Source organism: Schistocerca gregaria, chromosome X, assembly GCF_023897955.1.
Source record: "Schistocerca gregaria isolate iqSchGreg1 chromosome X, iqSchGreg1.2, whole genome shotgun sequence".
NCBI lineage: Eukaryota > Metazoa > Arthropoda > Insecta > Orthoptera > Acrididae > Schistocerca > Schistocerca gregaria.
Window position 1 is genome coordinate 579309792 of NC_064931.1, and position 144179 is coordinate 579453970.

Sequence of the window (144179 nt, forward strand, 5' to 3'; positions counted from 1 at the left end):
ATAAATGTATGAAAGAGCTCCCTGAAATTATTAGGTCATTGTTTAGGAATGAGGGGTGTAATTATCTTAAGGTTAAAAGTTGTAAACTAGAAGGTGTGATACCCACTGAAACGATGATTGAACCCAAAATTTTAAAGCATAACTAAATTAAAATTTATGCATTTCACAATTCCATAAAATATTGCTAAAATTATGGCAATACTTCGGTGTAAGGAATACCTCTTTTAAAGAGAAAGAAGATTTCACTTAAGAAAGACAAAGTAAAGAGGTGTGAGGAAGGGGGCTCAGTAGGCAAAAGGAAAAGAAGCGGTTGAAGGCGGCTAGCTACGAATGGCAGACACTTTCCTTCCACCCGTTTTTCTTTCAGTGCGCATTAAAGCTGAAGGAATGGAACCCCTGTCTTATCAAACCGTCCATGCTCCATCGACTATTGACATTGATGATAGAAGAACAGTTAGAGTGCACTTCGAGTGCTGTAGAGTGGGAAAAATACTAGTGTCTGCGAATTGATTTGGGAAGATGTGGAAAATAAAGTAATGGTTTTGAATTTGTCTTGTCTTTCACATTTGTGTAATTGATTTATTTTGTGTGTTAGATTTCTCTTGTATGACAAATACTCCTGGATAATACAGGTTAATTGTAAAGAACTTATAGAACAGCTTCTAATGCGATTTGCCTAATATAGTTGAAAAAGCTTCAGTTGGGAAAGGTATAGTGTAAATTGTAAAATTAATGTGATATATGCTTCCTAGCTTAGGATATCAGAAAAGCAAAATTATAATTCACTAATAGTTTTAATAATTGCTTTGCAGGGAAGTCAGAGTGATATTTCCAAGAACTTACATTTGGGTGGAATGTTGTTCACATCATATTTATTTTCAGAACTGTATTACTTTTAAAATCAATGGCGGTGTGGTGAGACATGGCAGTAGTATTTCATTTCATAGTCCTTTTTCACAGAGACATTGCGTTCATATTTTTCGCCTAACTAGCAGACACTGTTGCAAACGTAGGAAACAGGTGAATATGATACACAGCAATGTAAAGGTCTTTGTTGCATTGCACTTAAATTAATTTGTATGTACATCTTTGAATTCTTTCTACATCTCAGAGAACACACTCAATTGGATACATGTAATATGACTAACGTAACGTAAATGTAACTTGACTCTTCTTTTCGATTTACATTCTGAAGATTGTACACAATGAGCAGAATTTCAGACAAATCTTTAGTACTTGTGCTTTTAGGAATGCAGTTACCACACAACAGTGATAATAAGGCGTATTTACCGTTGTTAGTTGCCCTGGTATTACGTTGATGTAGCATCCTATTTAAGCCAATTGAAGTGGGAAATGTGCAGATGTGTAGGGTCCAAATTCAGTGACCAATAGCGAAGACAAACTTGTTCCACCTTGGAAGACAGATGCATCACACTTCAATGATGTACTTGCCTGAACCATCGAGAGAAGTCTGCAATGGCCGACCATTGCCTCAGTACAGGGCAAAATACTGAAGCAAGTAATTCAGAAACCGAAGGAGCATTATTATGAGAAAAAGGTAATTATAACAGGCAACAAATAAACTGTATGGGATATAGTGATGACAGAGTCAGGTAGGGGCAAAAAGGAAGAGGGACAAATAGCTTTAAAAATGAATGAGACTCTGGTAACAAGTGTATCTTGTGTTGCAAACCTCTTAAACAAGTACTTCATTACTGTTGCTGACAGCTTCGTTGAACAGCACAGTGGTGTATCTGAGACCAGTCTTTAAAAATAACTTCAGTAAAATGTAAATGAGACTCATGTCCCGTAAAGAAGTAATATCCATCACAAAATCCTTAAAATATACTGGGTATGATAACATATCAACAAAGTTAATCAAAGAGTGCTCATGAAAATTGAGTTGTATGTTAAGTTATTTGTGTAATCAATCTCTTATCTGTGGAACATTTCCAGACTGGCGAAAGTATGCTGAAGTTAAGCCTCTGTACAAGAAGGGGGATAAACAGATACCATCAAACTATCGACAAATTTCACTTTTGTCGGCTTTCTCAAAAATATTTGAAAAGATTGTGTTAAAACGTCTCTGACTGCAAATAATGTATTTCCCTATTCACAATTTGGGTTTCTTAAAGGTTGTTATACAGAGAAAGCTATTTACACTTACATTGAGAAAGTACTTAATTCATTAGATTATAAATTAGAGGCTACTGGCATTTTCTGTGACCTGTCAAAAGCGTTTGACTGTGAATCGCAGAATTCTCTTAAGTAAAATTAGAATATTGTTGTGTCACTGGCAGTGCTGCGAAATGGCCGGAGCCTTATCTATCTAACAGGAAACAAAGGGTATTGTTGCGAAGTACCTGTGCAGTAAGCAGTCAGTCTTCAGCCAATTGGGAATTAATTACATCTGGTGTTTCTCGAGATTCCATCTTGGGTCCATTGCTTTTCCTTGTGTACATTAATGACCTCTCGTATGTTACATGGCCAGATGCTAAATCTGCTTTGTTTGCAAATGGTCCAAACATTGAAATAAGTAGCAAGTCATGTATAGATTTAGAAATAGCTGCTAACCAAATTTCCACTGGCATTAATAAATAGTTTAAAGCCAATTCGCTGCCATTAAACTTTGAAAAGACCCACTATATGCAGTTCAGAACCTGTAAGAGATTTCCTTCCAGTATGTGTATAACATATGAAGACATACAGATGAAAGAGGTTGACAGTGTCAAATTTCTGGGATTACAACTCGGTAATAAATTCAGTTTGGAAGAGCATACAACACAATTGCTGAAGTGCCTAAACAATTCTATATTTGCATTGCGAATGATGTCAGATGTAGGAGATATAAATATAAAAAAAACTTGCATAATTTGCTTACTTTCATTCTATTATGTCATATGGGATCATCTGAAGTAACTCATCAAGCTGAGCAAAGATCTTTAGCATGCAAATGCGTGTAATAAGAATCATTTGTGGCATAAATTCAAGAACATTGCGTAGAAACCTGTTCAAGGAACTTTGTATTCTAGCCACCGCTTCTCAGTATATTTATTCCTTAATGAAATTTGTTGCAAATAATATATCCCTATTTCCAAGCCATAGCTCAATACGTAGTATCAATACTAGGAATAAGAACAATCTACCTGAAGACGTAATATCACTTACCTTGGTCCAAAAAGGATTCCAATATTCAGGAACACACATTTTCAATAAATTACCAGCAATAATTAAAAACTTGGTTTCAAATAAAGCACAGTTTAAACAGAGTGTGTAAGGCTTTTTGAAGGGCAACTCCTTAAACTCTATAGATGAATATCTTAACAGGAGCTGTTATACTAGCTTAACCAAGAATTATTTTTTTTAGATTAAATTTCAGATCCACTACCCACATGAGTTAATAATCACATTATGAACTTTAATTTATGATGGTAGACTCAAACTCATAATTTTTTAATGTATGATATATCGTACAGTGGGTAGTAAGGGGTAAAGTTATTGCTGTATGATATGTCATACGATGGGCAGTAAGGGGTAGAATTCCTTACACAATTTTATCACAAGTGATATGTTGCACTTTTTGTGATTATCATTTATTACACGAATAAATGAAGAAAAGGTGCGATAATAATTTCCAGGTACTGTAATATTCATTTTATTTATACTTGAAGGGTACATTATTTATTTATACATTAAGTATGCATGGCAAATTCATTTACTAGAATCAACAAAATAACTGTACTGCATTTCATGAATAAAGTAAGACATTGTAATAGTAAAGGACAAATGACAGAAACAATAGTTTATTAGACAACTTAGTCTTCTTACCGCCAGTGATACAAAATGAAACATCCCTTTGGATGGAGTCTCACATTGCATTTTATACTGGGAAATTTAGTGCATATACCACACTGTCCACGTCTTCTTTGCATGCTCTGCTCATCAGTCATGTGCCCAGCATTATCGAATCTTATGTCTTCTTGCACCTGTGACAGAAATCTTGGCCTCACACCTCTTTCTTTTCAGTGTTGGGTGAAGTCAGAACTGAAAGTATAATACGTCTGGTAAATTCCAGTAAACTTACATTGTTATTTAGTTGCTGGTATAAGATCCACGTATTCACAATAGCACCATTTAGGCAGAACCTGATCAGTGACCAGTACCATTTATTTGATCTTATGTGAATGATTGCTGAAAAGATCTACCCCTCTCATGTGGACATTATATTCCCATACAAGGGAAGGTTATGGTATAGAAAACTTCTTTCTTGATTCTCTATTCCACTTTAAAAATTTACTTTCACCTAATACACCTTCATCCAATACATTTCTCCCCAGAGTCACTTGCCTATTGTTGTTCCATCTCAGAAGTGTGATAGAATTCTCTGTACCACATAATGCATAAGTAGTACCTCGTGGTGCCTTCTTTAAATCTGGCATGGGTGCCTTCTCCAAGTGGTCATTTCTCAGGGTTCCTTTGCATTTGTTTCCATTTGAAGTAAGAGATTAAAGAAGTGGAAAAGATTTAAAGTAATTATCAATGTACACTGTGATGTTCTGAGGGATGTAGTCCACACAGAGCTTCTCAACTACAGAATGTACCAGTGGCTTACAGGGATCTCTTTGACTTGCTCCAACATATGGCTGAAATTTGATGAGATACCCATTAGATATAGCTAAACACCACCATCTGAAACTATAGTGAATTGGCTTGCCTCTTATAAGCTATTTCACAAAGTGGTGGCCATAATAAGGCTCCATGGCCTCATCCAAGGAGAAGTTTGACCCTAGAGGCTCTATAATGTCTTGAAAAATCTTATTTAGATATGAAATTAATGGCTGAACCTTATAACCTTTATTTTTTTCCAATGCTGTCATTACCATTGACATGGAAGAATCTATGAATTTTGTCAAAAGTATTTCTGGAGAAGGAATTCGAAGCAATGACACTGTTTGTGTCAGGTCTGGTCTCCTAGTACATACGTCTATGCATGACCTTATAATGTTCAGATAACAGCAAAATAGCGATGTATTTGTAGATATCACCATGACTTGTTTGTATGTTGTGTCCCTTTTGAGCAGCATATTTTACTGTCTCCCTCGTCACAATCTCAACCAAATCAGCATCAAAAATTTTACGAAAAATATCTATTGGGGGTCAAGTTTGATGTGTGGAAATGTTCTATTATATCAGGTGTAGGATCACAAGATACCTCAAATGTTTGTCAAGAGTCTAGTCTTTCCTCTATCCAGTATCTTATTCTCCTAACTCAGGACCCCAACCATGATTTGGAACAGCAGGGATTTTCCTTTTGAGTGGGTAAAGACGTAACATTTTCAACAAGGCCGTCAGTGCTTACTGATGTTATCCCTGCAGTTTGTTCCAGAGCCTTCTCCTCTAAACCAACAACAGTGGCGGGACAGCCTGCATCATATTTATGTGTGTCCTCACCATCATTTGGCGGAACAAGTACAAATTCAACATTCTGCATGTATGAAATACGTCATACAAAGTTTCATGATTTTCTTCTGTCTTGAACATGATATTTAGAACCTCTTCTAAGTCCCTCTCCTTTTCCAAATTAGATTTGAAATAAATCGGATCAACTGCGAGAAAATGAATCCTGACTGCACACCGTATGATATTTCATATATAAAGATATAAGCCAGTACGACGACAAAGCAAATAAAGTACTCTTTTCCGATTTGTGCTTATATATTGGATTTAAGTATTCAGATTAGTCATCTGTAATAATATCGGCGAAATTATGAACCTGCACATCATAATTTTATCGTTACTTACCGCCTGTCCACAACGAGAAGCAGCAGAGTCAATAGCACTAGAACAAATGCTTTCCACCAGGATATAAACGATCCTGATTTCCATTCCTACAGATAGTTTCAACAAAGGAATTTCAAACTAACAATGAAACATAAAAGAAATATTTCAGCTGTTGACAGAGAACTACTGAAAGCAAATATGCCTGAGAAGAGCAAGCATATGATAAATCATAACAGGCTAAGTAAAAGTCTCTTTTAGAATTCATTTTTGACAGCACTTGGTCACAACAGTCAGGATTAGGTATTTTAGGTATGATCAATTTGTTAAAAGTGCACATCAATGTTTCATTCTGACAGCATATTAATTCTATAAATATTAGCAGTTCCATTTACTGTAATGTATTCACCTATTTCGACAGTCTCTTGACAAATGACCAGGGTAGTAAGTATTATAATCAATTTTTTATGTTTTTTGTGTTATACTTTTTTGACATGTTCCACATCCACGAAAATATTGTCATTATTTGCTTCTGTGGAAGGAAAAGTTAATCTAATCTAATCTATGGATTACAAAAGTACTAAAATTCTCCCATCGGCTTTCCGTACTTCGACAGCGTATTTAAATAACCGGTCGAAATTCGTCTTTCAACAAAACTTGTAAATATAGATAAGGTTCATCAATTTACTACAGCATGGGATCCAGCGCTGACACTTCTAGATTCACAACGACCACAAAGTGAAACTACTGGTCACTGAAGAGATGACGCTTTGATGGCCAGTTATTTGGGTAACAGCGACAACGCCAGTGTGGACCCGTATTTCGCCACGCGGCATCCGAAAGACGTCGTTGGGCCTTTTGGCGGCAGTGCGCAGAAGGAACGACAGCCTTTGTGCGTACATGAGTCGAGGTCCTTGACTCGTCGTCCGACAGGTGAGGTAGCTGTCCTTCACGCTACCGATCAGGAATCCCTCGCAAGCGGCCACCGAATTTGGTGTCTTAACGTCTGCGAGTTTCACATGTAAACGGGAGGCTGCAGTCATAGCTCAACAATGTGTTTGTCATACTCGAAAATGTCGGTCAGGTGCGACGATGAAGTATCGTGGGGTTTCAAATTAACATCGGACGTTTCGCCAAAGAACTAGTTTTATATCTCGGTGTTACTCGTAACTTAACGCTAGCTGCCATGTCGTCTCACATATGTGTATATGACTTCTAGAGTAAATAAATGTAGCAAAAAAAGGAATTCAGAAGTAGTTTTACTCAGTCATTTACTTTTCAAACGACATTCGTCCTTTGTCGACAGCACTTATTTTAGCGGTTTTGTCACCCCCAACTGATTTCTGCAAGAAATCTGTTTTCTTGCCCAATTTTTTTGGAACAGCCTTTTTTCACCAATATTTCTGTATGTTCTGGAGCTAAAATCTGCATGATTACGCCCGCACAGGTGATGTCCTCTTGAATACCGTACCAGTAGGCGATCAGGTACCACATATGGAATCACTTACTAGCCTTCCAACGTAGCGGACTTTACGGGCTATGCCTTCGAATGGGTGGATGGAAAAATTAGTTGCGCGGCGCAACACAATGTAAGGTCTTCGGAACTTGACGCTTAGAAGAACTTTGATGTAAGTGCGGACTACTGTGTATTTGAACACAAATAATAAGATACTAGTTGTTATTGTCAACTTTTGTATTCCATTGGTATTGTGTTTGTCCCATCACTTGAAGGTAGATGCTTTAAAAGAAAGGAGTACGCAGCGGATGATGTCTTCTAAGGCTCTGAGATACACTATAAAAACAACATTGCGCCCTTCACCGCAGATTTACGAAAACTTGTTTGTGCTCGATTTTGAAGCTACGTGTGATTATCCAGAGCAGATTTCACCGCAGGTAAGAAGTTCGGCAATTTTATTAGTTGTTCGTGGAGGGACAGACCGACGGATATCGAAATTGTGCGATTTTTCTACTCGCTATTTTACCGGCATCGAACATATACCGGCAAACAGTGATGTATTACTTAACGTATAGTTTGTCGTTTCAGGACGGAGATAGGAGTAATGTATAATATTCATGATTAAGAAATTTTATTGTGTTTCACCCTGAGATCCAATAATTTCGAATGTCATTGATTTCAGCTACAAGAGGAAATGAAGCTTCTGTAGGTTTAAGTTGTTATGGAACACCCACATGCAGGATAAACAAACCCATAAAATAGTGTCGGTAATGATTGCGTGAAATTAGTCAACAATATCGATGTATCATTGATAATCAGTATCCTATGGTTCTGAACACAGGCTAATTCTTGATTTCATAATAGTTGTGTAATATTTAATGCACCGAGCGTCACTTGTCACTTAAAAACATACTGTAAATATCAATATTACTCTTGATGAAGGTTAATATTCATCTAACTGATGTACTGTAACTCCAACCCACCACCTTAGCCCATATAAGAATGCATCCTATTTTAGTGGGATGCCATTTGATCTGAAAGAAGTAATAGTAAGCAGTTACCAAATTTGCCAGTCATGTTGATGCTATTTGAGAGGTACCAGTCTCCAGTTTCTCCATTTTATTTCTTTAACAACACTGCATAATCAGTAACTAGTCACTGCCTTGATATGTCTACTTCATGTCTTTTGGAGGGAAGAAGAGATGTTCCACTTTGCAATTTTAACATCTCATTACAACATGTAGCCTTGGACCATCTTCTAGAAAATGACAGTAACTACAGAAGTACACTTATTAGAAGATGGATGAAAATGAAACCGTCATTAACTGACATTAAAGATACAGTACATTACTTTACAAATTGTTTTCAGATATTTGCATTTTTAAAAGTATATTACAGTAACACTTACATGAAGTTGTAAAATATTTTAATACTAAGTAGTATAAATTATATTATATCCAAAAACATTAATCTTAAGAATCCCTATCAAGATACTTGTAGCCAAAGTCATTAAATAAGCTCTCGCAATTTATGAATATGAAAAAGACACTATTTTTCATCCTACTAAATCACATATGGTGACAATCGTGTTGATTACAAGTGCAGCAGAATTTTTTAATCACATACAGTTTTGTCACACTGTGAGTTGTTACAAACTAGAAAATTAACAGAACAAGTGTAATTGGAGTGAAGAATAATTTAATTCTTCAGCTTGAGCAAAGGTTTATTTAAATATAAGCTTCAAATGCCAACTTATTTCGTAGGAATTCTGTGTCCATAGGCTAATATTTCCTTTAGCTCTCTTCTGCATAATGCATCTGATATAACTGTATATTCCTATGAATATCCTTTCCTACATCTCAGAAAAATGAGAAACGGTAGTCTCTCATTGTACTGGCATTCATTCATCCCTGATCCCTTCTTTACTGTGCTCCGAAATCATCTTGTAGCACATACATTGTTTCTGACTAACACATGTCAAATTTTCAGGAAAAAATGAAGGTAACTGTTCAAAAAGTGAGTCTTGAATTTCCTCAACAGTCCCTCTTTTAAAAGTCTTGACTGCTATGTGCTCCAAATGTTCAAATATATGTGAAATCTTATGGGACTTAACTGCTAAGGTCACACACACACACACACACACACACACACACACACACACACACACCACACACACACACACACACACACTGGTATTTGGGTGTATAACTCATTGTCAGTGACATCTGATACAGAAAACAATAAACAGTTGTATGCGTAACAGCAGGAATGTAAGTCTACTGATATAATGTATCTCTATATCAGTGATATGTGTATCAATTATTAATTCTTTGTCATGTTCAAGTTGACGTTCAGCTACAAAACAAACAACTATGTGGATACCTGGAACCAAATTACATCCATGTCTACGTTAATATGTTAAGGATATAAAATCTGTCCACCCTCGCAGTACACTGTATGTTACTGCTTTCAGTCATTGTGAACTTCCCAGCATTTTTGAGTTGAACAGTAATACAATGTTAGTTCTTTTTATGCCTGAGAACTTAGTAATATCCCAGCCTCCGTATCAGTCTCAGCCGCACCCACCCTCCCATCCAAAGTTGGTGTCAAACATAACAATTCAAATGCTACATCCAACAATTTCAATTTTGCTTCTACTAGATGAGGAAATGTCTCATGGATAGACTTGAAACATTCTCAATCTTTGGTTTACATTATCACAAATTATTTCATTAGGCACAAGTGTGTGTGTTAATAGAAATCGTTTCTGATCTAAAGATTCTACCACAGAAAGAGCAGACACCAACTGTCTTGTCATAATAGTAATGATGTATCGTACACTATGTGATCAAAAGTATCCGCGCACCCCCAAAAACACGTTTTTCATACTAGGTGAATTGTGCTGCCAGCTACTCCATATCAGTGACCTCACTAGTCATCAGACATCTTGAGAGAGCAGAATGGGGTGCACGGAACTCATGGACTTCAAACATGCTCTGGTCATTGGGCGTCACTTCTGTTATATGTCTGTATGTGAGATTTCCACACTCCTAAACATCCCTAGATCCACTGTTTCTGATGTGATAGTGAAGTGGAAACTTGAAGGGACCCCGAACAGCACGAAAGTGTACAGACTGACCACATCTGTTGACTGACAAGAGACCACTGACAGTTGAAGAGGGTTGTAATGTGTAATAGGCAGACGTCTATCCAGACCATCATGCAGGAATTCCAAACTGCACCATGATACACTGCAAGTACTATGACAGTTAGGCGGGAGGTGAGGAAACTTGGATTTCGTGGTCGAGCGGTTGCTCATAAGCCACACATCATGCCAATAAATCCCTAAAGATGCCGTGCTTGGTGTAAGGAGCATAAACATTGGACGATTGAACAGTGGAAAAAGTGTTGTATGGAGTGACAAATCACGGTACAAAATGTGGCGATCCAATGGCAGTGTGTGGGTATGGCGAATGCCCAGTGAATGTCATCTGCCAGTGTGTGTAGTGCCAACAGTAAAATTCAGAGGCAGTGGTGTTATGGTGTGTCGTGTTTTCATGGAGGGGGCTTGCACCCCTTGTTGTTTTCAGTGGCACTATCACAGCACAGGCCTCCAATGATGTTTTAAGCACCTTCTTGCTTCACACTGTTGAAGAGCAATTCGGGGATGGCGAGTGCATCTTTCAACACAATAGAGCACCTGTTCATAGTGCATGGCCCGTGGTGAAGTAGTTACTCAACAATAACATCCCTGTAATGGACTGGCCTGCATAGTGTCCTAACCTGAATCCTATAGAACACCTTTGAGTTTTTTTGGAATGCCGACTTCATGCCACACCTCACCGACCAACATCAGTACCTCTCCTCAGTGCAGCACTCCATGAAGAATGGGCTGCCATTCCCCAAGAAACCTTCCAGTACTTGATTGAACGCATGCCTTCAAGAGTGGAAGCTGTCATGAAGGCTAAGGGTGAATTCCAGCATTACCGTAGGAGGGTGCCATGAACTTGTAAGTAATTTTCAGCCAGGTGCCTGGATACTTTTGATCACATAGTATAAATAGTTCAGCAACTGCCACCAGAATTTCAACTTCATTGTTTTATTAAGTGAAATATTCCATTTTGAACTCCTTGCAAGAGAAATCCACTTTCATTAAAATGAGATTTTTTTTGTCTGTAGTCCGTGACATAATTACAGCTTCTGTGTGTGTCTTGGCAAAATTCAGTGAAATTTGATTTTCCTTGAACCAAATATTTTACCAGCTGTCCTTCCAGTACTGATATTACATTCCTATGCTCTTGTCATCTGCAAAATGGGTATAATTTGCTTCTTCTTTAATGGCTTATGAAATTTCGTATGTCTGATTATTTCAAACTCAGAGTGACTATTGCTATGTGACTGGAAACTAATACATTTCTTTATATTTTTATGAGGATTATAATGAGTGTCTCAATCAAAAAGCTTGTGTAGGTCATATAATGTTTCTAGTGATAGTAATTTCTGCTTTAGTTATTGTAACAGAGGCTATTTTGCAATGTTATTGACAAACTTTGAATGAATATAGTTAACCTATGCAAGCACTTTTTGTTAAGAATGCTCATCATTTTTACCCATTATGTAGTAGTCATGTGCATTGATCATTTTATACATTACAAATAGTCTACTCAAGAAATACTTGTTGTTTTGCCACTGAGCTCTGAATGTGCTTACCAGTTGTTTACATGTGAAGTTCATGATACAGCATGGACTAAAAATTAATTGAGCTCACTGACATGAGCACTGCCACACACCTTTGAGAAACAGAATGGGGTCTCTCTTTTTCGTAGCATATTGAAAGGTGTAGGCATGGTGTGTGAACTCAAGTATGTGACTGCTGCTACATACACAGGTCATATAACCCTTTGGGGGACAATGTAGAAATACAGTCTACGCATGTACTACCTCCAGAAGGTGCAGTCACTAAGATCACCTGATACCTACCCCAATACTGTACTTATTTAGTGGCTCATCAACACTAGACATACCTGTTAGTTTCATGTTACACGGAACATTTGCACGATAAACAGTAATGATATGGAACAACTCACTTTACATTCACACTGCATACTGATTTGTAAATAAAGCTATATACTGAACATTTATAATTTTTTTTTAAATCTACAGATATGAGTTAGTAATTCCTATCCACCACCTTTTAGACATGGCAATAATAGAAATCCTTCTACGGAATATAAGGAGTTGTCAAGGATAACCTTTCCAGACTCTTGTTAAATTTTACTTTGCTATCTGTCAGACATTTTATGTCACTGGATAATTTATTTATTTATTTATTTTTTTTTTATTTGTGCGTCCCTTTTTGTGCAAAAGACAATCTTAATGTGACATAATGAATGTCATTTTTCCTTCTGGTATTGTAATTATATACTTCATTGTTCCTTTTGAACTGCAGTGGATTATTTACAACAAAGTTAGTGAGGAAATAAATCTGCTGAGAAGCAGCAGTCAGAGTGTCCAACTCCTTAAACAGATGTCTAAAAGTTGAATGTAGGTGAGCAGCACATCTTATTCTTACAGCTTGTTTTTGAGCAATGAATATTTTCTTTCTTAACAATGAGTTACCCAAGTACATTAGTCCATATGACATCACTGAACGAAAATATGTGAATTTATTGATTTGTCTGTCCCCATGATTTGCAATTATTCTAAGTGCAAATATTGAACTAAGTTGTTTTAGGAGTTCCAAAATGTGCTTTGTCCAGTTTAAATTCTCATCAGCGTAGACACACAAGAATTTTGAAGCTTCCATGCTTCTTATTATTTCCTCACCGTGTGTTATAGTTATCTTTTATGTAGCAGCCCTAGATGTGCAAAACTGAATATATTTTCTCTTTTTAAAATTGAGGGTAAGACCATCATAGGAAATGACTATGCGATACCTTCAAGAACATTGTTTACCATTTCTTATTTCACAATACATTTTAAGGGTATTTGAAAATTGTTTTCCCAAGAAAATAGTTAAACATAATTCCAAGAAAACATATAAAAAACCTTGGCTAACTAAAGGAATAAGAATTTCTTGCAACCGTACAAGAGAACTGTATCTAACAGCAAGAGGGAGTACTGCCCCCAAAATTGTTCAATATTATAAAAAACTATTGTGCGGTACTAAGAAAAGTTATTAAAAAGTCCAGAAGCTTGTGTATCGTGCCTGAGATCAGTAACTCTGATACTAAAATTAAAGCAATTTGGAATATTATTGAAAGGGAAACAAGGCAACCAAGAGCACAGGAAGACTTTAGTGCCATAAAACTGAATGGCAAGTGTACTAACAAACAATCAGAAATTGAAAATATTTTCAATAATCATTTTTTAAATGTTGTGGAGAAAATAGAATCTAGATCTTCACTAGAAGAGGCAAGGCTACTAATAGAAGAGGCCATACCTGTGCAGTTTGAAACAACTGTGTTTCCACCAACCTCTCCCTCTGGAATCAGTAAAATAATAAACGCACTGAAAAGTAAAAGCTCTTACGGAATTGATGGCATTTCCAGCAAGGTACTTAAAGCTTGTTCCCCACAGATAAGTAGCATTCTCAGCCACATATGTAATAGCTCTTTGGAACATGGTGTTTTCCCCGATAGATTGAAATATGCCATTGTAAAACCATTGCATAAAAAGGGGGATACGTCGGATGTCAACACCTACCGCCCAATCTCTCTTTTGACATCTCTATCAAAAATTTTTGAGAAAGGAATGTATTCCAGAGTAGCCTTCCATATTTGTAAAAATAAAGTACTAACAAAATGACAGTTTGGTTTTCAGAAAGGCTTTTCAACAGAAAATGCTATATACGCTTTCACTGATCAAATATTAAATGCTCTGAATAACCGGACATCACCCATTGGTATTTTTTGTGATCTGTCAAAGGCCTTTGATTGTGTAAATCATGGAATTCTTTTAGATAAGCTAAATCATTATGGTTTGAGGGGAGCAGTGCACAAATGCTTTAATTCATACTTAACTGGAAGAATACAGAAAGTTGAAACAAGTGGTTCATGTAATGGTAAAACAACAGCTGACTCCTCAAACTGGGGGGCTATGAAGTACGGGGTCCCACAGGGTTCGGTCTTAGATCCTTTACTGTTCTTGATATACATTAATGACTTACCATTCCACATTGATGAAGATCCAAAGTTAGTTCTTTTTGCTGATGATAGAAGTATAGTAATAACATCCAAAACCCAAGAACTAAGTGATATAATTGTAAATGATGTCTTTCACAAAATTATTAAGTGGTTCTGAGCAAACGGACTCTCTTTAAATTTTGATAAAACACAGTATATACAGTTCCGTACAGTAAATGGCACAACTCCGATAATAAATATAGACTTTGAACAGAAGTCTGTAGCTAAGGTAGAATTTTCAAAATTTTTAGGTGTGTCCATTGATGAGAGGTTAAACTGGAAGCAACACATTGATGGTCTGCTGAAATGCCTGAGTTCAGCTACGTATGCTATTAGGGTTATTGCAAATTTTGGTGATAAGAATCACAGTAAATTAGCTTACTATGGCTACTTTGATTCACTTATTTCGTATGGCATCATATTCTGGGGTAATTCATCGTTGAGTAGAAAAGTATTCATTGCTCAAAAACATGTAATCAGAATAATTGCTGGAGCCCACCCATGGTCATCCTGCAGACATCTATTTAAGGATCTAGGGAGCCTCACAGTAACCTCACAGTATATGTATTCACTTATGAAATTTGTTGTTAATAATCCAACCCAGTTCAAAAGTAATAGCAGTGTGCTTAGCTATAACACCAGGAGAAAGGATGATCTTCACTATGCAGGGTTAAATCTGACTTTTGCACAGAAGGGGGTTAATTACACTGCCACAAAAGTCTTTGGTCACCTACCAAACAGCATGAAAAGCCTGACAGATAGCCAACCAACATTTAAAAATAAATTAAAAGAATTTCTAGATTTCAACTCCTTCTAGTCAGTGGCTGAATTTTTAGATATAAATTAAGGGGGAAAAAAAGAACCAACTTAAACATTAGTGTCATGCAATATTTTGTGTAATGTAATATCTTGTACAGACATCTTTTATTAACCTGACACGTTCCACATCATTACGAAGTGTTGTATTCATAATCTATGCAATGAATATTAATCCAATCTAATCTAATCTTTGGTTGCTGTATGTATGCTGAGATTGATTACAATACTAGCATCATCTGCAAAAATAAGTTAATTTTGCTTACTTCATATGTGAGGAACAATAGCAGACCTACAATTGAATTGAGCCATGTATGGTTTCTCCCCCGCCATAATAATGTCCCCAGACAACATTTGTTGAATTACCAGGTACAGCTTTCTACATTCTTTTGGTTAGATATGACATGATCCATTAATTGGCTATACCATCAGCCCTAAAAAACTTCAGTTTATCTCGAAGGATATTGTGATTCTCACAGTCAGATGTCATGGATAGGTCTCAAAAAATAACAACCAGTGTTGTTTTGTTATTTAATGCTTTGGTGAGTGAACATGTTAATTGCATTGCAGTAGATCAGCTCTCTTGAAATCCAAACTCTGAATTACTGAGGACATTGTTGTTGCTCAGGTGAGATACTATTCTAGACTACATCATTTTTTCAAAAATTTTGGAAAATGTTGTTAGTAGTGGAACAGGCCAGTAGGTATTGCCTCCTCTCCTATCACCTTTTTTAAAAGAAGGGAGGAGGGGTTAACAACAGCCTATTTCATTCTGTCTGAAAAAAAAAAAAAAATACCTTGAGTTAGTGATACATTATGTATTTCAGATAAGACAGGGCATATTATATGGGAACAAATCTTTAGTACCCTATTGGAAACACTGTCAAATCCAGATGAGCTTTAATTTTTGAGAGAATATATAATTTCTTTGATTTCAATAGAAGTTGGGGAGACAATCATATTACTGAATTTTATGAGAGCTGCTTTTCAACATACTGCTGTGATTTTTCTCTTGAACTTTTTGTCCGTATACTTTCCACTATATTTAAGAAATGATTATTAAATATATTTGCAACTTGTGACTCATCATTTATAGCCCTTACATTCAGTTCAGTAGCAATGATTATGCTCTTCTATGGCTGGTTGTCCTGTCTCTCATTGCACTACATTCCATATAGCTTGTTCTTGCCAACAGATGTATTTCCCTTTTCCTTCCTCAAGATACTTTAATCCCTCTAATGATCCATGGTTTTTTTACGGTTGTTTAATGCCCTTTCTGATTAACTTATGTGGTAAGCTATTTTTCAAATGATAATATGAATTTGTCATGGAACAGGTTAATTTTATGTTAGCATTTGGTTCGTTATAAATTTCATCCCAGGCCTTCTCTTGTACACTATTTGTACAAAAATTTGTGGTGGAGTCATTAATTATTCTAACTGATTTCTACTAAGGAGTATCAATACTTAAACACAGTATCTTATTTATCCAAACTGTGTAATACGATCAGAGGGAGCATATGTGACTGGGTAAACAGTTGGTTTCTTGCTTTGACCTTCTCCAAAGAAAACATTATCAGTTAAGATCCTATTGTTTTTACCCACCTGTGTTGGAAAGTTAATTATTGATATCAAACTGTAGGATCCAAATAAGGTTTCCACATCATTTTTCCTATCAGCATCCTTTACAAAATCTACATTGAAGTCACCACAGGCTGTTAACTGCTTGTTTCTGTCTCACAGATAGCATAGTAAGGAATCCAGATTCGTCATAAATGTGATAATATGTAGTTATGTTCTTTTAAACAGTTCAAAATAGCCCAGTGATGATCTATCTAATCTAACTGCCTCATTGTTTTTGAAACTGTCTTCTGTCTGCACAGATGTAACTACTACTTTTCCCTTATTAGTTCTGTATAAGTAAGATACTAGTGTGTAATAGCTTACATGTAACTTATCCATCTTATTACAGATAGTTATCCATGATCCTTATTTACACAGGATTTTAATAATAGTGTATTCTACATACATGTCATTCACAAGTGGGCCATCATTTATGTATTTGGGTTATTCCAACAATTATAATTAGTCACATCCCCTCATGAATCATGGCTCTTGCCGAGGAAGGGTGCTTTCCATGCTTCAACAATACAGATAGCCGTAACATAGATGTGATCACAATAGAGAACTATCTTTGCAGCAGCCAGGCAAACTTGTGGTTTGTGAAGAGGGGCAGAAGTATTTACAGTAGTTGCTGGGGCAACAGTCTGGGAGTATTGGCTGACCCAGTTATCTAACCTTAGTCAATGTGGCCATGCTATGTTGGCTGTAGTTTCCCCTTGCATTCAGCCATTCACAATACCATTACATTTCCCCGAGAACATGCAGCTCTACTGTACGTCTCAATGATGTGGCCCCCATTTGGATCTCTTTACAAGGATTTCTCAGGAGGACATTGTCAGCAGGAAAAACAAAAGTGATGCTCTATGGGTCAGAGCATGGTAGGTTAGATCCTATTACCAAGTAGTTAGGTTATATAATTTTAAAAAGGAAATGGATAGGTAGAAAATAGGTAGAATGGGAATTTGTGAAGTGTGATGGCAAGAAGAACAGACTTTCTGATCAGGTGGGGGGGACTGTTTTGATCATATAACCAGGGAACAAGAAACACCTGGTGATCCCAAAGTGGAACGTGTATGGCTCTCGATGTTGGAAGAACTTTGTGAGAAGATTTTCAGATCTAATTTTGTTGAATGCTTTTAATATCAACCTACACTTAAGAGACAATACAGTCAAGCTGCAGTCACTAGTACATAATCAGTTCTCTTCACCAAGGTGTACCAATGTACTGAAATATACCTTATACAAATGAGGATATTCAGACAATCACCTGCAACAATTTGATATCTTGCTCAATTGTGTTTTATATTGTCTCGAGTATGTTATGTGAAGATATTTCATTCACTTTATGTGTGTGGTGTAAAAAATTGTGTCTTAAGCATTCATTTACAGATTATCATTATTGTAATTATTTTCTATCAAAATTATAAATTACTATTTTTGCCAATGGCCTTGCCACAGCTCCCATCAGATCACCGAAGTTAAGTGCTGTTGGGTTTGGCTAGCATCCAGATCTGCAAGGCACTGTTGGCAACTGAGGAGCACTCAGCCCTTGTGAGGTCAACTGAGGAGCCATTTGCTTGAGAAGTAGAGGCTCCAGTCACAAAAACATAATCGCCAGGCAAGCAGTGTGCTATATCAGACATCATGTGACGCATGTAGGCTGAGGATGACATGGCGGTCAGTTGGTGCTGTTGGGCCATGTGAGGCCTGTTCGGTTGGAGAACTTATTATTTTCAGTTAAAAAAATAACGTGTGAAACATTAGACTAAGGAACAAAAAAACCATGAACATAAAATAGCAATTTAAAATGCAAGCAAATTTAAGTAAAATAAATAATTAGAATAGATATTTTAATTAGGTATGCTGAACATACTCTGACAGCACTTTGTGTATATCTTGTTTCCCGAAAATGGTATTTCAGGGTCCAGTTTTATTACACAGGGATGCATGTGCATTGAAATCTTCTTTAATTTATGCTGCAAAAAGGTTTTTGCTTTTCAAAATTAATGGTGGTGGGATATTTTGCAAAATTTCAAGTTATTACAAAAGTTGATTACACTGTTTTCAAGAACATTAATTACATCAGCTTTTATATGAAAACATTTTTTATAACCTACTACGGTGTCGGAGCAGGCGGAGAGGTGATACTCCGACATGGCGCGTCCCCGGGTGGTGGATAGGGGTGTCCGTACCGGCTTGCCGGCGGATATGAGTGAAATAAAATAGCTCTCGCGGACCAAACACTCAACCTCTATGGTTCACAACCATAGTTGTAATTTGGAGCTTGCTCCATCCAATGCTCAATGCCTTCGATAGTCAAATATGGACGGAAATCTTTTAAGAAAATCTCCACCGCTTGGCACTACCCAAGGAAGACTGCACTCGGATACGGTGGGCAGTCACTTAAAAGATAAGTTGGATGAGTCGGAGCATCTAGAAATACCCAAGACAGACCAAAGACCGAAACAGAAATTAAAAATGAAACAAATAAATTATTTAGCAACATTTAACATTGACTCCCTGGGTACAAGTAGGAAAATTGAAAATTCTAACTAATGAAGTAGACAAACAAGGGATCCTAATAGCAGGACTACAAGAGATGAGGAATTCGGACCATGTGCCCATGGAATCTCAAGGTTATAGAATATACAAAGGCACCTGGGAGAAAGAGTGATGAAAAATTGTCCACAATTTGGTATGGGATTCACAGTAAAAGCATCAAATAAAATCTATACAATAATTAACGCCCATGCTCCCACGAATGATAAAAACAATAGGAGAAAAACCAGAGAAGAGACGGATGAATTCTGGGACCTACTAGATCAAACAGTGACAAATATAAACAAAAATCATGACTGTTTTCTAGACATTTTTATTTGTAAACATAACAAAATAAAAATGTAACAAATGTGAACCCAAATCACAAAGCAAACTTCATACATTCGCTTTTACTAGCAAAAAATATAAATGAAATGTATCAAAAGGAACAAAGCAGTCTCGTTAAGTTTTTAATACACAAAGTGAAATCAGTAAATCTGTATATTGTAGTCAAGTAACTTGCACAGTACACCAAAGAGAACCAATACATGGTGCTGTTAGTTTCTTAGTACACAAAAGGCCCAATAGATGGCTAGCTTTTATTTTTATTTATTTATATTTTTTTAAAAGGAAAAAAAATTGGTTATCAAGTTAGGTGGTGCAGTGGTTAGCACACTGGACTTGCATTCAGGATGACGATTGTTCAAATCTGTGTCTGACGACCCTGATTTAGGTTTCCCGTGATTCCGTAAATTGCTTTAGGCGAATGCCAGGATGGTTCCTTTGAAAGGACATGGATGACTTCCTTCCCTAATCCAATGAGACCAGTGACCTCGGTGTTTGGTCCCCTCCTCCAGGTCAGCCAACCAGCCTTAAACTTGGTGACATATATTCTTTCCAGAAGTTTGCTTCAGAGACAGAATTAAAAGACCTCAATCTTATTTTTACAATTACAAACTAAAAGCGAGACTTTCTGTGGCTGAAGATCAACCTTTAACTCACTCTTTGGAAATTCCTTCTGAACATTAGGCGTGGCATAGCTTATCGGGAGCATCACGAATTATCTTGCTCCTCAGAACCCTTCACTCAGAGGCTTAAAGTTACTTCTCTCCAACGTAACATCATAGAAGCAAAAATTTTGATGGGGAGTGGCACAGGCTAGTGAGTTTTTATGCCCTGAGTCCCACTTTTTCCTAACAGTTTATTATTTCACTGTAAACATGTAAAATTTCTGGTGGACCTTAGCATCAGTTCCTTTTACATGGCCATCCGTACATGGCTCTCCCCCAAGTTAGTGAAGCAAACAAGCTCTGTGTCCATGTCTCCAATCATACTACTTCAAAGGTTGTAAATAAAGAAGCTTTGTAAGTCAAAAATAAGTCCCACTCAGCCACTTTTTGACACAGCTATAAATAAATATGTGGCCAATGCCAGGTTTCTCAACTAGTAATGAATAAGAATATAATAGTAATGTGAGTAAGATATCAACAGCATAGTGAATGCATTATCATAGCCAAGACAGACACGAAGCCAATACCTACCACTGTAGCACAAGTTTATACACCTTATAGATCTGCAGATAATGAAGAGCTCAAAGTGGTGTGTGATGAAAGAAAGGAAAGTATTCAAAAACTTCAGGGAGAAGAAAATTTGATTATGATGGGGGACTGGAATTCGATAACAAGAAGAGGAAAAGAAGTAGTAGGATAACATGGAATAGGGCAAAGGAATGAAAGGGGCAACTGCCTGGTAGAATGTTGCGCAGAGCATATTTTGATCATTACTTACAGATTATCCCCTGCGGGTCTGGGGGTAAGAATAGGCTCAAGGTATTCCTGCTTGTCGTAAGAGGTGACTAAAAGGAATTCCACACATTTCAGCCTTTACATGATGGTTCCCCACGTAAAGTATGACCTCATTTTTCAAAATTTTCCCGAAGAGTGAGCCAATTGGGGAAAGGTGCCTTACATGGTGCATTGTGTCCATCATGCATTGAGATCTTTAGCCTACTTACTCGTTGTCGCATTTCAGTTCCACTCATTCTCCTTCTCTTGGGTGAGGAGACCTTCGTGGTTGCGTTTTCCACCATGCACTATGCGGTGTCACTTTCTGCGTCGACGATCTTTGCACCCAATATCTAGCATGGTTGCCAGACCGTTGTGGTAGGGCTGCCATGTACCCTGTTGGTTGTAGCCCCCTGGCCACAGAGGGATTGCTCTGCTGATGCCTGTGGCATTAACTCCCCACGCATGCCTTGGCAGATGGTAGATGTCCATCCCCATGGGCCATCGGGACTCCCGGCAATGGCCATCCTGCCAGGTGGCCTTTGCTGCGGCTGGGTGGCTCCCGTGGGGAGGCTTCCTGGTTGGAGTGAGTGGCATCAGGGCAGATGGCACGTGATTAAGTGTAATCTATCATCTCTTGCTGGTGCTCAAACACCAGCAGTCTCTAAGCATTCACGAGCTCAATTCTATGCACAGAAATACGACCTAAAACCATTCCCCTCCCTGGCCACACCATGGGAGGAACTTCAGGCTAAGGGTGGCAACAAATCATATTCGCCCCAGTATCTTGTATGTTCGAGAGCTGCTGGGGAATCTTTCATGATGATGAAGTCTCCGTTTTTTGTTGAGCATTTAGAGGACAAGTTTGGGAGATGGAGCGATTGTCCAAAATGAGATCTGGGTCAGTCTTGATCGAAACAGCATCCTCTGCCCAGTCACGGATGTTACTCGCTTGTGACAAGCTGAGGGATGTATCTGTAACCGTCACATCCCATAAGAGCTTAAATATGGTCCAAGGTATCATATTTCACAGGGACCTTCTTTTGCAGTCTAACGATGAGCTGTATGCTAGTTTAGAGTGGCAAGGTGTACATTTCATACGGCATGTCCACTGGGGTCCGAGGGATAATCAGGTTGCCACCGTTGCCTTCATCTTGGCCTTCGAGGGTGATACATTGCCCAAAAAGATCAAGGTGATGCTCTACTGCCGTGATGTAAAGCCTGGATGCGGTGCTTTAAGTACTGGAAGTTTGGCCAAATGTCTTCCTGCTGTACTTCCATCATCACATGTCAAGATTGCGGACGCCTATCACATCCCAATACTCCATATACCCCACCTCCCATCTGTGTCAACTGCGGAGAGCACCATTTGCCTTGCTCACCAGACTGCAGGATTCTCCAGAAAGAAAGGAAAATCATGGAGTACAAGACCCTGGAGCGACTGACCTATACTGAGGCTAAGACAAAATTTGAACACCTGCATCCTTTACGCATGACATTGTCTTACACCACCTCTACAACAGTTCTGGCACCATCAGCTCCTCCAACCCCAGTCACCTCTCTGAGCCGGAAGACTACACCTTGATGGTGGGGGCATTTCCCTCCCATCCCCACTTCTCAGCCGGAGAAGTGTAAGTCATCTTCGGCTTCTGTCGCTAGTAAGGGGTCCCTTGGGTCACTCCCTTCCCAGGTTTCTGCTAATGGGAAAGATGACACCCGCCAGTGGCTGAATCGCTCAAAAGCAGGTGGTCTTAGGGCTTCGCACTCATCCTCAGTCCCAGAGACTGAGCCAGTGAAGTCCTCCCAGGCAGGGAAACCCAAGGAGCAGCGAGAGAAATCCAAAAGGAAGACCCCCTAAGATCAAGGAAATTGTGGTGGCACCCACACCACTGCTACCTACAAGCTGTGTGTCTGAGGATGGGGTGGCAATTCTGGCATATGCTGAGGACCTGGATCTCACCAGACCCTCAGACACTTGGATATAGACTGCTCAGGCAAAAAATCAGTGGCAGCAGGTGACCCTGAGGCGTAAGCTGCTTCATTGAATGTTCCATGGCTTCCCAGTCTCATGATGATGTCATCCTCCAGTGGAATTGCGACAGTTTCTTCCACCGCCTGGCTGAGCTACACCAACTGTTAAGCTTTACACCTGCTTTATGCATTGCCCTCCAGGAAACCTGGTTCCCGGCAATGGAGACCTCTGCCCTCCACGGCTATAAGGGACATTACAGGAACCGTAGTGACTATAATCAAGTATCAGGTGGAGTTTGTGTGTATGTCCTAAACTCAGTCTGTAGTGACACTGTGCCCCTTCAAAGCCCTCTTGAAGCTGTGGCTGTCAGAATAAGGATGATGCAGGAAATAACTGTCTGCAATGTGTATCTTCCTCCAGACGGTGCAGTACCACTGAATGTATTAGATACACTGATTGATCAACTCCCTAAACCATTCCTATTTTTAGGAGATTTTAACACCCATAACCCCATGGGGGGTAGCACCATGCTTACTGGCCGAGGCTGGGATGTCGATACTTTACTGCCTCAGTTTGACCTCTGCCTCTGTCTCTTAAATACTGGGGCCGCCACACATTTCAGTGTGGCTCATGGTAGTTATTTGGCCATTTATTTATCAGTTTGCAGCCCAGGACTTCTCCCATCTGTCCAATGGAGTGCACATGACTACCTGTGTGGTAGTAATTTGTAATTTATTTGCATGAAACATGTAATTACATGCATAGCAATTGGTAGTACAATACAACAGTATACAATCTAATTCTACTTTATAATAGGAACTTAAAAATGTAGTCCAAATTATTTGACATAATAATACTTTACATTCTAGTTTCTACAGTTAGCTATAGAAGCACTCCTCAATGAGCCACAATTTTAAATGTTTTTTGAATGTCTCTCCAGTTAGTACCGTCAGTTCATTTGGCAGTGCATTGAAGTATTTTGCTCCATTAATATATGGACTGTTTTGCAGGTTTTTTCAGTCTTCTGTGTATCATATGGTAATTTTGTACTTGTCTAGTATTGTGATCATGAATTTCTGCATTACAACAGGTATATTTCTTATCTTCTACAGTTAATACTATTGTTTCAAACATATACATTGACTAGATAGTCAACATTTCAGATTCTATAAACAATTCCTTACATGATGTTCTAGCATCTTATTTGCCTAATATTCTCAAGGATCTTTTCTGGAGTTTAAATACTCGGTCGATCCCTTAGGTACACCAAATTTAGAGATTGAGGTACAATGTCTTCTGTTTTTTAAATATGATGTGATGAGGTGCAATAATTTTCCACTTATGCCATCTCTGGCCAGTTTTGACAGAAGTACCTTATGATCAACCTTATCAAAAGCCTTTGATAGGACTAGGAAAACTCCAGCTACTTGCATGCCTTCATCAATTTTGTCAAGAGCTTTCAGCATAAGTTGAAGTGTTGCAGTCATGGTGCTACGACCCCTTTTGAAACCACGCTGAAAATCTCCCAGGATGTTGTGCTTATTATAAAATTCTAACGTATATTTCAGAATTATTTTTTCAATTAACTTGCTAAAAATGGAAGTTAAGGCAAGTGGTCTGTAATTTTCTACTAGTTGTTTATCACATTTTTTGTAGAGAGGTTTAACAGTGGCTAATTTTAGTATGTCGGGGAACACTCCTTCTTTTAAGACATTATATATTAGATGCACCAAAGGATACACTAGATGAAGAAATTTCATCCCAGCCAGCAGATTTTTTTTGTTTTTACATTCTCTGATGAGCTCCAAAATATCCTTGATTTCAAGTTCATGGAGTTGATTAGCTTCAGAATTGTCGTCAGCAAGACTTCCAACAGATACGTTATCTGTGGTACAAAAGTCATTAAAATGTTACTGATCTCTTGAAGATTGGTGACATCAGTATTGTTATTAGATATCTGTATGTTGATATTACCTTTTAGTTTTGTTTTACTGTCTCTTATTTCATTTACTATTGACAAGCAGGTCTTAGAGATACAATCTGAATTTTTTATTTTCGAGTTAATCTTTTCAGCCTTCAATCTTTTGACTTGATTGCGGAACTGGTACTTGTATTGTTTGTATTTATCCCTGTGCTCATTGTTTTTGGTCTCTCTTTGTATCGAATACATTTCTTCCATTTTTTTCTTTCAGTTCTTAGGTAGAATTATCAAATTCCACGGGCCTTGACTGTCTTGCCTTATTCTTATTAATATTTATCTTTCTGATGGGAATAGTATTATTTAGATGATAAGATAATGTATCTAGAAAGGCATCCCATTTATTATTCACTCCTTCGGCTTGAAATACTAGATGCCAAGATTCATGACCAAGGCTCTCTCTCAGTTTGGCAATGTTGGTAACAGAGAGATTCCTTTTGTATTCATAAATTTTCTTTGGTTTTATACAAGGATCTCCCTTTAGCACTAATAGTTAGCCTAGATGGTCAGAGATGTGACCATTTACAACAGCAGCTGTGGCAATATTTTCACAATTAGTAATAACATGGTCTATAGAGCTTATACTAGTTGGAGTGATTCTAGTGGGTATGTCTCCCAACAGATCTTTTGCGCCATAAGAATAGATACAGTCTTTGAAGTATTTGCTTTCTTTGGAACCATGTAACGTGTTGACAAATGACCTCGTCCCCATCTTCCTGTCACTGCCCCGGCATCAAGCTCACAGACGCCTACCCAGGTGGCCTTTAAACGAGGCAGACTGGGAAACTTTCACCTCTGCTGTCACCGTTGAATCTCCCCCAAATGGTAACATTGATGTGATGGTTGAGCAGGTGACTACAACAATTGTTTCTGCGGCAGAAGAAAACACGTTCCCTCGCTCTTTAGGGTGCCCCCAGTGTAAGGCAGTCCCTTGGTGGTCGCCGGAAGTCGCTGAAACAATTAAGGAGCGTCAACGAGCTCTACAGCGGTGACACCCTTCCCTGGAGCACCTCATAGCCTTTAAACGGCTCCGTGCCCGTGTTCGCCAACTTATCTGACGACGGAAGCATGAATGTTGGGAGAGATACGTCTCAGCCATTGGGTGCCATACATCACCTTCCCAAGTCTGGGCAAAGATCAAACATCTTTTTGGGTACCTGACCCCAACAGGTGTTCCCAGTGTCACCATAAATGGTGTGTTATCTACTGACGCAAAAGCAATTGCCGAACACTTTACTGAGCACTTTGCCCGAGCCTCTGTGTCGGAGAACTACCCCCCGGCCTTTCGCACTCTCAAATGGTGGTTGGAACGGAAGGTCCTCTCATTCACTACATGCTGCAGTGAATCCTATAATGCCCCATTTACAGAGTGGGAGCTCCTCAGTGCCCTTGCACATTGCCATGGCACAGTTCCTGGACCTGATCAGATCTACAGCCAGATGATTTAACATCTCTCACCTGACTAAAAGCGACAAATCCTTGGCATCTTCAACCAGATCTGGTGAGATGGCGTCTTTCCATCGCAATGACGGGAGAGCACCATCATTCCAGTGCTCAAACCCGGTAAAAACCCGCTTGATGTGGATAGCTATCGGCCCCTCAGCCTTACCAACGTTCTTTGTAAGCTGCTGGAACGTATGGTGTGTAGGCAGTTGGGTTGGGTCCTGGAGTCACGTGGCCTACTGCTCCATGTCAGGGCGGCTTCCGTCAGGATCGCTCTACCTCTGATAATCTTGTGTCCCTCAAGTCTGCCATCCGAACAGCCTTTTCCAGATGCCAACATCTAGTTGCCATCTTTTTTGACTTACGTAAAGCATATGACATGACCTGGCAACATCATATCCATGCCACATTGTATGAGTGGGGTCCCTGGGGCCTGCTCCAGATTTTTATCCAAAACTTGCTGTTGCTCCATACTTTCTGTGTCCAAGTTGGTGCCTCCCATAGTTCCATCCATATCCAGGAAAATGCAGCCCCGCAGGGCTCTGTATTGAGTGTCTCTCTATTTTTAGTGGCCATTAACAGTCTAGCAGCAGCTGTCTGACCCTCCGTCTCTTCTTCTCTGTATGCAGACGACTTCTACATTTCGTACTGCTGCTCCAGTACTAGTGTTGCTGAGCATTGCCTACAGGGAGTCATCCCCAAGGAGCAGTCATGGGCTCTAACCCATGGCTTCCAGTTTTCTGCCATGAAGACGTGTCTCATGCATTTCTGTCAGTGTCATACCGTACATTCTGAACCAGCACTTTACCTTAATGACAATTCACTCACTGTAGTGGAGACCTATTGATTCTTAGGTCTGGTTTTTGACACTTGTTTGACTTGGCTTCCTCATCTTTGTCAGCTTAAACGGAAGTGTTGGCAGCGCCTCAATGCCCTTCGCTGCCTGAGCAACACCAGCTGGGGTGCAGATTGTTCCATGCTTCTGCAGCTCTACAGAGCCCTTGTTCAATCCCGCCTTGACTATGGGAGTGTGATTTATGGCTCAGTGGTGCCCTCAGCATTGCGTTTGCTCGACCCATTGCACCATTGTGGAGTTCGACTAGCAACAGGAGCTTTAAGGACGAGTCAGGTGACAAGCCTACTTGGTGTAGGCTGGAGTCACTCCATTGAAGATCAGATGTGCACAACTGCTTGCCAGTTACGTTGCACACATTCATAGCTCTCCTGAACATTCTAATTACCACCTTCTTTTCCCAACCACGACAGTTCACCTCCTGCATTGGCAGCCCAGGTCATGGCTGATGATTGCGGTTCGCGTGCGATTGCTTCTGTCTGAACTGGAGTCCTTCCCTTCACCACCTCTCCTCGAGACTCATTCAGTACACCACCGTGGTCTAGCTGTAGGCTGAAGCTTCGTTTGGACCTTTCGCATGGCCCTGAGGACTCTGTTAACCCTGCGGCGCTCCGCTGTCACTTCCTCTCAATTCTTGAAGTTTTTTGGGGCTCTGAAGTGGTTTACACCGATGGCTCGATGGCTGATGGTAATGTTGGCTTCACCTTTGTCCACAGAGGCCATATTGAACAGCATTCCTTGCCCTATGGGTGCAGTGTATTCACTACAGAGCTGGTGGCCATATCTCGTGCACTTCAGTATATCCGTTCGTGCCCTGGTGAATTGTTTCTTCTGTGTACTGACTCCTTGAGCAGCCTACAAGCTGTCGACCAGTGCTACCCTAGCTGGTATCCCAGGCAACAAACTTGCCGACAGGCTGGCCAAACAGGCTATGCAGAAACTGCTTCTGCAGATGGGCATCTCTGAACCTGATCTGCATTCTGACTTACGCCGCAGGGCTCAGATTTGGGAGACAAAATGGCATAATTGTATGCACAACAAACTGTGTGTCATCAAGGTGACTATGAATGTGTGGAAGTCTTCCATGCGGGCCTCTCACAGGGAATCAGTTGTCCTGTGCCGGCTCCGCATTGGCCACGCTTCGGCGACCCACGCCTACCTCTTGCATCATGAAGACCCACCTCAGTGTAGGTGCAGTGCCCAGTTAACAGTGGCCCATATTCTGGTGCACTGTCCCACTTTGACTGCCCAGCGATGAAACCTTAGGTTACCAGACTCTTTGCTGCTCATTTTATCTAACAACGCCTCATTGGCTGATTTAGTTTTATGTTTTATTCGTGAGGGTGAGTTTTATCATTTGACCTAAATTTTAACATATGTTCTTTGTCCCTCTGTGTCCTCCACCGTAGTTCTTTTGAGGTGGAAGTTTTAATGTGTTGCTGGCTTTTCCTTTTTATTCTCTTGGTCGGGCAGCCACTGTAATCTGCTTTGTTGTTTTACTCTCTTCTGTTTCTAGCGTCTCTCTCTCTTCTTGTCCTCTTTTGTTCCTTTTAGTGTTCCTTGCTTGTCCTTCGTTCTTGTGGTTTTTCCTTTCTTTCCATTTTGTGTTTTGTGGCATTGTTTTATTAGGAACAAGGGACCGGTGACCTTGTAGTTTGTTCTCGCCCCCCCCCCTTTTTAAACCAACCAACTAACTTACAGATCGTTCAAGAAATACAGAATAAGTTTGTATGCGTGGAAGAGACCTGAAGGAATAGATACATTGTATAATGTTAAGATGAAATTTCAAGACCATATTGTAAACTGCCAAATATTTCCAGGGGCATATGTGTGGTCATTGACCATAAATCATTGGTTCTGAAATGCAGGTTAAACCTGAAGGAACTGTAGAAAGGTATGAAATTAAGGAGGTGGGACACAGGTAGATTGAGAGAATCATAGAATGTTTAGAGTTTTTGAGCAAATGCAAGTAGTGTAAATAGGGTATTAATACTAAAAAAACTGTTATTAAAAATGTGTAATATTGGGCACAGGGATTCGTGCTGACCACTATTTACAGATAAAAAAAAAATTCAACCTGTTACATGATAAACAAAACAAAGATAGATTAAAACTCTGTACACCCAAAATCCTTTGGTTAATTAGAGAACACACACACACACACACACACACACACACACACACACACACACACACACACACTGGAGCTGGTGAGATGTGGCACAGAATGAAGATGACATGATGATGGGGGTTGGGAGGGTATTGAACAGCAGAATAGGGAACCATTAGGTAGAGGGTGTCAAGGTTGTGGGTCAGTGGAGAGTGGAGATAGAGGCTGGTAGGATTATAGGAGTGAAGGAGGTGTTACAAAGGTAACTCTCATCTATACCATTGAAAAAAGATGGGTGTTGGAGGGAAGGATCCAGATGGCACAGATTGTGAAGCAGTCATTGAACTTGAGCACTTTCTGAACTACATAGCTGGGAGTTATCCTTGCAACATTCCATCACTTTTGTAATACTCCTGGCCTAAGTCTCTGCTAACGCACTGTCTCCATACACTTACACTTTGTCCTGTCACTCCCTCCTAATCGATGTTTTGTGTGTGTGTGTCAGAATGTCATATTTTTCAAAATATTTGAAAGGATGTAATACACAATATTAGTGGCACTCTAAAGTAGAAATTTATGTAGCAAATCACAGTTTGGATTCCCAAAGCTTTGCTCAACCAAGTATGCCATTTATACATACAGATATTACAAATCTTAAATAACAAAACATCACCAGTTTGTATTTTTTTTGTAATCTGGCCTAGGTATTTGAATGTGTATATCGTGACACACTTTTGGAAAAGATTGGTGTTACGAACAACTGGTTTTGAATCGTATTTAACAAAAGTATTACAAAATGTAATGTTAAATGTTTCTAGATTGGAGAAAAATTTTAGGACCAAAGGAAATCCTCACATGTGATCGAGGTAAAAGTTTTTGTAGTGTAGTACAGTAGACCATCCTGTTTGTCCAATTGTGATTGGGGCAATGTGGCTTGTGTACTCTGTTTAGTCTGCAAGAAGCTTTGAAGGATCATTTCAAGCTGTAACTGTACACTTATTGTCACTTTATAATGAGGAACATAGCTACCAAGGAAAATTGCTATCCAAATTGACATTTATCTCAGTGACACCATCAAACATTTGACCACAATTTTGAGGCTCAAACATTGAAAATTTGTCTTAGTGGTTGCCCGTGGTCAATACTACTCGAGAACAATGAAGTAAAGCTATCTGGTGCCTTTTTCCAGGAAATTGGGAACACTGTGTCACCCCAGACAGTATGCAACTACTCCATTACTTTAGCCTCTAGGCATCTATTACTAACAACAATGTTGTGTGAAGAAGGGTTGCAAGGGAACACTTAAAATGGAACTTGGATCAGTGGCATCAAATTCTCTTCATCTATGAATACATCATGTGTTTGATGCCAAATGCTCATTGTAGAAGAGTGTGGATGTGGTGAGGAACCTGTACACATCTCAGGCATGCAGTCTCATTTGTTCAGCAGGGAGACAGATCAGTCATGTCCTGGCCAGTATTATGTATTTACGTCAGAAACATCTCATCACTGTCAAGAGTAGTTGGAGGGTTGTGTGGCATCAGGACAGGATCCTCCAACGTATTCTCCTTCCATCCAGTTAAAATTTGGGCTATGGGTTCATCTTACAAGATAATAATGTATGAACACCTTCCTCCAAGAGACTGTCTACTGATAGGACTATCCTGGCAGCTCATTGTCACAGAAACCCTCCTCGTACACTGTATGATCTCAGTAAAGCTGTTATCAAAGTGTGGGACAGACTTGAGCAGCAATGTCTCAACCACCTTGTGGTCATCATGTCAAGGAGAAACAGTGTATTGACTGTTGCCGCGTAACATTTGAGGGCATTTCGAAAAGTAAAGATACACTAGCTCACAGTCCTTAAATAGAACATTTATTTAGAAAACGCTCAGTTACATCTTATTAACTGGATTACTTTTTATTTTTCGACATAATCACCTCCGTTATCCAAACATTTGTTAAGCCAGTGCACAAGCTTTTATATCCCACAGTCATAGAAGGTTGCCACCTGTTGTCGGAACCACATTTCAACTTCATCTTTGATCTCTTCATCGTTGTGGAATGATTTTCCACCAAGATGTGACTTCAGTTAATGGAAGTCGATGGGCGCGAGGTCCAGGCTGTATGGCGGATGGTCCAATACGTCCCGTGTGAATTGTTTGAGTAGTGCTTAGGTTACGAGCGCTGTATGAGGCCGAGCGTTGTCATGAAGCAAGCGGACTCCACTTGTCAGCATTCCCCTGAGTTTGTTTGGAATTGCACTTCGAAGACATTTCAAAGTCTGGCAATATGCAGCAGCTTTAATTGTCATTCCAGGAGGTATAAATTCCAACAGAAGAATGCCTTGTCTGTCCCATAAAAACAGAAGCCATGATTTTCTTCACTGAAATCGATGTTTTGCATTTCTTGGCTTTTGGTGAATTCGAATGGCGCCATTGCATGGATTGTTGCTTGGATTCAGGTGTATAGTGATAAACCCACGTCTCATCACCTGTCACAATGTGATCAAGGAACTCATCACCTGCTTCAGCATAGTGTGTGAGGAAGTTGAGTGCAAATGCCATCCTTTTCTTTTTGTGTTCGTCCTTTAACAGTTTTGGAACCCAGTGCGCACACAATTTCCTGTACCCTAACTTGACAGTCACAACGTCATAAAGAGTTGCCTTTCAATGTGAGATGTCTATTCACATGAATTGCTTCCTCCATTCTTTCAAGAAGGGCATCAGAGATCACAGATGGCCGACCTGTTCTTTGTTCATTGTGAACATCAGTCCTACCTTCAGAGAAATGACGACACTATTTCGTTACATTTTGTCGATTCATAATGTTCCCATAAACAGAAACAATTTCTTTGTGAATATCCGCTGGTCGCTGACCTTTTGCATGGAGAAAACATATGACGAAGCACACTTTGCATTTGACGGGATTCTGAATCGGCGCAGCCATTTTAAACATGACATACTCCAACCAGAAGCAACGTTCAACTGCCAAACGACTGCGAGGAGAAAGCTAACAGTTCAAGGTTAACAACAGTGTTGCCAAATGGTTCAAATGGCTCTGAGCACTATGGGACTCAACTTCTGAGATCGTTAGTCCCCTAGAACTTAGAGCTAGTTAAACCTAACTAACCTAAGGACATCACACACATCCATGCCCGAGGCAGGATTCGAACCTGTGACCGTAGCGGTCTTGCGGTTCCAGACTGCAGCTCCTAGAACCGCACGGCCACATCGGCCGGCACAGTGTTGCCAACTTGCTCGCCAAAAATCTTCTGTTCCTCTGGCGTACAGTGTTTTACTTTCCGAAATACCATCGTTTATGATTTCACAAATGTGCACTTTCAAACTGATTGCCTTTATTTTACAATAAAACTATTTGTTTCATAAGGTGTATTCTATCATCACCCTTGAATTTAAGTCCACACTTGTTCACAGATATTTAGTTCTATGAAAGTAATAGAACGAAACAAACATTTAATGTAGCACATAAACAAGAGTCAGTGAAAAGGGTAGAATGAGTGTACATGGTGGTGGATATTTGAACGGTAAGAACCGTGGTATTAAACTGAAATAACTAAGTTCAGCAGCTGTTGCTCTCTATGTAACTGTTAGTCTCAGAAACAAGAAAAATCAACAAATTAAAATATTTTGCCTATTTCCACTCATTATTTCGCATAATTTTTTTGGGCAGCTCATCACTTACTAGATAGTATTGAGACTAATGTGTAGTGAGACTAATATAAGGTGTTTGTCAACAGTCATTTTTAGGCTTCTATCTAAAGAGTTATACATAATAATTGCATCTTCAGAAAATATATATATGTTTTTAATTCATCATAAGTAATCCAGTGGTGTGTGAGAAAAACAATAATGTCTGCAGTTACAGCATTAGAAGAAAAATCTGCACTTTGTTATTCATTATTAAAACTGCCGGTGGCTTAGGCCGGTATTACACTATCAGATTTCTTTGTCAAATATTTTTGTCCAATATCTTTGTCAAAGATATTTCATCGTGTAATAGGGAACTTTGTCAAATGTCGTCCAATATTTGATCAAAGAAGTCGCTTGTCTTCTGTTTACCGCAATGTGACATGTTACCACATGGAGCACTAGCATCGCTGCATTCTGTCGTCTGTAGTGTTTTTCTAAACATTGCCGGTAAATACAATTGGTGTTTGCAGACAACTACAAAATTAATAGAGATGTATGAAGCTGATGAGGCGCTTTACAATGTGAGGCACACTGAATACAAAACCTAATCTTACCTAAACTAACCTAACCCTCTCTTGTAGCAAGGAATCAGAGTGTTACAGCGAGCCTGCTTTCTGTAGATGTAGCTGTTCTTAAGTGAATATTGTGCTTTGTGATATGAGGATACTCTTCATTGAGCACATACAGAAATGTATTCTCATCCATTCTTAAGTAATTGATTTACGATTTGACATCCTCCACTATAAGCTTACGTAACAAGTTTTGTTGAATGCTTTAATCATGTCATCTTAAAACCCACGGCTTCACCTAGGTATGTTTCTTCCCCCCCCCCCCCCCCCCCCCTTTCTCTTCCGCATGTGCACACAGTGCAGTTGTGGTACATGCATTTACTGCAGTTAATAACAAGTTGCTGTTGTCAGCCATCTTGAACTTTGACGAAAAATATGATGACAGTGTAATACCCCTTCTAGCGCTACGTCAAAGATCTTTGTCAAATATATTTGACGGAATATTTGATCACATCTTTGATCAAATCTTTGAGAAAGAAATTTGATAGTGTAATACCAGGCTTAGGAAGAAGTTTAATATGCAGCGACAAAAATATTTCTGACAGCTAATGAAACTAATTTTAAATCTAATCTGAAATGATTCTTCTGGACAACTCATCCTATTCCATAGACAAATATTTGATACTGGTAACATGTGTAGTGTGGTAGAAAAATATTAACTTTATTATAAAATCGATGTAATGGCATAGAATGAAAGTTACTTCCTTTTTTTCTGTCATTGCCTGTTATTAATTCCCTTTGGTAGCTGTTGAATATTTTTGTGGCCATATAACCAGACTGCAGTTATGAGAGTCAAAGAAAATAAAAGGGAGACAGTACTTAAACAGGGAGTGATACAGGATTGTAAATATCCCCCCCCCGAACATCTTCATAAAGGAAAAAAGTTCAGTCTATACACAGTGAGACAGCTAGGACAAGCTGCACCAAATACATCCAGAATAAGTAAGTATGGTATAAAGGTACAGTTTTTGCTAAGTTGTAAGGGACACTGTGGCAAATTTTCTAATGTATACACATAGTTTTTAATGTTTGTAGCTACCTAATGAGGACTCCATGTTCTTTTTTTGTGGGCTGATACTTTTTTTCTGCGACATTGAAAAGATCCTTCAAAGAGAACTTCAATAACGTAACATGGTGTGGAACTCCCAGAGTGGTCAGCCAACTTGCTTCAGACTTTCATCACGTGTACAACAATGAAATAGTTGATATGGTTTTCAGTTATGGTAAATGTCAACAAACTGTTGGAACAGTGGTGCAGTTGTATGCTGAAAGATATGATAGTGCCAAGTCCTTACGTCTGTCTTTGCAAACATTATAAAAACTTTTCAATAAACTAGAAATATGAAAAATAAAATACATGAACTAAAGAGAACAGTAACTGATGAGAGTGATACAGTTAGGATTCAACAACAGTAAGATAGAATCCACATGTGGTGTGAGGTAAAGAGTGTTCTGAAAATATTACACACATTACTCTATCAAAAGCTACTCACATGGTTAGCTACACATGTTAGCATGCTGCGGGATGTGGGGAGGCTTGCTGGTCCCATATTGAATTTGCCTGGTTGTGTTACCAATGAGGGGTGCTGGGCCAGCCAGCCTGAACGAGGTTTTTAGGCAATTTCCCACATCCGACTAGGTAAATACGAGGCTGATACCCACATACTGACTCAGTTACATGATTCACAAACATTTTGGAAAACATTCTCACACGTTCACATATGGGTGTCCACAAATTCCTTCATAGTGGGGGGCGGGGGGCAAGGGGCAAAAAGACATCCAACCAAGCTCTACCACTAACATTGCCAAATTCACAGTAACAAGGCAACACTATGAAGACATGGAATAAGGCCAGGAAAGGACTCCATCAAAAGCTTCATGACATTGGTTTTCAAAATTAGTTCCAGTTCTACTAATGGTTGTGCAAAATAGTAAAGTTACATGCCATTTTTTGCAAGATTTTCCGCGTGGATGGTCGATCATTTGCAAAACATTGTCAAATCAATCTTTGCAAATGTACTACTGGTCAGTTGAAAATCCTTGCTGGCTGATAGAAATGGATAAACAGACCTTCTTTTCCCAATGTATGGTCCAGGCTTATCAAGAATTGCATCATTGTTCCTGTTTTACTAATGCAGCTCTCATAGCTACAAGTATCTAGTGTTCTTAGCATATACTGCTGCACTTATGGGAAGACATCCTATTGGACATAACACAATCCATATGTTACCTACATGGTGAATGTCTCACCCATTCCATACATATAATTACAGACTGTGTTAATAGAACATTTGGAGATTGTTGGATGAGTATATTTATTTCCTCGGGAAGTTTGTTGTAAGTAATCCACTACAGTTCAAAAGGAACAATGAGGTACGTAATTACGATAACGTAAGGAAAACTGACATTCATTACCCCAAATTAAAGTTGTCTTTAGCGCAAAAAGAGGTGCACAATGCTGCAGCAAAAATTTTTGATCACTTACCCAGTGATATAAAATGTCTGACAGACAGCAAAGTAAAATTTGAAGACAAACTGAGAAAGTTTTTCCATGACAACTCATTCTATTTGTGATGTGGATGTAAAAAGACTCGTTCCACATAATTACGATCTGTCATGCAAAATGATCCATGGAGCATGTAAGTAACTAACCAACCAGATGCAACACTTCTGTACTTTTATAACTGGGGAAAATTAAAACAAGAAGTATACAAGAAAACACTGATGATCCTTTAAGACATGAAATAACATGTATCACGAGCCTGAGCTGTGGTAAGTTCCAGTGAAAGTCAGCTTGCAGTATTGTGTGTCCAAAATCACTTTATAGCACATAGCAGTGCTTCAAGGTCGGCATTTTGAGCACTTAATATGACAGTCATAATAATAAACACATGAACTGTGCCTGAGTTAAACCTTTGCTTACATGTGGGACAGTAGAGCAGACATTTGTGGGATCCATTCTTCTGATGGTGGGACAGTGTTTTGTGGCACTGTTATCATGTTACTATTTGATTAAGTTCCATCCCTATTCTGTTGATGAAGTCCTTGTCAAAGACTCATACCAATGCCACAGAAAATAATAGAACATTGATTGCCTGAAGCAATTTTGGACAAGAGATGTTGAAGTAACTTATTTTTTTGGTAACCAATCATTTATGGAGTGAGACAAAAAAGACTTCACAATTTTGGAATGATACAGAAATGTATTGAGATAACTTACAGAATTGGTAGATGTGTCATTTTGTAGCAAACAGCTTGAAGTTTCACATAAACGTGTCAAGTGTCATTTGGTTTCAGTGTGGCTACCATTTGTGATGTGGCAAGCATCCCGCTGGTAATAAATTTCTTCCCACATTTGTTGCATCAAATTGGCCATAACTAGTGCAACAGCAATGTAGATTTGATTTTTCAGATAGGCTAAATTGTTTGGGATAGGAGGAAAACACACGGTCTTTAATGAAATCCCAGAGAAAGCAGTCCAGCGGTGTGAAGTATGGGGAGTGAGATGGCCATGTGATTGGTCCCTTATGGCCAATCCACCAACCTGGCACGCGATTATTGACGAAACCTTGAACTTCCATGAGGAAATGAGGTGGTGCACCATCTTGCTGGTAGTAAACCATCCAATCTCGGTTATCTTCATCACTCTGTCGAATCAAATAGTTTTCAAGCATAACAAAGTTGTTCTGCCAAGAGTGAATTGTAGACCTACTTGGAGGTTCTTTTGCCCATCTGGTGGAAAATTTATGCTTAACTATTGTTTCAGAGTTCGTTTCATGAACCAAAACACACAGTGAGCACACTCCACACCAGTGAAAGTAGCTGTTTTTAACTGTGCACTATGATTACACTACTGGTGTGGCGGAATTGAGTACTGATGCTCCACATGACTCAGACTTGAGGTTTTTGCTACAAAATTACACATAAAGTAGGGAAGTACTTTATAAAAATTTTAAAGGAGAGTTGCAGCAAGTTATAGCTTGCAAAAATATTTGCTTATTAATTACTAGATGTCAAAATTTTATCAAAACCAACTGAAAATATCTTTAACTGCATACTGCCTACCATTAAATCTGGAATGCCCACTATTGGGCAGTAGGGACCACGTTGACATCCACTGTTATAACCACGTCATAGCCATCTCAAGGCAGTGAAAAGCTTCCTCACTACATTATCCTTTCTTGGTATGGATTTTGTCACTAGGCTGTCCAGTTATGAGGGCCTAGGACGTCTCGTCTGTTAATACTTGATGGCCAGTGTCAACAACATCACATTCAACCCAGTCATGGATATTTTTCTGGTTGCCTTCTACAAATCCTGAGGATTCTTTAATCAGCCCAGTCAGTTCAGATACAAATTGGCTATTTGGTGCCTCTTCAGGCACAGTGATAGATTCTTGTTAAAGAATGAGCTTATTCCAAGCCTTGTGCAGTGTCTAGATCTTGGATTTCTGCCATTTTCATAATTTTTCTGTACAAGCACACATCTTCATTGTGAAGCACACTCAAAAATTTTGTAATAGTATCACTGTTATTTCTGAGCTGTGCTGGATTCACTATAACCATTAATCTATTGGTGAATTATTTTAAGTTGATGGGAAACACCAAGAACAATACATTTACATTTAGTCACTATGGTGAAAGCCAATACGACATCACAATCTGTCACAAGTGAAGGTTTAGACATCTACACAGAACAGCAACTATAACATTTGGCTGGGAGGAGGAAACTGTTGAAATCGCCAGCCCGACATCAGCAGAACTACTACGTGGCATTTGCAAATTTTTGAAATTTGGAACTGCAATACTTTTGGTTAATATTTTAATGATTTATTGGCATTAGGGTAATTGATGCTCTACTGTAGTTCCATTAAAAATCAATGTAATAATCCTTTATAAATCTGAAAATTGGCCACATTATTGGCTATAACGTAGCAAAAACTACACCTCACTGTATTTATTCTCGATGTGTGTGGGGTGCTCTGTCATAGCTGTGTCACCCTGTAAACAGACCAAGGAGTATAGGAAACTAAGGGGAAATTGGAAAGGAATTGAAGCTCAAATAGAAATTTAAGTGTTAGGAAGTCATACGTAAATATTTGTCTGAAGTGTAACAGTCTATGGGAGAAAAAAGTGGATGACAAACAATATAGACAAGAAGATAATTGAATCTCTTGAATTGTGGGATTATTGAAGAATGATGAAGGTTAGGTGGGTAGATCAAGTAATTAATGAAGAGGTATTCCTTCAAATAGAGAAGAAAGAGCTTAATGGTAGAACTTGAACAGAAGAAGAAATAGGTTGTTAGGACACATTGTGAGTCAGCATAGAAAAGTTAACTTAATAATTGGGGAAACTGTATTGGTTAAAAACTAGAGAGCAAGACCAAAGCTTGAATCCAGTAAGTAGGTTCAAATGGATGTACACAGATGAAGAGACTTTTACTCAATAAACCAGCATGGCGAGCTATGATCAAACCAGTCTTTATATTGAAGTCCTCAACAACAACGACACATAATTTACTACATTCTTTGTTACTGTAAGGTTTAGTTATTACTGCTGCCAGTCATTTTTCTTTATAATGTAACACAACTGTTTCTATATGATTGTAGATAACTTCCACATTACAGAGGCCTGTAGTCTACCTGAGGTTAGAGCTTATATGGTCCAGCTCTCTGAGGAAATGTCACCTCTAGTCAACATACTGTTTGGCACAGTCTTTCACTAACTTTCACATCCAGTTTTTGACAAGGCACAGCAAGCATATTAATCTTCCTTTCTATTTACTTTATTCAGCTAACAATTTCTATGTTTCTTTTGCTCAGCAGTATTTAGTGATAAAGTGATGTTATCACAAAATATCTATTAAATACCATTTATTTGCTACCTAATGGATGCCTGAACTCAGACGCTTGACTTCCATAATGAGCCATGCTCTTTGAGTGTAAAATATGGCCAGATGGCTAAGTCTGTAAGAGCATTGTACTGGTTTCTACATTAAAGTTCCACTCTGAAATGCAATTTACCCATCACCATGCATTGTACTGTGGGTTGCGGAATATATAAGCTGATGTATACTTCATGCTTTCATAAGCTGTATATCATCTTATTGTAGAGTAGAGCATTCACTTTATCACATTACTTGGTCATTTTCATCATAACTCTTCTCATATACTTGCTAACATTCGAATGTGTTGGTCTGACTATGCCTAGCAATTCGTGCAACACCAGAAAGAAATGACCAAAATAGATGAAACTTCGTGGCAGATTAAAACTGTGTGCCCGACCAAGACTTGAACTCGGGACCTTTGCCTTTTGCGGGCAACTGCTCTACCATCTGAGCTATCGAAGCACGACTCACGCCCGGTACTCGCAGCTTTACTTCTGCCAGTATCTCGTCTCCTACCTTCCAAACTTTACAGAAGCTTGTCTGCGAACCTTGCAGAACTAGCACTCCTGAAAGAAAGGATATTGTGGAGACATGGCTTAGCCACAGCCTGGGGGATGTTTCCAGAATGAGATTTTCACTCTGCAGCGGAGTGTGTGCTGATATGAAACTTCCTGGCAGATTAAAACTGTGTGCCCGACCGAGACTCGATCTCGGGACCTTTGCCTTTCACGGGCAAGTGCTCTACCATCTGAGCTACCGAAGCACGACTCTCGCTCGTCAAATATATGAGTCGTGCTTCGGTAGCTCAGATGGTAGAGCACTTGCCCGCAAAAGGCAAAGGTCCCGAGTTCGAGTCTCGGTCATGCACACAGTTTTAATCTGCCAGGAAGTTTCATATCAGCACACACTCCGCTGCAGAGTGAAAATCTCATTCTGGAAACATCCCCGAGGCTGTGGCTAAGCCATGTCTCCACAATATCCTTTCTTTCAGGAGTGCTAGTTCTGCAAGGTTCGCAGACAAGCTTCTGTAAAGTTTGGAAGGTAGGAGACGAGATACTGGCAGAAGTAAAGCTGCGAGTACCGGGCGTGAGTCGTGCTTCGGTAGCTCAGATGGTAGAGCACTTGCCCGCAAAAGGCAAAGGTCCCGAGTTCGAGTCTTGGTAGGGCACAGTTTTAATCTGCCACGAAGTTTCATCTATTTTGGTCATTTCTTTCAGGTGTTGCACGAATTGCTAGGCATAGTCAGACCAACACATTCGAATGTTAGCAAGTATATGAGAAGAGTTATGATGAAAATGACCAAGTAATGTGATAAAGTGAATGCTCTACTCTACAATAAGATGATATACAGCTTATGAAAGCATGAAGTATACATCAGCTTATATATTCCGCAACCCACAGTACAATACATGGAGATGGGTAAATTGCATTTCAGAGTGGAACTTTAATGTAGAAACCAGTACAATGCTCTTACAGACTTAGCTATCTGGCCATATTTCCGCTGCAGAGTGAAAAACTCATCCTGGACCAAAACAGATGTTCAATAAACCTAAATGGACAATTGCAGCCAACTGTCTTCATTTAAACACTGTGACAGCATCCAAGAATGGGTTAATTAAAAAGTTACTCACCTCCCTGCTGATCCATTACAGTCCTCAGGTGAGCTATGAAAACATGTTCCCTGATGGAGTAAAGAGAATCACCAATGGAGCACAAGTGGCAGCTTAAAGTTCTGTCACCTCGAAAAATTAAGATGTGACCAGGAAATTTGGTAATGGTATTAATCCTTCCTTCACCCTTCAATGTAACACATTTTTCCCAACCATAGGTGACTAGCCAGTGACATTTATTGTCGAATTCTGCATTTTGACCATTCAGGAAACATTCAATTATGATAAAGTCTCTTTTTCACTCAGCAACTGCTTGCCACAAGTTCTCTCCTCATTTAAGTAAAGAGGAAGATGTCAGAGGGTGCCATGTCAAAAGAAAATGGGAGTGAGGCAAAATTTTATAGCCCAAAGAAGCAGTGTATGTGATTGTGTTGTGTGCATAATGACCGGAGGTGTTGTTGTGGAGCAAAAACTCCCCGTCAAGCAATTTCCCGTGACACTTTGTCTTGATAACCTCATGTAACATCATCTAAAGATTATGGTGGTATGCTCCTGAAGAACATAATCTGTTAGCACCTCGCTGTGGAAATCCTACAAAACCATCAGCATCACATTGTCTGATATGTTTTGGTATTCAAATTTTTTTTGGAGTGGTGAAGTCCCACCACAAAGCGGCAGATCACCTCTCTGAGAAGAACTAGTATCACTAGTGAAGTGGATGCCCAAGTGCTCAAAGACCACACATATCACAGTTGAGGCAATAGTGGAAAACGTGAAAAAAATCAGTCATGGATCAGGTTTCAACATCTTGCAGGACATTTTGAACATGACAGAAGTTGCCACACCCAAGTTGAACTCACCACAGCCATAAAGGGTGAAAATCCAACAGTTATAGGGCAAGGTGACACTGATAGTTTTTTAGGAGCACCATAGTGAGGTGCTAACAGATTAGACTCTTACAGAGCATACTACCACCATTTTCTGACAGGGTTATGGGAGTAGTGTTTTGCAGGGTGTTGCTTTGCTCCTTTGTAGCTAAAGAAATAATCTTGATTGGCAACTTTTCTGCTGCTGCCTCTGTTTATGGATCCTTTAGAGTTTAGTGTGTGTGAGCAATGTCAGAACCTGGTGTGTGACAACATCTGTCACGTTCAAAGTATCCTGCAAGGTGTTGAAAACTGATCCATGGCCAATTTTTACCTTTTCCACAATTACCTTGATTCTAATACACTGGTCATCGAGCACTAGGACCTCCGTTTCTCTTGTGATTCCTAGATCTTCACAAATAGACAGTAAACCACTTTGTCACCCAGACTTGTTTGAGTGCACGTCTGCACCACTTTACCATTGTGTCATATGATGACACATTGTTGTACGCTTCCACTGTGTCAGAGTGGATTGTTGCAGTGTTATTTTCTTCAGATGCAGATAACTACCACATGACAATTCACTTGGGCTACACCATTTTGTTTTGACTCCTCCAGTACCGTGCTATGGTGATGTAATACAGAGATATCACTGGGTACTACTGCAGACAAATGCCTACAAGGGACTTTTTTTGAAAGTCATAATTAAAACTTCACGACTACCCTTTTTAGGGTTGCAGTTCATTATGAAAATGTTTATCAACCACAGAGAACCTCTCAGCATTTTAGGATTGTGTAGTTAAAGCCCAGTGAGCTATTAAAGATAGAAAGAAGAGTTCATGTGTTTTGGAATTATTTCATTAGCTCAACACAAGTATGGGAAATCACATATATCTTTCTGGGAGAGATAGTTGTGATACTGGCGCAGAGGTGTTCCCAAATAATACCTTAAAAAATCGTCCATGCAGAGTTTAACCATTTGCCAAGCTTCAATCTGGAGTTCAATTGCCACCATGAAATCTGGGAGAGGAACAGGTTGGAGTTCATGTTGAACAGTACTAAATACAAAAAAGCTGTAAGTGTATATTTCATTTTATCCCATAACAGTGCTAATTGTGTGTGTAGTGGACCAGTTTTGGAAATGAATTGTGCTACAAGTTTTGTTACTGTTGAGGTATGTAGTCCAGTGTCAGTAGGAAGATGGGTTGCAGGGAATGATACACAGTAAATTGCAGCTGGTAAAGGCAGTTATTTGGCCATGATGCTTTTTCCAGCTTCTCAAGCAGGAAAAAATGTAACGTGACTACAAATAGGATGCAGTCCATTGATGCGTAGCTTCTTGCTCCAGTGAGAACACCCAAATGCACAAAGCATCTATATGAGTTAGTACATCACATTTTAACTGAGGGTACGTTGTGTTCAGACAAATTTATGTATGCTAGTTCATCTGATGATATATCTAGTATTTCACCACATGACAAGACTAATGTGGTATAATTTATAATATTTTGTTTTTGTCCTGTACACATTCTAAATTATTGGGAAGTTGGTTTGAATGTATTTTCAGGGTGACTAACTCGTATTTTATGTAAGTTGAAATACAGTGATGTTCCCTGTTTTACAAGAAGATGAAAATATCAGTTTGTGAAAATTTCAATACTGATTTATTATTCAGAGTAAAACCACAACAGAAAAATGAGTGTAAAGCTGTCCTGTACTACTTTGTGCAAGGTTTCATCAGTGCCAATTGCCTGTGCTAAGATAATTGCCATTACCAAAAATTGTTTAGAGACATGCTTTTCAAACTTTCCGGGCTCACGACTTCCTTGACTTGAACATAAACATCTGCGGCTCCATTCGCACATAACATTCAACTCAAAAGTGTGGGATAAATAAACTTAAACTTTGAAAATAAATGAATAAGATGGGTTATTTGTTTATTAGCTGTTGGCAGTAACACGTGTTAACCAAATTTTAATATTGGTACATCTTATTCTTGTGACTGAATCAATGGAAAGGATGAGCTTGCTTCTTCGTCATTTGTTCAAATTTTGGTGTTAGATTGGAAATTCCGACTTGTTTCTCTTTCTCCACATTCATTTTTGACAGGTGGTTTTTTTTACTGCCAGTGCCAAAAAACCTACTTCAAATTAGTAGGATGTTGTAAAAGGTATCAAAACTCTTAGGGCCTTGCTACCTACTTGTGGATACTCCCACATAACCAAGCTCTAAAATTCAAGCAGTAGTCAGAAAACAAACTTCAATTTCAATTTGGAATCTGAGGAAAGATCAATAAACTGCTTTTTTCCCCTTGTGTAGTGTGTGTTCATGGAAGTTGTGTATTGAAAGGGTGTTTGATCCAGGTGTTGGTCAAAGTGCTTCATTTGGAAAATGCTTCCATGAAGTGGTGACTGAGTTTAGTTAAATGATCCACAAACATACTGCAGTTCTCCACTCAACTGAAAGACAATGTCTTTTAAAACTGGGTGGGGAGCAGGGAAAACATAATGTATATGTTTGTCATCCATCGAACAAGGTGGAGCAGTGGTTAGCACACTGGACACGCATTTGGGAGGATGGCAGTTCAAACCCGCATCCTGCCATCCTTATTTATGTTTTCTGTGATTTCCCTAAATCACTTCAGGAAAATGTTGGGACGGTTCCTTTGAAAAGGCATGGCCGACTTCCTTCTCCATCCTTTCCTAATTCGATGGGACTGATAACCTAGCTGTTTGGTCTCCTTCCCGAATCAGCCAACCTACCTTTGTCATCCAACTTTCTCTTCTATTTCTGAAGGATGAAATTTCATCTGACATTTGCAGAATGTTGGTCAGATTATTTTGAAGGGCTACATTCAATGAACTGAGTTTTTCAAAGATGTCACAAAGATACGCCAGCATCAAAACAAAGTCACTGTCTACAAACTTCTCGGAATTCGTTTGTTTCTCTTGAACAGGTGAAGAGTAAAGTTCATTCCTGAGTTCATACACTCTTTTCAGGACATTCACACAGAAAATCCAGTGAGAGTTACTGTAATAAATTAGGGAAATGTGCTCAGTCTCCATACCAAAGCACATTCGTTGAAAACATCTTATTTCGATTACTGACTGAGCAACTTCATGAAAGACAGGGCTCATGCTCTTTGATGCTGTCACTTCTCAGTGAATAAAACAGTGTATCCAAACAGCATGACAAGTATCTTCATGGATTAGAGTCCAGCATAACAGCCAGCCTTATTACAACCTGCATATGTACATATGCCTACACAATTTGCCCAGGTAATGTTTTCTTCTGTAAAAGAATGTAGTATTCCAGAGAGGTCTTTTGCTTTTGTTCCAAGTTATTTTTGTGCAGAAAAGAGATCTTCATGAAATTTTGTTGCCACTTATAAACAACACACAACAAATTAGATGTGCATCATTGTGATTGTCAGTAGATTCATCCAACTCAATAGTGAAATCACTATTACTTTTGAGTTTTTCAACCAACTGATATTAACATCATCAGCCATATTCAGTCACCTAGCAAAATTAAACTGTGACCACAAAACACGGCAATGGTGTCAATCCTGTCTATTCGCCCTTCATTGTAACATATTTTTCCTAACACTGGATGACTTGGCAACAACCATGGTTGGTGAAGTCCAGTCTGCATTTTGACTATCTGGAAATAATTACACTTTGAGAACACCTCATTGACATTCTACAGATGCCTGCTATGTAATGCTTTCCTCATCTAAGGGAAGAGGAAAAAGTCACAGGATGCCACATCAGGAGAATGTGTAAGTGAGGCAAAATTTGATAGGCCAAAGAAGCTGCTTAATAGTGGTGCCCTATGGATAGTGATTTTTGGCATTGTTGTGGACCAGGAACACCTCTCTATACAACTCCCTTCAACACTGCCTGTTGACAGCCTCCAGAAACCTTTTCAGGAGACTGTGGTAGTATGCTCCTCTAGACCATAATCTATTAGTACCTGACTTGTGGCAATTATAGAAAACCATTACCATCAGCATCACCTTGCCCAATAATTTTTGGGCATGACCCTTAAAAAGTCAATGGTGAACCAAGTGGCAGATCATCTCTCTGTGAAGAACCAGGAATCACAAGAGAAATGGAGACCAAAGTGCTCAAAGACCGATATATCAAATTTGAGGCAGTTGTGGAAAAAGTGAATGGATTTGTTTTCTACACATTTCAGGATGTTTTGTATATGATAGAGGTTCTCACACACAGTATGAATTCACCACCACCAAAAACAGCGAAGACCCAACCACTATGGGGCAGTGTGATGCTGATGGTTTTCTAGGACCACCACAGTGAGGAGCTTACTGCTGCAATCTCCTGTCAAGGTTACAGGAGGATTTAAAAATAAAGTTTTTTTGCAGGATGTAGCTTTGCTCCATTGTATGGAGTTATGATGATACACCTAGCACTTCAGCTGAAGAGGTCATCATGATAGGCCTGACACTGCTGCAGCATTTCCACTGGAAGTGTACTGGAACTTAGAAACAAATTAAACACTACAGTTATTTTTCATTTCTAACAGCACAACATGTAAAAACCAAAATTCAAGTATATGCCTTCATACTCATTATATTTTTGGCAATTCATGTCTTTACAATGGCAAGACACATTTGAAGCAACACATTTTGTACTTCTTTCTTTTTCTGGTGCCTTTGTCCCATATTGGCACAAGGTTAGCATGCTTAGGAACAGATTTAGTATGGTTAATTTGAGGGGTGGCCAGATGCCCAGCCTGTCACCACTCCATTACCCCAGGGACAAAATGTATGTCCCCCAGCTGCCTGCATGTACTGTTAATTCTTGATATTTGCGAATTGCAAAACTGAAGCAGGAGTTAGATACGAGTCTGACATTAAGCTAGTGGGATGTGAGAAACTGCCTAAACACCATATCCAGGCTAGCAAGCACACCAACAATTATTATTAATCCACAGGACAGATTCGACTTGGCATCAGCACACCTCCCCATCCTAGAAGCGGCACTTAAACATACATGACTATCCAAGGAGGCATCACATTTTGTACTTACATTTAAAAATTTGGCCATCCTGACAGAGAAACACATATCACAGAAGATAAACAACAATTAAAAATGATCTGCATTCAATAAAACTATCTTTAGAGCTGACTGTTACTGAATGAAAGCAATTGGAGTCATGTAATACAATTTGACTGTCATGTACCACTCTGCAGTAGTAACAACACTTACTTGTTGACCCACTAGATATCACTGCTATCACATGTGCTGTTGCCTTATTCAGAAAGCATATAAATCTTTTTTTTTTTTTTTTTTAATCACTGCAGCATACGTACTGTAAGGCCACAATGTTCTCGGGAGCTGCAACCCACAGTTTGAAAACCACTGTTTTATAGTTTCCTGCAACTTATCTCTAGATGTAGACAAACTATTTCATCTTTATCAAATGCCAGATCATGCCCCCAAGTTGTGATAAATTTATTAGTATCTGCATGCTTACATGTAGGCTCTTATAGATTCATTATTATAGAGGCTTTGGGTTGAAAAAATGCTTGAAGCCATTTACGGTCAGTGATTAAATGGAATCTTGTTTCATATAAATACCTGTGTGGTCTATCCTGCTGTGGCTAGCAATGTGCTGCTTTTGGGTGAGATACCACCTGCAGCTGTATGTCTTTAGTGAGATATTGATATCATTACACCAAACCGTAACTTATAATTTAACATTAGTTTTAAACTATTTCAACACAATTTTGCAAAAATGTGAAATTTTATTAGATAGCACCTTATGACACATACGACTCAGTGGACCCAGATTAATAAAAATTATTGGCTTGTGTTCTTGCATTTGAAGGCAGGATGAAAGTAGTCAGTATTCAACCAGTCATAAGTGATTATCTAGCCATTACTACAACATAAACATGACAACTCAGTGAAATGTGGATATTAAAAAAAGTCTGTTTTTCCCTCATTCAGACCCTATAGTGCACTTGTTCACTGCAGTGGACAACTGTTAATGTCACTTATTACGCATTTTCAGTCAGTCCTGAGGCTGCATATGCACACAGCCCACTCCAGTAGACACTCCCTACTGGTGTTGTTCCCTGTGTGTATTTGCCGTCTCAGGACTGATTGAAAACACTAAAGAGCAACTGTTAACAGTTGTCCACTACTGTGAGAATGTGCACCATAGGGGTAAGGCAAATATAAAGATCATTCCTTTGAAATAGCCATGGCTCATTTCCTTCTTCACCCTTGTCAGATGAAGGCTTGTGCTCTGTCTCTAGTGACCTTATTGTTAAGGGAATATTAATTCCCAATACATCTTTCTTTAGACCCACTAGGACAGCTGTGCATATAAGCATGCTGCTTCCGGGATTCAAACATATGTGCTGGCTCTGGATCAAATCAACCTGGCGCATTAACATTAAGGGTTGGTGTGTTGGCCAGCCTGTGTCTTGTTTTTAGCAGTTTTCTACAGTAATGGGCTGGCACTCATGTTCTACCTCAGTTACCAGATTCATGAACAATTTCACATAGGATAACACTGGATAGAGACAGTTGGGGTACACAAATTCTGTCCCAGGGGAGAAGGTGTAGTGACAGGAAGGGCACATGGCCATGCTCTACCATAAACATTTACCAAATCCAGTAATTACCATGCCAGTCTCTTGAAGATACAGGATAAAGGCCAGCGAAAAAAGTTTATGAGTCCTTTCTTCTTTGCTAATAATAGCCAATTAGACCTACTGTAACGGAGTTCTTATTCTGCCTTGAATATGAAATACATCAATATTTAAAACTTATTATAGTGCAGCATTTTGATGATGTACTGTTTTGTCAGTTATTCAGTAATGTTTTGTTATTATTAATAATAAGTACAGTTTTCTGTGAAGCAATGATACATCACTCATTTCATGTATATTCTTGCAATTTCAGTTCACCTTTTAAGGTTTCTACAATAACTGGTGAGGATTATATATGCTTATTACTAATAAATATTATTTTACCTTGCAGGAAATAATAGAGTTTCCATGCTTGAAAGTTAGTGGCAAAACATTTGAAGTTCTGTCACAATTCCACCATTACATTAGGCCAATATGCAATCCTCTGCTGTCAGATTTTTGTGTGGCCAGGACTGGAATAATTCAGGTAATTCATGGAAAAGAATTCTAGTACTACAATTTTGTGTACCATTAACTGTCAAAATGTTTATATTATTGTGGTCTTTCTGGTGGAAATACCTGGAAAGGGATTACATGTGGTACTGTAACTAGATTCATTAATGAAAGCCATAATATAATCTAGTAATATACTCCAAAGTCTCTGTATGGTGCATGGTGGAGGGTACTTTGTACAACTTATAGCCATTTCCATCCCTGTTCCACTTGCCAATAAAACGAGGGAAAACCAGCTGTCTGTATGCCTCGATGCGAGCCCCAATTTCTCTTATCTTATCTTCATGGCCCTTATTGAAATATACATTGGCTGCAATAGAATCATTCTGCAGTCAACTTCAAATAATACACCTCCTAAAACAGTGGGAGAATAGTATCTCCACAAGTTGTAGTGATAGTGTTGATATCACAAACTGCGTAGGAAATACCCTTGAGCATATGGTTAACTGCTGTCCAGTGTGAGTATTACAAAGGAAAAATCTCATTAGTTGCTTCCAGTATGGCTTCAAGTAGTATTGTTCAGACCTAGCTAACCTGATCCTGCTGTAGGTGGGTTAAGAGGACAACACCTTGTAAGGAAGGATATTCTTTGATATTGGAAAAGCAAGTGGCACTGCATGGAGGTATGATGTACTTAGTCAGCTTCACAACTGGGGCATGCATGGAAGTTATTAAAATATTTTCTTGCAGAGCAGTCATTCCATTAATGAACAGCAGTCATGTTATCAATTAATGTTATATAAGAGAATGGTTGCAGTAGATGAACAGTTAATTGCAGATGTGTTCTTGTGCTGTACTTGAAGGTGAAATTGGTTGAGCTTGCCCTCAGGATCAAGGAAAACAAACAGAAATGTTTGAAGCTGTGTATGGAACTCTGCAGATGTGTGTAGACTCAGATGGGTGCTACTTCAAAAGTGGTCACCACTAATTGAACATCTGATTAGTGCACAAATTTCCAGCATCAGTTTCTTTCCTTTTATGCCATGCCCACTCAACACATTTTCCAGCAGAACACAAAAATCATTTATAGCAACCTGCTCATTCACTGCTGTTGATATTATAATTATTTTTATTTTTATGAAACTTGCCCCAGCACAAGACCATATTTGAAGGTCAAAAACAGTTGTGCATTAATATACCAAGTGAAGTAATTTCTTATTATGTCCTTTGTACTGGTGATTGAACTCTTTGGCTGTGGGTTTTCACACATATTTAGTTGGCACAATACACTTACCTCCGTCATTAGTAAGTTTATGTCAACTACATTTTGAACACTGCAGCTGCCCTGTGCAATGTGACAATTTCTTTAGCTACCACATTTCCTTAGTTATAAATTTATGTCTAATTTAAAGTTAGGACCACTTATTTTTATCTTGGAAGTCCTTGCTTCACATGTACATGCTTTACCTACACACACTTTTAGATTCACTGGTATTCTGATATAGCAGAGCATTTGCCATGTGACTCTCCTTTATGTTTGTTAGCAATGGAAAATACATCTAAAATCAAGTTACAATTTTTGTGTATGTTTGGAAACTACTTCTGAAATCAGTCATGTTTGTAGACTTAATAATATTACTGATCTTCAAATCTGATAGAAGTTTCTGTATGAGGAAAATAATGAATGATCTCATGTTCCTTGCTTAACATGCCATGTGTGTATTGTAATGACAACTGCTAGATTGTTTTACAAGTGGATATTTTTATTTTTTTATTTTATTTAGGTCAGTGAAGCACAAATAAATATCAGCATATTGGATTAATTATGTAAGATGTCTGTATTAGCAATTTCAGTATTTAAAAATAGACTTTAAATGATTATCTAACAAAGCAGCACTGACCGACTGCCTGGCAGTAACAGAATAAGTAATTTAACAAGAATGAAACAGTAGTAATATGACTACCAAATTGGTGGATGTTGGGAAGGAGAACAGAACATTATTGTGCTTTTGGTCATTAGTTATTATTGTTATGTTTTTGGCAGGACTGTATTTGATTAGTATATTGTGGAAGTAATTTACGAAAATTGCAAAGAATAGTTTTTAAAAGTGTCATTGAGAATGTGCACAAATGGATATTATTTTCATATTGATCATTTTATTGTCTCTGCTGGCCAGTTTCAGTGTTCGTAGCTTCTGTGCTATTTTTGTCACATGATCTCCATCTTCAGCAGAGTATTAGGCAAAGGTAAAATACTTTATTAGTCTCAAGTTTGATCAGCTGGTTCCATTGGCATTTAATGCATTCTGTAGAGCATTGCTTTTTAGTAAACAATTTTGATAGAGACATCAGAAATTTTGATAGAGACATCAGAAATTTAAACCTTTCTCTGTTCATTGGTTAAGATGATATTCTGAGGCATTTCGTTCATTTAATGTGCATGGTCTCCAATTTATAATGTTGTACTATTGAATAAGACCAGTATGTCATCAACATGTCTTTTATAACATCTTACTTTAATAACTAGGTGATGGTTCATTCTAAATAATTTATATTCTAAGTCAGTAATAAAAATATAAACATGTAAACTGACAAGGCAGCTGCCCATAGCTAAACCATCTCTCAAGGTACTTTCTATTATTAAAAAAAAAAAAAAAATGCTAGCCTAGAGTTAACAAATCAGTGAACTCATATGTTTCTTATAAAATTAGATTTTTGTGCCCATACAAGTTATTTTTAATTATTTCTTTTGTTTCCTTGAAGGGTATGTTTGTGTAGAGGTTAAAGATATAAAATTATGCAAATATTGAAGTAGAAGTAGTTGTATACATAACTGCAGGTCTAGTTTGACAATGATGGGACAGCCATTTGGCCTTGGTCATATAGTTGGAACCATTTCACATCTGCTTGAAATCTGGGTGCACTTTACGCAATGAATTGGTTTATAACTACTCTCTACTAAGTATGTATCTTCAAATTTTTGCATGTCATTGAGAATATCATTTAGTTTCTTGCTGATTGTGAATTCACAAAAAGGTTTTTCTACAACTTAGAAGTGGAATCTGACAGAATTTCCATTATATTGTTGTTATTGAAAAATTATATGGTTGTACTGAAACATTGACTATTGTACGTTACAACTACAGACTTACCTTTGTGTGTCCTGACTATTAAAAACATTATTGTTAGTAATGACTGTACAGTCACTGTCTTTCTTGTTGTTAGTATTTCCTTTTTCTGCTTGTTTAGTGATGATATTGTTGACATTGTGGCCTTTGAAAATTTAGCCATTGTCTTTTCTGTTCTAGTAATTGCCATTGCTTTACTAGCCTCGATAAATGTAAAAAATTCGGCTTCTGATATAATCCAATCTTATATGTAATACTGTATATGCCACATTCCTTTTGCAGCATTATGCTGCTGGCCAACAACCATGTCTCCACTATTTAGACAACCATTAGCAGTCTGCCAAAGAATATACTGATTGCAAATATAGTCATGTTACATCATTAACCCAGTATGTTAATGTTTATCCATGCTTCACTAATCTAAATAACAGTAAAAAATGCTGTGTGTAAAACAATCTGGTGGCAGTCATTACAGTACATACATAAGAGGGCGTGCTGAAAATTAATGCCTCCTAAATTTTTATGTCAAAACTCTTTAAGCTTTTTAAATAAAACAAATGTTGTTAACAATCTACATTTTTATTCTTCATCTCTATGTATGTACTTATTTCTCAACATAGTCACCATTCCAGTTAGAGACCAGTTTGTTGATGTTGTCATCATAGAATGTCTGACTTTGTTGACACTGTAACAATCTCATCTCTGCTTACTCTGCTTCATCACTATTAAAATGAAGTCTTTGAAGATGTTCTTTAACAATCTTAATGTTGGAGGGAGATGAAAATCAGATGGAGCCAAGTCAGGACTATATGGATGATGACTGATGACAGCAAACCCAAGCCGTCAGACTGTTGCAAATGTTGCAGGGCTCATGTGGGGTCTGGCATTATCATGCTGAAGGATTGGGTACTCCTCATATGGACTAACTCTTAGAATTCATGCATTCAGTTTCTGAGGGTCTCGCAGAGCACTGACATAGTTAAGTTACACATTGCCATGTTGCACACTACAATTCTGAACCCTCTACCAAACAAGGTGGTACAGTGTTTAACACACTAGACTCGCACTTGGGAGGATGATGGTTCAAACCTGCGCCCAGCCATCCAGATGTAGGTTTTCGATGATTTCCCTAAATCGCTCCAGAAAAACGCCTTGATGTTTCCTTTGACAGGGCACGATTGATTTCCTTCCCCATCCTTGGTATAATCTGAGCTTGTTCTCCATTTGTAATGATCTCGATGTTGATGGGCCGTTAAACCCACTATTCCTTCCTTTGGAGCCTCTAGTGGTAGAGGGTTGCAACTTCCCTCAGTGAAGTGGCAAAGTTGAATGAGTAATATGCATTATATGTAATACCTCAACCGATATTGAGAACAGAATAAAAAATTTTGAAGCATTACTTTTCAGCACACCTTCTTAGTATGTTAAATGAGGAATAGGACATCATTCATTTCCTCCTTTGTACATAAGCTTACATCAGGTTTGGAGGTTGGCAATATTGTACAAATGCAACTGACATTTAAAAAAAAAATTGTAGTAATTCCAAATATACCCCAAAACTATAACTTCGCTTCAGATGTATTTTTAAATGTAAATGAACACGTTAGTTGGGCACATAGCAAATGCTGTCCTGTATCAGTGTGCGAGTGAATCTACAAGTAAGTTTGTGTGTGTGAATTACTGTGCACAGGGCAGCTGCAGCATTCAAAATGCAGTCAACATAAAATCAATAATGATGAAGACATAAGTGTATTACCCCAACAGAAGATGAGCGAAAACCCCAAAGCACGTCTTGGCATAAATTAAGTTATATGAAAGTGGCTGATTGCTTATTTTTGTGTAATTAAATAGTTCCTTAGCCACACAAGCAAACATGTTTCCTTGGTGTTGATGTACAATGCTGCCCGTAAAAACTGCAATACCATACAACAAAAATTGACTTATTATGCATATACAGTGAGGTGAGAAAAGTCATGTAATACCTCCTAAGGTCGTATCAGACCTTTTGTCTAGTGTAATGCAGCAACTCGACCTGGCATGGACTCAAAAAAATTGTTGAAGTCACCTGTACAAATATTGAGCAATGCTGCCTGTAAAGGCATCCATAATTGCAGAAGTGTTGCCAGTGCAGGATTTTGTGCACAAACTGACCTCTTGATTACGTCCCATAAATGTTCGAAGGGATACCTGCTGGGCAATCTGGGTGGCCAAATCACTGACTTGAACTGTCCGTAATGTTCTTCAAACCAATTGCAAACAATTGTGGGTCAGTGACATGGCATTTTGACGTCCATAAAAATCCAACCCTTGTTTGGGAACATGAAGTTCATTAATAACTGCAAATGATGTCCAGATAGCCGAACATAGCCATTTCCAGTCAGTGATCACTTCAGTTGGACTACATGACCCAGTCCATTCCATGTAAACACATCCCACACCATTATGGAGACACCACCAGCTTGCACAGTGCCTTGTTGACAAGTGCCACCCTCAAACTCTACCATCAGCTCATACCAAATGGAATCGGGACTCATCTGACCATGCCACGGTTTCCCAGTCATCTAGGGTTGAACTGATACAGTACATAAAGCTACTACCTCTTGCAGCAACAATAATTGTGACTCAGCTGGACATCAAACTGATCTGAGTGTGGATGACATAGAGGTACAGCATTTCAGGCTGCTTAAACTCTGAGATAGAAATCGTCAGTCATAATGGCTGGAGAGTGATGGTGAGCATGTCTTAGAAACCCATGACCACATGTTTTCAGTGGGTGAGTAATCTCTAGAGAACACTCTGGCCAGGTAACAGTTTAAACACCCACCCACCCGCCCCGCCATATCAGAACATGAAGAACATGAACTGCAGTCTCACATAGACCTTGAAAATAGGTCATAGCCACTTGTTTTAACACTTCAGAAAGGTGACACCTACTGTGCAAATTACTGGCCATGCAAACCAGAATGTACACTGCTGGTCATTAAAATTGCAACACTGTTGCATTTGGCAAAGTCCTTTCTCCTAGGAATGTTCACATGTGGATACCTCCATGCTATGTGCAGAACCGTGTTATCACTGGCTGAACCCTAGCGTTGCTACCTCTGAATTACGGGTTACTGGGATCGATTCCTGGCCGGTTTGAGGATTTTCTCTGTGCGGGGACTGGGTGTTTATGTTGTCCTCGTCATTTCATCATCATCCTTATCATTCGTGACAGTGGCTAGCTTGTACTGTGAAAAAAATGGGACTTTGTACGGGCACTGATGACCGCGCAGTTGAGCACCTCACAAACTGAACATCATCATGATCACTGGCCAAACCACTGGCAATACACCTCTGTCTGCTGCTGAATCAAGGGGAGTTGCGACAGTGATCACCATGATGGTCACCTTACATGAGGCATAATGTGATCTTCTCACATTTAAATGTGATTTATGAATGCGAAACGAACTGCGTAATCTGTCCGTATATATATACACAGAATGTAGATATAGTTGCCCCCAACTAATTTATTTGGCCCATCTGTAACAATCTGTGGTGTTGGGTTTTCTTCAAATTGATGTACTTGTGGTACACCCTATTCACAGTAAGCCTACATGAACTCAGAGGTAGTGTGTCTCACATGTCAGACACCCACAATTTGGTTGCAATCAGATGTGCTGAAATTGTAGATCTCCCCATACTGGACTCGAGTGTCAAGCCAATAACCAGCACAAAGTCTGGCAACATCTCAGTTGTGTGACTTGCTGAAATATTACATATTCTCATGACCGAAGAGTCAAGCAGTGTATTGCTCCCTCCTACGTATATATCTCGCGAAGAGACCGTGAGGATAAAATCAGAGAGATTAGAGTCCACACAGAAGCATACCGACAATCCTTCTTTCCACTAACAATACAAGACGGGAATAGAAGGGAGAACTGATAGAGGTACTCAGGGTACCCTCCGCCACCCACCGTTAGGTGGCTTGTGGAGTATGGATGTAGATGTAGATGTAGACTTTTAATTTATTACTTGTTTACTGCTTACTTTATTCACAACACATATAACAGGCAGTAGACACACATACCGCTAGATACACCTGCAAAAATTATATCACTGTGCATACACAGTTCAAGAGATATGATGTCATAAGCATTGAGATGCATAAAAATGAAACTGCAGGGCGAAATTCGCTAGAGATACAGGTGAAATATGTGTACAAATACATGAAAAATGTCGTAAATATATTCAACACGTGCGTATGCAGGCAAAGACACAAGAAAACAGCTCATCCTAAACCAATCGAACAATATCGGTCACATTTGGTACACATATTAGCTATGATCAGAAAAGATATACTGTGAAGGTAAGAACCTCTAGACTCCTGTTGGGCTTGTGGTAATAACGGGGAAAGAGAATGGGGAGAAGGAGATGGACAAACAGAGAGTGTGGAGTAGGAGATGGACAAACAGAGAGGATGGAGGAGGAGATGGACAAACAGAGAGGGTGGAGGAGGAGATGGGCAGAGGAGGAGGTGGACCGAGAGAGGGGACAGAAGGAGATGCACAGAGGTAGGGGGAGAAAGAGATTGGAAGAGAGTGGGGGGAGGAGGAGATAAAAAGAGAGGGGGAGGAAATTGGCAGAAAAGGGAGGAGGAGGAGGGGACTGACAGAAGAGGAGAGAGGAGTAGGTGGACAGACAGAGGAGGGAGAAGGAGATGAACAGCAAGAGGGGTGAGGAGGAGACGGACAGGGAGAGGTGGCAGGAGGAGATGGACAAAGAAAGAGGGAGGTGAAGATGGGATTGGATATATAGAGGAGGAGGAGCAGATGGACAGAGAGATGGGGGGCGAGCTGATGATGAAGAGTGGATTAGCAGTAGGAGTAGGTGGCCAGAGAGAGTGGTGGGAGGTGATGGTCAGAGAGTGGAGGAAGTGGACAGAGGAAGAGGCTGGTGAAAATGTATATGGTGGAGAGGGGGGGGGAGGGAGGGAGCAGGAGATAGAAAAAGAGAGGCAAAGAGGAAATGAACTAATGGAAGATTGGAATAAATACATACCCAAGCAACACCAGATACTTGGCTAGTATTTGTATAAAGGTTATTACTATCAGAAGAAGCCAATTTACTCTTAAAAATTTTTCCAGCAGTGTTGATTGCATGGTTGTAATTATTACTTATTTACCAATTCAGGTAGGCTGTCATGAGATAGGTTTATTTTACCCTACTGTTGACTGTGTCATTACGATAGCTTTGTTCGATGTATTGAAGGGCTATATCAAATGCCTTTTTAACATCTGTTTGTGATACTTGAGCTGTAGGTTCATTGTCTTCATTGCCATCATCATCTTACCATCTATCTCACTCTCATTACTTGTTTGAATTACAGCGTCAATGATTTGGTTGTCAGTTAATTATTCTTCTGTTCTGCAGTCAACGTTAGCTGTACTGATCCACTCACTTATGTCACTGGGCTCAGCATCTGGCAAATCCCTCAAAATTGCTGTCGTATGGTGCATGGGGTGTTTTATCTTTATACTATTCACCATGTTTTTTTTTTTTTTTTTTTTTTTTTTTTTTTTTTTTTTTTTTTTTTTTAAGTCACGAACAATGGCATCTTGTGACTGCCATTAGCATTACTACATTGTCTCCGTCTAATTTTTCATAAAATCAGTGCCTTTTTTGTGATTGGTCCAGAATCTTGCAAAGTTTCTCAACCATTTCTCACCATCATTCGCCACTGTATGACGTTCAAGATTTTTCCTGCTTTTTTTTCTCTCCAGTCTTTTGCAGTTGGTATGCCAACCACTACCTCACTTTCAGTATCTGTAACCATTGAAGCACTTCCAGTTTCTCTGCTGAAGACCATATCACATGTTTATGTTCATTTGATACCATAATTTAGTTTTACACACATTAATATGTAAGAACAACACTGTCGCTAATTTATAAAACATATCCACAACAAACAGGTGTCCGGAGACATATTCAACAAATTCGAAATGCTTCATCAGTCAAAGAAGGGAAGAAAATGGATATTCTGGAAGAGATAAAAATATTATTCATTTTAAAAATCAGCCAGATACACTTATTAACAAATGGACCGATGAAAAACAGAGGATACCTCAACAATTTTGTTAGCACTCTGCTTGTGGCTAATTAAGGAAAGAAAAAGAAACTATAGCTGTTGCATTTGTAATTACCAAACTGACATATAAGATTAGTCACACATGATTTCCACACTGACAGATGGAATTATTAACATTATCTATATACTAAACAAACTTTAAATTTTCAAACTTGCCATTTTGTAACACTTTTTAATAACTTCATCTTACTTCATTTTATTAGCTCCTCTCTTTATGTATATACTGATATCATTAAGACACCTACACTTTTATTCTTTGGTCAGTATTCTATCTGTGCATATTTTCTGCCTTATATGCACAAAATAAATGTCAAAACTGCAAAAAACACCTTGAATAGTTTGTAAACTAACTTAAATTGAGACACAGGTTGTGAAGACACTGCCAATTTAAATATTTGCCAGACTTAATGGTAACTATTTTTTCTGCAAATTTACCTTAACACCATTGTGTTCTTATTTCATGCCAGTAACATAAATATTCTATTCTGTACAGATATGCACTAGACAATAACTTCATAAGCCAAAACCAGTGGTGAAAATAAATAAATAAATAAATAAATAAAAGCCTAAGTGAAGAAAAAAATGCCACATTCTTCCAATAAATATTTGGCTGTGGTACCCTCCATGAAAAAGACTAATGATGTGTGTCACTTTTTATCATAAGAGATTCTCTCTGGTTTCCAGTGTCTGTCTGAAGTGGTCAAGACAGCCAGTCTAACTTGCAACATAAAGACAGAGCTCACCACATGTACCATCATTGACAGGATCAACTGTGGGTCTTTGGTACAGAGCTGAGTGGAGATTCTGGATAAGAGGCTCAGGGAGTCCTGTATCTATGTAGGTTGCAGATTTCCTTGACTTGCACCATAAGGTAGGGGTATCAGGTTCTGCTTAATAGATCAGGTATCCATTACACACAGGAGGCAGCTACATGGGCGGCAGTTGCTATGTGGAGTGGACTGTGAGCAGCTTTTTAGGTTAGATGGTTGCAGAATTGTAAAATTGTTTCAGTCTCAAAGGGTACAGGTCAAACACAGGATGGAGGTAGATCTAGGAAACATTGGTATTGTAATTTTAAATTGTTGTAGCTGTGTTGAGAAAGAAACAGAGCTCCAAGCGCATATAGAAAGTACTGAAGCAGAAATCATTATAGGCACTGAAAGCTGGCTAAAGCCACAGATAAGTTTTTACCAAGCCTGATGATGATCAGAAAGGATAGATGCACTTCTGTTGGTGGTGGCTGTTGGTTGCTGTTAGAAGTGGTGTATCTTGTAGTGCAATTTAAGTAGACAGTTGGTGTGAGCTAATATGGGTAGAGGTTATACTTAACAACTGGAATAAGTTAGTAATTGGTACCTTCTACTGACTCCTGTCTCAGATGACAGTTGCTGAAGTGTTCAAGGAAAATTTGAGTCTTATCTCAAATAGGTACCTGACTCATACAATTTGTTGTTGGTGGTAGGGATAAAACATTGTCCAGAATTGTACTAAATGCAGTCTCCAAAAATTATTTTGTCCAGTTATTTCAGAAGCCCAATTGAAGTGTTGCAATAATGTACTTGGCCTCTCAACAACAAGTAATCATTAGCGAATCATCATGACAGGTACAGGGATTAGTGACCACAAGGTCATTGTAGCAAGACTAAGTATGGCAACATCCATATTCACCAAAAATAAGCAAAAACTATATATACACTCCTGGAAATTGAAATAAGAACACCGTGAATTCATTGTCCCAGGAAGGGGAAACTTTATTGACACATTCCTGGGGTCAGATACATCACATGATCACACTGACAGAACCACAGGCAAATAGACACAGGCAACAGAGCATGCACAATGTCGGCACTAGTACAGTGTATATCCACCTTTCGCAGCAATGCAGGCTGCTATTCTCCCATGGAGACGATCGTAGAGATGCTGGATGTAGTCCTGTGGAACGGCTTGCCATGCCATTTCCACCTGGCGCCTCAGTTGGACCAGCGTTCGTGCTGGACGTGCAGACCGCGTGAGACGACGCTTCATCCAGTCCCAAACATGCTGAATGGGGGACAGATCCGGAGATCTTGCTGGCCAGGGTAGTTGACTTACACCTTCTAGAGCACGTTGGGTGGCACGGGATACATGCGGACGTGCATTGTCCTGTTTGAACAGCAAGTTCCCTTGCCGGTCTAGGAATGGTAGAACGATGGGTTCGATGACGGTTTGGATGTACCGTGCACTATTCAGTGTCCCCTCGACGATCACCAGAGGTGTACGGCCAGTGTAGGAGATCGCTCCCCACACCATGATGCCGGGTGTTGGCCCTGTGTGCCTCGGTCGTATGCAGTCCTGATTGTGGCACTCACCTGCACGGCGCCAAACACGCATACGACCATCATTGGCACCAAGGCAGAAGCGACTCTCATCGCTGAAGACAACACGTCTCCATTCGTCCCTCCATTCACGCCTGTCGCGACACCACTGGAGGCGGGCTGAACGATGTTGGGGCGTGAGCGGGAGACGGCCTAACGGTGTGCGGGACCATAGCCCAGCTTCATGGAGACGGTTGCGAATGGTCCTGGCCGATACCCCAGGAGCAACAGTGTCCCTAATTTGCTGGGAAGTGGCGGTGCGGTCTCCTACGGCACTGCTTAGGATCCTACGGTCTTGGCGTGCATCCGTGCGTCGCTGCCGTCTGGTCCCAGGTCGACGGGCACGTGCACCTTCCGCCGACCACTGGCGACAACATCGATGTACTGTGGAGAGCTCACGCCCCACGTGATGAGCAATTCGGCGGTACGTCCACCCGGCCTCCCGCATGCCCACTATACGCCCTCGCTCAAAGTCCATCAACTGCACATATGGTTCATGTCCACACTGTCGCGGCATGCTACCAGTGTTAAAGACTGCGATGGAGCTCCGTATGCCACGGCAGACTGGCTGACACTGACGGCGGCGGTGCACAAATGCTGTGCAGCTAGCGCCATTCGACGGCCAACACCGCGGTTCCTGGTGTGTCCGCTGTGTCGTGCGTGTGATCATTGCTTGTACAGCCCTCTCGCAGTGTCCGGAGCAAGTATGGTGGGTCTGACACACCGGTGTCAATGTGTTCTTTTTTCCATTTCCAGGAGTGTATTTTCAAAAAGCAGAAAAAATTCGCTTGTCACGTTCTTAAGGGCAATCTGCACTCCTTCCAAACTAACCGTAGAAGCACACACAGGATGTGGCTTTAATTCAAAGAAGTAGTGTTGCTAACAGTCTGAAGAAATTCTAGTCAAATGTAGAACATACCAGTGGGAAGACGCAATAAATACCTTCACTGCATAATAGCAACAGTAATGTTACCAGAGACAATGCCACTAAAACAGAGTTACAAAATGTAGTTTTCCAGAATTCCTACACCAAAGAAATTCAAATCTAGAAAACTGCTAACACAAGGAACTTAGAAGTTCAGGGCGCTTATAATTAAACTTTAGCTACCTGAGCCAATGTATACTGAAAACTGTTTATAATGTGGGTATCCAAGTTTATAGGAATGATATTTAGACTGTGCCTACAGAGTTTTCATTTTTAGTGTTAGTGTCATTACTTGCCATTATGCACTGTTGTTGGTATGGCAACGTAGGGTTGAAACATAAGCGTCATTGTGCATTACAGTTGCAGACAGTCAACATGGATATGGACAAGGTGAGCAGGGCTTTACTCATAAAGCTGTCGTATCAAAACAACAGCAATAGCACTGTTGCTCTTCGCGAGTGTCAGTGCATTATAGGAATATGGAGAGGCCTTGTTTCCCCACTGGGGTTGAAGAACCTGATTCAGTAGTTCAAATTACCTGGCAATTTGGAAATTGCGCCACAAATTGTCTCCTAATCATATTACTTGCCTATTGAGTATTGTCTTAATTGTTTGACAAGATTTCTGATTTCCTGTCAGAAAGGTCACAATTGTCGAGTAAAACAGAAGTGATATTTGGCATTCCCTAAGGAAGTGTTGTAGGCCCTTTGCTGTTCCTAATCTATTTAAATGGTTTAGGAGACACTCTGAGGAGCCCTCTTAGGGTGTTAGCAGATGATGCTGTTGTTTACTGTCTACTAAAGTCATCAGAAGATTAAAACTAATTGCGAAATGATATAGACACAATATTTGTACAATGTGAAAAGTGGCAATTGACTCAAAATAAAGGAAAGTGTGCAGGTATTCCACATCAGTGCTAAAAGGAATCCGTTAAATTTCATTTACGCAATAAATGAAACATTTTAAAGGTTGTCAGTGCAACTAAATACCTAAGGACTACAGTACGGACAATTTGATCTGGAATGGTCACATTGATATTGTGGGGAAGGCGAACCAAAGACTGTTTTACTGGCAGAATACTTAGAAAGTGCAAACTGTCTATAAAGAGACTGCCTACACTATGCTTGCCTGTCCTCTTCTGGAGTTGTGCTGCATGGGGTCTTGACCAAATAGGTATGATAAAGGATGCCAAAAAAATTCAAAACAGGGCAGCTTGTTTTGTATTACTGTGAAGTAGTGGTGATACTGACATGGATATGAAATGTCAATTGGGATGGCATCATTAAAACAAAGGCATTTTTCATTATGCAAGATCTTTTCATGAAATTTCTATTTCCAACTTTCTCCTCCAGAAGTGAAAATGTTTTGTTGATGGCCACTGGCATGTGGAGAAATGATCACTGTGATAAAAAAGAGAAATTGCTATTCAAGAATGGCATGGTAAAGAAAGGGTCTGAAGGTAGTTCGATGAACCATCTGCCAAGCACTTAAGTGTGAATTTGCAGATTAGTCATGTATATGTAGGTGTCAACAGGACCTTAACTATAAATTTCCATCCTTTTTTGTATCTTGTCAAAATTGCTTTATAGGGAATTTATACTATTAAATAAAGTAGTTGATAAAATTATGTATGTTCCAAAATCACAGGTGGCACTAGTATAACCATCACTTAAAAAGAGTTAACTGTAAAACATTGGGTTTAAAGGTTCCCTTTTCCTAAGGCTATGTGAGACAAGGACTGAAGCAAGATGTTGAAGGCTTTTAAAGTAGGCCAGATGGATAAGTCACTTAGAAACCGTGATTGGATAAGATACAATAGCAAGGAGAATATATATACACTCAGACTCACACCTGTTATCCTAGTTTAAGTAACAGGTAAGTAGCCACGTTTTTTGTCTGCTATTGTTATTACTAGCTCTCATTTATTACTTTCTTGTATTTAGAGAGCTATTTTACAGTTTTTGCGTTTTTATTTGTGTGCAGTATTTTTCACTCCTCTCTCTTGTCATATTTCATTCCAGGAGATAATTGATAACTCCGAGACATTTGAGAGCATTTTTCAGCAATTCAGAATATGGCTTCACAATAATGACTTCAATAACAGATGTGTGTTTGTAACGTATGGTAACCAGGATTTCGAAAGGCTGCTGCCAACTCAGTGCCAGATTTCAAATATTGCTGTTCCAAGCTGCATGAGAAAATGGCTTGATTTGAAGAAGGTAAATGAATATATTTATACTCAGTTGCACATAGATACAGAAATGACAGATATCTCTGTAAGTGAACATGGAATTGAGAAACAACTGTTTTGCTAAAGGGAAGGTCACTTGACTAATTGGGGTGTCATTGGAAGTCAGTGTCTGTACAGATAAGTGAAATGCTATCTGTAGACCAGTTCCAAGTCCTTGAGGTGGATCCACATGCCTTTAATATACAAATGTGGATATTAAAATTTTGGAAACTGTTTTAACCAATTTGGTGTGCCAGATATATCTTTTTAACCTTATGTTCTGCCACAGTTATTTTTGGCTGCTGAATTCTTTACAGTTGGCTCTCTCATTACTATAAAAATGAGTTATATTATTTTGGTGCCTCATCCTAATGTTTTAACAAATTCAGATTCTTGTGTTTGTGTCTGATGTGAGAATACACTTTTTTACATTTAACCACAAACAACTGTGTCTTTGAATTTCTACTTTTCATCAAAAACAAAATTAAACTTTTGCACAGTCATTGATTTTGATTTAATTTCTCATACTGTTGGCATTTTTAAAGGTGAGTTACACACAAGCTAGTAGGAATTTACCCTGGTTTATTTACAACTAGAGTTATATATAGGATGCTCCTCGGAAACAGTGCTATCTAGCTTTAGTCTGTATTCCAAAGCAAAGTCCAGTCCATGCTGTATCAGAGTTCCGCTTAGGACAAACAGAGTCCATGATAATAGTACCCAAGCCAAACCAGTAGCACACTCATTGCACCCTCCACAGATTGCATCCCATTTGATTCAGACCAGTCCTGGGCCAGTTTATATGCTAGATTCTGGTGTGGCCTTATCAGAGAGCACTCTTGATGGCAAGCATCAAGTTAGACCAGTTCTTAAGTATTGATTATTGGTCTAGGAGCCCTACCAACTCAGAATAAAAGAAAAAAGAAGATTCAGAGATGAGGTGCATGATTTGTCATGGTTTTGTTTTGTTGTCAAGAGAGTGTTATAAAAATACTTAACAAGCTGCAATAAGAGACAACAAATGTAGTGTGTGTCGTAAAGAGTCTTATGCTAAACATGCTGAGCCCACGTTCCAATTAGAATGAAATAATATATTGCTTTTTCCAGCACACCTCACATAATGACCACAGTGTTAAAATTAGAGAAATTGTGCTTGTTCAGATGGGTACTGACAATTGTTCTGCATACGTAACATCTGTGAGTAGAACAGGATTAAGGTGAAATGAGTTTGGTATGTTATGTGCCCTCTGCTAAGGACAGTATTGTTTGTGCAACATAAATGTAGACAAAACTTCCGTGTAGGTGCAAAAATACCATTTATTGGAGAACAATTCACAAATAAACTGGGAATTGTATACAGTAGAGAACAAATCACCGCCTGTGCAGTATATGACAGAGGCAGAATGGACAATCACCTTGGAAAAAATGCAAAATGTATCTTTATTTGCTAAAGCCTTGACTGAAACATATTCTCATCGAGCCTCTACAAAGTTAGGAGGTATCCCTCTCACTATTATTACAGACAAAAGCAGTAATGTGACCAACGGAATTATCTTTTAAAGAGGTCTAATGCTCCAATTTGATGAAGAATTCAAACTTGGAATTTTGTGGCATTCAAAGTGTATGATGCATATAGAGAGGCTCAAAGAAAACTCAGGTTGACTCAGGTACCTTCATATTTACATTTTGCCAGAAAAAATAAAGTTCATGTTATAGAGATATGACACTAAGCTCGACATGTTTTCAGTGTTTCCTTTTTGATTATATATCATGTCACTTTCCTTCAGAAGTATATATGGTAATGCTGAACTCCACATGACAATCACACTTGCCAACAACCTCCACAGTCTACAAACCCATATTATTTTCACTCGTCCTGGTCACAAGTTTGCCTGATGTTTAAAAAGGAAAAGAAGATACAGGAACATAAAATGTTTGATCACCTGTCGTATGTCAAAGGCTGGCGCTCCAAAATAGTAATAATAATAAAATTTTTCAGGCTTTCCTAACATATCTGTTGCAAATATTCTTCTCGAGTTTGCCACCGGGTCATACTGTATGAATTCCAGAATATTTCATCAATACAGCTGTTCGACATCTTCAGATGGTGATGGTTACTGTTGTCACTGCTACAAGATGCAGATGACAATAATTGAGTGGGGATGGGGGTGACAGTTATCTGGCCAGGGCCTGGCAGTATGTGTGTGTGAAATACACTCGCAGTTGGAGGAAAGCAGCACTTGTGCCCCCTGGCGGGAGCTGCAGAAAGGCCTTCCATGCATGTGCTGTGGGCAAAGACTGTGCTACTGGACACTCCTGTGCTTAAAAACTGAATCACACGTCAGCAATTCCCTGTGTCGAGTCATGAATCGGAAACTCTTGTTTCTTCAGTTTTCATTTAATGGCACCTGGATTCCAGGCAGTGCTTAACTGAAAACCACTGTTGATAAGATTGCCCGCTGTACGGATATGTATGGCCTCCCTAAGAACATAGTTCCAGAAATATGATGCTGAATATAAAACTTAAGTCTTCTTGTAAAACATACGATGCCTGATGACCAGGCAGTGCTAAACTACCGCTGATTTGTCAGGTTGTCCCAGGCTTGTATGACAATGGTGTTCAACAAAACATTCCTGCACAGTTTGGCATGTCTACCTGGTATAAGGTATTCCAAATTGGCGTGGGGTTTGATATACACCTTAGGAAACATGACTTATATAATATCCCATGCCAGTGTGGGAAGTCTTATATTGGGCAGACATTCCGAACCGTGGCAGAACATTGTGTTGAACACATTTGCAAAATAATAATAACATGTAAATCAAGAACCTCTTTGTTACAACTCTTGGGCCTTGAATGTCCCATTACAGTAGAAGTACCTGTAGACAGAAGATGTTACACCAATAGTAAGGGAAGCTGGGGAGGAAACAGAAATAACTCACCTTTCATTTTCATTGCTCATATTCCCCTCTTTTAATGCTCTGACAATGTAACTGTAGCAGTTATTACCACCACCTGGCAGAACTCAAGAAATTGATGCCACCCTTCTCCACATATGTGTTGCACTGGAAGAATCGCAATTACTGGAAAATCATGTCTCGGGTTGAAAGTACCATATCTTTAGTTACAATCAAGCCAGCATGATAGGAGCTTCAGGGGGCATTTGCACATTGGTGCAACCATCCATTTTTAGTGAGCAGGTTCTACAGAACACCACCGTTAGGCCATAGCCATTAGAATCCGACTGTCTGCCTTGGTAATAATTCACAACTTATACTCTCCCCCTCCCCTGCCGCCCTCCCCAAAAGTAGGGTTGTATCTTATTGGAAGGTGGAAGAATTGTTATATCTTATCCTGCTGGCTGATGTCAACATACACAATTATGTGCAATGCAGTGACAATGCAATGAGTAGAGGTCAACTAGTCAAGCACCCAACTTCTGGATTTCAACCTTTATCTTATGAATACAAAGATTCCAATGCATTTTTAGTGTCCACTCCTGGCACCTTTTCTGTGATCAGCTTAGCACTCTGCAGTCTTTCTGTGATACAATTGCGTGCCTATAGTGATGTGTTCTATGGTGGTCTCAAGAAATAGCTGAGGCCATAGAAAACAGACAAAAAGCATTAGAATGACAAATGAGACATACCTCTGCTAGTAATCTATTCCGTATATATTATAAAAATGGATGTACATACATATGAATTTATGTATGTGAAAGATCTCCAAAACCACTGGATTGATCTCAACCAGACTTGGTACACATATCACCCAGTGTCTGCCAATCATTGCAGTGGTGGTAAAACCACCCACTCGTCTCACACATTTACTTGGCCCTTCTGTGATTGATGGAAGTCAGCTGAGTTTGTGCCACTCTGGAATGTGTACACTCATTGCCAATCTTAGCTACATAACAGTATTGTGTACCATAAAAATACAGTTTTGATCCATGTGCAGTGTTCTGCATAGTGATTATTAATATTATTTACAGAAATGAGTGAAGATGCTGGACCTTGTCCTTGTAGCAACTCACCATCAACTTTTGTGACACTTCTGCAACACATTACTCCATTATGTATTGATTTAATTTATAAGCTACAAGCTGGCTGCTCTTGAAGAAGGAAGTGGTTGTCTCATCATGCATAGTGCTCCAAGCTGATCACAAGCTTTTGCCCTCAACATCCTCCAAGCAGGGGCCTAATAAGTGTGTAATCAGTACCTATAAAAGGGGTGAGCGTGAAAAAGCAGTGTAGTCAGTGACGTGTGAATATCCATACTGTAGTCATCCAATATTTGAGAATGAGAGCACATGTAGACTTGGAACAATGTTTACACATAATTTCAAACCTCTATAAAACTTATTCTCCGGACGAGCCCCACAAAATGATGAATGCAAAGAAGGTTATTGCTTACTACTGCCACATGATGCACGACATTTTAATTTATTACTTCTTTATTGCTAACTCTGTTTGCAACATATTTCGTAGGCAGTATCAACATATGCTGCTGAATCTACATACCAAGCAGGGTACTGCAGTTGTTAGTACAGTGGACTCTTTCATGAGGACAATGGTTCAAACCCCTCCTGATTTAGGTTTTCCGTGATTTCTGTAAATCGCTTAAGGCAAATGTCAGGAAGGTTCCTTCGAAAGGGCACGCTTGCTTTTGTTCTCCAGCCTTCCTTAACCTGAGCTTGTGCTCTGCCTCTAATAACCTCACTGTCAATGGAATGTTAAACACTAATCACCTCCTCCTCCTCCTCCTCCTCCTCCTCCTGAATTTACATAGAAAAATAAATCATGGTGCGACATGTGGTTCAGGAGATATGACATCGTAAACTCTTGAGATCTGTGAAAACTGGCACATTATGCATGATGTCTTAATTTATCGCGTCTTTACTACTAATTCTATTCTCAACACATTTCACATGCAGTATCTGAATATACCATTGAATGTACCTGCAAAATTATATTATTGTACAGCATGTAGTTCAAGAGATACGACTTCATAGAAATTGTGCTGCATGAATGTGAAACTGCAGGGTGAAATTTGCTGCAGATACAGATGAAATATGTGTACAAATTTGTGTGAAATATGTTAAATATATTTCACATATGCATACGCTTACAAAGCCACAGGTAAAAAGCTCATTCTAAACCCCTAGAACGATCTCAATCAAACTGGGTTCACAAATTAGTTACTGACAGGGAAGAAATATTGTGGGGATAAGAACTGCTAGCATACTATTGGGGTGATTGTGGTAACATGAAGTGAGAAGGGGAAGGAGGATATGGACAGACAGTAAGGGGAAAGGAGTAGATGATTACAGATACAGTATGAGATGGACTGAGAGAGGGGATTGGCAAATGGGCAGAGACAAGGAGGAAGATACAGGCAGAGAGAGGGGAGAGGAGGAGATGAACAGAGAGGGGGGAGGAGGAAAAGTACAGAGAAAGGGGAGGGGAGGGGAGAGGGAGTGGGGAAGAACTTGACAAATAGAGGGGGGAGGAGGAAATAGAGTAAGGGATGTGGAAATGGACAGAAGGGGAAGGAGTAGATGGACAGAGGGGGAGGAACAGGTTAACAGACAGAGGGGAAGGAGGAGATGGACAGACTGGGGGTGGGGGGTGGAGGTGGAGAACAGAGAAGGGGTGAAGGAGCTGTGCAGAGTGAGTGGAAACAGAAGATAGACTAATGAAAGATTGGAATAAATACACGTCTGGACAATGCCAGGTACTCAGTATTATATAAAATAATTAAAAGCAAAAGCACATTATGTAAGCAAACAATGGGAGTAGGATTGTTGGGAACAATACATTGATTCAATAAGTACCGATACCACTGCAAAACAGAATTTTAGATTGAAGAGTACTTCATACCAATTCCTTTGTCATAGCCAAATTACTGGCCACATAAAAGTCAAAATTTCAGCTCAAACAATTTTCAGCCACATCGAATCTTTATTTATTGCAATATTCTACATTGTAACACCTGACACATGTAGATCGATAACATGCCTATCACAGAATGGAAATTCAGCATTGCAGTAGCACAATGTGAAGCTGCTCTTTAGGCCTGAATTCCTTACACAATCAAATGCTTCACTAACTTGGTGACTCAAATGATTGAAGTATCTTGATGATGGTTAACAAGATCAAGCAGGAGGAATTTTTCCGCACCTATTGGATGGGAAGTATGATTTTATCAGTATTGAAACCTAGCAAAGAAAACCACAGTATAGGCAGCTACAGACCAATCAGTTTAACAGCAACCCTGATGTGGATTTCAAAGGTTATGCAAGTTGCGACATGGTCGCAAACTGAACAGTGACCTGAATATAGAATAACCAGTTCTCTCCAATGCGGCGTTCTGACGTTGGTGCTAACAGAGGGCGCTGATTATGAGCAGTAGACTGTTTTCATTCATTAGACTTCTTTAGCTATTTATTTGTAATTTTTTATATTATTCTGTGCACTCTGAAAGCTGTATACTATGTAATACTGCCATTTGTGGGTATGTCAGTTACTGTCTCTTAGCATTTTCCTTTTTAGCAATCTAACTTTTATCATGTTTTATTTCATTGCTTTTTATCACTGTAATGCCTCTTACATCTTATAAGCCCATTGCAGACTTTACTGATTGTATCCCCTGTTATTTTTCATCATACAATTAATCATCGAAGAATGAGTGTATGTCTACAGTAGCGACATCTTGCGAACTTGCAACACAAACATTTAGTGGCTATTGTACACAGTTTGTTTTGAACAGTAGTGCTGTTGACAAGATAACTCTTGTATATACTATTATTTATATATAATGTGACAATGCTGGTGCTGATTTTGTTTTTACCATTTGACGATGCCAGTATATTAGGACATGTTTTTATAAAACAAGTATGCCTCTTCATTTGTAAAGTGCAAGAATGCACATGTATGTCACTAATACTTTTCATTATGGTTTATTTTATTGTTTTAAGGTGAAAACAATCTGCTAGTGTATTTGTATTTTTCCCATATTGTGCTGCAGATCAGAAGAGTGTATTTATAGACAGAAACCAGTAGCCTGAAGACAAAAATTTGTGACTATAATTGTGTACTAAAGGAAATTTATTCAAAGGTTATGGTTGCAGACTACTGTCAGGGAAGCCTCAGCATTTAGTCAATACCTATTAGTTCTCCTTGACATACAAAAGACATATGATGCAACATAGGGACACATAGCTACTTCACTCAGATGGGGGATTCCAAGGTAATCTACCAGCTTTTATCTCAAGTGAGTTGCCCCATCGGCATTACATCTAAGAATGATATGGGTCTTTGAGCACTACCTTCTTTGCATTTGCCGTAAACAGAACTGTTACCATTGTGGGTCCCCCTGCAGGTTCGGGGGTTAGAATAGGCCCGCGGTATTTTTGCCTGTCATAAGAGGCGACTAAGAGGAGTCTCACACGTTTCGGCATTTATGTGATGGTCCCCTCTCAGGTTTGACCTCCATATTTCAAAATTCTTCTGAATAGCGAGCCAATTGGGGAAGGGTGCCTTACAAGTTGCATTGTGTCCATCGTGCATTGAGATCTTTTGCCTGTTTTCTCATCGTTGCATTGCATTCCTGCTCGTTCTTCATCTCTTGGGTGATGATACATTCCTGGGTGCGATTTCAGCCATGCACTGTGCAGTGTCACTTTCTGCGGATACGAGGACCATGGGCTTCCTTCACCCAATATCCAGCATGGTAGCCAGTCCGTTGTAGTGGGGGAGCCATGTACCCTGTTGGTTGTAGTGCCCTGACAAGACCCGGATTGCTTTGCTGATGCCTGCACTGTTAACTCCCCACATACCGTATTTACTCGAATCTAAGCCGCACTTTTTTTCCTGTTTTTTGTAATCCAAAAAACCGCCTTCTGCTTAGAATCGAGTACAAAGCAAGCGGGAGTTCTGAAAAATGTTGGTAGGTGCCACCAAAACTAACTTCTGCTGTCGAATATATGTAGCGCTACACAGGCATGCTTTGCAGGCACAAAGATAAATACTGGCGCCAAAACCTCTGCCTCTACATTATGCAACGAAGTAAATACAAATTCCGTGTTGTTCATCTTCGAATGTAGCAGAATTTCAATGTGCTATGAGAAGAGATGGTTGCTAATAGGAACCTGATGAAATGTGAATCACATGCACAATTCTATTCACCATAAGAATAATACGAATATAAACATTTTGCCAAGTAATCTTTCGTGTTTGCTGCTATCTCATTTAAATTCTGTCTGCCTAATAAACTACAAAACTAGAGTGAGACAACAACAAACGCAGAAGAATATACGTATTGTGATGTTTATATTCATATTATTCTTATGCCTAATAGTAATACAGTCAGAATTGAAGCACGGCAACTGACTAGATTTTTAAATCTTGGATGACTAATTTCTGTGCAGAATTTGATGTACTAAAGAAGCGGCCGCAAAGATTTTCAAAGGGAGAAAAATTTTCGCCTAACTCTCGTTCAGAACATGTTCTATCGTACGCAGTCTATTATTTGGTTCTTGTTGATCATTATCAAAGAAAGCAGCAGTGTAAGTAACAACGAATAGCTGTCTCTTACTGTTGTTTCGCTAATGCGACGAATCCTCTGTTTTTTAAATTGTAAGCTGCTGTAGCGCGCACATAAGCAAGCCATGCTGCGAGCGGTGACAGGCCGTAAACACGCACTATCAGAATGCGACAAACAATTCCTGACACAGTACAGTAATGCATTTTCAGCGTAGAGTGACATAAACACCTATAACAAAGAAAACGGCACTTATCAGATCAAAGCAAAATGAGCAATCGATTCAAACCAGACGAAGCATGTGAAAAAGGAAGGGTACCCGTATAAATATGGACGGAGCGCCTGACGCATAGCAATGGCTACCTGGTAAAGCTTAACTGCTAAGCTTACGACTCGAACCAAACTACTGTAGCTGTATTGTCATTCATTCAACCTAAATTGTGTCTCATATTACAATGGATCAACTTTGTTTCGATTTGGAGGTGTGGCCTAAAACTTCTCTCTCCCCTTGAATTTCGGGTCTCAAATTTCAGATGTGGCTTAGATTCGGGAGATTTTTTTTTTTTTTTTTTTCCCCCTTTATTTCGAGTCTCATTTTTCAGGTGCGGTTTAGATTCGAGTGCGGCTAAGATTCGAGTAAATATGGTATGCCAAGGAGTAGATGCCTATCTCCCTGGGGCATTGGTGCTCCTGTCAATGGCCATCCTGCCAGGTGTCCCTTGCTGAGGCTGGGTGGCACCCATGGGGAGGGCACTTAGTCGGAGTGGGTGGCATCATGGCGGATGACCTGCAGTGAAGCTTGGTAAATCATCTCTTGCTGGTGTCCAGCACCAGCAGAATCTACGTGTTCTAGGGCTCAATTCAACTCTCAGAAATACGATCCAAAATCGTTCCCCTCCCTGGTTACACCGTCGGAGGAGCGAAAGGCTGAGGATGGCAGCAAGACTTATTCGCCCCAGTTCCTAGTTTGTACAAGAGCTGATGGGGAGTCTTTCATAGCAATGAAGCCTCAGTTCATAGTAGAGCATTTAGAGGAAAAGTTTGGGGAGGTGAAGGGATTATCCAAAATGCACTCTGGGTCGGTTTTGATAAAAACAGCATCCTCTCTCCAGTCACGAAGGTTATTTGCTTGTGACAAGTTGGAGGATGTTTCAGTTACCATCGTGCCCCATAAGAGTTTAAATATGGTCCAGGGTATTATATTCCATAGGGAACTTCTTTTGCAGTCTGATGACAAGCTGTGTGCCAATTTAGAGCTGCGAAGTGTTCATTTTGTCCAGCGCATTCATCAGGGTCTGGGGGATAATCAGGTTGCTACCGGTGCCTTCATCTTGGGGCCTTCGAGAGTGATACATTACCAGAGAAGGTCAAGGTGATGGTCTACTGCTGTGATGTCAAGCCCTATATCCCTCCTCAGATGCGGTGCTTTAAGTGCTGGAAGTTCAGCCATATGTCTTCCCACTGTACTTCCAGCCTCACATGTCGAGCTTATGGATGCCCATCACATCCCAATACTCCATGTGCCCCACCTCCGATCTGTGTCAACTGCGGAGAGCATCATTCACCTTGCTCGCCAGACTGCAGGATCTTACAGAAAGAGCGGAAAATCATGGAATATAAGACCTTGGACTGACTGACCTATACTGAGGTGTAAGAGGAAATATGAATGACTCCATCCTGTGCACATGACTTCCTCATATGCCACCGCTATAACAGTGATAGCCCCCATCTGTTACACCAACTAGAGTCAGCTCTCAGAGCCGTAAGACCACACCTGCCCCCTTCATGGTGGTGGGCACTTCCCTCCCTGTTGTTCCCGCACCACCTACCTCGGGAACAGCACCCTCCCAACCATCGGGGACATCCATACCTACTTCTAAGCCAGAGAAGTGTAAATCTTCTTCGGCTTCTCTCGCTAGGAATGGGTCCCTTGGGTCACTCCCTTCCCAGGTTCCTCCTACCAGTGGCAAAGCAGACACCCACCAGTGGCTGAAGAAGCCCCAGGTAGCTGGTCGTAGGGCTGCGCGGTCTTCTTCAGTCCCAGAGACTGAATCAAAGAAGCTCCCCCTGCTTGAGCAACTCAAGGAACAGCACGAGAAATCACCAAAGACCCCTAAGACGAAGGAAACTGCGGTGGCACCACCGCCACCGTAGTTACCTATCAGCTCTGCATCTGAGGATGAGGTGGAGACTCTGGTGTCTGCTGAGGTCCTAGATCTCACCGGTCCCTGAGACGCAATGGATGACACGCCCATAGGTTCTCAGTTGGTGGCAGCAGGTGACCTAGCAGCGTAATCTGCCTCCTCGGTCCCTTCACGCCATTTTCGGCCATGTACAATGTCTTTCTCCCGTGAAATTGCAGAGGGTTTTTCCACCACTTTGCTGAACTCTGTCAACTTCTCAGCTTTCACCCTTTCTCCTGCATTGCTCTCCAGGAAATTTGGTTTCCGGTGATGCGGAACCCCGCCCTCCATGGCTATCAGTTTTATTATAAGAACCGGGCAGCATATGAGAGGGTATCTGGTGGTGTCTGCATCTACGTCCTTAACTCTTTTTACAGCGAGTGTGTCCCTCTTCAAACATCTTTAGAGGCTGTCACTGCTCGTGTGTGGATGCTTCAGGCTGTTACTGTCTGCAGTCTCTATCTTCCACTGGATGGTGACGTCCCGCAGCATGTCCTGGCTGCACTGATAACCCAATTGCTGCCACCGTTTCTGTTACTGGGCAACTTCAATGCCCATAACCCTCTGTGGGCTGGATCAGTGGCAACAGGCCGAGGCAGTGTCATTAAGCAAGTGTTGGCATAGCTTGACCTTTCCCTTTTAAATAATAGTGCCTTCACACATTTCACACTGAAATGTGTGAAGGCACCATTATTTAAAAGAGAAATGTCAAGCTGTGCCAACACTTGCTTAATGACTTCAGTGTGAAATGTGTGAAGGCACCTTTCGATCGGCAACCCTAACCTATTACCATCTGTCCAGTGGAGTGTGCATGACGACTTGTGCGGTAGTGACCACTTTCCGATCTTTCTGTCACTGCCACAGCGTCACTCTTCTGGGTGTCCCTGTAAATAAGGCTGACTGGGACTGGCTCACCTCCATTGCCACTATTGAGACTCTTTCCAATGACGCCATTGATGTGGTGGTTCACTCCATCACCACCGACATCATTAAAGCCACAGAATTGGCAATTCGCTGTGGTCTGGGTCCCCTGGGCGGAGGACTGTGTGTTGGTGGTCACTTGAGATCACTGAGGCAATTAGAGATCGCAGGCAGGCCCTCCAGCGTCATAAGTGTCATCCATCATTGGAACACCTCATTGCCTTTAACTGTGCACAAGCCTGCCACCTCATTCGCAGATGCAAGCAGGAGTGCTGAGAAAGAAAGGTATGTGTACACCATTGGCCTCCGTACCTCTCCATCCCAGGTTTGGGCCAACATTAGGTGACTCTATAGTTATCAGACCCCTGTCAGTGTCCCTGCACTTTCAGTGAATGGAGCAGTCTGTACTGACTCCGACACGATTGCAAACCACTTAGCGGAGCATTTTGCTCAGAGTTCCGCTTCTGCGAATTACCCGCTGGCCTTCCGCTCTCTGAAAGAGCAGTTGGAACGTCGGGGCCTTTCATTCCGCACGCACCACCCTGAATCATACAATGCTCTGGTCAGTGAGTGGGAATTCCAAAATGCCCTAGCCGCTTGCCCTGATATGGCTCCCGGGCCAGATTGCAGCCACTGTCAGATGCTCAAACACCTTTTGGTGGAATGCTGGCGATGCCTCCTAGACCTTTTCAACCGTATCTGGGTTGAGGGTGAGTTCCCGTCGCAATGGCGGGAAAGCATCGTAATCCCTTTATTAAAACCTGGAAAGAACCGCTGGAGGTGGACAGCTACCATCCCATTAGCCTCACCAATGTTCTTTGCAAGTTGCTTGAATGCATGGTGAGCCGGAGGTTGAGTTGGCTACTTGATTCTCGGGGTGGGTTCCGTAAGGACCACTCTGCCACCGATAATCTGGTCTGTCTGGAGTCTGCCATCGGTACGGCCTTTGTGCGCCACCAGCATCTGGTTGCTGTCTTTCTTGACATGCAAAAGGTATACGATACAACATTGCGACAACACATCCTCTCCATGCTACATGGGTGTGGTCTTTGGGGCCCGGTGCTGATTTTCATGCAAAATTTTCTGTCGCTTCATTCCTTCCATGTACAAGTTGCGGCCTCCCATAGTTCCTCACGAGTTCAGGAGAATGGGGTCCCGCAAAGGACTGTCTTGAGTGTCTACCTCTTTTTAGTTGCAATTAATGGGCTTGCTGCAGTGGTGGGAACGTCTGTCTCAGCTTCCTTGTATGCTGATGACTAAACTATACTATAGCTCCACTGGCATTGCAGCTGCTGAATGGCAGCTACAGGATGCTATCCGCAAGGTGCAGTCTAGAGCTGTAGCGCATGGCTTCCAGTTTTTGGCTGCCAAGACGTGCATTATGCATTTCTGCCAGCATAGCACAGTTCACCCTGAGCCACGGCTTTATCTTGATGGTGAACCTCTTGCTGTGGTGGAGACGCATCGGTTTTTGGGATGGGTTTTTGATACCTGGTTGACTTGGCTCCCTGATATTCAGCAGCTTAAACAAACGTGCTGGCAGCATCTGAAGGAGAGACCTGGACCCCTATCTCACCCATGTTAATTCACCAATGTTAATGACCCATTATCTCAGAAACTGTTGTAGATAAGGATTTAAAATTTATGCTGTATATTAACCACTGACTCTTTATTCTACTGATCTACGATGGAAGGTTTTACTTCAAAACAAAATGTTTTACAAATTTTTTACCCAATGCCTAAATTTTGTTAACATAAATACACATAAAAATAGCTGAGCTGAACGTATATTCTTGGTTGTAGATCCATGGCTGTCTGGATAGTTGTGCAGGACCCTGAAAAAGTTTCACTGCAATAGGATGAATAGTTTCTGATAAAATGGGGCTTTTGTAGTGAAAAATGTATAAACTGAGAAAAGGACGTTTAAAGTTTTCATATAAAATTTCTTACCTTTATTGTTACATGATGTTATTAAAACACCCTGCTCCATATTTTAGGTCATCTTCACCACCAGTTCTATCAAATAACAGCTGCCTTCTCCTTTTCCTTGCCTCTTTGGTCACATGTTTTGCTGAAACTTTAGCTTTTTTCACTCTTCCAATGTCCACTTTGTGAAGACCTTACACTTTATTCTTCCCCAAAATCACTCCCACCTTCTCAAGTACTCTGTGTGCCACTACATCCATTATTAAATGTGATTACAGTGTCATACGTTCCTAACTGTAGGGTCTTCATCCCAAGTACACTTTTTGGTATGTGAGTCCAGATTCGTTGATGTTTTGTGTTTTCCCATGCAAACACCTTTTCAACAGATCTGGATGAGCCATATCTCTAAATATAGGCTTCAGAGCCTGCATTACTGTTGAGAAACACTGTCTTTATGCTTAAAATCTGCCAGAGATCCTTCAGTTTCAGATTTTCTATATTTGCACCATGTCTCAGGAGGAGGAGGAGGAGGACACAAACATGTTCGGGGTTGTTATCAGTTGAAATTTTATGATAGTAGATAGCCCACACTGCTCTCACCATCTTGTGCAAATCATTGATGTTGTCCCTGATAGCTTTGCCATAATAATCTTAAAACTGATCTATCACCTTGTCAGTCAGTCTGTCAGGACCCTTTATTGTTTTACCATCTCGTAGCCTTGTGTTGCCAAGTTTTATTTTCAACTGTCTGAGACATGCACCCATTCTATTTTTCACATGGCCTACACACTCTAGTTTAGTTATGGGCACACTGTAAGGTCTGCTGTCCACTACTGCTTTGAAAGACTTGCTGTCTCCATCTCCCAAGAACTGAATATACCTAACTCCCCTTTCTTCCTCAGATCACTGAAAAATATTTACTGCAGCAGCCACTTCCATCCCTCCACTTGTTCCCTTATAATTTTTTCCACAATTTGGCTTATGGGCTTCTACTCTCTCTCTATCCATGTCAGCACATGTGCATCCTTGAGAATATTTTGACAAAATCTCAAGATCCAGGACTTTTCCAGTGTCAACACTTGTTGCCGTTGCAACTCCATTCTTAGATTTATGTCTTTGTCTCTTCCATGAACCATCAAAGGCAATACTGATATCAGTGCAACCATCACTTGCTTCCACTGCTTCTTTTGTTGCAGATATCATGGAATCTGTAGCCACTCCCTTTACACAATCACCAATGACATTTGTGTAGTGTTCATACTCTGTAGGAGGACCTGGCAAATTCATGATGATGCACAACATTTTCCCAGCTGCCTGACCCTTCCCAATGCACCTCAGTCCATATATCAATCTTACGTTATTAGTATACAAGTTGTTTTAGCACTTGCTTGATGTGCAAAACGATTTAGAGAATTCACAGTTCTGACAGGAAATATGTAAATGACAAACAATTCCTTTCCTATCTGATTCATCTTCAGTCTTACTGCACCACCACAAAGAGAACAACTCACTGCTTCACTTAGAACATGAGCCAAAATACCGAACTCCACAATTATATTCGTATCCATGTCTTTTTCTACACTGAGCTCTTTAAACTCTATAGTCAACTTTCCTTTTTTGAAGCACTGGGGGGATAGGGTGTAGGCACTGCACTTTTCTTGTCACTGCTGTCACTTGTAGTTCCTTGTGATATACTGAAACAAGCTTCATCAGCTACACATTTTCGGTAAAACCTGTTAGCTTTGTTTCTTCACTTCTTGAATATTCCACGTGGTTTTGTCATTTTCTTCTGCAAAATGCTGTCAATGTCTGCTTGCTGCGCGAACTAAAACCCACTAAACAGAAAGCTATTCACGAAACACTTCACGCCATTCAAACAAAGAGCTATGGAAGCAATACACTGTGTAGAGCAGACTGTCAACTACAAAACAACAAAACCACAGCCTTCTACAGTAAATAGTTTTGGAAATATGACCATTCAAATGAGTCAATGTAAGTCACGAGGATGAAAACTGACAGTGCAGATGTACAGTAAAGGACGATAATACCAACAAGATAATATTTCCACCAAATAAGTAATATATCAGAATGTTCAGGATATTCCGTAGATTTTAATGAAACAAAAAAAAAAAAAAATCAATTTTTTTTCCATTTTTTGCCCCAGGTCTCCCCTGAGTCACACAAGCTGGCGTGCCGATCGGTCTACCCTTCTATGACTGTATCAGGTGATAATTCAGTCCCGTCTCGATTATGGAAGCCTTGCTTACGGTTCGGCATAACCTTCTGCGTTGCGGTTGCTTGACCCCATCCTTCACAGTGGGATCCGACTCGCCACTGGAGCTTTCCGTACAAGCCCTGTGAACAGCATACTTGAGGAGGCTGGTGTCCCTCCATTGCGGATCCAGCACCAACGATTACTGGCCACTTATGCTGCACATGTTTGTAGCTTGCCTGTGCATCCCAATTACCGTCTGCTGTTCCCCAACTCGGTCGTCCATCTTCCAGAATGGCAGCCCTGGTCAGGGTGTACGATCTTGGTTCATGTCTGGGCTCTTCTCTCGGGGCTTGAATTTTTCTCTCTCTCTCTCTCTCTCACTTATTTTCCGAGCCCATGTACATCTACCCCTGTGGTGTGTGCCACACCTTCGGCTCGATTCGGCACAGGGACCGAAGGACTCAATCCCTCCTGAGGCCCTCCACCACCACTTTCTTTCACTCCTTGCCGTCTTTCAAGGCTCTGGCATGGTCTATACTGACAGTTTGATGGTTGCTGGTTGTGTTGGGTATGCTCTTACTCTAGGGGATCATTCTGAACAACGCTCATTGCTGGCTGGCTCCAGTGTTTTCACTGCCGAGCTGGTAACCACTTCTCGCACCCTAGAGTATATCCGCTCCTGCTCAGGTGAGTCCTTCGTTATCTGTAGTGACTCCCTGAGTGGTTTACGAGCTATTGACCAGTGTTTTCCTCGCTCTCGTCTGGTGATGGCTATCCAGGAGTCCATCCATACTCTTGCCTGTTGCGGCCACTCCTTGGTCTTTGTGTGGACCTCAAGTCATGTCGGCATCCCGGGAAATGAACGGGTAGACATGCTGGCCATACAGGCTGTCAGTGCCCCGGCCTTGGAGATTGGCCTTTCGGAGTGTGATCTCAGGTCAGTTTTGCAGCAGAAGGTGCTTGGTGCCTGGGGTTATGAATGGCGCACTCTGCCTTCACCCAACAAACTTCGAGCTGTCAAAGACATTACAGGTGTGTGGCACTCCTCCTTGCGAGCCTCTGGCAAGGACTCAGTTGTTCTTTGCCGGCTACACATTGGCCACACCTGGCCGATGCATGGTCATCTTTTGCGCCGTGAGGACCTACTTCTCTGTCACCGTGGATCAGTGTTGACAGTGGTCGACATTTTGTTGGCCTGTCCATTTTTAACTTTGCTCAGTCAGACATTTGCGCTGACTGAAATGCTAGCTGCACTTTTATCAGATGATGCTGCAATGGCAAGACCTAGTTTTGAGTTTTATGCATGCAGGGGGCTTTTATCACTTGATCTACGGACCAAATGTATCATCTGACTTGAATGTTAGTGACATCTCTCAATACTAAAGATCTATGTCATTATGCAGGACAATCACCAGAATGTCATCTGGTCCTCAGATGGTAGACACAGATGTGAAAGAGCTGCTATGTACATGGTGCTCAATATGGCAATACTCATTTGTGGTGGTCAGACAGGGTCAATCAGAACCTTGATGAGGAGTACGCCTGACCTCACATTCCAATGCAGCCCAACATCAGGCCACTGCCATATCCAAATTGCCCACAAATCTCGATACTGCATAATTTGACCAGCCAGCCAAATGGAGACATTTAATGAGGCCACTCTCAAGCTCTATCAGGTGCTGATAACTCTTGTCTCTCATGAGTACATGACATCTTGAGTTCCTTCTCAGTGTTCACTCAGCATATGATGCTGTTCACTTCCCTTATATACCATATTTACTCGAATCTAAGCCGCACTCGATTCTAAGCCGCACCTGAAAAATGAGACTCGAAATCAAGGAAAAAAAAAAAAAAAAAAGTTCCCGAATCTAAGCCGCACCTGAAATTTGATACTCGAAATTCAAGGGGAGAGAAAAGTTTTAGGCCGCACCTCCAAATCGAAACAAAATTGGTCCATTGTAATATGAGACAAATGAATGACCATACAGCTACAGTAGTTTGGTTCAAGTCGTAAGCTTAGCAGTTAAGCTTTACCAGGTAGCCATTGCTATGTGTCAGGCGTTCCTTCCATATTTATATGGGTACCCTTACATTTCCATGTTTTTTGTCTGGTTTGAATTGATTGCTTAATTTTCTTTGATCTGATAAGTGCCATTCTCTTTGTTATAGGTGCTTATGTCACTCTAAGCTGAAGATGCATTACTGTACTGTGTCATGCATTGTTTGCCGCATTCTGATAATGAGTGTTTACGACCTGTCATCGCTCACGGCATGGCTGGCTTTTGTGGGTGCTATCGCTGCTTACAATTTAAAAAGAGAGAGAGAGAGAGAGAGAGAGAGAGAGAGAGAGAGAGAGAGAGAGAGAGGTATCATCTCATTAGCGAAACAATGGGAAGAGACTGCTATTTGTTGTTACTTACACTGCTGCTTTCTTTGATAACGATCAACAAGAACCAAATAATAGACTGCGTATGATTGACAATGTTCTGAATGAGAGTTTAGCAAAAATTTTTCTCCGTTTGAAAATCTTTGCAGACGCCTCTTTAGTTCATTACATTCTGCACAGAAATTAGAGTCATCTTAGATTTAAAAATCTAGTCAGTTGCCGTGCTTCATTTCTGACTGTATCACTATTCAGCATAAGAATAATACGAATATAAACATGACATGATATGTATATTCTTCCGCGTTTGCTGTTGTCTCACTCTAGTTTCGTAGTTTATTAGGCAGACAGAATTTAAATGAGATAGCAGCAAACACGAAAGAATACATGGCAAAATGTTTATATTTGTATTATTCTTATGGTGAAGAGAATACTGCATGTGATTCAAATTCATAAAAGTTCCTATAAGCAACCATATCTTCTCACAGGTAGGAAAAAATTCAGAACGTAGAGTTGCCCATATTGAAAAACATCCCTAATGGTCTTGCCAGTCGGATTTTCATAGTACATTGATACGCTGCAACATTTGAAGATGAACAATATGGAATTTGTATTTACTTCGATGGATAATGTATGAAAATGCAGTGGTCGGAACTCGGAGTGGAGGAAAAAAAAAGCTTGTCTTCCACCTTTTTTTTTTTTTACTTACACAAAGGTTTTGGCACCTGTATTTATCTTTGTGCCTGCAAAGCATGCCTGTGTAGCGCTACATATATTCGATGACAAAAGTTAGTTGTTGTGACACCTATCAACATTTTTCAGAACTTCCACTTACTTTGCACTCTATTCTAAGCTGCAGGCGGTTTTTTGGATTACAAAGACTGGAAAAAAAGTGTGGCTTAGATTCGAGTAAATACAGTAACCTATCAGGCTTGGTAACAACATTAAACACAAACAATACTAATGCATTCTGGTGTCTGTTTTACACATCACAGAGAATTGCAATTCATTTATATACCCACTGATGGTGTGTAGCACATTAAACCAACAGTGCATTATGCATGTCTGCATAAGTTTATCTTTCTACAGTTGTGGCACTGTTAGTGAGATAAGTCCATCCACCATGGCAAGGCTGTACCACATAGGGTAGGAAAACTTGGTTTTTAATTGTCCTGAGGCCAAGAACTGCTTAAAAAGCAGTGAAATCAGTGTTTGATATGAGACTGCCACTTGACATGTTCAGTATGCTGTCCACTGTTTTTTGCCACTAGTTTAAATTGAGAAATAGCACATTCCACGACAGAGTGGAGTGTCTCAGGGGTCACATTCGGAATGTGATGCACAATGTGTGCCTTCAGTTCAGCTACACTGTAATCGGAGCACTGAATACATTATCTTTCAGATAATCCCACAGTCAGAAGTCACTGACACTGGACTCGCATTCGGGAGGACAACGGTTCAATCCCGCGTCTGGCCATCCTGATTTAGGTTTTCCATGATTTCCCTAAACCGTTCCAGGCAAATGCTGGGATGGTTCCTTTGAAAGGGCACGGCCGACTTCCTTCCCCATCCTTCCCTAATCCGATGAGACAGATGACCTCGCTGTCTGGTCTCCTCCCCCCCCCCCCCCCCCCTCCCCCAAAAAAACACAGCAGCATCAGAAGTCTTTCAGATCAATATCAGGTGATCTGAATGCCCATGCTATGGGGAAATGATGGCTGATTATTCTCACATTTCCAAAATGCCTTTGCAACAACTGCTTCACTGGCTGTGTCAGTGTGCGGAGGAGCGCTATCTTGCGTAAAAATGACCCTACCAATGCATCCAAGCTCTTGAACGGTTGGAATAGTGTTTGTGCACAAAAGTCTCTCATAGCATTTGACAGTGACAGTACAGATAACAGGACCTATCACCTCAAAAAAATATATCCCTATGATGAACTACGCCATGAACGTGCACCACAGTTACCTTTGCAGAATGAAGTGATACCTGTTGATGTGACAATGGATTTTTGGTTTCCTATATTCTGCAGTTTTGTGTATTGGCATGTCCATGGAGATAAAAATGGGCTTTGTATGTCCTCAGAATTCCATGGCAATTCATTGTCCACTTCCATATGAGCAAGGAATTCTAGAGCAACATTTGTCTTATGGGCAGGTCAGCATGAAGCAACTCCTGATCGTGGGTAATTTTGTATGGCTAGCAATTGGTTCAAGAATCATAAAAGAAGGTTGTATACATGGAAGAATCCTGGAGATACTAAAAGGTATCAGATAGATTATATAATGGTAAGACAGAGATTTAGGAATCAGGTTTTAAATTGTAGGACATTTCCAGGGGCAGATGTGGACTCTGACCACAATCTATTGGTTATGACCTGTAGGTTAAAACTGAAGAAACTGCAAAAAGGTGGGAATTTAAGGACATGGGATCTGGATAAGCTGAAAGAACCAGAGGTTGTACAGAGTTTCAAGGAGAGCATAAGGGAACAATTGGCAGCAATGGGGGAAAGAAACACAGTTGAAGAAGAATGGGTAACTCTGAGGGATGAAGTAGTGAAGGCAGCAGAGGATAAAGTAGGTAAAAAGACGAGGGCTGCTAGAAATCCTTGAGTAACAGAAGAAATATTGAATTTAATTGATGAAAGGAGAAAATATAAAAATGCAGTAAATGAAGCAGGCAAAAAGGAATACAAACGTCTGAAAAATGAGATCGACAGGAAGTGCAAAATGGCTAAGCAGGGATGGCTAGAGGACAAATGTAAGGATGTAGAAGATGATCTCTCTAGGGGTAAGATAGATACTGCCTACAGGAAAATTAGAGAGACCTTTGGAGAGAAGAGAACCACGTGTATGAATATCAAGAGCTCAGATGGCAACCCAGTTCTAAGCAAAGAAGGGAAGGCAGAAAGGTGGAAGGAGTATATAGAAGCTTTATACAAGGGCGATGTACTTGAGGACAATATTATGGAAATGGAAGAGGATGTAGATGAAGACGAAATGGGAGGTAAGATACTGCGTGAAGAGTTTGACAGAGCACTGAAAGACCTGAGTCGAAACAAGGCCCCCGGAGTAGACAACGTTCCATTAGAACTACTGACGGCCTTGGGAGAGCCAGTCATGACAAAACTCTACCAGCTGGTGAGCAAGATGTATGAGACAGGTGAAATACCTTCAGACTTCAAGAAGAATATAATAATTACAATCCCAAAGAAAGCAGGTGCTGACAGATGTGAAAATTACTGAACTATCAGTTTAATAAGTCACAGCTGCAAAATACTAACGCGAATTCTTTACAGACGAATGGAAAAACTGGTAGATGCAGACCTCGGGGAGGATCAGTTTGGATTCCGTAGGAATGTTGGAACACGTGAGGCAATACTGACCTTACGACTTATCTTAGAAGAAAGATTAAGAAAAGGCAAACCTACGTTTCTAGCATTTGTAGACTTAGAGAAAGCTTTTGACAATGTTGACTGGAATACTCTCTTTCAAATTCTGAAGGTGGCAGGGGTAAAATACAGGGAGCGAAAGGCTATTTACAATTTGTACAGAAACCAGATGGCAGTCATAAGAGTCGAGGGGCATGAAAGGGAAGCAGTGGTTGGGAAAGGAGTGAGACAGGGTTGTAGCCTCTCCCCGATGTTATTCAATCTGTATATTCAGCAAGCAGTAAAGGAAACAAAAGAAAAATTTGGAGTAGGTATTAAAATTCATGGAGAAGAAATAAAAACTTTGAGGTTCGCCGATGACATTGTAATTCTGTCAGAGACGGCAAAGGACTTGGAAGAGCAGTTGAACGGAATGGACAGTGTCTTGAAAGGAGGATATAAGATGAACATCAACAAAAGCAAAACGAGGATAATGGACTGTAGTCAAATTAAATCGGGTGATGCTGAGGGAATTAGATTAGGAAATGAGACACTTCAAGTAGTAAAGGAGTTTTGCTATTTAGGAAGTAAAATAACTGATGATGGTTGAAGTAGAGAGGATATAAAATGTAGACTGGCAATTGCAATGAAATCGTTTCTGAAGAAGAGAAATTTGTTAACATCGAATATAGATTTATGTATCAGGAAGTCGTTTATGAAAGTATTTGTTTGGAGTGTAGCCATGTATGGAAGTGAAACATGGACGATAACTAGTTTGGACAAGAAGAGAATAGAAGCTTTCGAAATGTGGTGCTACAGAAGAATGCTGAAGATTAGATGGGTAGATCACGTAACTAATGAGGAGGTATTGAATAGGATTGGGGAGAAGAGAAGTTTGTGGCACAACTTGACTAGAAGAAGGGATCGGTTGGTAGGACATGTTTTGAGGCATCAAGGGATCACAAATTTAGCATTGGAGGGCAGCGTGGAGGGTAAAAATCGTAGAGGGAGACCAAGAGATGAATACACTAAGCAGATTCAAAAGGATGTAGGTTGCAGTAGGTACTGGGAGATGAAGCAGCTTGCACAGGATAGAGTAGCATGGAGAGCTGCATCAAACCAGTCTCAGGACTGAGGACAACAACAACAATAGCAATACAGGATGTTTCGTAAATTGAAATGCACTAGGCATGTCAAAGTTTGGGCAATTTTCCATACACTACATGTCTGCTCACTATTGCTCGACCCCTCCTGTAATGCTGTGGCCACACTTTTACTGTTGGATCAGTTTTTTTCCTCCCTCTGCCACATTGCACTTAAAAATAGTCTGTCTTTTTGAATTTCATTATCATTTTCTCCAGTTCCTTGGCAGACAATGACAATGGACCAATGCCTCTTCTTTTTTTTTTTTCATAACATTGACTGTCAGGAACTTCTGCAGAGCTCATGTGGTCACCGTTCGTGTGAAAAGCTTTACCGGCAGTGTGCTAATCATCATTGAGACAATCATGCTGTGGTTTGCAGACACAAACAGAGGAACAGCTGTACACTCCACTTCTTTTATTTTGCATATTCTGCTGCTTACAGTTCTATGTACTGGTAAAATTTTCATTTTTTTTTCTTTCCATGAAGTTTCCTACTTCTTCCATAATATTTCATTCACATTTGGTGTCGTTCTTAGCAGTGCTTCTTTTTTTTAAATATAGCATTTTGGAACTGTAACTTTAATTGTAATCACCTTGTATTTTAAATAACAGGTTTGTTCATATACATCATTAATAGTGCATAAATTGAAAATAAAACTTCCAAGCAGATTAAAACTGTGCACCGGACTGAGACTCGATCTCAGGACCTTTAACTTTCACTGTCAAGTTCTCTACTGACTTGAGCTACCCACGGGTGACTCACAACCTGTCCTCACAGCCTTACTGCTGCCAGTACCTCACCTTCTTCCTTCCAAACTTCACAGAAGCTCTCCTGTGAAACATGCAAGACTAGCACATGTGGAAGAAAGGATATTGCAGAGACACAGCTTAGCTGCAGCTGGGGGATGTTTCCAAAATGAAGTTTTCACTCTGCAGTGGAGTGTGCACTGATATGAAACATCCTGGCATATTAAAAGTGTGTGCTGTGCCGGGACTTGAACTCTGGTCTTTTGCCTTTCACAGGCAAGTAGAGCACTTTACTGTGAAAGGCAAAGGTCCTGAATTTGAGTCTCGGTCAGACACCCAGTTTTAACCCACCAGGAAGTGTCATATCAGTGCACACGCCTCTGCGGAGTGAGAATGTACATAAATTAATTATTAGAAATAAAAGAAAAAAGGGCTATAATTAAGAGTTGGGAAACTGCCCCTTTCCAAAATGTGCTTGAGCAAATAAAATTCTTTGTTTGTGCCATTGAAGTCAAATTTAGCATATGTGTCATATTGTGTCAACAAGATGGCTAAATTTGACAGTCTGCTTGCACCACTATTTGACCTTAAATACTTTTTTGGCATCCTTAATTTTCTGAAACTCCATTCTCAAGATGCTACAGTCACTTCCATTGTCATAATTGTTATCAAAGCTATTTTGATATTAGCATAAGCATTTCTGAACAAATACTTCAGAAAATCTTAAAATTTACAAATGGGAAGTTGTGTGAATGTTCGTATTCAGACGTTTCACTTGGAACTCGAAAGCAACCATTTTGGTAACTAGCTCTACAGTATTAATATCTCTGCTGCATTTGACATCAAAATCAGCTGCACATTTTTCAAGACAATATACGGAGCTGTTTTCTTTTAAAGTGTTTTCTTAATAGGAAATTAACATCAGACAAATGGTGTGATAGATGGGCGACCCGTTTTTCATTTCACTTATTATTCTATCAGTTACACTGAAACACTCTGATTCAGTCTTCCACCTGTTCTCTGTCAGCAAAAATCAGAAGCCTTTGGCCAGATTTGTTTTAGCACTTGCTCAGTGACCTTTAACATGCTACAACATCATAGCAAACACCATTGCTGAACATGAGCGAGTTTTTAGGGAGCAACAGTCTAAACCTACGACATGATTGCTACATACACCATGTTAACAGTAGACATCTATTGGTAGTAGTGTTTACTATATAATGCTACTTGGATGAAATGACACTGTTGCAACAGCATGCACTTACAGTCATAAGGAAAGGCCTCTTGTAGATATAAAATAACAACATGATACTTAGGAGAATTCTCTTTTAATTCTCAAACCTTTCTTTCCATCCCTTGGTGCCTGTGCACTTGGCAGGTTGACAAGTTCTAGTAAAATATTATCAGTCATTGACATTAACTCAATCAGACTATGGAATGGACACTTGCAGGTCAACAGCACCTTCAGTTTTAGGCCTGCTAGACTCCGTACATTTCCATGAAGGTCACCTTGCTACTGGAGTTTTCTGCACGAACCCTGTCAGTAGTCTCCTTGTGGAAGCAGGTATCCCACCTTTGAGTGTACATCTCCAACAACACTCAATTATGTAGTTTAAGACTTTTATTGTGGGTCAGAACATCCCCCTTTTGTGACTTTTCCAGAACCCTAACATCAGTTGTTTTATGAACCATTTGAAAACGTGGAGAACAACAACAGTTGCACTAGAAGGCGTGGTTTGGGAGCTCACTTTCTCCATAATAATTTGGTCACACAACCCACAAATGGAGCTTTCTCACTGATGTATTCCTCGATTTGTGCAAATGGATGTCCCTTGTGGTATAAAGGATCACATAGACCCTAATGTTCATCACCATAGGTTCTGTTCAACCCTTCATGTCTATGCCACCTTTAGTACAACCCTGCCGTCTCCAAGAACAATGAAGAAGTAGGATTCGGATATATCAACAAAAAATTTTATGAACAGCCCAAAGTACGCAGTATCTACAAGGCAGAATTAAAGCAAAGGCTCAGAACTCTCAACCTGACAGAAATATTCTTTTGCACAGACTTTCTCAGAAGTTCGAAGATGATTGACAATTACTCATGGACTCAGCCATTGATCTCCACCATCATGATCTCCACAAAACCAGAATCTGTCATTCCTCTGGATGCTGACCTACATAGGCATCTCAGTCAGTGAGCGTGCTGTTACATTAGTTAATGGAATCCCCAAAGTAAATGTGCTGGCAGTGCAAATTTCAGAATCTGACTTACAATTGCTGTATCTTACAGTAGTGGGAAGCCAACAAACTCTGAAGGATAAAAGTCTCCATCATGAAAGCGGGCATGCCACTTTGCCGCTCTCGAAGAGAAACCGAGCCTTTGTAGCATCCGTACTGATCATACATGCCACACTTAAGTCTACGTACTACAACAAGAGAACCCTCCCCCGTACACCTCCAGAGCGACCCTGACAGTCTGCATGTCCTTGTGGCATGTCCAGACCCACTCGACCTACACCATAATTTACATTTCAGCTAGTGATTACCATGTATTCGTGCTGATGATGTAATGAAAGCATCTTGTTGATTAACCTCCATGTGGGAAAATGTATATTACCACTTAAGTTAAAGCACTCATTTTAGTAGTCAACTTATGGGGTGAAGTTGGGGAGGAACACCTCACACCACTTTTATTGCCCCAGGGATATTCTCCCCTGGCTGCACTCCTATCCAGGCATAAAATTCGAATCTTAACTCCCTACACTTAAAAAATATTTGCATGTTATTTGTCCTTATCACCTATAATACGTTGAATGACTTTTTCATTTTTAGTGTATCCTCTTCTGGGATAGGTGTCATGTAGGCAGAAATGGAGGGGGAGTTGCGAGGTTATAATTTCTGCCTTGTTTCAATGGAAACTTGATCCACACACTTCCAACTGCAGGTCTACCTGTAGTTTTCAGATATGCTTCTATTGGTAAAAGACATGGTATTTGCAAATTTTTGTCTGATAAATATATTTTCATCTATCATTCATCACCTTCCAGTTTAGTAAGTAAATTATTAAGTAAGTATCCATATTGGCTTGTAAAGTGACAGCCTTGAAAACTGAGCCCAAGTGGAGTGTGGTGCTAAGTCTCTTTATTATCATCAGGAGTGCCTCAGGGAAGTCTGATAGGACCACTGTTATTCTCTATATACATAAGTGATCTGGTGTATGAGAAACAGCAATCTGCAGCTGCACACTGATGATGCTGTGGTGTATGGGAAGATGATGTTGAGTGACTGTAGGTGGATACAAGATGACTTAGACAAAATTTCTAGTTGGTGTGATGAATGGCAGCTAGCTCTAAATACAGAAAAATATAAGCTAGAGCAGATGAGTAGGAAGAACAATCCCGTAATGTTCGAATATAGCATTAATAGTGTGCTGCTTGACACAGCCACATTGATTAAATATTGAGGTGTAACACTGCAAAGTGATATGAAATGGGATGAGCATGTAAGGATTGTAGTAGGGAAGGCAAATGATTGACTTTGGTTAAGTGGGAAAATTTTAGGAAAGTGTGGCTCATTTGTAAAGGGGACTGCGTATAGAAGAATAGTGCAACCCAATCTCGAGGACTGCTACAGTGTTTGGGATCACCACCAAGCTGAATTAAAGGAAGACACTGAAGCAATTTAAAGCTGGGTTTGTAGATTTGTTACTAGTATGTTCGATCAACACACAAGTATTATGTAGATGTTTTGGGAATCCATAGAGGAAAGCTTGTTTGTGTGTGTGTGTGTGTGTGTGTGTTTGTGTGTTTCAAAGAACAGGCTTGAGAAAATTTAGATAACAGGTATTAACAGGTATTTGAAGCTGTCTGCAGAACAATTCTACTGCTAGCAATGTGCATTTCGTATAAGGACTACAAAGATAAGATAAGAGAAATTTGGGCTCCTATGGAGGCATATAGCCAGTCATTTTTCCCTTGCGCTGTTTGCGAGTGGAAGAGGAGAGGAAATGACTAGTAATGGTTCAACGTACCCTCCGCCACACGTCATATGGTGGCTTGCAGAGTATGCATGTAGATGTAGATTATGACTATTGGTGATGCACAAACACTGTACTTTTGGATACTTCATGTGATCTAGTTTCTGTTTTGCATTGGCAAAGCTGTGAGAAGCTGATGGTTTCAGTGTGATTTGAGCCTCATAATTGATAGCACACTTGAGACCAGACGAGACAAAAACAAATCCTTAAATTGATGACATTGTCTTTCATGGCTTAGATTGATACATATATAGGTAAGAAAGCGATTAATTTGTCAATTGTAAACAGGTGATGTTTGAAGGCCATATAAATTCTCGACTTAGGGAACTGTGAGGCATTTTGGTAAATAACTTTGATGCTGAAAGTGCCTTTAATTGGTAACTGATGATCACCTTTTGCACATAATCATATTTTTGAGCAAGCAAGAGAGCAGATTCAAAGAGAACATATGTTCGCCACCTGTCCAATGAAGTGGAAGCACCTGGTCTATTATTGGCTTAACTTGCTTATTATTTATTAATGAATCAATCAGTAATTCATGTAGAGATCTGATACCAGGATTCAGCTGAGGGGTGATAGTGTGTACATAATATGAATCACGAGAAGAGTGCCCTCGCAAGAAATGGCAGACCCAACCGAGGTGGCATAAATGATGATTTATTAGTCGCGGGTTATAGTGGAGTGGCACAACAATGCAGAGTGGAGCTGTGTGTCTGGCCGTTGCCACAGTGCTGCTTTGTGCATGGGTATAGTGGGGTAGGGAACAGTGCAACCGCCGGGCAGGCTCACTTGACTGCATGGACTGCAAACGTGCGTGCCAGCCGATCTGTAGTCTTTCTCAAATGATTTTAAAGAAACTATTCACTGAAAAAATTTGATTCTCACACATCTCATAGCTTTACTCATCAGCTTAACGATGAACTGCCTATCATTTTGTTAATGGTCATAGTTATCGTGATATTTCAAAATTAAGTAACCTACTGCAAGAATTTCAAAAAGTTTGCATTGAAAAATAGCGCTCGCTATGAATTTGCGTTTGGTACATGATAGGTCATATGTTTCTGCATATGAAATGTGGCTGACATACTGTATTATACTTTAAGCTTAGAATAATATCACTGTCTGTCGGCAGTCTTGAGAAAATAGATTGTATGTTAAGCACTTCATCCTGAACTCAAGTGTCAGCAATGTGGCTGACATACTGTATTATACTTTAAGCTTAGAATAATATCACTGTCTGTCGGCAGTCTTGAGAAAATAGATTGTATGTTAAGCACTTCATCCTGAACTCAAGTGTCAGCAAAAAAGCCAGAATGAAATATTTGTAACATTCCTCATATCTTACAAACAGTTGAAATATCAAAACAAGATTTTAGCAAATGATAGTACTCAAAGGGGAGAATATTTTCTCATATGATTAATAGGCCAAACTTTCATATCTAACTGATATTCAAGCTACTACAGATTTTTCCAGTGAAATAACATTATTTTTAAGGCTCATCATTTTTAAGGGTTGTCAATAGCTGACGAAATGAGAATTGTTACAGGTTCCTAGAAAACAGTAGTAGTTTTTGAGACATCGCTCTGACATTCACAATAGGAAATACAATCATTGTAAGTATTGTGTAGTGAACTACCAGATTGTTGTGGGGTTGCCTCCAGCCACTCCACATGTGAGTGCCTTTTTCTAAATACTGTAAATGATTTATGTAACATGAAAAACTTTCCATCTGCAGTCGGTGATGTTCACAGAAAACAAATTGGTCTAAAATGCCCAGAAAATGCTGGTGCATTATTTTATGGCTACAAAAATTTTCAATTACTCATACTACTAGCAGTTGCAGATCATCAGGGGAAATTCGTTAGAATCGATGTTGAGGGTTTGGGAAGGAAAGGGAAGGTGGTAGATTTTATTCTTCTAGTATTTTTCGCTTGATGCAAGAAGGGAAGCTTAATATACTGACAGACACTCCACTACTAAATACCTCACTTCGATTGGCTTTTGTATTCATTGCAGATGAGATATATCCATTGGGGCATGTTAGCAAATATTACAGTCAATGTGTTTTAGATCCATGGAATGAATATTTCAACGAACAGTTTTCTGGACCATGATCATTAATAGATTGTGCTTTTGGAATAATGAGCACAAAGTGGTGCATATTTTGGAAGCCAATAGAAACTTTAGCAGAATATGTTGATGATGTGAAATGTACACGTTCTCCACAACACTGTCATTGACCTACAAGGATCCCTAAGTATCGATGAGCAACATACAGTAGACATTGAGCATTCTGTGCAAGACATACATCAGACAGGATGAAACTTTAACAGACATTCAAATGAAGCTGTGCAAATGAGACGGTTTTGAAAACATTTTCTCACTTAGTAAAACATGATTTTTATGTGTTTCTTAGCTGTGCTACTTCAACTTTATTATCGCCTCTCATTTTAAGACAATGGGAGAATAAGAAATTAATGAAATGTGTTCTGTACTTGTAGTCTGTAATAGTGCTGCCACCTCATCACAAAACTTGTCTAGAATGAATCAGTTGAGATGATAGTTGTTTTGGTGGTCCCATAAAGGATGCCAGATAAAACAAGTTTCAATCATAGTTTCAGCTGATACCATTTTCTCTATGCAAGGGGGCTCGGGTTCAATTCGCTGCAGTGGACTGGGTGTTGTGTATCCTTCATCACCATTTTCATCATCATTGACATGCAAGTCACTGAAGTGGTGTCAACTAAAAAGACTTGCAATACGGCAGCCAAACCCTGAAGGGGGTCTCCCATTCAATAAACGCCATATGATCATTTAATTTTATTTCAACGCTACAACAAAACAAACACAAGTGCCAGCAACAGTACAGACTCTGCTACCCGCAGCAGCAGCCAAATGCTGCCAGCTTTCCCCTAATACAGCCAGAGTCACTCTAAATGCTCTGGTCGCTGTCTGTTTAAAACAAACATGTTTGATTCTCTCAGCACCACTCTGTGCCACTCTGCTCCACACCCCTTCACTTGCAGCTGCCACGCCATGCTGCTCTGGTCATGCTGCACCACTCCATTATAACTGCAGCATTACTTGTAGGTGGAGCCGGCCGCTGTGGCTGAGCGGTTCTAGGCACTTCAGTCCAGAACCACACTGCTGCTATGGTCGTAGGTTCAAATCCTGCCTCGGGCATGGAGGTGTGTGATGTCCTTAGGTTAGTTAGGTTTAAGTAGTTCCAAGTCTAGGAGACTGATGACCTCAGATGTTAAGTCCCATTGTGCTTCAAACCATCTGAACCATTTGAACTTATAGGTGGCAGTTGGATATGCTGATGATGTGGATACTACTTGAAGCACTCAAGACATAAAGGTTATTATTTGCTTCTCATGAAATAATTTTGATTTTTGACTATAACTAGAAAAAGGGGTGAAGGATTAACTGGAGGTTCACCTATACTGTTTATCAGACAAGCTGGTTTTCATTAATTGGAGAACTGCATCTCTAGACTAGAAGAAAGGGCAGGTGTGATGCAGCACAACAATTGAGTGCAATTGATTGATCTGTAAGTTTAACCTATCATTGTCATATCTTAGTACATTTGGAGTCATTGTCTTGCAGTTTAAGAACTCTCAGTAATTTTCACACCACATTCTAATATTTGGTTTGCTAAAAGTAATAGTTCCAAGTGCATGACTTCCTCTGTGGCAAAACATGTGGCCAAATCATGAGAATCTAAATATGTCTGCTTGCAATCGTGTTTCAACAGATAAAAGTTACACTTTGTAATTCAGCCTTTTATGTGTGGTACCCGTCCATGATAGGTTTGGATGGGCAGTGTTCGACACTGTTACACGTGAAGCAGGCTGATACCACCGGAGGTAAGTTGCACTGCAGTTTGTAGTCCATGTTAAATTTTGCCCCCTCCCCTGCCTTGCCTGTTCTATAACTTCCTGGATCAGTCAATGCAGAGGTCAGAGGAAAGCACGAGCAAATCATCTCCAATATTAAAGGTCTGTGGTGTTGAAACCAGCCTTAGGTTTGATGCCAACTACATAAAATGCAAAGATAGATCATCAGAAAATTCTAAAAAGGGCAGTTTACAATGATTCTAAAGAGAGCTAAATTGTTAAAGCAAAACTATGACATTTCCGGAAGACAAAATGAGGAAAAATATCTTTTGATGATGATCAATGTCCGTTACTTGCCAAGCAGGCAACTGGTACATCGGATGACAGTGGTAATATTCTTGTTCCTCACTTGCCTCACAGAATGTTAGGAAGGAGTTTTGAATCACCATATACCAATACTCTTACTGAAATTGCTGCAAAATGCTGCCAGTACTGCAGTTACTGTTGCTCTATTGCAGTTTGTTGTTGGTGTCTTGTGCTTCATTGCTGATGCTGTTTATCTTGTGCCATCGTGAATATGATGAATGAAAAGTCACTTCATGTTGCATCAATATGAGTATATGTCACTGTTGTGTAGCTGTGTAAATACCATCTGTTGGAGTTCATAAACAAGCTGAGCACTATGTACTGTGTGTGTGTGTGTGTGTGTGTGTGAGAGAGAGAGAGAGAGAGAGAGAGAGAGAGAGAGAGAGAGAAGAAACACAAGAACCACATTCAATAGAAGTGGCTGCCAAACCCCATCTCACCAATGAGATTTAGGTCTCCCTTGATTCCTTAACTTACACTATGTGATCAAAAGTATTCGAACACCTGGCTGAAAATGACAAGTTCATGGCGCCCTCCATCGGTAATGCTGGAATTCAGTGTGGTGTTGGCCCACCCTTAGCCTGATGACAGTTTCCACTTTCGCAGGCATACATTTAGTCAGCTGCTGGAAGGTTTCTTGGGGAATGGCAGCCCATTCTTCATGGAGTGCTGCACTGAGGAGAGGTATCGATGTCAGTTGGTGAGGCCTGGCACGAAGTCAGCATTCCAAAACATCCAAAAGGTTTTCTATAGGGTTCAGGTCAGGACTCTGTGCAGGCCAGTCCATTGCAGGGATGTTATTGTTCTGTAACCACTCTGTCACATGCCGTGCATTATGAACAGGTGCTCAATCGTGTTTAGATTATACTAGATTTGATTCAGTTTTCATTCCATAGACCCAAAAAATGAGATGATTCTTGTGGGTGTGGAACATGTCAGAAAGTATAATATAAAAACATAAAATATTTGAATATAATACGTCCTACCCTGATCATTTGTCAGGAGATTGTCGAAACAGGGGAATACAGTGTGGTAAACTGGAACAGCTAATATTTACAGAATGAAACACTGTTATGCACTATTAATAAATTTTTCATACATAAAATGCCTAATCTTGACGGTTGTGACCAAGTGCTATCAGAACTGAAATCTAACAGACATTTTTACTTCAGCTGGCTTAACAATCTGTGCTATAGAGTAGAAGAAGTTGCCTATCAAAAAGTGTTCCAAACTCTGTTTAAACCATGCTTTATCTGAAACAAAGTTTTTAGTGGTTGCTGGCAATTTATTGAAAATGCGTGTTCCTGAATATTGGACCCCTTTTTGGACCAATGTAAGTGATTTTAGGTCTTTATGTAGATTGTTCTTATTCCTAGTATTGATACTATGTATCAAGCTATTATTTGCAAATAGAGATGTGTTACGTGCAACAACTTTCATTAAGGAATAAATATACTGAGAAGCAGTGATTAGAATACAAAGTTCCTTGAACAGGTTTCTATATGATATTCTTAAATTTACACCACAAATGATTCTTATCACACGCTTTTGCGTCCTAAAAACTTTTGCTTGGTTTGATGAGTTCCCCAGAAAATTATCCCATATCACATAACAGAATGAAAGTATGCAAGTTTTTTTACATTTCTATCTCCTACATCTGACATCATTCTCACTGAAAATAGAGACTTGTTTAGGCACTTCAGCAATTCTGTGGTATGCCCTTTGCAACTGAATTTATTATCGAGTTGTAATCCCAGAAATTTTACACTGTTAACATTTTCGATCTGCTTGCCTTCATGTGTTATACACATGCTGGAAGGAAATCTCTTACAGGTTCTGATCTGCATATAGTGCGTCTTCTCAAAGTTTAATGACAGTGAATTAGCTTTAAACCACTTATTAATGTCAGTGAAAATTTGATTAGCAGCTATTTATAAAACTATACTTGACTTGCTACTTATTGCAATATTTGTATCATCTGCAAACACAACAAACTTAGCATCTGGTAATGTAACAGATGAGAGGTCATTAATGTACTGCAAGAAACAGCAGTGGACCCAAGATGGAATCTTGAGAAACACCACATGTAATTAATTCCCAATTAGATGATGACCGACTGCTTACTGCACAGGTATTTCGCAGCGACACCCTTTGTTTCGTGTTAGAGAATTAAGACTCAAACCATTACACAGCATTGCCGGTGACACCAAATATTATAATTTACTTAAGAGAATGCTGTGGTTCACACAGTCAAAAGCTTTTGACAGGTCACAGAAAATGCCAGTAGCATCTAATGAATTAAGTACATTCTCACTGTAAGTGTAGATAACTTTCCCTATATCAGAACCCTTAAGAAATCCAAACTGGGACTTGGTCAATATATTATTTGGAGTCAGATGCTTAAGGAAACGCTTGAACAAAACCTTTTCAAATATTTTTGAGAAAGCTGGCAAAAGTGAAATTGGTCATTAGTTTGAAGGTATCTCTTTATCCCCTTCTTGTAAAGAGGCTTAACTTCAGCATATTTTTGCCAGTCTGGAAATGTTCCGCTGATAATGGATTGATTACACAAATAACTTAAGATAGAACTCAACTCGCATAAGCACTCTTTAACTTCTTTGATATGTTATCATACCGACTAAAATACTTATATTTTAAGGATTTTATGATGGATGCTACTTCCTTGGGAGGTGAGAGTGTCATTTCCGTTTTACTGATGTTATTTTTAAAGATTGGGCTGAGATACTCCATTGCACTGTTCACCGAACCTGATAACCCCAAGCTGTCGGCAACAGAAATGACGTAATTGTTTAAGAGGTTTACACTTCTACATGCAGTTGTTACCAAAGTCTCATTTATTTTTAGAGCTATCTGTCCCTCTTCCTTTTTGGCCCCACCTGTCTCTGTTTTCACTATATCCCATACAGTTTTTATTTTGTTGCCTGATGTAATTATCTTTTCCTCATAATAAAGCTGCTTCGATTTCTGGATTACTTGCTTCAATATTTTGCTGTATTCTTTGTAATGCATTACAATTCTAACATGAGAGTTGTTCCTAGATAGTAATACAGTCTCCCTTTTGTCCCACATGATATCTTTATTCCGTTTGTAATACACAGTTTATTTTTTGACTTCTGTGTGATGTGAGTTACCTCTAGGGGAAATCAGTTTTCAAAAGTGAGGTAACTTTATTAATGAATGCTTTGTATTTTCCATTTCAGTCAAAAGTATTGTAACCATCTATCCAGTTCATGTCTTCGAGCAATTTCGCGAATTTCTCAATTTTTGACTTATTTATTACCCTCCTGTACTCAGATTTAATAGATTTTTTATCCTGACAAGTTTCAACATTTAACAGAAGAGGCTGCATGTCATGATCAGATATCCCATTTACTATTGATTGTGTGATACAACTTTTTTCCCTACATCTGTGTACAAAGGTGTTATCAGTAGCAGTCTCAGAGCATTCACATTATCCTAGAAGCAAAGTTCATAGTAGGAACTAAATTGAATGTTAGTGTTACTGACTGCAATAATTGTTCACTGACAGAGCTTTTCAATAAATTCACATTAAAATCACCAGCAATCACTATTTCCGTGGTTTTTTTTTACCATGAGATGGGACAGCAGAGCTTCCAGATTTGTTTATGAAGAGGTTAAAATTTCCTGAAGGTGTTTTGTATATACCTACTATTATAAAAGACTTATTATGAAATACTACTTCAGTTGCACAAGCTTCTAAATGCTTCTCTGAGCAAAATTTATTAATTTCAATATTCTTGGAATGAAAACAGTTTCTGACAAATGTGGCATCTCCTCCTTTCTCCATATTTTCTCTACAGAATTAAGAAGCTAACTTGAATCCTGCAACATTTAACATATCTATACCAGTGGTTACATGTTCAGAGATGCAGATTATAGCAACTGGTTTGCTCAACTCTAATTATTCAACACAAATAAGTAACTCATTAAGCGTATCCCTTGGTCCTTGGATATTCTGATGCAATAACAATAATTGATTTTGTACACTGGCTGAATTATAACTGGATGAACCTAATTTTCCTGCCAATTTTTGAGTATCTCTAGTTTCAATCAGAGGTTGCCTGCATGTATTGTGTACATTAAAATTTGTTTTCTGGCTGCCTGTTTTATCAACGTGAATGTCATTTTCAGCCTGTCTCTGAACATCTTTTGTTTCTGTCCTCCCTACCCTAAAAAATTGCTGATCTGTCACTTGTAACTTGTAACTTGTGACAGTGCCCCCCCTCTCCCCCCCCCCCCCCCCCCAAGTTATTTGCTATTAGCCCAGACAGTTTTCCCTTCTCTTTCCTGTTGCGGTGGAGGCTATGCCTAGTATAATCCCACCTGCTGATAGAGTCAACAGGAACAACACTGATATGAGACCCCATATCTGATCCAAGCAGCCATCCCTCCTCTAAATTAACTCTCCTAATGGAAGAGTTTGAATAGGTAGGTCATGGCGGCCTCAGAACAGACACAAGCCCAACACCAGTATGTCTCGTTGCTGAAGCTATCTTTACCAGGTCACTCTCAGTTGAATAATTAGGGTTCCTATCTATGCTGTTGCCTGCCCCACCCACTATTATCATGGTGCCTTCCTTTATGAACTCTTTGCAAAGTGAACCTACATCCTCTATCGCCTGACCCAGACTCGCACTAGGTTTAAAAAAACTTGTAACCTGACCCTAGTTCATCCTGCAACAGTTGTGAACTACCTAACAACAAAACTATCTTCTTCTTCACAGCTTTTCCTGGCATCTTACTTTTCAAACACTTTTTGAAAGTTTCTTTTGTCCTGTCCTACTCCTACATCTATTTGTGGCTCATAGTTTCCAATTGTGACAACAGATCAAACCTTTTTTCGACATTCATAACCACACTGTCTGAGAACATCCTATTTCTCTTTCTTCTATAACCTTTTGTCACTTCCAACCTCTCTTTTTCCCTTCTCCACTCTTAACCTTTCCAGCTCTTGTTTTGCTTTATCTAGTTCCACCTGAAGGGCAGCAATCTTCTCCTCATCTACATCTACATCTACATCTACACTCCGCAAGCCACCCAATGGTGTGTGGTGGAGGGCACTTTACGCGCCACTGTCATTACCTCTCTTTCCTGTTCCAGTCTCGTATGGTTCGCAGGAAGAACGACTGTCTGAAAGCCTCTGTACGCACTCTAATCTCTCTAATTTTACATTCGTGATCTCCTCGGGAGGTATAAGTAGGGGGAAGCAATATATTTGATACCTCATCCAGACACGCACCCTCTCGAAACCTGGCGAGCAAGCTACACCGCGATGCAGAGCGCCTCTCTTGCAGAGGTTGCCACTTGAGTTTGTTAAACATCTCCGTAACGCTATCATGGTTACCAAATAAACCTGTGACGAAACGCGCTGCTCTTCTTTGGATCTTCTCTCTCTCTTCCATCAACCCGATCTGGTATGGATGCCACACTGATGAGCAATACTCAAGTATAGGTCGAACGAGTGCTTTGTAAGCCACCTCCTTTGTTGATGGACAACATTTTCTAAGGACTCTCCCAATGAATCTCAACCTGGTACCCGCCTTATCAACAATTAATTTTATATGATCATCCCACTTCAAATCGTTCCGCATACTCCCAGATATTTTACAGAAGTAACTGCTACCAGTGTTTGTTCCGCTATCATATAATCATACAATAAAGGATCCTTCTTTCTATGTATTCGCATTACATTACATTTGTCTATGTTAAGGGTCAGTTGCCACTCCCTGCACCAAGTGCCTATCCCCTGCAGATCTTCCTGCATTTCGCTACAATTTTCTAATGCTGCAACTTCTCTGTATACTACAGCATCATCCGTGAAAAAGCCGCATGGAACTTTCGACACTATCTACTAGGTCATTTGTATACATTGTGATAAGCAATGGTCCCATAACACTCCGCTGTGGCACACCAGAGGTTACTTTAATGTCTGTAGACGTCTCTCCATTGATAACAACATGCTGTGTTCTGTTTGCTAAAAACTCTACAATCCAGCCACACGGCTGGTCTGATATTCCGTAGGCTCTTACTTTATCAGGCGACAGTGCGGAACTGTATCGAACGCCTTCCGGAAGTCAAGAAAAATAGCATCTACCTGGGAGCCTGTATCTAATATTTTCTGGGTCTCATGAACAAATAAAGCGAGTTGGGTCTCACACGATCGCTGTTTCCGGAATCCATGTTGATTCCTACAGAGTAGATTCTGGGTTTCCAAAAACGACATGATACTCGAGCAAAAAACATGTTCTAAAATTCTACAACAGATCGATGTCAGAGATATAGGTCTATAGTTTTGCGCATCTGCTCGACGACCCTTCTTGAAGACTGGGACTACCTGTGCTCTTTTCCAATCATTTGGAACCTTCCGTTCCTCTAGAGACTTACGGTACACGGCTGTTAGAAAGGGGACAAGTTCTTTCGCGTACTCTGTGTAGAATCGAATTGGTATCCCGTCAGGTCCAATGGACTTTCCTCTGTTGAGTGATTTCAGTTGCTTTTCTATTCCTTGGACACTTATTTCGATGTCAGCCATTTTTCATTTGTGCGAGGATTTAGAGAAGGAACTGCAGTGCGGTCTTCCTCTGTGAAACAGCTTTGGAAAAAGGAATTTAGTATTTCAGCTTTATGCTTGTCATCCTCTGTTTCAATGCCATCATCATCCTGGAGTGTCTGGATATGCTGTTTCAAGCCACTTACTGATTAAACGTAAGACCAGAACTTCCTAGGATTTTCTGTCAAGTCGGTACATAGAATTTTACTTCCGAATTCACTGAACGCTTCACGCATAGCCATTCTTATGCCAACTTTGACATCGTTCAGCTTCTGTTTGTCTGAGAGGTTTTGGCTGCGTTTAAACTTGGAGTGAAGCTTTCTTTGCTTTCGCAGTAGTTTCCTAACTTTGTTGCTGTACCACGGTGGGTTTTTCCCGTCCCTCACAGTTTTACTCGGCACATACCTGTCTAAAATGCATTTTACGATTGCCTTAAACTTTTTCCATAAACGCTCAACATTGTCAGTGTCAGAACAGAAATTTTCGTTTTGATCTGTTAGGTAGTCTGAAATCTGCCTTCTATTACTCTTGCTAAACAGATAAACCTTCCTCCCTTTTTTTATATTCCTATTAACTTCCATATTCAGGGATGCTGCAATGGCCTTATGATCACTGATACCCTGTTCTGCGCATACAAAGTCGAAAAGTTTGGGTCTGTTCGTTATCAGTAGGTCCAAGATGTTATCTCCACGAGTCGGTTCTCTGTTTAATTGCTCGAGGTAATTTTCGGATAGTGCACTCAGTATAATGTCACTCGATGCTCTGTCCCTACCACCCGTCCTAAACATCTGAGTGTCCAAGTCTATATCTGGTAAATTGAAATCTCCACCTAAGACTACAACATGCTGAGAAAATTTATGTGAAATGTATTCCAAATTTTCTCTCAGTTGTTCTGCCACTAATGCTGCTGAGTCAGGAGGTCGGTAAAAGGAGCCAATTATTAACCTAGTTCGGTTGTTGAGTGTAACCTCTGCCCATAATAATTCACAGGAACTATCCACTTCTACTTCACTACAGGATAAACTACTACTAACAGCGACGAACACTCCACCACCGGTTGCATGCAATCTATCCTTTCTAAACACCTTCTGTACCTTTGTAAAAATTTTGGCAGAATTTATTTCTGGCTTGAGCCAGCTTTCTGTACCTATAACAATTTCAGCTTCGGTGCTTTCTATCAGCGCTTGAAGTTCCGGTACTTTACCACTCTCTTCCTGTCTCTACAGAAAATCCTACACAACCAAGATTGGCGATTGAAAGAGGCAGTCACCATCCTCAAATTGCTCTTCAACAGTGGGAAGCAAGAAGATGCTTAAACCACCAGAAACATCAATGTAGGCACTGGCACTGGCACTACACACGCTGACAGATGACGTTCACCGGGCATTCGCCATACCCACACCCTGCCATCAGATCACCTCATCGTGTACTGTGATTAGTCACTGTACACAACGTTTTTCCACTGTTCAACCGTCCAATGTTTATGCTCCTTACACTGAGCAAGGCATCGTTTGGCATTTACCAGTGTGATGTGTGGCTTATGAGCAGCCACTCAACCATGAAATCCAAGTTGTCTCACCTCCCGCCTCACTGTCATAGTACTTGCAGTGGATCCTGATGCAGTTTGGAATTCCTTTGTGATGGTCTGGATAGATGTCTGCCTATTATACATTCCGGCCCTCTTCAACTGTCGGCAGTCTTGTCAGTCAACAGACGAGGTCAGGCTGTACGCTTTTGTGTTGTACGTGTCCCTTCACGTTTCCACTTGACTATCACATTAGAAACAGTGGACCGAGGTATGTTTAGGAGTGTGCAAATCTTGTGTACAAACGTATGACACAAGTGACACCCAATCACCTGACCACATTTGAAGTCCATGAGTTCTGCAGAGTGCCTAGTTCTGCTCTCTCACAATGTCTGATGACTACTGAGGTAGCTGATGTGCCTTACATGGCAGAAAGGTGGCAGCACAATGCACCTGGTATGAAAATGTATGTTTTGGGGGGGTGTTCAGATACTTTTGATCACATTGTGTACTTCAGGTAAGTGCTGAGTAGGTATTTTGCTTAAAGTCTCTGCCAGTCTTTCTTCCTCTTTGTCCTTAGTTAATATTTATAGTGAGCAAACATGTTATGTCTAAGTTGTTAGATAGCTGAGCAGCATGATCTGTAATGTACACATCTACCACAACAGTCACAAGTAAATATGAAGGAACCTGCTAAAGATTTAGCAACTCTCTTGATCTGAGAGAAATTGTTTCAAGAGTTTATTTATAAGCTAGTGTCATACACAGATAATTGACTCCATTTCCTAACATCTGTTGTGGAGCTTTAAAATATGCATACTTGATTGATCTCACAGCTGATCTACCGCAAAAAAATGCTATTCACTGTGAAACAGATCTTTTTGTGTTGGTGCTGTTACTGTTGGGCATTGTGCTCTGGTAGATTCGCAAAGTTCATACAAAAATAATTTTATATGTTTATTTCATTCATCAGTGCATCGCCAGGGCAACTGGCCATTACCCATCCAGCTTAAAAAGTGCTGTGGAAAGATTTGGAATAAAATTTTCTGGCCGCCAGCATTCTGGTATAGGTATGATACTTAATAATATGTTTTATTTAATAATTTGGTTGTTTTGAAAGTACAATAGTACTTACAGGTTAATTCTTACAGTGTTGTAAAAACAGAAGTGGGAACTATTATTAATGCTAGTTATTAAGAATGGGTTTTACTTATTGTGTGACTTAAGCTGTATTTCCGCACAGTCCCACCATGATAACTTTTGACAAAATAACAGTATTACTTAGTTTTTTCTTTATGTTCCTCACTTAAGATCGAGATTTTTGTGTTATCTGATTTATCTTATCTCTGGTTAGCCTTAAAGTTATTCTTTTTGGAGTCCTTATTACACTTCTGTTTTCAGTTATTACGCAATACTTTCATTTTATAATGTGTAGTGTGACCTTTTTCTTTGTTACTATTCTTGTTAAGAAGCTATAATTTGTAACAGTATCATTTATTTTACAGATGACTGCTACAACATGGTTTCAATTATGAAACTCCTGGCAGAGAAAGGATATGTTTTCAATTAGCTCCAGTACATAAACTGTGATGTGGCAGGAGCAGAAATGTTTTCTTTTGCCATGAGTATGGTGCCAAATAATGAACTGGGATTATAAACACGAAATTGGCAAAATAATTAAGTTGAAGAGGTACAGTTTATTTTGTTTTTAATGCAGATTATATAGTGTTATAATGTATGTAGTTAAGCAGCTTGCAACATGAAACTTGCACCATCATGAACAGAAATATCTCAGAATGAGCTTATTTATGTGTCTGGATGATGACATGGAGTTTGTTTAACCAGAGATGAAATGCTCAAAATCACACTAATGTTTTATGGGTCATTGGGAATCCTCATGCTGCAGATGTGCCTTCAACATAGATAATTAGTGAACTTATGGACAGACTGACCCAGTAATTGGTTATGAAACTTAAACTACTTCTCCTCCATCTAAGTGCACCTCTGAGGGACATAATCCTCCTGTCATTGGAGGGTGTCTGCTATGATCTTTGTGCATAAACTGGAGCACCAGCATGTTAAAACTACATTCATTTCACACGTCTTGTCATGAACAGGATGAGAGTGAAAAGGGGAAAATCGAAGCGTACAAGATCAGGTAAATAAGGCGGGTGTGGAATGACTTCCCAACCCAATTCCTACATAGTTTTTTGTCAGTCTAGGAGAACGTGGGTGGACATCATTATGACATAGCATCACTGACCATTCCTTTGCTGTATCTTTATTGGTGACAAAAAATTATCTCTCTATGCTAACATAAAGGAAAAGAAAGAAATGGTTGAACCCAAACACAGCAGGAACTCCCCATACAAAGATCTGCATGGATGAGAGATGCATCCTGCATCTGCAGGAGTCTTCCTGGTTGTTGTTCTTGGACTGCATTTGCAAGAGGTCTCAGTTGTTGATAATAAGTGTCAGCGGTGATCGTTACATGTCAGGGAAGAAATTAGTAGTGCACCACACTGTCGCTGTTCCACCAGATGTGTTGCATTATCTTTTGTGGATCCATGCAGATCTTTGTACGGGGAGTTCCTGCTGTGTTTGGGTTCAACCATTTCTTTCTTTTCCTTGATGTTAGCATAGAGAGATAATTTTTTGTCACCAATAAAGATACAGCAAAGGAATGGTCAGTGAGCCAGTTGATGACGAGCAAGCAGAGCCACCCCAGTGATTTTTGAGATTTTGGCTTAGAGCACGTGGTACATGGATACCAGATTTTTTAACCTTCCCTACTGCATGTAAATGTTGCATTATTGTGGAATGATCACAGTTCATTGCATTTGCCAGTTCTTGTGTACACCTTTGTGGATGATTGTGGATTAATGCATTTAAATAATCTCCATCAAACCCAGTAGGTCTTCCTGAACATGGAGAGTCATTAATGTGTAACCGATCCTCCTTAAAATGTGAAAACCACTTTTGTGCCATGCTCTGTCCAGAGGCGCTATCTTTATACACAGCACAAATGTTTCTGGTTGCCTCTGCTGCTGTCACTCCTCTACTGAACTCAAACAGAAGAATATATCAGAAATGTTCAGATTTCTCCCCTCGGTAGTCCATGTCTTAGCTTCCACAGCTCCACTCACTATCTGCCAATGACAAACTGACAATGTGTAAACTCAAATAGCAACAGTGAACTACAAATAAAAAGTGACAATTGATAAATAATCGCATAGCAACCAAAGTACCAATATACAAAACAAAAACACTATGAAATTACACGCAAGCTTAATAAATACATACATATTTATCTATCTAAATTGGTTTATGAAAGTTTGAAACACCTATCTGACTAGTTTACTGAATCAGCCATGTCCACTGAAGCAGTATTTGTTAGGAAATAATTTTTTTTATGTCAGTAATGAGATAGTGAATTTTTTTATTTGGTAATGGTTCTGAACCAAGGTATTTTCAAAGTTGAAGTACATTATCTCCCAAAGTTAATAAGGTATCTTAAGTTGCAGGATATCAAAATGTGTCTAATGCACGTAAATTGATATCACAATAAAGCTGCATGCAAATATCAACAATTGTGAGAGAAAAATAGGAATTTGGATGGTCAACAGCTGATTATTTGGAACTAAAAATTACTAAATGGAAAGAAAGAGACAGGAATACAGGGGGCGGGGAGGTGTGAAAACACTCGTGTCTACCATTTCAATAAACACAGAATGTTAAAGGAAATAACAAAAATTAATAACTGCAATATTGATTTTGTTGTTCTGTGACCTTGATATTTCTCTTGACCTCAAGTTGTAGGTAACTTACTCGCCCTGTTGCTGCATTTCTTTCCTTTTTTTCTTTAGTTGCCTCTTGGAGAAAGACGCTCAGTGTCAGTTTTTTGTGTTATTATTCAATCAAAACCCATACATTGACTCAGTGAGCTATTTCTCTGTCGCTGATATGAAAAAAATGTCTGACTAATTTAAATGTCCTCATGGCCAGTTCAGCTTGTATTTCCATAGTACAGGGTCTTTCAAAAAGGACCGGTATATTTGAAACGGCAATACAAACTAAACGAGCAGCGATAGAAATACACCATTTGTTGCAATATGCTTGGGACAACAGTACATTTTCAGGCAGACAAACTTTCAAAATTACAGTAGTTACAATTGTCAACAACAGATGGCACTGCGGTCTGGGAAACTCTATAGTACGATATTTTCCACATATCCACCATGCGTAGAAATAATATGGTGTAGTCTCTGAATGAAATTACCCGAAACCTTTGACAACGTGTCTGGCGGAATGGCTTCACATGCAGATGAGATGTACTGCTTCAGCTGTTTAATTGTTTCTGGATTCTGGCGGTACACCTGGTCTTTCAAGTGTCCCCACAGAAAGAAGTCACAGGGGTTCATGTCTGGCGAATAGGGAGGCCAATCCACGCCGCCTCCTGTATGTTTCGGATAGCCCAAAGCAATCACACGATCATCGAAATATTCATTCAGGAAATTAAAGACGTCGGCCGTGCGATGTGGCCGGGCACCATCTTGCATAAACCACGAGGTGTTCGCAGTGTCGTCTAAGGCAGTTTGTACCGCCACAAATTCACGAAGAATGTCCAGATAGCGTGATGCAGTAATCGTTTCGGATCTGAAAAATGGGCCAATGATTCCTTTGGAAGAAATGGCGGCCCAGAACAGTACTTTTTGAGGATGCAGGGACGATGGGACTGCAACATGGGGCTTTTCGGTTCCCCATATGCGCCAGTTCTGTTTATTGACGAAGCCGTCCAGGTAAAAATAAGCTTCGTCAGTAAACCAAATGCTGCCCCCATTCATATCGCCGTCATCAATCCTGTGCACTATATCGATAGCGAATGTCTCTCGTGCAGCAATGGTAGCGGCGCTGAGGGGTTGCCGCGTTTGAATTTTGTATGGATAGAGGTGTAAACTCTGGCGCATGAGACGATACGTGGACGTTGGCGTCATTTGGAACGCAGCTGCAACACGGCGAACGGAAACCCGAGGTCGCTGTTGGATCACCTGCTGCACTAGCTGCGCGTTGCCCTCTGTGGTTGCCGTACACGGTCGCCCTACCTTTCCAGCACGTTCATCCGTCGCGTTCCCAGTCCATTGAAATTTTTCAAACAGATCCTTTATTGTATCACTTTTCGGTCCTCTGGTTACATAAAACCTCCGTTGAAAACTTCGTCTTGTTGCAACAGCACTGTGTTCTAGGCGGTGGAATTCCAACACCAGAAAAATCCTCTGTTCTAAGGAATAAACCATGTTGTCCACAGCACACTTGCACGTTGTGAACAGCACACGCTTACAGCAGAAAGACGACGTACAGAATGGCGCACCCACAGACTGCGTTGTCTTCTATATCTTTCACATCACTTGCAGCGCCATCTGTTAAAGTTTGTCCGCCTGAAAATGTACTGTTGTCCCAAGCATATTGCAACAAACTGTGTATTTGTATCGCTGCTCGTTTAGTTTTTATTGCCGTTTCAAATATACCGGTCATTTTTGAAACACTCTCTATCTAAACATCTTATATCATAAACATACTGTAAAAAGTTTTTGCAGTCTAAAATATCTGTCAGGTCTACAGCATTTATTTTAAGACTGTAGTAATACTACAATATATTTATTTCGTGGCTTGAGGGGTTCATATATTTTGTACAATATTTCTGTGACATTTTGGTGCTCATTCCTCCTCATGTTCAGTGAAGTATTATACTGTTTGGCTTAGTATGTTTTATATCATGAAAAATTGTTCCATCTGAAGGAAAAGTTTTGAAGTTAACAATCAAGACAATCAAGACGTACCACATTAGTAATTTAATATCATATTGCAAGCCACTTGAACTTGGGTATTTAGCAGAAAGTATATTACTCCGAGTGTAATGGTTTCATGATCAAATGCTTTTTGAGTATGAAATTTGGGGAATGAAATCTTCTTTTCCATGCTTGTATACACTGCTTGAAAAAGTAGTGAAGCACCCTGAAGACATGGTCAGAAGTCATTGTAACTTTGTGCATGTACACACCATTAGTGGCTATGTAAATGATTAAGAGTTGCAATTCTCTGTAATAGGTGGAGCAGTTATCAGAGTCCATTAGCATTGTTAATGTTTAATGTTGTTACAAGGCCTGGTATGATATATAAGGGGAGTGATAAACTGCATCAGATGTTGAGTGATCACTGTGAAGGAAATGGAGATGCCATGTACTTATGAGACAGCATTATCAGCATCTGACAATGTTGGAAAGGGTCCTTATTAGGATTAATTGTGCAATATTCATGTTTTGGGGTATTCACCTGGTCCAGTGTACAAATGCTTGAGAAAATTATCAGGCATACTCGTCATCAAGATTCTGGTAAACCACTTCTGATTATCAGAAGGGAGGATCACCATGTTGTGCACCAAGCTAGAGTTGTGCTTTACTAAAACTAAGGGTCAGTCGTAAATGGTAGTATTGGTAGGGCAAGAAACATAAATGAATGTATGAGAGAGAAGTTGGGAGCCGATGACTTCTCTTTGTTTTTTGTTTGTTTGTTTTACACATAATTAGAACTGAACATCATTCAGTGTTAGCTCATTGTGTATTTTATATCCTTAATAATATAAATTGATTTTATAAGTCATAAAAATAAGTTGATTACATAACTTCTGCACATTTATGTAAACAAAGGAATTACTTTTGATTCAAGTACACACAAACATAAAAAAGTCTGTATAATAATTATTGTTATTCTGTACTCAGTGGAACCTTCTTCATCATGATCAAAGGCAATCTGCAATGCATTTTTTTACTTTTGCTATATCGTCACTTTGCTTTGCATTACAAATCAACAATTTTCTAATATAGCCTAAATTAAACATTGACAATTTAATTTTTGCTGTGAAGACTGTTGAATTTTAAATGACAGACAGGAGGACTACAGTGTAGAACAAAAACGCTCTGTAGAACAAAAACGTTCTGTAGGTTATGTGGCCCATTATATATCGCCACTTAGTTTCTAGACTGTTAACCTCTTCTGGTTTCTAGGAGAATCTAGTAACACACTAATCACATATGAAGACATGCGGGGAAGAAGATGAGTGTCACTTTTTACCATTATAGAGAAAAACAATTTTTTAAGCTTCGAAACATTTTTCTTGAACATTTACTTATTAATTCAAATTCAGTTGTGGTTAACATGAAGTATGCATATTAGGCGTAGTATTGACTAGTCTGTTACTAGCACTGTGTAATAATAACAATGAACTCTTTTTAAAAATTGATGAACATTTAGAAGCAAAAAAAAAAAAAAAGATGGGTGTTCATTTTTGTTGACGTATTTCATATTCATTGTGCTAATTATTTTATGTTAATGAGGTTTCTACCTTAAGGAAGTAATAGACTACTCAAATTTAAGTTTCTAAGAATGTAAAACAATGAAACCTGTTTACACTTTTAACACTTCTTTTTTTTTCATTGAGGTAGATTCTTATAGTAGTTTTTCGATGCCTCACTGGGGACAAGTCTTGAAATTTCCTGAAAAAAAGTGTATAAAATATCTTTAGAATAGAAGAATTAAGTTTATAGAAATATGCCAGTACATATTTGAGAATAGTTCAATAGTTACATGAAGATCTTTCCATTTCAACAGTGGAACTGGTATGAAGTCTGAGTAGGCTGGGCCAGGTAACATGAATTCTCCATCAGCTAGTTTATCTTCTGTTGTATTCCTCTTCAAGATCATTACTGTAGTTTCCCGTGGTCCATTGTAGCTTCCTGACCTTGGAGAAAGAAGACGTGGCAGCTGCACTTCAGTTTTAACTTCTTTCAATGGTTTAGAAGGTGTAGATAATTTTGGCTTGTACAAATTTAGAAGAGAAAAGCATTTTGTCCACTCTTTGAAAAGATTTTGGTCACATTCAATTACTTTGAATGGGTTAGGCTTCACTCTGCAATCTCTAATATTGGCATACCAATCTTGAGGAACTTCAGTAATTTGTTTCTGTGGAATGAGCACCATATTTTTGTCATACTTCAAATAAGAGTGCCCCCTTTCATTGAATGTTATTGTGATTTTATGTGAATGGTAACTTGTTGTTACAGTGTAATGAATGTAGCAGAAAACTGTAATTTTTATTCTGTTCACCCCAAGAGTAACAGAAAATGTGTAGCTGTTTCACTTTAGGTGGAAGAGTATTGAAGATATAGTGGTGAAGCATGGATACTACTTCATCCAATCCTTTCTTTGCAATGGTTTGATAATAACAGCAATACACAGAATCACCAGATGTCAGAACATGAATATTAAACAGATGTATTGCCAACTGTCATTTGTAGTACACAATATTGCTTGATATATTCACTACTAGTGTCTGACCTAGGATAACCTAATGGAATGTTATACTCATCGTTAAAAATGCATAACTAGCTATCATATGAAATGGGCATGTTTGGATTGATTTCTGTATTTATTTTGTGTAGTCTCCTTGCACTGAGTTCCTCTAGCAAATATATTTTGAATGTTTTTCTCAAGGAGTAATGAGTAGGGCGACCTTTGAAGGACTGAATATATTCATTGACCTTTAACCATGTTTCATTACTTACAGAGTGGGTTATGTTGTTTTTACCTCTCCCGTCAGGACGTACCATCCCATACAAGGTCAGCTGTTGTTGAATAGTTTGTAGAATTTGTGGGATTATACCATGAAGTGCTATGAAGGCATTGTAGAATACACGTTCTTCATGTAATAATTTACCTCTTTTTACCCAGAAATTGTATGTGTACAAATGATTATGAAGATCAGACTCGGCTTGATTTTTATGACTCCATCTTTGTTTGATGAAATGGGCTTTTATTAGCCCAGATAAATGTAAACTCTGAGCATTCCTATCAGGTAATCCATTAAAATGCTTTACAATAGTCTACCTTTCACTTTCAGTAATTCTCTCCAAACATTCACAGTTTTTTCCAGTTTCATGTGTGTTGTTTCTTATTTTCTTAGTAACATCCGATACTCATCCATACTTCTGCCTTTTCTTTGTATTAAGTTTCCACATTGGAGCAGCATTTTTATTTGGATCCATTGTAGGAATCGAAATAATGACACCTTTGCGCTAACAAAATAGCACATCATGTCGCTATGAGTCTTTCAAGACTTTCAAGAATACTAAACTTAATTGGTGTGGCTCTTGAACCTATTGTCATTTTAAACAGTTAAAGTAATAATTCATCCAAACAACAATGAAAATACTTTAAACTGATATCCAGCACTACTAACATTGAAATACAAACATGAACCTGGTTTTAATATTATTCAAACAGATGCAAAACTTTCATGTCTACTTTGTAAAACTCGACAATCATAATTTTTCCCTTGTCTTATGATTCTAAATTTGTTTATAACTGCTAATACTCATTACTTTTCGAGAAAACAAATATACCAGCAGACAATATGGACTTCAATGTGTTGAACAGAAGCATAAACAAAATTGTGATATAAAGTAAGATTCATCGTTTCTTTCCCCATGTCTGCATATGCAAACAAAGCGATAGATATGAGGTAACACCCGATAAGTATGCAGAACGCCTAATGTAAAGGTAACATGGTTATGATCTTAATTGATCAGGGCTACTACAAAAACTAGTATAGTCTATACTAACTTCTGATAGTCTTCGGTAGCCTACAGTAGTTTTAAAACTCTACATCAAGTTCATTACAATACCTTCACATCTGCGTTATCATTCGAGAACAAGTAATGGAGTAATATGCAATCTGAGGCTTTCCCAGCATATATGATGCTTCCAAGATTCTCAGGTGTACTGCCGGACACAATCGTCAAAGGTCCACCATATTTCGGCGAACAACTGTTCTGCCATGATCAGATGGTATTGTGGAATGAAGGGTTTGTGGTGCGCTCCCAGTATGTATACCTGTGGGTCCAGAGTTCTGGCCTCACAGGATTCGTGCCGTGCTCGGTGGTGGGGGAGAGCCTCAGTTGCCTGTCAGCCACTGCCCACATCACATCTCACATGTGGGTGTTATGATTTTCTTTGTTTGTGCTTGGTACTGGCTCCCATGCCTTACTTAGTTTTCCAACATGAATATATACTGGGAGCACACTGCAGGCATCCTCACATGTTTCTTCTCATGTGACAGTATTGTTGTGCCATTTTTCAGCAGGACAGTGCTCTCAAACATGGCTAATTCAGGGTGATTATAGCTAAAGTTAAACTTTCAAAACATTGTAGAAATAACACCACTGGTCAGAATGACATCAAATTGCAACAGAATATTATTGAAGAAGGGGGAAAACGTATGGCAGAAGAAAAATATAGTATGAAAATTAATCAATAAATGGCACTGTATGTGTCTGAATACGTAAATGAAAACACTTGTCATGTGCGCGACCCATTGAAGTTGGTACAAACACGCCGGGTACACGGCTTTTCCTCCTTTCACATCTGCGACATTCGCCATGACTGTCTCAATGCAGGATGACGCTCTGCTTGTAAAGCTGTATTACAAGAACGATGACTGTGCATACATCACTCTGCAGAAGTTCCGGACACAGAAGGATTTGAAAAAAGGTGTTGGTCTGATGAGTGCCGTGGGTCTGGAGAAAAGATGGGTTTTTTTGGTGTGCAACCTGGCAGAGGGAGGAAACAAATTGATTTGATATCAGTGTAAGCAGTGGTCACAGCAATGCAGGGGGAGATGAGTGGTGGTGTCTTTTGCGCAACCACACAATTCCAGCTCTCCAAATGTGTGGATGGGATAATTTTTATGCAAGATGGCGCACCTCCACTTATTGCAAATCAGGTTAACCAGTTGCTGAAGCGCCATTCCTGAAATCCTAGAACTATCAGCTACCATTTCCCTACAGCCTGGCCATCCCGATCACCTGATCTTAATCCATGTTACTTCTAGCTGTAGGGCTATAAGAAAGATTTTGTGTTCAGTGTTCAGATTGCAAACTTAGCGGCATTGAAGGCATGCATTGCACAACACATTCTGAACATGAGCTCGGAAACACTTCGATTAGTTGTGGAACAATTCTCAATTTCAACTTGTTGCAGAAAACGGTGGACAGCATGTTGAACATGTTTTGCGCCAGTTGCAAGGAAATTAGCAATCCGGTTTGATTTTGATTGATGCTTTTTATGCGGTTTTTGGTCTCAGGACAGTTAAAAAACTGATTTTTCCCCATCACACTGAGTTGTACAGGTTGTTTAATGTCGAATGTACACCTTAGGCATTGTTGTATGATTCATTTGTCATTTTCAGTTGACCACTATTAAAGTATAATGTTTACAGCGCCATCTATTGCCACATTTTGTAACTATTTATTTTTCTTCTGCCACACGTTTTCCCCCTTCTCCAGTAATATCCCTTGTCAACTTAATGAGTGCATGTATCCAGGCCAGAGCAAGAGCAAAGTAGTTCGGACAAATGGGTTTACACAGCCAAGTTTTTTGCAAGTTTGACTTGTTTTTATAACCACTGTAATAACATCTGATATCTTCCCTTCGTCCTCTCATTCTGGTTGCTTCACTTTTTTTGCCGTGCAGTGTAATTTTGAGCATATTAAGCATTGCATTGTAATGTATGCACATACATGTTGCTGCAAATAGTCTAACAAGGTTCCTCTTTACAGGTTTATTACCACCTAAAATTATGAAGAAATGTGTATATACCTTCACGACAAAGGATAGTGTGTTTTATGTTGATGTATACCAGTATTGTGTAGGTTTTAAGAGAAAAATTAACTGCCACACCACATCTGTGTAAGGATTGACTAATTTTGGACATCATGTGATGCATGTTTGTGTTGAGATGGTCAGAAATATCTGCAGTCAGATCTGATTTCTGAAATGTTTTCCTATTATATTTTTTCTCTATTTTTGATACAGCCAAAGTTTCATATAGTATGTTGAATGTATTCATTAACTTTATGTATATGTTTTCTGATTTTGCTAGTTTATGTCATATTTTTTATGACTGAAGTCACTGAAAAGTTACAGTGAAGTGTGGAAAATGGAGGAGATAACTTGGTTATTTTATTATGTGTGTAAACTTTAGTATATTACTTTAAATGACTTTTTTTTATCTGGGTGGCCTAATTCACCTGCTGTGCTATTATTTTGGTGCTGTAGATATTGAAATCATATAGGAAATGAGTATGACAGCATTAACGTTCACCAGTATTATATTATGCAGAGGTTGATGTCATATAGAGATTGAATATAAAACTGAAAAATACACATGAATTGATTTGTATCTGTACTGCCGATATGAATTTATTTGAACTATTCTGGTAACAGTCCATCAGTACAGTCCAAAAAGAATAATCCTTTTTTGTCATACATGTAATTACAATGGTAGAGTGTTTTCTGTATTTATCTGTTGGACTTATCCTTTTATTGCAGGGAATATTTTTGTTATGCGTACTGAAAGTGATATTTGTTTGTACATGTTACTTAAATACATTAAGAATTGGTTAGTCAGTATATGTATTATAGCACATCCAGAAGACTGTTTCTTAGAAGTTCCGATTGACATTTATTGAAGGAGAGCACATTTCCATACCACATGAAGTTCTGATGTTGTACTTTGATATGGCAATGCAATTTATACTATCTGTAAACTTTTTGTGTTGGTTTGACTGTTCCATCGGTTCTTGGTAGAATATTTCACACACACCAGTGTCGTGTGTGTGTTTTCATCCATAATGCAAACATTTTATTGAGCACCAACAGAGGGCGGACAAGCAAGCTCCACCTTCTTGGCACACTGCTGCCACAATATGCACTTATTTTTCAAAACTGAAAGAATCTTTTTACCATATTTAGTAATTGTACTTATTGTTATAAATTACGTATCAGTACTCAAGAGCACGGCATTCACTGAGGAGTTGTTCCCATTGAGGTGATACAACATATGATACGACTTGTTGTAATAAAGGTCATGTGACATGTCAGTTATCCCTGCAACACTTGTGTTGCCATATTAGCAATATGTCAAGCAACAAGATACGGCAGGTGGCAATAGCTTCATGTGTGACGTGTTGCTGCAAGTCTCATTGTGGACAGCTTCCAAATATGTCACATATTTATTCAACACTGGAAAGAAGTATGACTCTCCCAGTGTTAAAAACAATTTTGATACATTACACGATGGAAAATCCGAGGTGGGATAACAACAGTATTATGAGAAGTATAGATTGCTACTCACCACAAAGTGGAGACACTGAGACACATTAACAGGAACAAGAAAAAGACTGTGCGTGTGTGTTTTTGTATTTGTTTTGTCTACTTCAAAAGAAGGCCTTTTGGCCAAAAGCTTACTTGTTTAGCAGTTTTTTTGTTGTGCCTGACTGCAACTCAGCATCTCCACTGTATGGTGAGTATCCTGATAATATTGTCATTTTTCCCAGTGCAATCCAGTTTAGTCATTTCTGCTACATTTTTTATGCACTCCACCAATGTGTGTTGCTTCTGCATTGTATCACGAGTCACATTGCATATCATATTGCCTCAGTGAGTACCGTCCCTAATAGCTACTGCACACAGGTTTGTTTGGTCACTGACAATGGCAGTAGCTGGGTATAAAATACAAACTGCATGACGTCTTGAGAGTTGAATTAATTCAGAACTATGGAACTGAACACTCAAAAGTTTCCAGGTAGGATTGTCCCCCTCCCCCTGCCCAACCTGGAAAAATCTGTGATCTTGAATTTTTAGTGACTTTTTTGTTTTGTTCGTTTTTGCAGAAATGTGATGTAGTTTGTATTGTCAGCAACTGAATTTTGTTGCATGTAATAAAAAATATACACTCAGAACAGTTTTATGTGTTTTCATATTTTCTTTATGTACTGCACATTGGAGACAGTTTCTAGAGCACTAATATTTATTCAACAGAAAGCATGACATGTTTGGTAAATCTATTATTTGTTTTTTTCCCTGTAATATAAACACTTTGGGGCCAGAACCCATAAAAAGTATGAGCTATGTTAGCCTACCTGAAAGTATCCCCTCCCCATAATTCTCTTTATTTCTTTATATGTCCTTGCAGTTCCTGCTTTTGAGTGATGCTCAATGGGGACTGTAAATATAGCATTGATCGTTAAATGATGTGGACAACTTGGAAAAGTGTACATTTCTTCCATTTTGTGGGTCGTTGGAGCAACATATTTCTGCCATGCTAAAATTGTTAAGTGTGATTTGGTTAGTAATAAAAATGCTCTTGCTTTATCTCCTTGATTTAGAGGAAAGAGAATTTTCATAAAATGACATCACAGAATATGTGAACTATGACGAAAAAGAAATTTTGTTGAGTTCAAACAAAAAAATTGTGAAAATAGAATATCCTGTACAGTTTTCTTACAGATTTCAACTGGAACAGCTGTACATTTGTAACTTTGAAGTAATTTTAATTGCAGTTACATTTTTTAATAAAAGGGAATGAAACTGTGTTCTTCCGCTGTCTTTTTGACTCTTGTAATTCATTTGGTCACAGATCTCTAATTACTACTTTTTTCAAATAGTCATGCTTCTGGAAAGCCTGCTTCAGATGTTTTAATGTGGCATGTAGATGTTCCAGTGAACAAATTCTTTTTACTCTGTTGACAAGATATTTAGTGACATTCCTATTTTTCTGTAGATTATGTTTGGAATTCTTATGTAAATGTCTGCGGAATCTGTGACTTTGTCAACCAGTTCAGCGAAATTAGAAAAGGTAACTGCAAAAACTGCTTTATGAGAATGATGGGAGAATCTATACTGTGATTCTTTCATACAATTAAAAAAAAAACCTTTAGAGATGAACAGATTTTGAGGCACGAAAGAAATCTCTTTGCATTATGTCAAATGGACAAATGTAATGTACATACTACACTGAAGAGCCAAAGAAACTGGTACAACTGCCTAATATCATGTAGGACCCCTGCAAGCATGCAGTAGTGCCACAACACGACGTGGCATTTGACACCATGTATCCTGCAGGGCTGCCCATAAATCCATAAGAGTACGAGGGGATGGAGGTCTCTTGTGAACACCATGTTACAAGGCATCCAGGCATCCCAGATATGCTCAGGAATGTTCATGTCGGGGGAATTTGGTGGCCAGTGGAAGTGCTCAAACTCAGTAGAATGTTCCTGGAGCCACTAGGTAGCAATTCTGAATGTGTGGGGTGTTGCACTGTCCTGCTGGAATTGCCCAAGTCCATTGGAATGCACAGTGGACATTAGTGGATGCAGGTGAACAGACAGGATGCTTACATACGTGTCACCCGTCAGAGTCGTATCATCAAGATGTAGCAGAGGTCCCATATCACTCCAACTGCACACGCCCCACACCATTACAGAGCCTCCACCAGCTTGAACAGCTGACATGCAAGGTCCATGGATTCATGAGGTTGTCTCCATACCCGTACATGTCCATCACTCGATGCTATTTGAAACGAAACTCGTTTGACCAGGCAACATGTTTCCAGTCATCAACAGTCCAATCAGTGTCAGTGTTGACAGGCCCAGGTGAGGTGTGCAGCTTTGTATTGTGCAGTCATCAAGGGTACACGAGTGGGCATTTGGCTCCGAAAGTCCATATCGATGATGTTTCATTGAATGGTTTGCACACTGACACTTGTTGATGGCCCAGCATTGAAATCTGCAGCAATATGCAGAAGGGTTGCACTTCTGTCACATTGAACGATTCTCTTCAGTCTTCATTGGTCCCATTCTTGCAGGATCTTTTTCTGGCCACAGCAATGTTGAAGATTTGATGTTTTACCAAGTTCCTGATGTTCAAGGTACACTTATGAAATGGTCATAGAGGAAAATCCCTACTTCATTGCTACCTCGGAGATGCTGCGTCCCATCGTTCATGCACCGACTATAACACCATGTTCAAACTCACTTAAATCTTGATAACCTGCCATTGTAGGAGTGGTAACCAATCTAACAACTGCACCAGACACTTGTTGTCTTACATAGGCATTGGTAACCGCAGCGCCATAGTCTGCCTGTTTACATACCTCTGTATTTGAATATGCATGCCTATACCAGTTTCTCTGGCACTTCAGAGTATAAGCGCACAGCTGAGATGACAACCTACACAGATAAGAGGACAAGGGAGAACTCAAAAGCCATCTCATGCTTCAAATGGGAATAAAAACAAGTTAGGGTTTCATTTTTGTCTGCACAGTAGCTGTCATATAGTTGTGAAGGATGTTGACATTCCAGTTAATTATAATGATGCTGATGAAACTCCCATTAATGGTGCTGATGAAATTCCCATTCACTCCATAATAAGGTAACACCTATGGAGAACCTACAGAAAGCAAAGACCTCCTCTGGTGAAACAGCATCTCATTCTTAGAGATTCTAACTTTAATTTTTTATGGTTTTCCTGGGGTAAAATGCAGCTTATCTCAAAGTATCAGCATACCTCAAGGAAAAACTATTTGGGTGAAACACAGCTTGCATTATTCCCACAAGATATCTAGCCAACAGTAAATGCATCTAAACAGGTAGAGTCCATTTTCATATCTTTCTGAAAGGCATTTTATACAGCACCATACTATTCAACAGATAAATCCAATGTTCTTATATTTCTCAGAGGTATTAGACACTGCACCACACTGTTAACTAGTGATCAAGATGTGGTCATAAAGAGTATCTTCACAGATATGAAATTGGTGGGAAAAATTTTTACTAACAGAACCTAGTATTTTATTTTGAACAGAGAATATTAAAGAGAAGTGTACGTTATATCTGGTGTGCCCCAAGAAAGCATAGTAAGATCACTAATGATCTCTATATACATAAAAGGTATATCAGATAGGATCACGAGGAATATCAAATTGTTTTCCTTATACTGCTGTCTACAGGAAACTATATTGTTGGATACTGTCAGGAAATAGAGAATGACTTGGACAAAATTCGATTCAGTATTATGGATGACAGTTCTGTAAATGTGTGTATTTTCAAGAGAATGTCCATAACAAAGGGAGAGAGAATATTATGGTATTTTATCACAAGATAAGTGGTAAATTTGTGGAAGATTTCAAATTGTTTAAATGTTGAGGTGTAATATTAAGAAGCAGTATGCAATGGGGAAAATATGTAAAATCAGTAGTAGGGAAGTTGAATGGAAGGGTCCTACTGGAGGTGCTATATCTTTGCCTTCCTCTGACCTCTGAACTGACTTCCCAAGCCAGTTAAAGAGGTTCCAGAATTTTTTGTGACCTCTGAATTTCACAAACACAAATCATTTCCACAGTGAAGGAACCAATAAGAGACTGGGAAAAATGATAGAATCATCTGAGTACTTAAACCTGGATTTTTGGATTTGTTGTCTAACACTTAGTCATTGAGCTGCAGACAGACAGCCATTTGTCCCTCACACATGACACAAACAGAATAGTGCTGGAACTTGTTAGCATTCTCTTCCCTGTATTATATGCTGGCTTGTGGAACATATACTTGTTGATGTAGGCTGTCAAGTGTAGATCTTTCTAATATTTGGGGGAATTACAGAATCAGAACCATTTTGTATGGAACAGCCTCCATTAAACAGATCAAATAGTTTTCTGTCCCTCAAATACTCCTGTACCCACAGAGTCCAGGCAAATTTGTGTAGCTGTCAAATCTCCTAGGTTGTTAGGATGCATAATGTTCCTTTTCAGTTTTGCAATCAATGTTTTGCTTCCTCTGCTTGGATCTTCAGGATCTTCTGATGTTCTGAGCTAGTTGAGCACTGTCAAAGACCAGTGTCATGTTCACTTATAAAAGGGAGTTATCACACAACTATTCTGAAGAACTGGTGTTACTGGGTATGTGGTCCACTGTCATTTGATAGATAGTGGAACAGCACTGCAACTGGAGAGGTGGCTTCCTGGTTACTGTTTGTCTTCCGTAGCTGTGTATTTACTTCCTTGATGGTGGGAAACCACAGAGCTGGATGCTTATACCTGTCTTCCCAACTGAAGTTACTTTTTGGATTTTCCTTCTGAAAATGTGCTTTCTTTGACTGGCACATGTACATTGTTGAAATCAATGTCTTGGCCACAATTCTCTGATGTTCCACTAACCCAGATTTGACACTTTGTTTTAACTATGAGTGCCATTCATGCTCTTTAATACATTCTTTCACTACCCTTAGAGTTTCGCATATAAAGACTTTGCCACAGCCACTCATCATCTCACAGACTCCCGCTGTGTGGAGGTAACCAGGTGTGCCCATTTTGTTTTGTTCTGACTGAAAAAAGTTGTCTGTATACCAATTTTCTGAAGAATTCTGGTGATACAGTCAGTAACTCTAGAAACGAATAGTGACCTAACAGAGTGAAATAGCAGTTATGGAATAAATCTAACCTATAATGTGTTCATTAATGCTAACTCTAAATATGTACACACATCCTGTAAAATGACTCATTCAAATCATATTGATGAAAGAGTTGTTCAAAGGATCCATGGGACATGTAACTGCCTGACTAACTCTTTTTTACTATGTGTACATATAGTGAATGCATCGTCTGCAGAATGGAATCAACAAGAAGGCTATTGTGGTGCATTATTTAATCCCTATTGCTCAAAGTATTACCCTACTTTTTCAGAATAAGTGCATGAAAACTCCCTAAACATGATGCTGGTCTTTAACAGTGTTCAGTTTACTGGGGACATCAGATGATGCTGAACATGATGCTAGTAGAAGGGTCAAAACTTCAGTTGTGTAAGAAGAAACTGAAGAGGAACATGATGTTGCCTAACAACCTAAAAGATTTTAACTTAAATGACAAAAGCCTACAAACTAACACTTTGTCTTCCATCAGTGTGCCATGGTATTGAAGACTTCCCATACCTCCGTTAGTATCCATCTGCAAAATTTACTTTAATGCGCCAAAGTCTTGTGGGCAGCAAATAATGACCAATATTGCATAAATGTAGTTCCCACAAAAATGATCTTATTTTCTTCAGGCTATATATTTATTTCAGAGACTTGCTGCAAAAAGGAGCTAACACAGGGCAGGCTATTTTCCACTGCATAATTACCAAAGAAATAATGAAATTTACAGTTCTAGAGCCTTGTTGCTTTTTGATTTTTATTTAGAGATATTGGTTTAAACTGTTTAGTGTGTAGAGAAAGTATTAAAAATAAGATTATATTAAATATAAGAGTTTAATTGTGGATTGTAACTATACATCCCTCTATATAGATATCACTAAAAGAAGTGGCATGAGGGTAAGGAAGAGCTGGATGCATATCCTCTTATGGCCAGCAAAATTTTCAGATTTTCATGCTTTCCTTAAATTACTTATGGGGAAAGCTGTGATAGTTCATCTTGTGCTCTTTCTCCTGTGATGTAATCATCAACACATTAAATTTAACTCTTCCTTCCTTTTCTCATTGATAGTTTTTTTTCTTTTTATCTTGTTGACTTGTTAATGCACTGTACTTCTTCCACAATGTTGTCACAGCATTAATTTGCAAATGGTTGTAATGTATATGTGTCATAAACAGCCAGACATTATCTTTTCTTAGCACTATTCCATCATAGAGCCAAGAACTCCAGAGGAATCAAATCATTTAGCCCATCTTCATCAGTTATCCTTAAGCTTTTTTCACACTGGATACCAGTGGACTGGAATGGAAGGGAATGTCACTGTCAAATGTAGGTTTGTTTACATTAGATGGAATGGCAATCTATTGCTTCACTTGCCCCAGTACTGAGTGGTGAAAGTACATTTATGAGATACTATACTATACAAGAAAGTCTAAAAATAATATCAGTATTAAGAAACTAGTAATGATAGTAGAGTTTATTAATGGCCAAACCACAAGCCATGGCAGATGTTCTTGAAGGTTGTATGGTCAGTTTTCTACACTGCTGCCACATGAAAGAATAGGAAAAATGTTGTTTAAATATCTCAGCACATAAACACATTATTTAGAAGGCAATATGTTGTGTCTCTTTCTGTATCTTCTCTATTGTGTCCTCCCCCCCCCCCCCCCCCCCTTATGTATCAAATAAGGTCAAAAAGAATGTGGTCTTTTCCTTCAATAGAGCTGACTTTTCCACTGTTAAAAGAAGTTACTTTTCCACTGTTAAAAGAAGTTACTTTTCAGTGATAATTGTTATTGACATTTACCCAGTTGACCTTCAAATTGTTCTTTTGACTAATTAGCATAAATTCTGGTGGCTGAGGTCATAGATTTTAACATCTGGTTCTATATGGCATGTGACATCAGTATTAGACCCTTTGTAATATCTAAACACATATAATTATTATTTTTATTGAACATTATTTAATTAGTTGCCAAAGACATACTTTTGATGGTCATCAGACAAGTAGGCAGTTTTTGTGCAGCACTGATGGGAATTGCGTTCTTCACCTTTTTATTTTACACGATGATCAGCTTGTTCTGTCGTCTTCTTTACTTCTTCTGGTATATGCTTCAGAGCACATTGCAAACAAATGCCATTATGTTGTATGGTTGATTTTTGTACAAGAGTTAGGTCAGGAGCACAGACACTGATGTAAAAGTATTGCATTGAGCACCATGTAAGAGGAGATATTAAAGCAAATTAAAATTCACCATTTGTGTAATAACATTTGATAGAAGATCTGTAACCAAATGCTCTCACTATTTATGGGAATTTCCTATGTTTAAGAAGGTTATTCTTCTAGATGATGTTTGTGGCAGTCTGCATATTAACATGTGAGATTAACATCTAAAAAGGTAATGTTGTCAAATATTTGTCTCCACACAGTCACATGTACGAAAATAGTGAGAATTGTGCATAGTGAAAGTAGTAACTGTTATTTCAGTGGCTGTTTAATTACAGGTTACTGAAATCAAAGACTAATTAAAATTCTTTTATAGCAAAATATATGAAACCCAAAGAAACTAACAATATATCTTTTAATAATATTCCATTATTACAACCCTCAGTTATACAGGGAGTGTACAAAACTATGGAAATAGCCAAAACATAACACATTACCATGCTTACTATGGTGTAGGGAATCCATTGCAGTTCTCAACAGATTCCAGTAATCTCAGAATAGGTCCTCTATGGTTTTCAAAGGCATGTTATACTATTTGTCTTGCAAAATAATGCAAGTTTGGGTAATGATGACCGAGGTGGATAGTGACCACACACACTTCTCTCCAAAGAGGATTACAAAGACCCAATAATACGGAGATATGGTGACTCAAGTGGCCAGGGGAGATATGAAAATTAATCCTCGTGTGTACAAAACCATCGCGACAATGCGATCTGCGTGAACAGGGGTCCTGTCATCTTGGAACACAGTATCATCATTTGGGAATGAACATTGTACTACACGATGGACCTGATAGCTAAAATGTTCACATAATCTTTGACAGTAATGTGACCTTGCAGAGTAACCATGGTGCCCATGGAACACCACAATACAGCTGCTTAAATCATTGCCAAACCCATACCATGTTTCACTCTTGAGATGTAAACTCATCCACAAGTTGGAAACAGCGTGAAACAAGTCTCATCTAACCAAATGACTGTCTTGCTCCATATCCAAGGTCTTATGACTTCAGCACCACATTTTTACGTTACAGGCATTTGCATCACTGATGAGTCGTTTTGTAATTCTAGCTCTCCCTGCAATTCCCTCCTCCTGGAGCTCCCTTTATGTTGTTTTAGTGGTGACAGGATTCGCAAATGTGACATTCAGTTCTGCAGTGACTTTTGCAGCTGTTGCCCTCTTTGTTTTTGTCACAAACCTCTCCAGTAGCCATTGCTCAGAGTTACTCATGACAGTGTTATACATATTGTGACTTGTTGGATGATATTTTTCCCCTTCCCATGTATTCGGTATAAGTCGTATACATGGGTACTGAAACATCAAACGCGTCAGCCACCTTGGTTTTGGAAGCATCCACCAACAATTTGTCCATTTTCAAATTCACTTATTTCCAACATAACGCACTCATCACTACTCAGAACACTGTTATGACTAGGACTGTTGATATTTTTAAAAATATATGGAATCCAATATATCGATGTTTAAAAAAATATCTTTGTCAGCTCTCGATACATCGAAAAAAGTATTGATACATCGGTGAAAAAATATCGCCACACCTGCCTATAAAAATATTTGCTGCACATTGTAAATATACTGCTGGTTTTAGAGCTGTATATTTAAGTATTGATTTATTGTTAGATATTCTTTAAATCAACATGCTAGCAACCTGTCAATCCCCCTTAGAACAAGAATTGAAGGGAAAATGATGCACATTCACACTTGGTGATAACCACTTTGCTAACAGTGGTAACTACACATACAATAAAAGGTGTTTGATGGGTCCATCGTTCCAGTTTGTCACCTATCGGATTTGGCTGGAACACTTCATCTACATAGTTACTCTGCAATTCACAATGAAGTGCCTGGCAGAGGGTTCATCGAACCATTTTCGTACTACTTCTCTACCATTCCACTCTCGAATGGTGCATGGGAAAAGGGAACACCTAAAAATTTCTGTTTGAGCTCTGATTTCTCTTGTTTTATTATGATGATCATTGCTCCCTATGTAAGTGGGTGTCAACAAAATATTTTTGCATTCGGAAGAGAAATTTGGTGATTTAAATTTTGTAAACATATCTCGCCACAAAGAAAACTGCCTTGGTTTCAGTGATTTCACGTTGAAGTCCCTGTTTTTTTTTTTTTTTTTTTTTCATTTCTGCAAATGCCGGCGACCTAGCAGTTGTAATGTCAAAATTACATGATGCAGCTAAACTTTGCAGAGTCTGTTAGCACAGATTATATCAGCATTTCCCCTCACACGTCTCCACCCACAACAACCACCATTCTTTTGTTGTTGTGGTCTTCAGTCCTGAGACTGGTTTGATGCAGCTCTCCATGCTACTCTATCCTGTGCAAGCTTCTTCATCTCCCAGTACCTACTGCAACCTAGATCCTTCTGAATCTGCTTAGTGTAGTCATCTCTTGGTCTCCCTCTACGATTTTTACCCTCCACGCTGCCCTCCAATGCTAAATTGGTGATCCCTTGATGCCTCAGAACATGTCCTACCAACCGATCCCTTCTTCTGGTCAAGTTGTGCCACAAACTTCTCTTCTCCCAATCCTATTCAATACTTCCTCATTAGTTATGTGATCTACCCATCTAATCTTCAGCATTCTTCTGTAGCACCACATTTCGAAAGCTTCTATTCTCTTCTTGTCCAAACTATTTATCGTCCATGTTTCACTTCCATACATGGCTACACTCCATACAAATACTTTCAGAAATGACTTCCTGACACTTACATCTATACTCGATGTTAACAGATTTCTCTTCTTCAGAAACGCTTTCCTTGCCATTGCCAGTCTGCATTTTATATCCTCTCTACTTCGACCATCATCAGTTATTTTGCTCCCCAAATAGCAGAACTCCTTTACTACTTTAAGTGTCTCATTTCCTAATCTAATTCCCTCAGCATCACCCGACTTAATTTGACTACATTCCATTATCCTCGTTTTGCTTTTGTTGATGTTCATCTTATATCCTCCTTTCAAGACACTATCCATTCCGTTCAACTGCTCTTCCAAGTCCTTTGCTCTCTCTGACAGAATTACGATGTCATCGGCGAACCTCAAAGTTTTTACTTGTTCTCCATGGATTTTAATACCTACTCCAAATTTTTCTTTTGTTTCCTTTACTGCTTGCTCAATATACAGATTGAATAACATCAGGGAGAGACTACAACCCTGTCTCACTCCCTTCCCAACCACTGCTTCCCTCTCATACCCCTCGACTGTTATAACTGCCATCTGGTTTCTTTACAAATTGTAAATAGCCTTTTGCTTCCTGTATTTTACCCCTGCCACCTCCAGAATTTGAAAGAGAGTATTCCAGTCAACATTGTCAAAAGCTTTCTCTAAGTCTACAAATGCTAGAAACGTAGGTTTGCCCTTCCTTAATCTAGCTTCTAAGATAAGTCGTAGGGTCAGTATTGCCTCACGTGTTCCAACATTTCTACAGACTACAAACTGATCTTCCCCGAGGTCGGATTCTACTAGTTTTTCCATTAGTCTGTAAAGAACTCGTATTAGTATTTTGCAGCTGTGACTTATTAAACTGATAGTTTGGTAATTTTCACATCTGTCAATACCTGCTTTCTTTGGGATTGGAATTATTATATTCTTCTTGAAGTCTGAGGGCATTTCACCTGTCTCATACATCCTGCTCACCAGAAGGTAGAGTTTTGTCAGGACAGGCTCTCCCAAGGCCGTCAGTAGTTCCAATGGAATGTTGTCTATTCCGGGGGCCTTGTTTCGACTCAGGTCTTTCAGTGCTCTGTCAAACTCTTCATGCAGTATCCTGTCTCCCATTTCATCTTCATCTACATCCTCTTCCATTTCGATAATATTGTCCTCAAGTACATCGCCCTTGTATAAAGCTTCTATATACTCCTTCCACCTTTCTGCTTTCCCTTCTTTGCTTAGAACTGGGTTTCCATCTGAGCTCTTGATGTTCATACAAGTGGTTCTCTTATCTCCAAAGGTCTCTTTAATTTTCCTGTAGGCAGTATCTATCTTACCTCTAGTGAGATAAGCCTCTACATCCTTACAGTTGTCCTCTAGCCATGCCTGCTTAGCCATTTTGCACTTCCTGTCGATCTCATTTTTGAGACGTCTGTATTTTTTTTTGCCTGCTTCATTTACTGCATTTTTATATTTTCTCCTTTCATCAATTAAATTCAATATCTCTTCTGTTACCCAAGGATTTCTACTAGCCCTCGTCTTTTTACCTACTTGATCCTCTGCTGCCTTCACTACTTCATCCCTCAAAGCTACCCATTCTTCTTCTACTGTATTTCTTTCCCCCATTCCTGTCAATTGCTCCCTTATGCTCTCCCTGAAACTCTGTACAACCTCTGGTTCTTTTAGTTTATCCATGTCCCATCTCCTTAAATTCCCACCTTTTTGCAGTTTCTTCAGTTTTAATCTACAGGTCACAACCAATAGATTGTGGTCAGAGTCCACATCTGTCCCTGGAAATGTCTTACAATTTAAAACCTAGTTCCTAAATCTCTGTCTTACCATTATATAATCTATCTGAAACCTGTCAGTATCTCCAGGCTTCTTCCATGTGTACAACCTTCTTTTATGATTCTTGAACCAAGTGTTACCTATGATTAAGTTGTGCTCTGTGCAAAATTCTACCAGGTGGCTTCCTCTTTCATTTCTTTGCCCCAGTCCATATTCACCTACTATGTTTTCTTCTCTCCCTTTTCCTACTACCGAATTCCAGTCACCCATGACTATTAAATTTTCATCTCCCTTCACTATCTGAATAATTTCTTTTATTTCAATGATGATGTAAATAAAACAGAAAGAAACTTCCACATGGGAAAAATATATTAAAAACAAAGATTCCAAGACTTACCAAGCGGGAAAGCGCCGGCAGACAGGCACATGAACAAAACACACAAACACACACACAGAATTACGAGCTTTCGCAACTGGCAGTTGCTTCGTCAGGAGGGAAGTCTTTCCACTCCCGGGATTGGAATGACTCCTTACCCTCTCCCTTAAAACCCACATCCTTTCATTTTTCCCTCTCCTTCCTTCCTTCCTGACGAAGCAACTGCCAGTTGCGAAAGCTCGTAATTCTGTGTGTGTGTTTTGTTCATGTGCCTGTCTGCCGGCGCTTTCCCGCTTGGTAAGTCTTGGAATCTTTGTTTTTAATATATTTCTTTTATTTCATCATACATTTTTTCAATTTCTTCATCATCTGCAGAGCTAGTTGGCATATAAACTTGTAGTGCTGTAGTAGGTGTGGGCTTCGTGTCTATGTTGGCCACAATAATGCGTTCACTATGCTGTTTGTAGTAGCTTACCCGCATTCCTATTTTCCTATTCATTATTAAACCTACTCCTGCATTACCCCTATTTGATTTTGTGTTTATAACCCTGTAGTCGCCTGACCAGAAGTTTTGTTCCTCCTGCCACCAAACTTCACTAATTCCCACTATATCCAACTTTAACCTATCCATTTCCCTTTTTAAATTTTCTAACCTACCTGCCCAATTAAGGGATCTGACATTCCACACTCCGATCCGTAGAACGCCAGTTTTCTTTCTCCTGATAACGACATCCTCTTGAATAATCCCCACCCGGAGATCCGAATGGGGGACTATTTTACCTCCGGAATATTTTACCCAAGAGGACGCCATCATCATTTAATCATACAGTAAAGCTGCATGCCCTCGGGAAAGATTACGGCCGTAGTTTCCCCTTGCTTTGAGCCATTCGCATTACCAGCACAGCAAGGCTGTTTTGGTTATTGTTACAAGGCCAGATCAGTCAATCATCCAGACTGTTGCCCCTGCAACTACTGAAAAGGCTGCTGCCCCTCTTCAGGAACCACACCTTTGTCTGGCCTCTCAACAGATACCCCTCCGTTGTGGTTGAACCTACGGTACGGCTATCTGTATCGCTGAGGCACGCAAGCCTCCCCACCATCGGCAAGGTCCATGGTTCATGAGGGGAGGCAACCATTCTTATCATTTAGATTTTTGTCAATCATTTTTAGCAGCTGGTTTTGAAGGGTGTCAATGTGAACAAAATTGTGAAGAAAAGTATCATCAATTTATATTGACAGTTTTTTGAAAAAATATTAATATTTTATCAAAGGCCTAGTTCTGACCATGACTGACAGTTGCAATGTATCGAAGACATTGCACAAGTGCCCTTGATGAGCAAATACAACAGTACAACCTGCAGGTTTGGCTAACATCTTCATTTATGTTCAAGCATGCATTTTGTCTGGTGTTTCCATATTTCTGTTCAGCCCCTGTATGTTAGTGGACACCATATCTTCTTAAAATAGTTTGAGATGAAAATGGTTAAAACAGGTCAAATTAAAAAATGTATAAGATACAAAGGGCATTCAATTAGTAATGCACACATTTTTTCTGAAAGCTGGTTGGTTTTATTCAGCATTCAAATACACCATACTATTCCCCATTCTTTTGGCTACAAAATGCAATTTTTCTACATAATCTCCACAATGTGATGGCCCTACACCATTTGGGAGAGTCTGTAAGCCCGGATGGTATCGCTCTACTGGTCAACCTCAGAGCCAACATCTTGCTGTATCAATAACCTTCGCATCATGCACATACTGCTTCCTGTGGAATGCTTCTTCCTTTATTGGGCCAAGCTGATGGAAGTCGGAAGATGTAAGATCCAGGCTGTAAGGGTGGATGAAGACCAACTGTCCAATGAAGTATTCTGAGCTTCTCTCAGCTGCACAAACTTGTGTGAGGTCATGCTTTGCTATAGAGAAGGAGAAATTAATTTGCATTTTTGTGGCAATAAATATACTGAAGGCATTTCTTCAGTTTCCTGGGGGTAGCACAATGCACTTCAAAGTTGTTCATTGCACCATGAGGGAGGACATCAAACAAAATAATCCCTTCAGAGTCCCAGAAGACCATCACTACGACTTCATCAGCTAAGATGTGGAGGAGAGATGGTATGGCGCAACTCCATGGATTGCCGTTTTGTTTCCGGTTCAAAGTGATGAACCCATGTTTTATCGCCTGTGACTATGTTTAACAAAAAATTCCGCATAGATGGTCTGTTTTTGTTGGTGGATGAGTGTGTGAAGCACCATCAATAGAGACATTCAGTTGTGCAGTCAGATGGTTGATTATCATCTATTGATCACCTTGAATGAGTGTGTCTGCACATTCCAACATTGCAAGAGTCACAGCTGTGTGTGGGCGGCCTGTGGCACATCAGACTGATTTGCGTGACCTTGATGCGATGACAGATGCCTCGCCCAGTGACTCACTTTGCTTTTGTTCTCTGCTTCATGTCTGTAGACATTTTGCGAGCACCTATGAATATCTGTGATGCTCTGGTTTTCTACCAAAAGAAACATGATGACAACTCTGTGATTGGAACGCACCTCCATTACAGATGCCATTTCTAATGCCGTGTATAGTGATGCTACCTATTGGAGTTTCATGAACCTATAGGGGCAGAAACAGGAATATTTCAAAATGTTCAACAACAAATTCTGCAGTTTTTCAACCGAAACTGGCCGAGGAAAAAAATGTGTTACATTACTTATTGAATGCCCCTCATACATACTCATATTGAATCACAATCTTCTTCTACTCCCATTCATGTTCATCTACCCAGTCATACCAAATCAGGGCCAAATTTGAAATTGTCAGCATTACAATATGCTGATAAAATCCTAATTTATCTACAGAATAAAAGTTAAATAACTTAGCAGGGCAGCCGGTAATGTGCTGATGTGCTGCAGCACACTGTAAATAGCACACTAAAATTAAGCCATTTCTCTTCGAATGTGAGTCAGAAATTGAACTAAAATTATGCCATTTCTTTTAAAATGCTTGCTGGTAAGAAAATAAAATGAATGAAAGCATATTTTACAGCACACTTTCTGCGATAACTAGAAACCAGTGTCAACTGCTCAAATAACGGTCAGCCATGCTACAATCTACTCAGAGAAGTGACACAGCTGTCTCGTTTCTGTTGTGACATTATCCATTCCGGCACTATGAGTGTTATATTGCTCTCAGCATCATGTCAGAACATTCTCTGAAATTGCATGTAGGATTGTGTGAAAACGTAGAGTACTTTTTTAAAGTATTGTCATCATTCTGGCACTGGGACGAGAGGCGTTAAGCGTAGACTGGTAATTTGTAGACCCAGATTTGATTACTGGTGACACCAACTATTTTTTTTGTTCCTTACAATATTATTAATTATAAGATGTATAAATAACAGTTCCATTTATATATGTAAAACTAGTACAGGGGTTTATAAATGAATATCAGGATTTTAACACTTTATAATATTTATTATATTAAACTTACAGTTGTAAATGATATGTCAAATGAAAGAGCAACTCAAACAGTTTTACCAAGAACCTTATAAATGTTCAGTGTGAGCACCATTTGTCACACGGCACACATCAAGTCTATTGCCGAGTTCTTCCCAGATATTGATAAGTGTGTCGTCAGTCATTGTAGCAACAGCTGCTTCAATCCAGTTTCTTAATTTGGGGAAGTCTGCTGATAGCGGAGGCATGTTCGCACAATCCTTGATGAAGCCCCAAAGGAAAAAATCTCATGGCGTTAGGTCGGGTGAACTTGGAGGCCATGCAAAGCAAGCCCTGTCATTGGGCCTCTTGCAGCCTATCCAGCGCTTGGGTAGAGTGAAATTCATCCAATAACTTACTTCGCTATGCCAGTGAGGTGGCGCACCATCCATGAAGTTCTCTGGCTCATTTTCTTCCAACTCAGTGAAAAAGCCATTGCTCTTGTGTATCAAGGTAAGAAGTGCCAGTTACAGTAGGTTCACTAAAAATAAAGGCCCATAAACTTTATACTGGGATACGGCATAAAAAACAGTCACTTTAAGGGGATCTTGTTGCATTTGTACCACCTCATGAGGAATTTCTGAGCTCCAGATGTAGACATTGTGAGTGTTAACATGTCCACTAAGGTCATTCAACACTGAAGACAACATGATCCAGAAAATCTTCATCATCATGAAACAACATTTCGTTTGTGAAATTGGCACGTAATCAATGGTCTGCCAGCTTTAGAGCCTGTAATAACTGTAAACGGTAAGGACATAGTTGTACGCGTTTTCCTAAAACTTTCCAAACAGTTGACACGGGAACTTGTAATTCACGACTAGCCTTCCGGACTGATTTCTTTGGGCTACAAGTGAACAACTCTTTCTCAGCACTTAATAATCTCTTCACTGACTCTTGGCCATCCAGTGCTCGCCCCTTTACAAAGGCAACCAGTATTTTCAAATTGATGATACCATCTATGAATGTTGTTATCACTTGGAGAATTACAATTGAACTTCAACAGTAACTACAGATTCGGTCTTTGCAAACTGCAAAACACAAAACGCTTCTTGTTCACTAGTCACCATATTTGCTACTACCGCTGTCTAGCAGATTGCAACAGAAACATTGCACACTGCGCATGCGCACTGGTGCTAAACACAACGTTTTGAGTTGCTCTTTCATTTGACATATCATATATAACTGTAAGTTTGATGTAATAAATATTATAAAGTGTTAAAACCCCAATATTCATTTATAAACACCATTTATATTCAATTTAGTTGTAATTACCATCATTGTAAGTCAAAAGGCTATAGAATACCACATTGGTATAATTTTGCATGAGCTGCCAGTGTTACTTAGGAAAGTGTTGTTGGCTGATCATTTACATAAAACCTAGGATAACAAGCTACCTTCATAAACCCTTGAAAGCTTTCTCCCTAATAAGGCAGGGATCAATACAGAAATTTCAAAAAATATTAAAAGGGATACCTGGGCTGTAACGTATTTGTTGTTGAGTGAAGAGGGTCTAATCTCACCTCAGTGGCTCAAAAGACACACGCCATAATAAGTAGTTGATATAATTAATCAGCTACAGATTATTTTCTGTCACTTCCCACCTGCACACACACATGGCCCTGTACCTAAAATGTGAGAATATAGCATGTGGGTGGGTGGCACATTGTGTTACTCTATTTTGAGTATATACTTCTTTGGCTGCCACTTCTGCAATTAATATTCCTGGATTCCTTTTTGCCTTGATACTCATCAGAATGATGACACCTTCACCAGCCATTGTAGGTAGAAAAGGGAGTCCTAGGTGTTATTAGCTAATTTATATACGAGGTACTTGCATTGTGTAAATTTAAAGACCCTCAAGAGTCAGAGTGGACAAGGAATTTCTCAGCAGAAATATTTCTTATCTGCTTGAATGCACTTAAGATTGCATGTGTGTATATGTCAATTTGTTTGGTAAACAGATTGTGAGGACACGTTTTGAGAAAAAGAGAAAATATAAAACAGGGTTTTTTATCCACCTAAACAGCCAAATGCATTAGCATGCTGCTTTCAGGATTCAGGGAGGGGTACTTATTCTGGATTGAATCCATCCAACTGATTAATGATGAGGGCTGGTAAGCCAGCCAACCTGGATGTTGTTTTCAGGCATTTTTCCACACCTGACTAGGTGAATACAGTGTATGTACCCACATTCTGACTCAAGTGACATGATTCAGAAACACACAAACAGCTTTACAAGGTTACATTACAATTTGAAATCTTCTATTGACTACAGTCATGTCTCTATTATTAAGTGCTCCAGTTTATTCTCTAAGGTATTTAAGTCAGCTATCCCAAAATATGGCAGGCCGTTGTAAAAAAAAATTGTCCCTATGGTATGCAGACTGTTGTCTGGAGCCTAACTTAATTCTGAGAAAGTTTTTCCTTAACCGTGTGTTGTAGTTATGTGCATTACATTATGTTCTAGGTTTAGTTTCTCAAATGTGATTGTCTGCAGTATGTACATAGAGTAGATAGTATGTATTTTATATTTTCTAAAACTATCTTTACAAGACTCACTCTTGTTTATCTTAGCTACAACCCTTTTTTGTAATCTAAAAAACCTGTCTGCGTAGCCTGCTGGTGCCCCACCCCAGATCTCAATACTATACTGCAGATGGAGTTTTATCAATCCAAACTATTTTTGCTTTAAAGTATCATTATTTGAAAAGAGCGAGACCTGTTTAGTGAGTATAATAATAGATTTATTGCAGCCAAACTGTCCATTTAGTGTGTGAACTACAGGAATTATTTTCTATTCACTATTATTATTCTTAGCCACTACAGAATTTCACCAGCGATTCTGTTCTCATCCTATAGATTAACACTATCTCTCACACTGGGCACTGCACCTCGCACGTATACAGCGAGTGCTGGGCTTGTGAAAACTCTGGGTGTTGCACAGTTTGCGATGAAATCCGTGCTCGGAGAGTTTTGTCACTACGTGGCAGAGTTCGTATCCTCCCTGCATCCATTCACGGTTTGTCATGGCATCTGTAACATAGAAATCCTACCATATCTTGCGTTTCTTCTCATGTAGTTCTGTCAGTAAGTTCTGGTAGGCTCTCATCACTGGTAGTAAGTGTTTCCGTTGCAGCTTTTCTACAAAGAAGAGCTCTCTGGCCAATTCATACACGAACCACGAGAGTGTGTATTTGGAGAGACATAGCACCGTTTATAAGTAAGTAGCCTTCAGTTTCTCTATTTTTTCGATATCTGTCTTCTTCATATGAATCCACATGTTTTCCAATCCGTAAATTGCAACAGGTTCAACTTTGTGTTCAAACAGTTGTAGGGCTGTTTCCAGGGAGACTTTGCCTTTAATCTTGATATTGTCACAGAAGAAGCTGAGTAGCACCGTGGTGTAGTGGTTATGATACTAAACTTTTGCATGGAGGGTCATGAGTCCAAAAATCACCTGGACTGTACAATGTTAATTTCTGTATTCGGTTTGAGTACATTCTAGAAGTATCCACAAATGTAAAGAATCATTGTACTGGAATATTCTGTAGCTGTATATACAGGGAGTTACAAAATGGTATGGCCAAACTTTCAGGAAACATTCCTCACACACAAATTAAGAAAAGATGTTATGTGGACATGTGTCCGGAAACGCTTAATTTCCGAGTTAGAGCTCATTTTAGTTTCGTTTTTCCACCTTCGCTCAATGAAGCACATTATCATGATTTCATACGGGATACTCTACCTGTGCTGCTAGAACATGTGCCTTTACAAGTACGACACAACAGGTGGTTCATGCACGATGGAGCTCCTACACATTTCAGCCGAAGTGTTCGTACACTTCTCAACAACAGATTCGGTGACTGATGAATTGGTAGAGGCGGACCAATTCCATGGCCTCCACTCTCTCCTGACCTCAACCCTCTTGACTTTCATTTATGGGGGCATTTGAAAGCTCATGTCTATGCAACCCCGGTACCAAATGTAGAGACTCTTCATGCTCGTATTGTGGACGGCTCTGATACAATACGCCATTCTCCAGGGCTGCATCAGCGCATCAGGGATTCCATGCGACGGAGGGTGGATGCATGTATCCTCGCTAACGGAGGACATTTTGAACATTTCCTGTAATAAAGTGTTTGAAGTCAAGCTGGTACATTCTGTTGGTGTGTGTTTCCATTCCATTATTAATGTGATTTGAAGAGAAGTTATAAAATGAGCTCTAACATGGAAAGTAAGCGTTTCTGGACTCATGTCCAAATAACATATTTTCTTTCTTTGTGTGTGAGGGATGTTTCCTAAAAGTTTGGACGTACCTTTTTGTAACACCCTGTATACGGTATGTGTTCTGGCTGGAGGCAGTTTGCTCCACACTCTTGTATGTGCAAGTGTTGAATAAACCTTCGTTAAGTGAAGTTAGTGTTTGTCATTCATCTAATTACACCTTCTTCTGCTTGACATTATTCTGGTGGAGATGCTGGGCACTGGAACTTGTGATAGCGCACATTATCGACGACACAGTGCCTTCCATCAGACCACAATGAGGCGAGAAACCCAAGTACGAACCATATTCAACAGATCGCAATCTGCCAGAGACAGAAGAAGAGGAGGATGTTATGATGACAGCAACTGTGTGCCACCACATGAGACATTCTTCTGGTACTCTGGTGACGATGGCCAAGATCCAAACAAGTGGCTCAAGGTATATGAGCCTATAGCCAAATGGCATGACACCGTGTGTTTGGCTAACATATGTTTCTACTTGGAGAGCACTGATTTCACAAGTGTTTTTCATCAGATAGTAAGAGAGGAAGTTCAGAAAGCATTTGGATTGCACAGCGAGGAAAAAACCGAGACACTTCAAGAGGTCATAAGGGAGGAATTGGAACAGACATTGGACCCAATCTCTCGTCCTTCATTTCCCTTTAAAATGGTGAAAAAGTCGAGGCCCAGGCGGAGTTACATTCCTACAATGCCACATGAGGAATCTATTTGGGCACCAAGCAACACTGGGGTCTGGAGAACCCAGGATAACCAACCAATATGTTTCCTCTGCGGACGACATGTGGGGTGCTATTGTCGAGAAAGGCGGCAGATATTTGATGACGCATGCGCAAGAAGACAGCAGACCCATCCTAGCCCATGCCAACTCCGGGACAACGAAGATGAACAAGATGATGTGGATGCAGGACGATGTAGGTCACCAATGCCGCATGCTAGATGCTGCAGAGGACGCTCTCCAACACGCCAATCAAGCTCTCCATCGCCGTTTAGAAGCTCCAGCCAATCTCCTAGCAGCCACAACCTGGAAAACTAAACGGTGTAACCTTCCTTGGAGTTGAGGCCGCCAAAGAGGAAAATTCTCCGCCATCATTGACTACAAAAATGATAGGAAACTACGTCAATAAACTCATGGATGGCCGACCAGCCCACAGGAAGATGTACCATTTGTGTGGGTTTAAGTGGCCATACAAAGCCCTTAGAATTCATTGCCTTACAAGAGTGTAGTCATGATGTCGTTCTCAGATGGAACTTTTTGAAAGCTTCTCAGGCAATTATAGATTGTGGTTGCTCAAAGATTATGCTGGACGAGATGAGATACTGTGGACAGGAAGATGCATATCAGAGTATGTGCAAAGTATATGTGTTGGATGAAATAATCATTCGTGAAGTCAGTGCTAGAAAGGTAACTGTCACGTGCCATGCCATGCAACAACCCATGGATCTTGTAGTGGACTGTAAGAGAAGCATATCACTGAAGACTAACTTGGTCATCCCAGATTCTTTAGTCTCGTTTAAGAACGGATTCGGTGAATTGTGGATAGTTAACTGTCGTCAAGAACCGCAGATCCTTCCAAGACACATGTGCGTAGCAAATGCTGTTAATTGAAGGAAGCCTTCAAGAGAAGCAGAGACATGACCTTATTTAAGTCGGTATAATATACAACAAGGAATTTACAACTGTAAAATAATCCACCAGAATGTACAGGGCTTGAGCAAGAAATATGAACAATTAGACAAGTTTGTAAATGAAACTATGCCTGATCTGCTTGGTATTAGTGAACACTGGCTATTTGATGCCAAGTTAGAACGTTTTAAACCTCTAAACATGATATTAGCTAATAAGTTTTGCAGATCTACTATCAGAGGTGGGGGTGTGTCAATGTATGTAAAAAGCACATTTCATTTTAATTCTGTAAATGGAAGTAAATATTCATTAGAAGAAACAATTGAATTATGTGCAGCACACATAAACATATGAAATGATGAAATTTATGTTATATGTTTATACAGACCGCCAGGTGGAAACTTAGAAGTTTTCTTAACAAAGTTTTGTGACATGATACAGAATTTCCAGAATGAGATTTTCACTCTGCAGCGGAGTGTGCGCTGATATGAAACTTCCGGGCAGATTAAAACTGTGTGCCCGACCGAGACTCGAACTCGGGACCTTTGCCTTTCGCGGGCAAGTGCTCTACCATCTGAGCTACCGAAGCACGACTCATGCCCGGTACTCACAGCTTTACTTCTGCCAGTATCCGTCTCCTACCTTCCAAACTTTACAGAAGCTCTCCCGCGAACCTTGCAGAACTAGCACTCCCGAAAGAAAGGATATTGGGGAGACACGGCTTAGCCACAGCCTGGGGGATGTTTCCAGAATGAGATTTTCACTCTGCAGCGGAGTGTGTGCTGATATGAAACTTCCTGGCAGACTAAAACTGTGTGCCCGACCGAGACTCGAACTCGGGACCTTTGCTTTTCGCGGGCAAGTGCTCTACCATCTGAGCTACCGAAGCACGACTCACGCCCGGTACTCACAGCTTTACTTCTGCCAGTATCCGTCTCCTACCTTCCAAACTTTACAGAAAAAGTTTGGAAGGTAGGAGACGGATACTGGCAGAAGTAAAGCTGTGAGTACCGGGCGTGAGTCGTGCTTCGGTAGCTCAAGATGGTAGAGCACTTGCCCGCGAAAGGCAAAGGTCCCGAGTTCGAGTCTCGGTCGGGCACACAGTTTTAATCTGCCAGGAAGTTTCATATCAGCGCACACTCCGCTGCAGAGTGAAAATCTCATTCTGGAAACATCCCCCAGGCTGTGGCTAAGCCATGTCTCCGCAATATCCTTTTTTTCGGGAGTGCTAGTTCTGCAAGGTTCGCAGGAGAGCTCCTGTAAAGTTTGGAAGGTAAGAGACGGATACTGGCAGAAGTAAAGCTGTGGGTACCGGGCGTGAGTCGTGCTTCGGTAGCTCAGATGGTAGAGCACTTGCCCGCGAAAGGCAAAGGTCCCGAGTTCGAGTCTCGGTCGGGCACACAGTTTTAATCTGCCAGGAAGTTTCATGATACAGAATGTTTTTATATCACACATGAACAAGTTAGTAATTATAGGGGACTTCAGCATAAATGTATTAGCAGATAAGTCACACACTAGACAATTCAAGATTACTCTGCTTGAATATAATGTAAGATACCTGGTAAACACTGCAACCAGGGAGACTAAAACATGCCAGTCTGCAATAGATAACATAATCACTGGTATTCGTCTTTACAATCTTACATTATAAGTGCTTTGTCAGACCACCGTGCAGTAGAACTAAGTGTGCACATAAAAAAGGTTCCTACACACAGTTGCTAGAGATATATTAGGATGAATACAGACCAAAATATAACTCATTTTAATAATATGCTAAGGAATGTGGATTGGAACAGTGTGCTAACAACACTTCATAGTTATGGCATATTCTCAAGTGAACTATTCTACATTCTTAACCAAGCCTGCCCATTCATAAAAAATAGAATTCCGTCACATGCTGTAACCCGAAACTGGATATCAAGTTCAGTCACTGAGGCTAGAGAAAAACTAAGATGGTATGAGTATGCTATGTTAAATGACTTGAGCAATAAAAAATTAAAAGAAGAGTTCAAAAAGTATCAGAAATACTATGTAGACCTCCTAATTTTGGAAAAACAGAAACATTTTGAAAGTGTCATTCAGAGCTGAAATAATATCTCCAAAAATCATGGTCACTAGTAAATAGAGAAATAGGTAAATCTGAGAAACATACAACTGAAAATCACTTGCTGATAAACGACACAATAGAAACTGATCAGAATAAGATAGCAGATATATTTAACAATTACTTTCCCTCTGTTGGCTCCAGCATAAAAAAATCAGCTTAAAAATCATAAATACAAATTCAGAGGGACACCAGTGTCAGGAAGTATATTTTTGATGCCAAAAAGTAAAGAAGAAATAATTAAAATAGTGATTAGCTTAAAGAATTCCCATGCAGCAGGATATGATGGTCTTAGTCTGGACACTCTTAAGAAATGTATACATAAAATTGCATCACCTTTATTAACAGTTATCAACCCTCATATGGAAGATGATCTATTTCCAGATTAGTTGAAAATTGCTCGAGTTGTTCCTATTTTTAAAAAAGGAAACAGGAATCTAGTAGAAAACTTTCGACCCATTTCTGTCCTTCCAATAATATCCAAAATCTTTGAGAAAATAATATACATAAGAATCTGTAACTTCCTGGTATGTAAAAAAGTGATTTCTAAGGGATATATGGGTTTGTCAAGGGGTCGTCCACCATTACAGCAGCATCCAACTTAATCGAAGGTGTCACTCAAGCAATAGATAATAAAGAACATGTATGTGGCATCTTTCTGGGCTTACAAAAAGCATTTGACTGTGTTGATACGACCATATTGCTGGACAAACTGTGGAACTATGGTATTCGAGGCACAGCCCATGATCTGATGAGGTACTACTTGACAATAGGAAGCAGTTTGTGTCTATTAGCACTTAAGAGGGAGCATACAAATCAAACACCACTGACATAAATTTTGGTATTCCACAGAGGTCAATATTAGGACCAATTCTTTTTATTATTTATGTTAATGATATTCAGTCCATAACAAACCATGCAACAGCTATCTTATATGCAGATGATACCACGTTAATATGCTGCAATCCAAGCTATTCGCAGCTCGAAGTGGAATCCAATACTGCAGCAGGCTTAATTCTGCAGTATTTTAATGAAAACAAACGAAAGTTAAACACAAATAAAATGTGTCTATATTGAATTTGATCTTCGAAGGCAAAAACTCATGAAAACCAATTCTTAGCGGGTGACGAATACATTAAAAAACAATACTCGACTAAATTTCTTGGCCTGACACTTGAAACTGGTTTGATCATGTGAACGATATTTGCAAAAAGCGAAGTACTACCATATATGTCCTGAGAAAACTGACACCTTTTTGTAACATCACCACTCTGAGGCAGATACAGTATATTTTGCACTATTTGAATCCCATGTAAGCTATGGGATAGAGGTATGGGGATCCAGCAGTAAAGGTAATATGGAAAGTATACTTATCTTACAAAAGAAGGCACTTAGAATTATGGGAAAGAAATGTGCCAGGGAGTCCTGCAGAAATTTGTTTAAAGAATTTAAGATACTAACTTTGCACAATCTGTATGTGCTGAAGATAATCATTATGGCAGTAAACAGTAACAAAACACTTAATAAAGAAACACACGATCACAATACTAGAGGTAGAGAGAGACCCCACATCATCTCATAGAACAACACTTTATGAGAAAAGCCCTCACTATACAGGCATAAAACTACTGAATTGCTTCCATCCTAAAATCTCCAAATTGCCCATTACAAAACTAAGAACGAAATTAAAATTATGGCTCCTAAACAATCCTGTATATTCAATAGATGAGTTTCTAGATTTAGTAAACTCGTATGATGGAAGACCATCTATCTATATATATGTGATCTCAGATCTTACACTGTCACAAACTGTAAATATTTGAATGTCAGTTATGAATACTATGTCACAAACTGTAGATTCCTTAATCTAAGTATGGCAATAACAATTTTTTATGTATAGTCTATATACGTAACTCTGTTCTCTCAACTAAATTTACAAAAAGTTATGTAGATAATAGTCCCAGACAATAATATGTAACTCTAGTAAGTAAGGCTCTGACTTATCGAGAATACTGGAACAAAAAAACCTTTTTTTTTTGTAATCAGTTGATGTTGGATCAAAATAAATAAAAAAGAACAACTGAGTGTCATAGAAACCTCCCATGCCAAGTCTGTGGGCGAAATTAGCGCTACCACTACAAGACAAGATCTTCTAGCTCGACTATCATCACATCTCACTAAGGAACAACAGAAGAAACTACTTGCCATTCTTCAAGAGTTCTGAATGCTTCAATACACAGGTGAAGAGCAAATTAGACAAATCAATGGTGAAGCACCGGATTAGCACTGGAGACCATCAACCAATAAGCCAGAGAGCATACTGTGTGTCAGCAACGTAACGTCGAATAATTCGCTACGAGGTAGAAGAATGACATCATGCAGCCTTTGCAGAGAGCATGGTTGTCACCAGTGGTCCTTGTCAGGAGGAAGGATCGCAGTTGGCACTTTTGTGTTGATTTCAAGAGTGTGACATTACCATAGTGTAGAAAAGTAGAGGACCTAGATTGTCTGAAGGGGGCTAAGTTTTTCTCAACCATGGACATGTACTCAGGATATTGGCAAAGCGAAGTAGATGAGGCTGATCGTGAGAAAACTGCATTCATCATCTCTGAGGGCCTGTAAGAATTTAAGCTAATGCTGTTTGGTTTGTATAATGCACCAGTAACTTTTGAACAGATGATGGATAATCTTCTAAGGCACCTGAAGTGGGCGATGCGTCTTTGTTATTTAGATGACATTATAGTGTTCTCAGAGACATTTGACGAACATATAAAAAGACTGAGGGCCATTCTTAAGTGTCTCCAACAAGGTGGACTGAAACTTAATCCAAGAAAATGACTCTTTGGAGCAAAAGAAATCAAAATACTTGGACACCTTGTGTCAAACAAAGGTGTGCAGCCAGACCTATAAAAGGTGAGATCTATAACGGAATGTCCTATTCCTAAAAGTATTAGAGATGTGAGAAGCTTCCTCGGATTATGTTCTTATTACCATCGTTTTATCAAAGACTTTTGTATCAAAGCCAGGCCACTCCAAGAGTTGTTAAAAGCTGGTGCCAAATTTATCTGGGGTGGTGCTCAACAAGATTCTTTCGATATGGTGAGAAAATCTCTGACGACTGACTGTGTACTTGGTCTCTATAATGAGAGAGCACCTGCAGGACTGCACACAGATGCCACTGGGTATGGGATTGGTGCTGTTCTGGTGGTAAATTTCGGATGGAAAAGAGAAGGTTATAGCCTATGCTTCTAGGACACTTACAAAAGCCGAGAGAAACTACTCAACTACAGAAAGAGAATGTCTCGCTGTGATATGGGCCATGTGCAAATTTCCACAGTATCTGTATTGAAGGCCATTCACAGTTGTTGCAGACCGTCATTCA

General features: G+C 39.6%; 1 protein-coding gene across 2 annotated transcripts; it reads left to right on the forward strand.

The window, feature by feature from the left end:
* The first annotated feature begins 6947 nt into the window (after positions 1 to 6947).
* LOC126298764 (ERI1 exoribonuclease 3-like) lies at positions 6948 to 117712 on the forward strand. Of its 2 annotated transcripts, none has more exons than XM_049990217.1 (7): positions 6948 to 7410; positions 7514 to 7671; positions 49201 to 49335; positions 63857 to 64054; positions 104833 to 104929; positions 105365 to 105549; positions 115529 to 117712. In XM_049990217.1, exons 2-6 carry the CDS (start codon positions 7543 to 7545, stop codon positions 105427 to 105429), a joined length of 624 nt encoding a protein of 207 aa, XP_049846174.1. In that variant the 5' UTR covers positions 6948 to 7410; positions 7514 to 7542; the 3' UTR covers positions 105430 to 105549; positions 115529 to 117712. The 2 variants fall into 2 exon arrangements, with proteins under 2 accessions (XP_049846174.1, XP_049846173.1); XM_049990216.1 differs by having other exon boundaries at positions 7266 to 7406; positions 7510 to 7671.
* Positions 117713 to 144179: the final 26467 nt, after the last annotated feature.

What these genes read in the sequence shown, in the direction of transcription:
- LOC126298764 (XM_049990217.1), top strand. Translation starts at nt 7,543, where the DNA reads ATGATGTCTTCTAAGGCTCTGAGATACACTATAAAAACAACATTGCGC. An exon ending in CAGAGCAGATTTCACCGCAG is followed by an intron (nt 7,672 to 49,200) that starts GTAAGAAGTTCG and finishes TTTACCTTGCAG; the next exon opens with GAAATAATAGAGTTTCCATG. An exon ending in CCGCCAGCATTCTGGTATAG is followed by an intron (nt 104,930 to 105,364) that starts GTATGATACTTA and finishes TTTATTTTACAG; the next exon opens with ATGACTGCTACAACATGGTT.